At 35.1% G+C, this 121,896-nt stretch overlaps 5 protein-coding genes across 5 annotated transcripts in view; 4 read left to right on the top strand and 1 right to left on the bottom strand.

Moving 5' to 3' along the window:
• Positions 1 to 9,633: 9,633 nt before the first annotated feature.
• On the bottom strand, positions 9,634 to 18,963 carry LOC114293675 (ubiquitin carboxyl-terminal hydrolase 4). The gene is made up of 6 exons (XM_082914313.1): positions 18,384 to 18,963; positions 15,863 to 15,979; positions 14,593 to 14,691; positions 13,843 to 14,031; positions 10,439 to 10,620; positions 9,634 to 10,363 (listed from the first exon to the last, which is right to left on the bottom strand). Exons 1-6 carry the CDS (start codon positions 18,498 to 18,500, stop codon positions 9,958 to 9,960), a joined length of 1,110 nt encoding a protein of 369 aa, XP_082770439.1. The 5' UTR covers positions 18,501 to 18,963; the 3' UTR covers positions 9,634 to 9,957.
• A 10,031-nt stretch (positions 18,964 to 28,994) lies between these two features.
• Positions 28,995 to 33,122, top strand: LOC145813578 (uncharacterized). Its single transcript, XM_082909180.1, has 4 exons — positions 28,995 to 29,380; positions 32,409 to 32,467; positions 32,579 to 32,734; positions 32,971 to 33,122. Exons 1-4 carry the CDS (start codon positions 28,995 to 28,997, stop codon positions 33,120 to 33,122), a joined length of 753 nt encoding a protein of 250 aa, XP_082765306.1.
• Positions 33,123 to 54,970: 21,848 nt separating this feature from the next.
• TOC64-V (translocon at the outer membrane of chloroplasts 64-V) lies at positions 54,971 to 72,176 on the top strand. The gene is made up of 13 exons (XM_082914311.1): positions 54,971 to 55,466; positions 55,597 to 55,749; positions 56,718 to 56,842; positions 58,716 to 58,841; positions 59,309 to 59,491; positions 59,681 to 59,825; positions 62,228 to 62,396; positions 63,989 to 64,123; positions 64,291 to 64,491; positions 66,090 to 66,217; positions 66,315 to 66,366; positions 70,958 to 71,027; positions 71,685 to 72,176. Exons 1-13 carry the CDS (start codon positions 55,219 to 55,221, stop codon positions 71,765 to 71,767), a joined length of 1,818 nt encoding a protein of 605 aa, XP_082770437.1. The 5' UTR covers positions 54,971 to 55,218; the 3' UTR covers positions 71,768 to 72,176.
• Positions 72,177 to 110,788: 38,612 nt separating this feature from the next.
• On the top strand, positions 110,789 to 111,745 carry LOC114279364 (protein FAR1-RELATED SEQUENCE 5-like). The gene is made up of 3 exons (XM_082909177.1): positions 110,789 to 111,117; positions 111,202 to 111,374; positions 111,489 to 111,745. Exons 1-3 carry the CDS (start codon positions 110,789 to 110,791, stop codon positions 111,743 to 111,745), a joined length of 759 nt encoding a protein of 252 aa, XP_082765303.1.
• A 9,528-nt stretch (positions 111,746 to 121,273) lies between these two features.
• The window catches only part of LOC114279399 (uncharacterized), a 4,492-nt gene continuing 3,869 nt past the window's right edge, over positions 121,274 to 121,896 (top strand). Inside the window, exon 1 of the mRNA XM_082914312.1 lies at positions 121,274 to 121,896. This exon is cut by the window's right edge and continues 774 nt beyond it. Within this exon, the coding sequence (XP_082770438.1) occupies positions 121,803 to 121,896 (94 nt within the window). The 5' untranslated portion in view covers positions 121,274 to 121,802.

Below are 121,896 nucleotides of genomic sequence, written 5' to 3'. Positions count from 1 at the left end.
TCGAGCCGGGTTTAAATTGCCATCCCTATGTATAGGTTTAGACTCTCTTTCTGACCCTCTCAACTTAGGAGTATGAGTATGTGGCTCAGTTTGTGGAATAAGTTTTTCAGGATTATTCTGAATCCTACTATTCAAATCACTCTCACTAATCTCCCCTAATTCAACATGCTCATGACAAGTAATAGATTCAGATTCAGATTCGCATACAGACTTATCCCTATCTTTATACATTACTTTCTTATTAAATATGACGTTTTGACTTCTAATTATTTTTCAATTTTTATCATCCCAAAATCGATAACCAAATTGATCAATGTCATACCCAATAAAAGTACATTTAATAGATTTCGAATCAAGTTTACTTCTTTCAGCAGAATCTATGTGCACATATGAAACACAGCCAAATACCTTCAAAAAAGAAAAATTTACCTCTTTTCCGCTCCAAGCTTTTTCTGGTAACTCTCTATCAAATGGAACAGATAGACCACGGTTAATTAGATATGCTGCAGTGTTAATTGCATCTGCCTAAAACATCTTTGGTAATCAAGCCTATATCCTCATACTTCTAGCATATTCATTCAGAGTTCTATTCATGTGTTTTGCAACGCCATTCTATTAAGGTGTCTTTCGAACAGTCTTCTTCATTCTAATTCCACTTTCTGTACAATATTTCTGGAACTCATTGTCCACATATTTCCCTTAATTATTTGATCTCAAGCACTTAATTTTCAGACATGTTTCAGTCTCCAACAAGGCTTTCCACTTCTTTAAAGTAGTATAAACTTCAGATTTATGATTCAGAAAATAAACATATACCTTTCTCGTTGAGTCATCGATAAAGGTAACATAGTATGATGATCCTCCAAGAAATGAAATTGGTGCAGGTCCCCACACATCTGCATGAACCATCTCCAATTTTTCTAACTTCATTTTCCTACCATCCTTTGAAAAACTGACCATTTTTTGTTTGCCGAAGATGCAATCCTCACAAAAATCAATGTTCACCGATTTCAAATCTGATAGTTTTCCCTTAGATGCAAATACCTTCATCTCTTTTTGACTCATATGCCCAAGCCTTTGGTGCCATAAATTTGAGTATTCCTTCTTACCAGCAATTGTTATTGCATCCCTATTGTTTGTAGTCATGTAAAGAGTGCGTTTATTTTGACCACGGACAACAACTATGGATCCTTTGGTGATTTTTCACAAACTACCCATGAAGATTACAACATGACTTTCATCATCAAGTTGTCCAACAAAAATCAAGTTTCTTTTCAAACCAGGCATATGTCTGACATTCTATATCTTCCAAACAGATCCATTTGGCAACCTAATTGTTACTTCACATTTACCCACAATCTTCAAAGGTTCATCATTAGCTAGATAAACCTTCCCGAAATTACCACCAATGTAATTGTCCATGATTTCCCTCTATAAAGTAGAATGGAATGATGCCCCAGAATCCAAAATCCAAGATTCAAGAGGGCTGTCAATGCTCAAGATCAAAGCATCATAAATTTTCTCCATTGCAGTATTAGCAGACTTCTGATTTTTATCACATTTGTTCTTATTCAATGTCGGACAATCTCCCTTTAGATGTCCCTTTTTTCCAGCTCTAAGAACTCCGTCATTCTCTAGTTCTTGACTTGCTTCTGTGTTTGGATTTTGATCTGTTGCAATTCGAGTTTTTTCCTGCTGATCTTCCTTTGGTTTCTGTATTTAGGGCAGAACCTGATGTTTCCCTTAATTTCCTTCTGTGAATTTCTTTACTCAGAATTAAATCTCGAATATCATTGTAATTCAACTTTTCTTTTCTTGAAGAATTACTTACTGTCACAGTACCATTCCAACTTTCTGGCAAACTAGATAGAAGAATCAAAGCCCTAACATCATCATCAAATTCAATAGATACAGAACTCAATTGTGTTACCACAATATTAAATTCGTTCAGATGCTCAGCCACCAAAACACCTTATGTCATCCTCAGATTAAACAATCTACGCATTAAATAGACTTTACTTGAGGCAAAGGGTTTTTCGTACATGTTTAAGAGTGTCGCCATAAGACTCGCTGTAGTCTTCTCCTTCGCGATGTTAAATGCAATGTTACGAAATAACGTTAGCTGAATACCACATAGCGCTTGGCAATCAAGAAAAATCCACTCACCATCCTCATCTTTTCTGGTTTCGTCCCTAAAAGAGGTTTATACAGTTTTTTCGAATACAGATAGTCTTCAATCTGCATCTTTCAAAAGCCGAAATCTGTGCCATTGAATTTATCGATTCTAACATTTTCGTCTGTAGCCATCGCTCCCACTTAAACCAATGCTCTAATACTAGTTGTTAGGAATTGACCCTTCCTAACTAAGATCGGTGAGACACAAAATAACAAACAAGGGAGAAATTAACAAATCAAACAAATCACACACACAAGAACACAAGGATTTACGTGGTTCACCCCAGAATAGGACTACGTCCACGACTGCTGCGGTTTTACTATGATCAGAAAAATACAACTCTCTCTTGACCTAAAAGAGGCGTCCCGTCATCTATTTATAAGTATAGAATTAGGGTTATACGGACGCACATGGGAATTACAAAAGTACCCATTGGACCCAGTGTTTGAGTGAAGAGTATGGTTAAGTGAACAGTACTTATCAGGGTCCACTGACCCAACAGCGAGAGAGAGAGAAATGGGTTTTGGGTTTGAATTTAAAGTTGTTTACATTGGGTTGAAATAGTGGAACCTAGGTTGCGGCAAATACGAGCGTAGGAGATGGTGAATTTGGGTAGGAGTTGGTGAGTTTACATCTTTATTTTGAAATTTGGAGTCAATTTTTATTTTATTTTTTTTTAATTTTTTCTGTTTAAATGTGATGGTAGGGAGCAAATTGATAAGATTTCAAAAACTTTGTGGGCTAAAATTGAAATTATTCAAAGTCGTGAGTATAATTAATCATCGAAGCAAAGTAAAGCAAAAGAGTAAAAATAAAATTTTATCTAATTATTTCATGCTTCGCATCACCCGCATTTTTAAATCATAAATTTGAGTGTGAAATTAAAAAGATAACAAAGAAGTAAATAAAGATAAATTATAAATACATATTTGAGATTTGTTTAAAATATAAATTGTCTTGTGTAATTCTAAAAATTATAAATACCCCATTGTCAAAATTCGTATTTAATAGAATTAACAAAAAAAAAAAAAATGAAAGTTCTAACTACTCTCTTATACAATAATAAAAGTACCTTAATTATTAATTGAAATATATTTTTGATATTATTAAAAATTGTTAATTAAATTGGTGATTTATTAATAAAATGGGTAATTTGTTATACAATTAGAAACTTGAAGGGGTGGGATATAATTTCTAAAACTATAAAAGGCAATCTGTATTTTAGGTAAATCTCAAAATGTGTATTTGTAATTTACTTTAAAAAATGAGAAAATATAAATAAAATATAAATACTTTTTTTCATTTATAAATTCTTATGAAAATTTATTATCGAAATACAACATTATAATTGGCCTCTTAACATAAACTAAAATCTAAGGTAGTGTTTGGTTTAGTTTTTAAATTAACATTTGGATAAAAAAATCAAAAAATCAAAAAATCAAAAAATCAAAAAAAATTGGTTGGCAAATGTTCAAAATTATTTTCGCTCTCTCTCTATTCTCTTTCTTTTTTTTAAAAATAATAAATCAATTAATCACTTTTTTTTTTCTCTTTTCTCTCCTCTTTCACATCATGCACATCAATCAATTAAATTTTCTTCCGCACCCATCTATTCAACTACAAAAAAATAATAAAATAAAACTTCAAATCAGCCAAAAATTATTTTCAAAACTCATAACCAAAAAAATTTACAATTTTCAAAACTCTTTTTAACAATTTATTTTTCAAAATACAACTCAAAATTTAAAACTCTTTTCAAAATTAACCAAACATCGGCTAAAATTTCACTTTTTCTTTTTTATTTTTTTGGATGAGGTGAGTTTTCAATAGGTGAGGCTTTGGGTCATTTTATTGCAAGTGCCGAATTACCTACTGAAGATACTGAATAATTTTTTAATTAATTACATTTTATCCTCTCAATTATCACTATATATCAAATTACTTTCTCAATTTTAAAATTATAAATTTAGAACCCTCAACTATCGAAACTCGTATAAAGTTTCCTTTTGGGTGGATAAAAGTGAAACAATTTTGATTGTGAAAGGTAGAATTCTTATCCACAGAGAGAGTGAGATGACATGTCCATTCCTTTACTCTATCAAGAGAAACCAAAACGCCAACGATCACTCCCAACCAGGGTTGGTCAGGAGGACCCTCCGACGGTCAAGTCAAAATACTATTTAGCCATGAATATCATATTTTAAAAGAGGGTTCTTAGATTACCTCTAGCCTGTCTTATTTGATTCACCTGCTTCGCTTTTTATAATTTTTCTAACTTAAATCTCATCCACTAGATCAACGTTTGATTCGAGGGTTCTGCTCGTACTTGGTTATGGTCAGGCAAGTGGTCAATTTGCTTTTGCTTTTGCTTTTTATCATTGGATCATTCTCTTATGGACGGCTTAAATTATGTTAGATGTTAGTGGCTAACTTGCCAAGTATTGTGTTCGTTGGATCAAGTTAAACAGACAAACTTACCATCTAGTAGGCTTGACATACACTCTTATACTTGTTGTCTTGATATTTCCACCATCGAATGAAGATGAATCCAACGCTCCTCTTACATTATGGGGATCTCCTTCTAGAAGGAGATCTTTACTCTTCATTGCTCTTCACGCTCTTAGTCACGTGCCATTTTACCTCCAGCTATCTCTAATGGGATCCTTAAAAGACCTATATGGGCCTTCTATTTCTTTTGGGCCGTTCGCCTAATTGCTTCAAATTTGGGCCAATATTTTAGCCCTCCACAATAATAATTCCCTTTTGAATTGATAAAAGTCAAACAATTTTGATAATTGAAGAGTTTAAATATACGATTTTAAATTGAAGTGGAATAATACTTGGTAGCTTGAAATTCAGTGGCTCGAATTTGGCCCGAAATCCAAAACGACGTCGTTTTGGGTTTCTCTTTTTTTTTTTTTTTTTTTTTTTTTTCTTTTTCTTGCTTTTTGAATCAGAATATAGAGACACAAAAGACAGAAAAGAGAAAGAGAAGGAGAAAAGAGGAAGAGAGAAAGAAGAGGAAGAGCGCCATCACCGCCATCAGAGGCGCTCGCCATCACCGGCGCCATCACCGCTATCACCGGCGACTGCCATCACCGATCTGAAGATGATGATCTGAAGAAGATGATGATGTTGATCTGGAGATGATGATGTTGATCTGTTTTCTGTATATTTATTTATTTTTTACTTGTTCTGGATCTGAATCTGTATATATATATATTTTTTAGTTGTTTTGGATGTGAAAAATAAATAAATAAATAAATAAAATTGTTGATGATGATGATGATGGTGATGAAACCCAACTTGTGAATCTGTATATCTTTGGCGTGTGTGTGATGTGAATCTGCTTTGATGTTTTTGCTGCTTTGAGCTGTCTACACTTTTCTTCTTCTTCTTCTTCTTCTCTTCTTTTTCTTCTTCTTCAGCTTCAGAAAATGGCGAAAAAAAAGAAAAAAAATATCAAAACGACGTCATTTGGTGTCGAGCCACTTCTCGAGCCAGACTCTTTCGCGCTACAAATCGGAATTGTTTAAAATGGAAGGAAGTAAATTGAAATTTTTGAGATAGTTCAAAAGATAAAATATAATTAATTCTTAATTTTTCAGTGACAATTTAAAAGAAAAAGGGGAATTTGTAAATGATTTGAAAACACTATCTTAATTTTGATCCCAAAACATTATAGATCTCGAGCTCGTGGATATATCAATCATGTCACCCTAAGTCTGATTTGTTTATTTTTATAAACTCTTACACTTGTATATAAATTATTTATTAAAAAATTAAATTAATTTAATAATCATAATTATATAATTTTATCATTTATATTTTAAAATTTATTTTAATCATCTATTTTTCTTAAGATAAAGTAATAAAATCATGAAGCTAAACTCTACAAAAATAAGAGCCAACGGAAACATCAACAACTATTGACGATTTGTGACTTAACTAAAATTTATAGATTTTTGTGCTCCCTCACAGCCTTCCCTCCAGCCCAAATAAAATGTCATGGAACGAATCTATGTGGGTGTTTGGAGAGTTAATATTTTAGTAGATTATTTTAATTTTTGATTATATTAGTAGGTTAAAATTTTTATATTTAAAAAGATAATTAAATTTTTTTTATAATTAAATGTGATATTTGTGAGAAAAAAATAAAATAATTATAAATTTAATATAACACTTTGTGAATATTTGGAAAGAAGAGTAAAAAGTTGCGTTTTACTCCATGACAAAAAAAAGCTATGACAGCAATAAATGCAAGAAAATTATTTGGGAAGTGAGAGAAAAAAAAAAAAGCAAGCTTGTGAAATTACATAACTATCCTCCATGTTCAAACACACACATGGATAAAAAAAGTAAATTTTTTAAGTTGGGTAAGGATATTTTGATCATTTTAATACGATGTGACACTATAAAAAATATTAAACCAAAAGGCCAAAAAATATTTTTTTTTGTCAACTTTCCAAATCACTTTTTAAAAAAATTAAAAAAATTAGTAAAAAGTCAAAAATCAATTTTTTACTAACTTTCTAAAACACTCATTTATCTTATTGGCTATTTTAACATATTTTATCATTTTATAAATTTTAATCTAAAAAATCAAAAAAAAACCTTTACCAAACAACCATTATAAACTTTTTTAATTAAGGTTTAATTTTACTTTTATATTTATATTATTATCATTTTCTATTTCATTTTAAACTATCAAAATGGTGGTTCCATATGGCTAACTTTAGTCAATGCCTGATCTCACGGAAATGATTGACAAAGAAATAGGCATTATCATTAAACATGAATTAGGACCAGCCTTTCGAGAAATTGATTAAAAAATTAATTTTTAAATTTTTTTTTTTATTGGACCCTTTTGTTTTTCAATAGATAAAAATTATGAAAGATAATGTCACCCAAAATGAACTAAAAGCCAAAATTTACTTTTAACTAATTTTCCAAACAAGCCCTTAATATACCATCAGTGCTGATTTGGAATATACCATCAGGACCAGCTTATTTTTGTGGGTCTCGATTGTTTCCGGTTGGCTTGTGTAAGAGGAGCTAATTTGAGCCCATTAAATTAATTAGGCCCAATAGTCCAAGGATGGTGGGCCCGAATTTATCGCAAGTCTAAGATTAGTAGGCCCGGATTTATCGCCATCAAACGGGCCGAATCGCTCTAAGCCTCGAAAGGGTTCGAATCCACGAACTTAGAGACTTACTTGGGCCTAGATTCGAAAGGGTATTGAGCAAGCCTAGAGATCCGAGGCACTCGGACTCGAAAGGGTTCGGATCCACGAACCTAGATATCTGAAGCACTTGGCTTCAAACGGATTCAGATGCAATCTAGAAGTCGCTCCGTTAATAAGTCCCAGAACACTTGCGGGCTCGAAGCTTTCCAGGATCTACGCACCAGAACCATGGGCGTAATGGAGTTCGAACAAAGGACCCGATCTCGAGGACGGTGAGTGGAGATAAATTCACTCTTCGGTTAAACTAGCCTATACCCGGGTCGAGGTGGCACGATCTAGGGGGTCCCTGAGACTCGGTAATATTTGCAGCAGGGCATTCTCTTGAACTACCCCCGACCCTTATGCGGTAGGACGTTCTCTGGGACTACCCCCGACCCTTTGGGATGATTAGGGATCATTGGTTAGGTATGGCTAAGAAGAAGGGTTCACCGAGGGATTGATCTCCTCTTCGGGATTTTTCTCATCCTCAGAGAGGTCACCTCCTCAGACAAGGTGGTTAGAGAGAATATTTCTCATGTGCCTTGCACATGGGCTCCCTCCTACATCATGAGGTGCCTATAAATAACACCCATCCATAGCTTTACAAGTGATGGATTTTTGAGATTTAACTCTTGGGAAAGAACTAATTTCCCTTCTCCATTATCAACCTTGAGAGTGAAAGTGGAAGATCCATGGGAGAGCCTTGTGTCACGCCCCGACAATTTATGTGACACAAGGAGCAGCGTGGGCGATATGCTGAAGGCGCTAGAAGGTTCCGAAATGTGGAAGACCAACCTAGAGTATGCTAGAAGACACTAGAATGTGGTAGAAGGGTCCGGAGTGGCCTGGAAGATTCCGGAATGTAGAAGAGCCTTGGAGTGTCCAGCAGAGCCTGGATGGGTCTGGAGCATCCTAAATTGTCCTGGAGAAGCCTACCATGTACTACACTAGTGTGGAGAGTTCTAGATTGTAGTAGATAGTTCTATGGAATGTTCTAGATGAGAGTTTGTAGCCCTTGGATCAAAATGATCTGAGCCGTCCATTAAGGAGGGGGATGGCTATATAAGGGTGAGGAGTCTCATTTGCTAGGCACCTAGAGACCTGGAGATCCAAGAGAGCTCTAAGAGTGAAGCACTTGTGAGTGTGAGTGTGAGAGCCTTGTAAGCTTTGTACATGACTATACTTCCACCTAAACTGCGTGTGTTAGTGTGGTTGAGTAGATAAGGCTGACTTAGGTGCAACCAAGAGGGTTGAAAGGCATCTAAGGCCGCACGGTAGGCTTGCGAAGTCTAAGTCCGTGACACTTGCCATTATTCTCTCTCTAGCCATTTTACATTCTTCTTCACTCAATCTCTTATCTCCATCATCTCATTTACTCTTGTGTTCTTGAGTTGAGACTATTGAAGAATTTAACTCTCTCATCATTTTCTAGAGAATTCGCAGTTGTTCTTCAAGGATCTTCGAAGATTTTCGAAATTTTCCAACGACGTTCTTGAACCCTTTCATACAGCTTGGATGCAGTCCGACTTAATCTTACACTCATATCCATAATTTAAAATATTTATTTTATAAAATATTTTGTATAAATTATATATATAAAACATTAGGTTGATCAAAAAATAGTAAATACTTGATCATATTACAATTGTCCTATAAAAAAAAATTAAATTATTTTGTATGTTAACTATTTTTTAAATAAATATAATCTAATTAAGTGACTACCAACGTGTGATTAATCTTATTTTTATTATGAATGATCTTCTCAACAAGCTTTTATAACATGAAATGTTCAGATTGTCGATGTAGCGCAAGATGAATTTACAATGAGCCGAACTAGATGGTCTAATTAGCTCCACCCGAAGACAATCCCATCCCCATTTCTCAATCCATCCCATTCATGCATTTACAACTCATTAGTGCTCTCAAAAGTTGTTATATTGTTCAAGAAGTCTTTGGATTGTGTTTGAATCAAAAATTTAAAAAGAGAACACCTAAAAAAAATGAAGTGATATGTAAATAAAATATAAACTATATTTTTTCTTTTTCATTTTCAAATCACTATCCAACGCCATGATTCACACATCGTAGATATTGCCAGAGTAAAAGATCATCAACAAAGATGTTCCAATGTATTATAGATATAAAAAAGATGGATTTAATTTGTAAGTGTAGGAAACTCATCATAGATTCTTACCTACCACTGTACAATTTGCTAAAATTATGTGAAATGTATAACTAAAAGTTTCCTAGTTCAGGGAAACTTATTACCATAGAAGTGCAAATTCATACAAGAAAGGAGATCTAGTACAATTGTGTTGTGCATTTCTGTAAAGAAGTGACCTAATCTTTGAAAAGTTAAAACTCCACATTCTCTGAAACTCCTATTATTAAAATTTACACCCCTTTTATTGGTAAAAAAAATAAAACAACCGAAAGGATGGAATTTTTTTCCACCATCCACTGTACACCAAAACCCTAGTCCAGGGAAACAGAAAGTTCAGAGATACTATGCGTTGACAAAGAAAAACAGAAATGAAAAGATAATCTAAAGTATATTTAACTTTTTCCATTAGCAGCAAGACTCTCATAAAAGAGGATGTACCCGTGATCCGTGTTACTCGAATACTCCTGAGCGGATCCGAAGAAAGTTTGGACAGCAGACTCATCAATCATCTCTACATTCTCATCATCGAAGAACAACCAATGGTTATGGCTCTTCACAAGGCTGACATAGTGCCCATGGTTGGGCCCACTCCCAACATGGACAACAACGGCAAATAAGGAGTACTCAGAGTCGGTATCTTCCATGGTGCTGCTCAGTTTCAGCTCAAGTGGGAACACAACGCGATAAGACAACTTCTTGTACCGACCAAGCTGTTCCATGTATTTAAAACGTTTCAGATGAATAACTAGGACCTGAGGTGGTTTCTTTATCTTCATCCTCTTTTGGGCTTCTTGTAAACTGCATTTGGAGACGGGGAAATCTAATTATGCGACTCGATGTCAGAGAAAAAAAGAGAGTACTGAGCATATCTACCTGCAGCACTTGTCACAGAAGAATTTATCTTCAGCATTCAGAGTTTCTGTCGAACTGAAATTTTTGAGGCAGCTCGTTATTGAACTGTTCTGTTCAATATCAAGGCTCAAATCTAAGAATGTCTCATCCCTTGCGGTTACAGTCTCACATCTTAGGCACCTTGTTTCATTGGTAAGAATACCCTGCATTTTTATAGGCATCAACAGCAATCAAGTGGGTAAGAAAACCATCTAGGAATTCAATAAGCAGACATCATGAGGATTAACGTCACCCGGTAAAACTAACAGCCAAATGGCCAAAGTCTTAACTCCAAAAATATGATACCCCGGCAAAGGGTTTGAAGCATGAATTGTCTGTTTATTGCTATCCAAAACTTTACACATCTAGGCGAGGAAGCATGAAAGCACCTGTTGTGGTGTCAATTATTTTTTGCAATTTCTAAAATCATACATACTTCAGACACACATGAAACATGCGTGTTTACTACATAAACCAAAGATGCATCTACGGTCCCGGCACAAGTTTAGAATCTATGAAAGCACAAACACCTCTCCGGAGGTTACATAGCAAGGTGCAACACGTGTCGGACACGGACACATTGGAGGGAGTTGGACATGATTGATGAATTTGATGTTGTTTTATACCGAAATAGCATATCCAAAGGTTGATGAATTTGATGAAATTAAATATTTGACATAAAAATATATATAATATTTTAAAAAATGACATATAATAAATATATAAAATTATATTTTTTAGAAAAAATAAAAGAGGCATTCATATGGTATTTATCGACCTTGAGAAAGCATATGATAGAGTGTCCCGATATATAATATGGTAGGTGTTAGCGAAGAAATGTGTGACAAAAGATTACATTGATGTAATTAGGAACATGTATGAAGGGGTAGTGACCACTATTAGATCGTCTGCTAGAGAAACAAATGAATTTCCTATCACTGTAGGATTACACCAAGGATCTACCTTAAGTCCTTATCTTTTTGTTTTAGTTATGGACGAGTTAACGAGAAATATCCAGGATGACGTGCCATGGTGTATGCTTTTTGCAGACGATATAGTGCTAGTGGATGAAACTAGAGAAAGAGTTAATACAAAGTTGGAGAATTGGAGAAAAACTCTTGAATCTAAAGGATTCCGGATACGCAAAACTAAGATAGAGTATGCGGAGTGTAAATTTAGGGCTGGTTTGGCAAGTTTAAAAAAAGCCAAAAAGTCAAAAAATTACTAAAAAAGTTAAAAAGTTATCACTATTTACCAAAAAATATATATATAAAAAATTAATATACAAATATTAGCTTCCAAATCAATTTTTTGCCCATCAACATACTGACATCACACCCACTGCAGTGAAAGGAAAAAAAAAAAATTACATGTGTACATTCACTAAGTTGGATGGTAAAGTTGGACCCGTGGGTCCCCCCATGGGTCCCATTTTGATAATCCGAACCATTTCAATATGTAGAACTCGTCTAGTACTATATGCCTGTAAAAAATCACATCTATCTGATATCGCTAACTACATGATCAAATCAGTTTTGTATAAAAAATGGATGGTGTTATAGTTAATAGTTGACAAAAAAAAAAAACTAACACGATCAGATAGCTATCGATATCCAATCAACGTGATTTTTTACAAGAATCTAGTACTCGACAAGTTCTACACATTGAATGGTTCCGATTAGAAAAACGAGACCCATGGTGGGCCCCCACGAGCCAAACAACACCTTCCAATCAAAACCCGAAAAAGAGGCAATCTTTTCCCATGTATTCACCCAGCCGACTGCACTGTCAATCCGTACGGCCTACTACACTATCTTCTCCTAAACACTTATTTACATAATTTTTTAATACACATTTTTTCATAAAAAGTCAAAAAGTTAACCTAAACATCCATATTTTTTTCCTTAACTTTTTAGTCCAAAAAGACAAAAAGTGCACCTATTTAGGACACCCCAAACAATCCCTTAGTAACAGTAACAATGAAAGCAGAGGAGAAGTAAAGATTGAGAACCAAGAACTGCCTAAGAGTGAACATTTCGTAATTTAGGGTCAATTATCACAATAGCGGGGGAGATTGATGCGAATGTAGCCCATAGGATTAAGGCGGGATGGTTTAAGTGAAGAAGTGCGTCTGGGGTACTATGTGATAAACGAATACCTACTAGACTTAAAGGTAAGTTCCATAGAACGGCTATTAGACCAACGATGTTGTATGGGACGGAGTGTTGGGCAACCAAGAAACAACATGTAGATAAGATGAGTGTAGCTGAGATGATAATGTTAAGATGGATGTGTGGCAAGACTAAACAAGATAGAATTAAGAATAAGTGTATTCGGAAATGGGTAGGAGTAGCACCAATAGAAGATAAGTTGAGAGAGAATCGATTGAGATAGTTTGATCATATTCAACGGAGACCAACAGAAACAGTAACGAAGAGATGTGATGCTGTAACGGTAAATGGAAGTGTTAGGGGACGAGGTAGGCCTAGATTAACGTTGGCTAGTATTGTAAATAAGGATATGAATCTACTTAATTTGACTAACGAAATGGCATTTGATAAGGCCGCGTGGAGAAGAAGGATTCATGTGGCTAACCCCATTTGATGGGACTTAAGGCCTGGTTTGGTTTGTTTTGCATGTGACCACTACATGTCATGTCCAGCAATTTTTTTTTTTTAAATTTGTGTGTCCACGTGTCAATAACGTGTCACATGTCTGTGTAGGTGCTTCTTAGTTTTAAATAAATAAAATGGCCACCAAAAATTAAAATAAATATAAAGAATATGAATATAAACATGTTAACAAGTCCTTTAGAGCTTTTAATATTTGAATGACCAACTCTTGCACCTTCCAATTTGTTTGCGAATATTTAAAACTCTTTAAGTAAGATATTAGGGTTTTCTATTCCTACTTCTTTTTCAACAAATTAACACAAAAATAAGTTATTTGTTAAATAGAAAATATCAATGAATAATAATTATTTGTTTTATGCACACATATGTATAGAATTTTATTTTATTTTATTTTATTTTATTTTTTTTTGGAGGGGGGGGGGGTGCACTTTATAAGTAAAATTTTATTAGAAAAAGAATCAAAAAGGGGCACAACACAACCCTGTACATGCTGCATATAAAATTGTCACGTCTCCATATCCATTTCTTATCTGTTTCATGTCCATAATTGTGCTTCTTAGGTACCAAGAGACACATTTTTAGCGTTAGTCATGAAGCTCAACTACACAATAACAGTGAAATGAAAGGATGGATGCGGAGGCCCTCATGCAAAACACATACAACAAAATGTGATGAAAAAATCACTGATGTATGCAAGAAAGTGAAAAACAACAAATAATTTACTATACTTGAATAAAACCACAACATACTCACCTGAAAACTTTTGTGAACCCAGGTAACTAATGGCTCTTTCTTAACACCATTAGCCTGAGCATTCTTAGGTCCATTTGCTATCTTTTCAGAAGGTGAAGGAGTTTCTGAAGAACTTTTCACAGCATGGGACTCTTTCTCCATTATGTCAACAAGTTCATTTAACAAGAAGTTCAAAAATTCATGAGCATCCTGCACACAAATATTGTTGCCACTTCTGTCATGATAATATAAATGGGATTATGTATCCTTCCGTAAAATAAATGAGTATTCTCTTGTGGAAAAACAAGTAAATAATTGAGGCACGGGATAGGAAACATGAGGAAAGTGATTGTTCCCTCTTCATATGCCATTCTTATGCATTGTTCAAGTATACCTAAACACGCAGCACATATCCTCACAATGATGTTTATAAAGGCATAGGTATCATACATATACATGAACCATGGGAAGGACACATATGGCTGTGCAAAAATGAACCATAGTCAACCATGTGTTTGTTAGACCAGAATTGGAGAGGATAGAGCAGGAACTGATGTCATTACAGAAAATATCTGACAGGATTGTCAATTCTATTTCCGAAGCTGATCTAAAGACTCTGTCAAAGCTGTACCAAATTCTTATCTCAACCTCTGAACTAAAATATTTATTAAAAGAATGTTGGGCATGTGTGATATATCAAAGCCAACAATACACCTTATCAATGGTAAAATCATACCTGATGCATTATTTATCAAAAAAAAAAAATCATACCTGATGCATGTAGCCACGAAAAAGCTCATTTTGTTTCTTCACTCTTTGTACGAAGCGTTTTGGAGCAATTACACCTGTTTTCTTCTTCTGCGAATTTATCTGCACAAAAAAAAACAAAAACAAAAATCAGTGTATACAAAATCTTGGTCCAGCTGTTATTGTTAAAGAATTAACAGCAATAAAAGACTCTCAATTTTTTTCCCAGAACATTTTAACCCATGAAAATTCCATGAATTTCCAATATGATGGATCAAGCCAAAAATATGATCCAGAGAAAGAGGCAACCTACAAGCTCAAATCTCAATTGAGGGGGAGAGAAAGACAGCGTAACACTGTTGCATTTGGTTATGCCAAAATCATTAATCCGCCTTTTGTCAGCTTGGTTAAGCAGGACACTATTGCAATGTATTCTTTAAAGCCAATAATTGGTTAAGAAAAGCTTGTTTCCTTTTGTTGTTATTGTTAACGAATTAACAGCAGTAAAAGATTGTTTGTTTTGGTTGCCGCGGGCTATATGTTTTCCTCCAGGATAACTGTTTATATACTTGCGTTAACGGAGACATAAAAGTAGTCAAAAGATGTATGCCTTTCCATGAGCAAGGAATGGAGTCCAAATTTCCCTACAAAATAGTTATCACAGATAATTTCTTTATTCCCTCTTTTAACCCCTTCACACAATCTTTTTTTCCTGTTACTCCAAAGTCCAACAAAATCCACACAGCTGAAAATAATCACTTTGTCTTTCAAGAGATTTATTTCTTCTTCCATAATATGTAATGCCAAGCAAATTCTATCAAAAGACTCAACACCGAAGTTTACACGAGTTATTCTCTTGCCACCAAAAAAAAGGTATGAGGGCAAGCAAAATCTAGCAAGGGCAGAACAAATTCAATTGGAATCAAATGCCACAAATAGTTTTCCAGCCAAAAGAAAGGTCAAATCCAATATAAACAAAAACGAAAACATCCAACTTCCAAGAGAACCCAGCAACAAGTAAACCCATAATTTCAAAGAAAGAGTAGACACAACCACTTAATTACTTGAGAATTAAAGAAAACAAGAGAAAAAAAATCAAACAAAAAGATGTAATTGGGGGAGCGAAATTGCAAGTAAGTCAGTAACATACGGTAAAATTGAAAAACATTAACTGCACACAAACCATCCTAGATAAAAACATTTGTAGACTAACAAATGTACTATGTCATACAGGTGAATGGGGCAACTCTGCTTCAAATGATAAAAGCAACTCATTTTCTACTGGATTTATTACCTGTGTAAATAATTCTGCCAAACAAGTAAGAAGATTCTCTTCTGCATCCGCTGGATTTTTATTATTTGCATAATAATCTAGTAACTGTTCACGGAATGGAACACAGAAATAAAGAGCCTGCAAATATAATCAAAATGGAGAAATTATTAGGCAATACCATAAAGGGAAAATCCTGCATGATAACAAAACTACAACCACAATATAGTGTGATCAGCATTTTGAAGTGTTTTGTTTTCTTTGTTTATTGGAAAGGGGTGGAGGTGGGGATGGTGATTTCAATTTTGGCTCCCAAAACCAAAGTAAGTAATTTCAAAAACGATAACCAGATAGTGATGTAGTAGATAAACAAGATTCCATAATGATAATACCATATCACCAAAAAATAAGAATATATTTTAGTGTGTGAATCAGTGTTGAATTGTGATATGTATTGGGTATCATTGAAACAATTATGTGTATTGTGTATCATATATTCTTGTTTATTGTAAGATACATCAACAGATATAATTATAAACTGAAAGAATGGGTATCTTAACATAAAATACAAAAATAATGCAAGAATGATAAATTAAAACTATATGCAACTAATACACAATAAAAATTATGGATCAAATAACTAATATGTGTTATTTCTAGATGCTTCTTCCCCAAGACGGTACATTTGGTGAATCCACACTTTGTAATTGTCAAACTTAGCTCTAAAACATGTAATGATGTAATATAACCCCCTAGCCCGATGAAGAAGCAGCATGTGCAATTCGCAGCAGAACAAGGTAAGGCAGATGCATCAAGGCCACTGGCAAATTGCCAAACCTTATCATCACTAGAGAATACACAAGCAGTGCAAACATAACATGATAGAAGGAATGAACCCACTGACGGAGACATGAAGAGGCAAGTGGGAGCTGCTATCCCCAGTCACTTTTGGAAAATCACACTTTTGCCTATAATTTCTAAAATGATTTTCAAAATTGCCTCTGCTAGGAGTTTGGAAAATATTAGGCTCTGTTTGGTAAAGCTTTCTAAAATTAATTCTTCTCTTACATTTGAATGTTATATTTGGTTGAAGTTTTCAAATCATGATTCCAAATCAATTTCAAAACACATTTTAAAAATATGTTAGGTAAACCAGACAGTTTTTGAATTTTCGGTCTACCCGGACATCCTCCTGTACAGTTTTTGAATTTTTTGGTCTACCTAGTCGTCCCCTCGGACATCAGCCGGTTGACCGGAAAAGTATTTTTTTTTTTTTTTTTTTTTTTGTTTTACAATTGCCAATCGCCACCTGTTATTTGAAATATATATATATATATATATATTTGTTTTTGATATTTTTTAAATATAAAAATTATTTTTTTAGACCAAAATGAAAAATTATTTTTTTAAATTGAATTTTAGAAAAAGTTTAGTTATGAGTTTTGAATAGAGTTTTGAGTTGTGTGTTTGGTTATGAGTTATAAGTTTTTGAATTAAATTTTAAAAACTCTTTTCAAAATTCATAATCAAACAACTTTTCTCATTTCATATGTCACAATAAAAATTCAAAAACTTAATTCAAAACTCACAAACTGAAAATACAACTCTATTTTCAAATCATAATTCTAAAACTCCACCAAACGCTACCTTACACCCATTTTAAAAGTTATTTTGAACTAGCCCCTCCACTATTTTTATTGTCTTCTGTTTTAACCCTCAGTTTTCATTCTCCTTCTCTTCCTCAATCTCTTTCGAATAGTATAAAAAATGGTTCTTGGTATGAATTCACCTCCTCTAGAGAAAAAAAAAAATGGCTCCATCTCTGGATGAACCTAACAAGATTTGATCAAAATGAAAAATACTCAACCCTCACTTCATATGAGAGAATAAAATGAATAGCAACTTTCATAGCAGTAAAAGGATTATGAAAGTCTCAACAGCTTATCAGCTCAACTCTCAAGGAAGTTGATTCACCTAGTTGGAAGTAAAAGTAACACAACACAACCCCTAACACCATGACTAGAGTAGTCAATGGATCAAAGTTCATATTATCAGGGGAAGAACCACTTGAGCTTAGAAGTTGCCAAATAAAGTGAAGTATACCTCATTTAATATATACACAAATATATAATCAATTGGATTCTCCTTGAATTGGCTGTGGCAGTTGAACTCCATCCTTGTCAAATAGTGAATACAAAAGTATATGAATGTGCATTGCATAGATTACAAAAGTAAACTGTATGGGCATGTCTATCATTGAATAACAGTGGAATAACTATACAATGTTTTAATCGTCAACCAATCAAAAACTAACAAACCCACTATTCAGAGGCCAACAAAATAATAAAAATAGCCCCAAAATTGGTCAAAATCCATTATGGGTGTGATACACATTCACACTAAATTTGAATCTACACGACACTGTTTGGGCTACTTAGCAGATCCATAAAAAAACCCAGAATTAGCATGAAATTATAAATCACAATAACCCACAAAAAAAAAAAAAAAAAAAATGAAAAATGAATTGAGTTGGATAGAAGCAAACCTGCAAGACGCTGTTGCAGTAGCAAGTGTTGCCGAAATTCTCGAGGCCGAAGTAGCGCTCGCCTTCTGGAAATTGGTCTCCGAGAGCTTTCTCGAGCTTTGAACCCGCAGCACCCATGAGACCATCGACCAAATACCAGAACTCCTCTATCTCTCTCTCTCTCTCTCTCTCTCTCTCTCTCCGCCTTTACAATTTCACCATCTTCGTTGATTCTATCTTTGTTAGGGTTTCAAGTTCCGACATTTCCTAATTTTTCTATGTCTTCTTGATCAATTGGGCTCTCTCCAAAATGCATTTCTTGATTAGGGTTCTCTAGCTGCTTCGATGTGCTTGTAGGGAACGAAGATTGAACTCTGATGATTTTGATCTTGGTCTCTCTTCTCTCCTATGCTTTTTGTTTTCTGCTTCTGGTGTTGTGGGGAGCTTTTAAATAGAAACATCCAAGTAGATTATTATTTATTGTTTGGGCCTATTTTCGCAACCAAAGTGGCGACGTCTATCTCGAATTTTAGCGGAATTGAGAATGTTACAGCGCACCCCGCGCAACAGCAGCCACTGTGCGGTGAGACAGACTCATTTTTAGTCTATTTTAATAAGCTAAATTATTCATATTTTATAATATATCAAATAAAATATATTTATAAAAAATTAAATTAATTGGATATAGTTTATTCATTTATTTACTTATATTTGCATTTAAAAAATAAATAATAATTGTGATTTAAAATATTAAAATGAATATAAATGTGAGTGGATAAATGAGTAAATAATATCCGATTAATTTGATTTTTTGTCGACATATTCTACTTGATGTATTCTAAAATGTAAACGGTTCAGATTATCAAAATGAATTCCCAAAAAATCAATTTCACCGCATAACAACTATTGCTGCGCGGACTGTATAACAACATCCTCAATTCCAATTTTAGCTTGACCTGAATGGTTTGAAATTTATCTTGTCAATCATTCGATAAGAAGATTAACAGTTGCAATTAATAATGTGACGATTGCAATAGATAAGTTTCACTCGGTCGTCTAGTTAATCGTCCAATAAACACCAATTCAAGCCCTTCGAATCCATTCCTTCTCAAATTATTATAAGGCTTTTTTTTTTTTTCACAACACATTTGAAAGTAAATTTTTTTTAAAAAAAAATAACCTTTTACCTTATATTACTTTTCTATTTTATTTGTACCTTTTAAAAAAAATAATTAAAAAATCAGTTTTTAACTTATTTATATATCTGCATTTAGAAATCGAGTAAATAAAAATTTATGATACATGGGTCTATTTTTTTATTTTTTATTTTTTATTTTTTTAAAACAAATTAAAAAAATAAAAAATAAAAAATAAAAAATTAATAAAAATAGATATAATTTGAAAAAATTTGTTATTATTTTTGCCAAAAAGAAAAAAGAAAAAAGAAGGCAAATGCACTTATTAAAAATGTTACAAATAAATAAACAAGGGTGTTTTGAAAGTGTAAAAAATGTGATAAATAAATAAACAAAGGTGTTGGGGAAATTCTACTATACACCTATCGTATGCAAGGATGGATCCCCGCCGGGGGGGGGGGGGGTGGTTGGGGTGGGCCGAACTCCTAAAAATTTGAAAAATATCATATATTATATTAGAAATTTTAAAATAATTTAAAATTATAGGAGTTCACACTCCCAAATTTTTTTTAGATAATTTCAAAATTATATAAAGTAGCCCCCCAATTTTTTAAACTACTTAGAATTCTTTTTTTAATTAGTTAACATATATAATAATCTATTTAAAATTTCATGTACATGTATTTTTTAAATTAGGTCAAGATGAAAGCAAAATTTTAGAAACTTTAATGGGTCAAAGTGTAAAATATGAAACTTTTACAAATATATAAACTATAAGGCTTGCTAGAAAAGCTTGTTCAAACAAAGCACTAAGATTAAAAAAAGAAAAGAAAACAAATGATCTGAGAGACTTGTTACAATTCGAAATAAGGAGAGGAGCGAAAAGACGATGGAAGAAACGGAGAAGCTTTGTTGTCCGACTTCGTCAGAGTTGGTCGACGTGGACGGTGGAACCGTGGACTCTCACTGGTAAGTTATCCGATATCCCTTCAGCATCAATGTGATTATTCTGTTTTTAGACTGAATATTATGATTGATTATGATTTTAGAAGCCTACAGACAACTAGAAATCTTCAACCCAAGTTTCAGTTTTGGTATACCAAACTTGACAACCCAAATCCCCAACTTTCTACGCTACATAACCCACAATTACACCCCCCCGGTCAATAGATTTCGTTTATCTCTCCAAACACTCTTTTATTTTTGTGACAACCCTGACCCATGTTTAGTGTTAATTCATGATTACGCATGCTAAGTAAATTATTAAGATGAAATCCCAAATTGATTATGTGAGTGTGTCGCTTAATTGCATTTCTATCTATTTGATGTAGAACGATATGTTCACGTTTTAATTTCGAGTTGCGAATTAAAAGGCTTATCGGCGACCGATTCAGAAATTGACTGGTGTTATATGCTAATTAGGAATTATAGAATTTTATGGTAAGTCTTATTGAATTCGATTTTGAACGATTAAATTTGAATAAATAATGCTAACTAATTGAGCCTAAATTAATTATACTTTTGCCATTGAGCGGGCTTCCTCAAAGCCATTGTTTTATTTCTATTTCATATATGTTTGACACACCATTAGCCTCCATTTTTCTTGCACAACCGTGGGGGGAGAGGAGAGTATGAGAAAGAGTAGGAGAAAATTGATTTCAACAAGTGTATTGCTTGAAATCTAGAAGAATTGAAGAGGACTTGCAAAATTGAGCTACCACACTTGGGAATTCAAGACTTAAGGTAGGAATTCACCCTCTTAGTTATGAATTTAAGTTGTTTCATGCATGGTTCATGGAAAAATTGGAGACTAAAGTCAAGAAATAGCCTAAAGAGTAGACTTGATAATCAATTCATGCATGCATGTCCATAGCATGGAATTTTGAAGTGTTTTCATGAAATTCACACATGCATGTTCATATTATAGTTGTAATCTAAGAATTCATCATGTTTTTGGAAAGAATAGCTCATATGATCATGTGTTGGAAGTCATGAATTCAAATAAGTACATGCATGACATAATTACAACATATTCTTCTATTTCAAGTTGATTCTGTGTACAATTGGCATACTTTTGGGCTTTGATTTTATGAAATGATCTTCAAAACATGTTGTATTATGGGTCTCTAAGTATTTTCCAGAGAATTGGCCCAAAAAAGATGAGTTTTGGCATATCAAATCCATGGTTTGAGCTTTGAGAGCAAATCTGGAAAACTCAGAATTTGGCTTCCTAGCTCGAGCGAGGGATTCCACGCTCGAGCGACCACCTTTGTTTTCAGTCATTCGCTTGAGTGACAGAATGCTGGCTCAAGCGTAAATTGCAAGCTCTCAAACTTTTTTTACGTGTGCAGAAGCACACTCGAGCGACAAGACTTGCACTTGAGCGAAAAGCTGTGTCTCATGCTCGAGCGAGCATTGAGCGGAGATTTTCAGCAACCAGTACTTTTCACATTTTTACAGATCACTCAAGTGAAGGAGTCTACGCTCGAGCAACCAGGCACATTCTGCATGTCCGCTCGAGCGAAGGAAGCCATGCTCGAGCAAGACCCCTGTTTTCAGCAAGTTTTGAAAATATTTTTAAGTACATTTTTTGCATCCTCATTCCATCCTAGGCATTCCTAGGTCATGTTTAAGGCATCTTATTGAGGATATTGATATAGAACCACACCAAAATAAGCAAATAAGGGGCTAAGTTATTAATTCTGAGTGTGTAATTTAGTGTGCGTTCGTTCTGTAACTGTGTAGGTTTGGCACCCAAGGACACTGATTAGCTTGCCTATAGCCCAGTAATCTGTGAGTAACAATGTTGTAAAGATATGTTCAATCGTATTTATTTTCTGATTGATAAATCATATTGCTTTCTGAAATGATACTTTTTATCGATTGAATGATGATCCTATTTTGAACTGTATTCGTGGCATCCATAGGATATTGCTATTGTTATTGATATTGTTATCGTTATTGTTACAGAGATCTCTGTCAGTTCCAAATCTTGGAACTATTGTTATTGTATGATGGCCATCAATTGATTATTTGGTCTTTTAAGACCTAGTGTATTGTTACTATTGGATGTACCACGTATGACTTAATGAATATGATAGATCGAATTGAACGATTAATTGACAAATGATATTGATTGAAAATGTTCTAATGCTAATCGATTGTTTTATTAACAAATGGTATTGATTGAAAACATTCTAATGCTAAATAATTGTTTTCAAAATTAAAGGACATCATTCCCAACCTCTGTATACATTTGTTATTCACTGGGCTTTAGCTCACAGTTTGTATATATATATGTAGGTGGTCGAGCACCAGACCCGAGCTAAGGGCGCCGACTTGAGCTCTCGTTTTGTCAAGCCAGCCATTGTACTTCCTATCGAGGTTCCGAACCTACATGAGTCAAGGCTGTTTTGGGGTGTTCCATATTCACCCTTTTTATCCCTGTTATTACAAAGAATGTTCAAGACTTTGATTGTATAGCTATGCTGAGGGGATTAGGTCCTTAACCTGTATGCTACCTTGTACATTTATTTTTGGTATATGTCTATAGCAAAGGTTTTCACAGCTCATTGGACATCTTTTTATTATTGATTGGCTTCCGCCAGCCCCGTTACTGTATTATCGACATTACTGTTAAGCAGGCCTTTGGTAATCGCGGATTACTGGCTGGTTACGATACTAAACCCTTAGGGGCGGGTTTGGGTTGTGACAATTTTACTATGCCAATCGAAAAAATAAATACACATACACTCTTTCAACACACACCAGAACCCGCCACCTCTAACATTATCTGGGTTAGCAATTGATGTTGAATTTTTTTTAAAAATAAATAATAATTTAATGACAATGTGGGGCCAATGCAATCACAGAGGCTGGCATAAGGTAGAGAAACTAGGAGTTGCGATGAATATTTGATAATTGTTATTGGTACAATTGTTAATTAAATATTGTGAATTTTTTTTTAATACTATGATTTATTGTAATTGGTAGGTACTGTGTTGTGTGATTTCTTGATAATTGAATAGGCTTTTAGGTTATGATTTGTTGATTTCCTCTAAGAATTTGGATAAAAATCTAAATGTTATTTTGTGCTGCCATATATTTGATGACTTTTAGGAATAGGATAGGATTGTGCTAGGATATAAGATTCTAAAAGCTATTTTTTAGAGTCTATTTGCATTAAAAATGTACTGCAATAATAATAATAATTATTCTTAATTGCGTTCAGGTTGTTGAATGATAATTATTGACAATTAAGTTAATCACGGCGAACAAAAAAATCGATTCCTTCTTTAAGAAAAGAGGTTCTGAAAATATTGTTCAAAGTTCCACCAATAATGTTGAAACTTCAACTCCTCCGGAACAACGTCTTTCTAAACTTCCAAGAGTCGAATCTAAAGAAGTTAATACTTCTTCTTTGGTAAAGGATTTGGGGTTGCATCAACAAATATGGGATTACCCGGTATCTGAACGTGATGAGATCAGACGTGCTTATATCAAATCCGGCCCACATCAACCCAAGGCTCCGAACAATCAACCTTTTGAAACTGGTAAGAATGGACGCCGTTTTTCAGATTCTTGGTACAAGTTATTTCCGGATTGGTTGGAATACTCTCCAACAAAAAATCGTGCTTTTTGCCTTCTATGTTTTCTTTTTACTAAGCTAACTGGACACCCTGGATCTAGTACTTTTACGATTGAGGGATTTTCTTCTTTGAAGAAAGTCAATGAAAGGAAGAATTGTCCTCTGTTATCGCATATGGGGAAGGTGCTCGAACAATCTTCTGTGTAAATAAAATAAATTGAAATAATTCAAACAAAATAAAATAAAACTTATAGAATTTATTTTGTTGAACCGAATCAATAATTAGAGACCAAGTCGAGTGTGTGACACTCTGTCCTTAAGACAGATTTGCCCCACTATGGTGCTTACGGTTAAGTGGTGTCTATCTTCCAGGATACAATGATCTTAACCAATTTGTAGTAGCACTCCAAAACAAATTGTTTGGCAAGCCAAAACCTGTGATCTAACTCTCTGAATATTTATTCTAAAACTAGAATGAATAAATAATGCAAAAGGAAAATCTGGACAGCAAGAGAAAATATTTTCAGACTGATTTTTCGGATGTCTCTAAGTGTAAAGACTGCTGGAATAGAATCTCAATTTATAGGCAACATAGTCCCCGAACAGGTACAACAATTTGAATGAACATATGCACTTTTGACAGAACAAGTGCAATAGTTGAATTCAAACAATTCTGACCGTTGTACATGAACATTACTATTCAAACATTTGAAAAGTGTCCGTTGGTGGACAAACAAAGGAACTGTTAGGAACTTTATAATTAATAACTATTTGGAATATATATATAATTCTACCTCATTTTGATCTAACTCTTGTTCTTAATCATGTTCTTGATCCTGACTAGTAATAGCATTATGAGATCTTTTATTGTTACTAGTCTCTTGTCCAGTCTTATTTGGAAATACATGTTCAAAGAAAGATGCATTTCGAGATTCAATAATAGTATTTACATGCATTTCGGAATGTTCTGATTTATGAATCAAAAACCGATATGCACTACTATTCTTGGCATAACCAATGAAAATGCAATCAATGGTCTTAGGACCTATCTTAGTCTTTTTAGGACTAGGAATAGCCACTTTAGCCAAACACCCCCACACTTTTAAATATTTGTAGGATGGTACTCTACCATGCCACATTTTATAAGGTGTTTGATTCACTTTCTTTCGGGGTACTTTATTTAAAATATAATCAGCAGAAAGTATTGCTTCCCCCTGCAAGTTCTGAGGTAATCTAGAACTTATTAACATGACATTCATTATTTCTTTTAAAGTCCTATTTTTCCTTTCAGCAATTTCATTTTGCTGAGGTGAGTAAGGTGCGGTGGTTTGATGAATTATTAAATGTTTTTTACAAAACTCACCAAAAGGTGATTCATATTCACCACCTCTATCACTGCTAAGTTTCTTGATTTTCTTACCAAGTTGATTTTCAACTTCATTCTTATATTGAATGAAAGTTTCTAAAGTTTCATCCTTGGTTCGAATTAAATAAACATAACTATATCTAGTATAGTCATCTATAAAAGTGATAAAATATTTTTTCTCACCTCTAGTTTGAATTGATTTAAAATCACAAATGTCACTATGAATTAATTCTAGTGGTTCCGTACTTATTTCAATTGAATGAAAAGGAGTTTTAGATAATTTTGCCTCAACAGAAATTTCACATTTATGATTTGAATCAATGTCAAATTTAGGTAAACATTTCATATTAATTAATTTACGCAAAGATCCATAATTAACATGTCCTAATCTACCATGCCATAAATTTGAAGATTCAAGCAAGTAAGAAGAAGATGTAGTATTATTAATAACTGAAGGTACAACGGTCATTACACTTAACTTGAAAAGGCCGTCAGACATGTAACATTTTCCTACATGCATCCCATTCTTAATAAGTACAAATTTATCACTCTCAAATACTAGCCTAAACCCATTCTTACTCAACAGAGATCCGGAAACAAGATTCTTGCGAATGTTCGGTACATGCAGCACATTGTTGAGAGTGAGTTCCTTTCCTGATGTCATCTTAAGAACAATCTTTCCTTATCCTTCAACTTTGGAAGTTGAGGAGTTGCCCATAAAAAGTTGTTTACCATTATTCACTGAAGAATAAGATGTGAACATCTTTTTGTCGGCACAAATATGGCGAGTAGCACCAGTGTCCACCCATCATTCTTTAGGATCTCCGACAAGATTTGCCTCGGAAACAACTGCAGAAAAATTGATGTCATCTGCACCATTGGAGGCTTCTTGCTTGTTCTTCTTTTGCTTTTGCCTTTGCTACGGCAATCTTTGGCCCGATGTCCCTCTTTATCACAGATGTAACATTTGCCATTAAACTTGTACATTTTATTTTTCTCCCCCTTTAGAGTCTTGTGATGAACTTTCTCCAGAAGACTTTCGTTTCTTAGTTTTTGACGCATGTTCCACCACATTTGCCTTAGACTCCATAGGATGCTTTCCAGCCTGTTTGTCAGTATTGCGGTTGTCCTCCTCAATCCTCAAACGCACAATTAATTCTTCCGTAGAAATTTCTTTGCACTTGTGTTTGAGGTAGTTCTTTAATTCCTTCCAGCCTTTTGGTAATTTTTCAATTAAGACTGCAACTTGGAAGGATTCACTGAGAGACATACCTTCTGCGTAAATGTCATGCAGAATGAGTTGGAAATCTTGAATTTGGCTAATCACAGTTTTTGAATCAACCATTACAAAATCCAGGATTCTACCAATCACAAATTTTTTTGAGCCAGCATCTTCCATTTTGTATTTTTTCTCCAAAGACTCCCAAAGTTCCTTTGCTGTCTTGATAGGACTGTAGACGTTGTATAATGTGTTGTCAAGTCCGTTCAAAATGTAGTTCTGGCAAAGGAAATCGGCATGTTTCCAGGCATTAATCGTAGCAACCACTTGTCGGTCGGTTTCATCATCTTTCAAGATAGGAGCATCTTCACGGAGCAAACGAACCAGGTTCAGAGTTGTAAGATAGAACAACATTTTCTGTTGCCATATTTTAAAGTCAGTTCCTGAGAACTTCTCTGGCTTCTCTCTATGATTTATTGGTACTGTCACCACAGGAGAGGGGGTTGGTGCAATTGCAGCCGCCACAACAGTAGTTGTTTGGGCATTAGTTTCAGTAGCCATCAATTCTAATTTATAAAACAAAATTATAATTAGAATTTACACTACACAGAAAATTAAACCAAATTCACAGAATTTAATTCTGTAAAAAATAAAAGAAACAAGAATGTAACTTTTATTTTTCAATTAATTTGGAAATAAAATAAAATAAAATATTATTCAACCAAATTAATTTCACACAGGAAATTAAATTCTGTAAAATAAAAGAAATAAGAATATAACTTTTATTTTTTAATTAATTTGGAAATAAAATAAATTTTTATTCAACCAAATTAATTCCACACAGAAAATTAATTTCTGTAACACTTCAATAATTAAAATACTAAAACAGAATTTTAAGTAATGAAAACTCATAAAATAATTTTTAAAACCCAATATTAATTTCTGAAAAAAGTTCCACAAAAATATATTATGAATTGTTAATGACACCAGTATCGTACTACTAGTTGTCAAAGAAAATAGACTGTATATTATTACTATCTGTCAAATAGCATATAATCACTATTTGTTTTTCCAACCCGAATATTATTTTGTAAATCCACAGAAAATAATTTTCTTAAAAGAAGAAAGAGAAAAGGAAACAAACGAAAAATTCTGTAAACAGAATAATTCGAATCTGTCTTAAGATTGTTTGAACAATCTTCTGTGTAAATAAAATAAATTCAAATAATTCAAATAAAATAAAATAAAACTTACAGAATTTATTTTATTGAACCGAATCAATAATTAGAGACCAAGTCGAGTGTGTGACACTTTGTCCTTAAGACAGATTCACCCCGCTATGGTGCTTACGGTTAAGTGGCGTCTATCTCCCAAGATACAATGATCTTAACCAATTTGTAGTAGCACTCCAAAATAAATTGTTCGGCAAACCAAAACCTATGATCTAACTCTCTGAATATTTATTCTAAAACTAGAATGAATAAATAATGCAAAAGGAAAATCTGGACAGCAAGAGAAAAGATTTTCATACTGATTTTCTGATGTCTCTAAGTGTAAAGACTGCTGGAATAGAATCTCAATTTATAGGCAACATAGTCCCCGAATAGGTACAACAATTTGAATGAACATATGCACTTTTGAAAGAACAGGTGCAATAGTTGAATTCAAACAATCCTGACCGTTGTACACGAACACTATTATTCAAACATTTGAAAAGTGTTCGTCGGTGAACAAACAAAGGAACCGTTAGAAACTTTATTATTAATAACGATTTGGAATATATATATATATATATATATTAAAATAGTTTAATAAATAAAGGAAGAGGTACAAACTTTAAGAAACCACTTAGGAACTCAAAATTTGAATTTAGAATTAAATTAAATTCCCACAATTACAAACTTGAGGAAACCACTTAGGAACCTAAAATTTGAATTTAGAATTTAAATTAAATTCCCACAATATTTTTTATTGAAAAAATTCAAATGAATTTTATCTAAAAAATTATTGTTAGATCTGAAAACGACGTCAACTTTCCATTCACTCATAAATGGTTTTGACGTTCCGTCTTCACCGTGTGACTTGCTATGCGGCAAGGAACACTTCACCTCTTCGGACCCACCCCAAAAGACGTTTGGGGTCCACTCAAAATTGGGCTAAAAAATACGCTTATATTAAACCATTTTTCCAACAGAAGGATCCTAACTCATTGCATAGAGTTACTGTCAAATGTTGTTGTGATTTAACAAATCAAGCACAACATATTAAGGCAATTGTTGAAAAACGAACTTTCATACAAATTGCTAGAAATCGTTTGCGGTTGATGACGTCGATAGATGTGATTAAATGGTTAACATTCCAAGCCTGTGCTTTTAGAGGTCATGATGAACGCTACGAATCTAACAACCGAATGAATGTTATTGAGTTGAAAAAGCTCTTGGTTTCTTATAATGAGGATGTGGCAGCAGTGATTTTGGAAAATGCTCCTCAAAATGCTTCCTATCATTCCCAAGAGATTCAAAAGCGGATTCTTAGTATTTTCTCTGATAAGATACAAAAATTCATTCGCGAGGAGATTAATGATGGGTATTTTTGCATTCTAGTTGATGAATCTGAAGATGAATCGAAAATGGAGCAAATGGCAATTGTTTTGAGATTTGTTGATAAATATGGTTTTATAAAAGAGCGTTTATTTGACATAGTTCATGTGTTAGATACCACGTCGGCAACTTTGAAAGAAGAAATTTGTATTGTCCTTTCTCTGTGAAAACCCGCATTTAATTATTCCAAAAAAAAAATTAGTTAATTAATTAATTAATTAAATTTATTTAAAGTTTATCTGAAATATATATTAGTATAAAAGTTAGTTTTAAATTAACCCAATTCAATCACTAACAAAGATATTATTAAGAATAATAATTTTGTGGATGTTCAATATTTGTTGTTTATAAATTATTTTAATTAGGATTCAATATGATAATTATTCTTACTAAATACCTTAGTTAAAAATCTTAGTGTATCAGTTTTAAGAAACCCACACAAATATATAAATAAATAAAATTTCGCAGATTTTTTTGATTTTTTTTTTGGGGCAACATTGCTACTTCTTTGCTTGCATGTTAATATAAGGAAAAATAGCTTATTATGCTTATTGGATTTAGAAGATTGGATTGGACGTGAGAGAGAGAGAGAGAGAGAGAGAGAGAGAGAGAGAGAGAGAGAGAGAGAGAGAGAGAGAGAGAGAGAGAGAGAGAGAGAGAGAGAGAGAGAGAGAGAGAGAGAGAGAGCCCAGCATGTAATCTATGCATATATATATGCATGCTACTCCTTTGATTAGAGAGGTAAAAGAAAATCTTAGACCAACGAAGTTGAGTGAGGAGAGAAGGAACAAAGGCATTCTGTGAGCATGGTTAGAAGAAGAGTGAGAGGTTAAGGAAGCTAAAATTTTCTACCATTTCATCATCTTATTGTTAAGTAAGAAAACCCTCTCAACCCTCTCATTTTTTTTAATTGCTGAAATTTTCAAATTATATTCATAGGGTAAAATGACTAAACTTGCAGATACAATTTTATTTATAGTTGTATGTAAATTTATGATTTATATATCAAATATTTGAAGATATTTGTAGTCTTAAAATCATGATAATATTGTGAAATTTGGACTTGCATGTGTAGTTTATGCCATCAAAAAGATTATTGAGGATTTTATTTGGCCCTTAAATCTGTTAAAAAATTTGTATGAATTTTTAAACAATTTTATACTCAAAATTTGAAGATTATTTATTCTACAAAATTGTTGGTAATGATGTCTAGTTCACCTAGGAATTTTTACAACAATTATTGAGCTTTGTATGAATTTATACAAATTTTTAATTAAATCTGAAACTATAAGACAGATTTTACTATATGTTTGAAAATTTATTAAAAATTATATATTAAGCCAAATCTGGTAATTTCTAACTAAAAGATGGAATTTGAGAAGTCTAGTTTCATAATAAATTTTTAGATTATGGAGTTGATCTATGAATTTAAGTATGGAATTAATTTAAGAAAATGTGATAAATCTGTGTCATAAAATTTATGAGAATTTTATAGAATTATTTATAACTTATTTTTGGGAAGATCTTTTTGAAAAATGGCCTAAACATGTTTATTGAATATTCTGTATATTTTCATGAATTTCAGAATTGTATAAATAATTTATTTATAATTTTTATTACCTAAGGTACATCTTGAAAATTTCTAGGCATGTTTAAGATCATTACTTCAATTAATTATTTGGATAAAAAAATTGATTATTGTGTTGGTATAATTCATTAAATATTGTAAATTAGTAATCCATGTGTGGGTGTATTGTGGTTTATTTAATATTGTGATAGTCTAATCTTGTAAATTAAAAATCCATGCATGTGTATGATTATGGTTTATTTTCTTTTAAATTATTATTTCATACCATGGTTTAAATAAATTGTTTATTTAAATTTTGTACAATTATTTATTATTGTGTGACATGTGTAATATTTTATGTTGGAAATTTTAATGAGTTGGTATAACATTATTTGTGATTAAAAATTGGAATGATTTGTGATTAATATCAAAACTAACTGAAATGATTAACGGCATATACAAAGTTAACAATTGATAGTTAATACCAGTTGTTTAGGGTGAGCCCTGGTTTTGAGAATTCTCACGTAAATTGTGTCGCAAAACCTTAAGATGACACGAGACTTATTTGAACCCTTTTTGGTATTCGGTTTTGGAATAAGGGTGGATGTGTAGGTGGCACACAGGGAGGTTATGTATCCCTGGCAGATCGTTTCCTCGAGGCAAACCACGGATGCCACTACTTTGGTATATAACTTCAAACGTGGGTATCCCTGATAGTTACGGTTGGTAACACTTGAATATTTGACCAATGGGGGTTTCAAATTAACCGTTGCCATGCTTAGTGGTTGGTAAGTTAAATCTCTTCGGTGAGATTTCAAGTATCACCTAATTTATTAGAATTATTGAAATTATTGTAATGGTTGTAATTTATGTTTGCAATTATATTATTATCTCATGTTTATAATCTCATTATTTTTCTCTTAAAAATAATGGTAGGTTGGTTATGTTTCCTTACTGTGTTGCAAAACTCATGGCATATATTTTTGTTGCCCTGACGTTTTATGCCAGGTTTTGGCAAGAAAATAATTGAAGCTGAAATGGAGTTGACGCTAACGTAGAGTCTTGGCTAACTTGAAACTCTGATTAGAGCCGAATAAATTTTATTATTTTATATAATAGCTATTAAGGACTTTATAATTTTATTTGATGTTGTATTTGGATAGTTTTAAGTTTTTATTTAGTGTTGATTGAACCTTTGGTTATGTATGAGAGTTGGAATGTCCAATTAAGATGTCAACTTTTTGATTTATTAAGTCATTTTGTCTATTTAATTTCCCTTAATGTTCCAAAAATTTGGGACGTCACATTCTCATCACAACCTTAGTGTGCAAAATATTCATGGTCAGGGATATGATGGTGCCAGTAACATGTCTGGAGAATGGACTAGGTTACAGGCTCTATTTTGTGCTGAGTGTCCATTCGCATATTATGTTCATTGCTTTGCTCATTGACTCCAATTGGCTTTAGTAGGAGCATCTAAATAGGTTATATCTATCAATCAATTTTTCTCTTACTTGACTAAAGCAATTAATATAGTTGGCTCATCTTGCAAATGACATGATCAATTAAGAGCTGCTCAGGCTGCAGATATTGTTGAAAAACTTGCCATTAATAATGAATTTGAGACTGGTAAAGGAAAAAATTAGATTGGAACATTGAAATGGGCTGGAGATACTAGATGGGGTTCTCATTTGGGTTCGATTTATAGTTTAATAAACATGTTCAGTGTTACTCATGCAGTCTTAAGAAACATAATTAATGATGGAAGCAAATCGAATCAACGAGCTGAGGCAAATAGAGTTTATGATTCCATTACATCTTTTGAGCTTGTCTTCATCTTACATCTTATGAGGGACATCATGGAGATTACTGATGATCTTTGCCAAGCATTGCAAAGTAAATCTCATTAAATACAATGCATTTGATGTCTATAACGAAGATACTTATTCAAAAATTTAGAGAAGATGGATGGGTTCCATTGTTGGAGAAAATTAAATTATTTTTCTAATTATCATGGTATACAGATTCCTGATATGAGCTATCATTATAAAGGAGGCTGAGGTCGGTCTTGTTCTTAAAGAGATCAGCTCACCATGGAACATCATTTTCGAGTTGATATTTTATGGTTACAGTTGATTCTCAGTTACAAGAATTAAACAATAGGTTTAAGGAAGATGTAATGGAATTGCTTGTTCTTAGCTCAGCTTTGGATTCTAGGGATGGTTATAGATCATTCAAAATTGAGGATATTTGTGATCTTCCAAATAAATTTTATCCCATTTGAGAGGGGAATTTATATGTAAATTGGGTCGAGTTGGGCCATTGTAGGCCTCAGTGCGAAGGGCTGAGTAAAAATGCCATAAAGTTACTCCGGTCCCAAAGAGGTTAGCTTGGTCACCATATTAAAACTTGTACGGTTGTCGCAGTATGGTTAGTTTGGTCGCTACAGTTAGTTCGGTTATGGCATAGGGAACCGAAGTATACTGAGCCCTCTTCAGGACTTGGTTTTGGGTTAGTTCGGCTTAAACTTTTCTATGGATAGTTCGGTCTTGGCATGTGAAGCCGAGGTAGGAGAAAAGCAAGGAAGAGCCGAACTAACAAGTTAGATCGGTCACTCCAGTTAGTCTAGCATGGCAATGTTATTTCGGTCGTATGGTAGTCCGGCCATGGTAAAACCATCTCACTTGGTTTAAGCAGTGAGGGGGGTGTTGAAGGATAAGCATTATCCTTCAGGAGTGTGAATCCTTGGAGGACTCTACATGGAGGAGTAAGAGTCCTACTTGGATTGTGCCACACGGAACCTATAAAAGCTCACCAACATCACCTATGGAGAGGTAACACACAACTTTGATACACAGAGCTTCTTGTCTTTGTCTATTTTTCTGACTTAGGCATCGGAGGGGTTTCCGGCACAGACCCGCCGGTTAGCTCACGTTTGTGTTTTCAGGGAATAAAGCGACGACGTTTGAAGGAGCGTAGACTTGATCAACAAGATTATACGAGAAGGTTTATTTATTTCCCGTACAATTGGCGCCATATATGGGAATACCAGACAGAACAAAACCTCTTGATCAAGCTTTTCCTCTTTAAAAGCAATGGCGCACAACGAAGATTTGCCGCAGTCGGCCATCGACGGACAAACACCAGAGGGGGGTGCAAGGCGCGAAAGCCTACCTTCTATCCCTCCCATGGCGGACTTGGAGCCACAGCGACGAAATCCCAGGAGGGATACAAGGGGGAGGAGGCGGACTAACAGCCCCCGTCACTTTCGTTCACGAAGTCCAGACAGACAAAGGTGGAGGATTGATCCTCAAGCTCTAGAGGACCGCGTGAAGGCGCAAGATGAATTAATAAGGAAGATGGCGGCGGACATGGAGGCCATGAAGCGCCAGATGAAGGGAAAATGAGTGGCGACAGGAGAGGGGCGCAAAAGCAAGACGCCCCATCGCCGCTCGGAAGATCGTGAAAGGCATTCCACACTGGCACAAGCAGAGAGTAGAAGCCTCAGGTCAGGCGATACTCAGTCCAGAACCTCCAGAACTCGTTTCTCCAGGTCTGAGAGAACGAGATCATTGAGGTCTTACACAGAGGAAAGTACCTATCGGCCCTCACACACGCACCATACATTATCCAGGCAAACGGAGTTGCCCAAATCGTCTGACTTACGGACTGTGCTTGAAGAAAGGGTGTGACAGAAGGAGGATACTAGGGCGCGTAACCCTCCCAGGGTATCAGCCCTTCAGCGGTTGGCTCCTCGGACGCATGGAAGCGTCGAGGTCGGAATTCCGTTACCACGCCCTGCGTACGAACCAACGGACAAAGCATTAGCAAGGCTGCAGACCTCGCCGTTTGTTCCGACAATCAAAAACGCGCCCCTACCTTCAGGCTTCCTTCAGCCCAAATTCACCACCTACGAGGGAAAGACGGACCCCTACATACACCTAAGCCACTTCCGCCAGGTTATGGCGGTATATCGGCGAAACGAAACTTTGATGTGCATCCTCTTCCCATCAAGCCTTGGTGACCTAGGCTTGACTTGGTTCGAAAAACTTCCAGAAGGCAGCATAGCCTCTTGGGCACAATTGGTGGAGGCGTTCGTCACAAGGTTCAGAACGAACACTAAAACCCCAGTAGAGATTGACCAGTTACTCTCCATCGACATGGGCGAAAAGGAGACACTAAGATCCTACAATAGTCGTTACTGGGAAACATTCAACCAGATTGGGGACTGCCCCACCAATCTCACCATTGCACAATACAAAAGAGGCCTTCCAGTCGGAAACAGACTGAGGGACTTAATCACCATGACACTGCCCCTCACCATGGAGGCCTTGATGGAAAGAGTGCATCAGCACATCAGGGTGGAAGAGGATGGCGCCCGTGCCAAAACAAAATCTGGCATGACCGCAGTACTAGATAAAAAGACCACAACAAAGATCAACGCGGTAGAACGTCCAAACAAAAATGGACGAGGCAGGCGGGACAACGAAGAAGACCAGGATAAAAGATGGTTGGGAATCTGTACTGCCATAACCACAGTATTCAAGAAGCCGATCTATTGGATTCTAAGTGAAATACGCGATGAGCCTTTCGTCAGACGGCCAGCTAAGCTAGGGGAAGCACAAAAAGATTATGACGAAAGATCGCGATGCACCTTTCACAAAGAAAAGGGGCACCGCACTGAAAATTGCATGCTATTGAAACAACATCTGGAGGAGTTGGTGGCAGCTGGTCACCTGGATAAATACATTGAAGGAGGGACGCAACCAACCCCCCAGGACCACAATAACCCCAATGGAATGCCAATTAACGCCCCACCTCAAGGAGTAATCAATGTGATACATGGAGTATTCGAACCTGAGTGTGTATGCGAGCTCAGGGGGTCAATCAAGAAGGCTGAGCACTTAAGGGAGATACTAAGTGCCCAACCTACCATCAAAAAGGGGAGAACGGAGGCCAAGAACGTCATGTCTTTTTCAGACAAAGACTTGGAAAGAATATATTGCCCTCACAACAATGCACTGGTCGTCACCCTCCGTATCAAGGATTATGACGTCAAACGAATTCTGATAGACCAAGGCAGCTCGTGTGAAATAATGTACTACGACACCTTCAAACAACTGAAATTGGAGGACAAAGACCTGGCACCGGCTGTATCCCCCCTGATCAGATTCAACTTAATGCCAGAATGGCCAGTCGGCAAAATTATCCTGCCAGTCAGGGCAGGAAGCGTGACAAAACAAGTGAAATTTTGGGTGTTGAAGGTCCCTTCCACTTACAATATAATCTTGGGAAGAACATGGCTCCATGCCATGAAATCAGTAGCATCATCCTACCATCAAGTAATGCGGTTTCCCAACGGAACCGGGGTAATTGAAGAGGTCTTTGGAGACCAGATTATGTCCAAACAATGCTTTGTCATGGCTAATGGCAGTCGTGCTGCCAAGGGATATGTTCATTCGGTGGAAGAACCTGAGAGTAATGAACTGTTCGCAGATGTCGGCAGAGCAGCTGATCAAAAAGCAGTGGAAGATTTGGTGGAGGTAAGAATAGATGCAAAGAACCCGGATAAGTTCTTTTTGCTCGGTTCGTCGTTGTCTAGCACTGAGAGATTAGAGGTCTTGGAATTCTTGACCTCTAACATCGAAGTGTTCACTTGGACACCTTACGACATACCAGGCATTGATCCAAACTTCATCTGTTACCAACTCAATGTCCACCCATCTGCCAGACCAATCATTCAGCGCACTCGCAGATCGGCACTCCACCACGCCGAGATAGTGGCGGAAGAGATGGGAAATCTACTAGAGGTAGGAGCTATTAGAGAGGTGCACTACCCCAGATGGATTTCCAACACAGTCGTGGTACTAAAGAAGAATGGCAAATGGCGTGTCTGCGTCGACTATAAAACAGTCAACAAAGCATGCCCAAAGGACAGCTTCCTCCTACCACGGATAGATCAATTGGTAGACCTAACAGCGGGGCACAACCGGCTTAGCTTTTTGGATGCGTACAGAGGCTACCATCAGATCGCCATGTACGAACCAGACCAGGAGGTCACGTCCTTTACTACTCCAAGAGGACTATATTGCTATAAGGTCATGCCTTTTGGCTTAAAGAACGCAGGGGCAACATTCCAGAGAATGCTCACCAAGATGTTTGAGCCGTTGTTAGGCAGAACAATGGAAGCTTACATCGATGACATGGTGGTCAAAAGCAAGGACGAGAACGACCATCTAAGGGACCTAGGTGAGATGTTCCAGATTTTGAAGAGGCACAAATTGTGCCTTAATGCATCTAAGTGCGCGTTCGGTGTAAGATCTGGCAAATTCCTGGGCTTCCTGGTGACCAACCGGGGTATAGAAGCAGACCCCTCCCAGATCAAAGTTATTCAGGATCTGGAGAGACCTAACTCAGTAAAAGAAGTACAGCATCTCACCGGCATGACAGCTGCACTCAACCGATTCATTAGTCGGTCGTCAGACAGACTACGACCATTTTTTCAAGCATTGAAAGCCAAGTTTGAGTGGGACGAAGAATGCGACCGCGCCCTGGAAAGCTTGAAAAAATACATGTCTTCTCCACCACTACTAGTAACCCCAATACCTGGAGAAGAACTCTTCCTATACCTGGCAGTCTCTTAGCACGTAATTAGCGCAGTATTGGTCCGCGCGGAAGGAATCCAACATCTGCCCTTCTATTATGTCAGCAAGACATTGTTGGGTGCCGAAACAAGGTACTTGCCACTGGAAAAACTGGCATTGGCCTTGATGATGGCCTCAAGAAAGTTATCACACTACTTTCACGCCCACACTATAGTCGTCCTCACAACTTTCTCATTAAAAGCTTTGTTTGAGAGGGTAAACTTTTATGGGCGAATCTTGAAATGGGCGGTAGAGTTGGGACAATTCGACTTCAAGTTCCAACCCAGAACCGCGATAAAGGCCCAAGTTTTGGCAGACTTCGTCGCAGAATTCACCCCAGGAAGCCATCATATCTGCCCAGCCGACCTGACTGATACAACCAAACCAGGGATAGAAGTTGACGCCGGAATAGCGCAACCCCTGGTGCAGGATATTCTGTCAGACCCCAAGGCAAACCAGAATAAAGACAGCAAGGAAGAAGCGAACCAAGCTACACCGAGCCAAGACTCACCAACAAATAAAGACTTGGTACAATCAGATAGCGAGGGGCAGACATCAAGCATGGACCTTGAAGAAAACACCAGCAACATTCTTGACCCCACGACATCATCTGACCCCTCCACTTGCTGGAAGTTGTTCGTTGGTGAGATGTGGAAGCTCTTTGTGGATGGAGCATCTAACCGGTATGGTGCAGGACTTGGCATAGTCCTCATCTCACCAGACGGCCTGGTTGTGGAGCAAGCAATCAACCTTGGCTTCCCAGCATCAAACAACGAAGCGGAGTATGAAGCACTTCTTGCAGGACTCAAATCAGCATTCTACATGAAGGCCACCGAATTAATGGTCTACAGCGACTCACAGCTGGTGGTAAACCAAATTTCTGGCGACTATGAAGCAAAGGATGACAGGATGGCCAAGTACCAAGAATTGGTCAGAACAGAGATCAAGAAATTTGAAGTAGTAAGGATAGAACAGATTGGTAAGGAGGAAAACAGCAGAGCAGACGAACTAGTAGGCTTTGCGTCAATGGCAGATACATCCATCCCTCGTCCACTACTAATTGACTACCTACCGAGACCGAGCATTGAAGACCCCGAAGTAGAAGAGATATGCTGCGCCGAATTAGGCCCCTCATGGATGGATCCCATCATACTGTTCTTAAAAGACGACGTCTTACCGAAAGACAAGAAAGAAGCCAACAAAATTAGAGCAAAGTCGCAACGATTTTGGCTCTCCCCATCTATGGCATTGTACAAAAAGTCATTCTCAGGACCTTATCTAAAGTGTGTCCACCCCAGTAAAGTAGAAGCGTTCTTGTTCGAAATACATGAAGGGGTGTGCGGAAGCCACCAAGGAGGAAGATCGTTAGCTTACAGAGCCATTTCGCAAGGATACTGGTGGCCATACATGCAAGCAGACTCAGAGAAGTATGTGAAGAAGTGCGAGAAATGTCAGAAGCTCGCACATCAAATACATCAGCCGGCCAGAGAACTCCTACCATTGACCAGCCCATGGCCCTTTGCAATGTGGGGCTTGGACATAGTAGGAGCACTTCCAACAGCGCCCGAAAATAGGAAGTTCTTTCTCGCAGCAACAGACTACTTCACAAAGTGGGTGGAAGCAGAAACATTGGCATCAATCAAGGAAAAAGATGTGAAGAAGTTCGTCTGGCAGAATATCATTACTTGATTCGGCATACCTAAAGCCCTAATATCAGACAACGGCACCCAGTTTGATGGCAGAATCTTTAGAGGCTTTTGTGAAGAATACAAGATAGAGTTCTACAATTCCACACCAGCATATCCCCAAGCAAATGGTCAAGCAGAGGCATCAAACAAGGTCGTTTTGGATAGATTGAAGAAAAGGTTAGAAAAAACAAAGGGCAAGTGGGCAGAAGAACTCCCTCATGTTTTATGGGCTTACCGCACCACACCACGACGATCAACTGGAAAAACACCATTCTCCTTAGCTTATGGCATGGAAGCAGTGATCCCACTGAAAGTTGGTCTCCCCACAATTCGAAGCGAAAATTTTGATCCCGATTTAAATGGCGAAGCCATAACATTGGAACTCGACCTTGCGGAAGAAATGAGAGAAAGAGCACTAGTCCACATTGCCTCATATCAACAAGAGTTATCCAGGAAATACAACAAAATAGCGCATCCAAGGTAATTCAAGATCGGAGATTGGATGCTACACAAAGCGATGGGAAACGCCCTGGTGCCGGGAGATGGCAAGCTAGGGCCTAATTGGGAAGGTCCTTACAAAGTGGTTGGGTTAGCAGGCAAAGGGGCATACCACCTAGAAGACAAGGACGGCAAAGCAATCCCTAGGCCATGGAACACCGCCAATCTCAAGTTATTTTATTTTTAGCTTTCCTCTTTCAAGCATGTGTAATTTTTTCTTTCCTCAATAAAACAAGTCGATTCTTTTCAGCATAGTTGTTTTCTGTAAAAGTTAATTTTAGTGAAGTTAGGAACATTGTAAACATTTTATTCTAAGTTGGCTGGAAAAATCAACTTAGAGGTTGGCTGGATTAATCCAACACCCCTCATAAGCCTAGGATAAGGATCCAGGCTGCAGGACGTTTGGTCGAAATAACCAAACATTTTATTCTAAGCTGGCTGGAAAAACCAACTTAGAGGTTGGCTAGATTAAACCAACACCCCTCCTAAGCCTAGGATAAGGATCCAAGCTGCATGACGTTTGGTCGAAATAACCAAACATTTTATTCTAAGCTGGCTGGAAAAACCAACTTAGAGGTTGGCTGGATTAAACCAACACCTCTCCTAAGCCCAGGATAAGGATCCAGGCTGCAGGACGTTTGGTCGAAATAACCAAACATTTTATTCTAAGCTGGCTGGAAAAACCAATTTAGAGGTTGGCTGAATTAAACCAACTTTTATTACTTTTCAGCCGAAGTAAGGGTATAGGCTGAAGAAGTGGTTGGCTGGATTAAACCACTCTTAGTACTCTTCAGCCAAAGTAAGGGTATGGGTTGAAGAGTGGTTGGCTCGATTAAACCAACTCTTATTACTCTTCAGCCGAAGTAAGGGTATAGGCTGAAGAGTGGTTGGCTGGATTAAACCACTCTTATTACTCTTCAGCCGAAGTAAGGGTATAGGCTGAAGAGTGGTTGGCTGGATTAAACCACTCTTAGTACTCCTCTGCCAAAGTAAGGGTATGGGCTGAAGAGTGGTTGGCTGGATTAAACCAACTCTTATTACTCTTCAGCCGAAGTAAGGGTATAGGCTGAAAAGTGGTTGGCTGGATTAAACCACTCTTATTACTCTTTAGCCGAAGTAAGGGTATAGGCTGAAGAGTGGTTGGCTGGATTAAACCACTCTTAGTACTCCTCAGCCAAAGTAAGGGTATGAGCTGAAGAGTGGTTGGCTGGATTAAACCAACTCTTGGTACTCTTCAGCTGAGGTAAGTATATCGGCTAAAGAGTGGTTGGCTAGTAAGCAGTCAGATGGCACAGCTAAGACCGAAATAAAGTATCTCAGCTGAAAAATAGTATGTTTCAAGTTGTAGTTAGAAAGCATGCTCAAACAGGAAAGTAAACCAAGATAACAGTTGGAATAATAGAAGTCATTGAAAAGTCATTACAGGTACAAGTATACAGATCAAACTGGAATAAGTGTTGAGCAGAAAAGATGATTTTCATTGATCAAATTCAAAACAAGTACAAAGGAGGGGCCACAGCCCGGTTACAAGAGCAAAAAGAAAAAAGAAGATACAAAATCAGTTAAAGAGATTGTCCACATCAGCATCCAGCTCAACTCCGAGTTCAGTCTTAGCAGGAAGTTCAGTCGTAGCCAGAACTTGGTTGGGCTCGGTTGAAACAAGCTCCTCTGGGTTCGACTCAGCTGGAGACACGACTATAGCATCAGGTGTTGGGGGATTGGAGATCACTGGAATTGGAGGAGTAGGCTAGCGACTGGGCTGGGAGTCATCTTCAGAAGAAGAGCCTTCATCTCCACCTTCTTCAAGAAATTGCTTCTGAAGGTCGGCAGCATACTCCGCCAGTGAGGCCATAATGAAATACTGAGGAGCATTGTAGACCTCAGTTTCGGGCCCACAACCGAGCTGCTCCACAGCACCCCTCCAGCCACACTTGAAGAATAAATCCTTTGCTGCTTCACATTGTTTGTGTAATAACCCTCATCATTGCTTACCGATAAACATTGATTATGACTGATAACTGAACTGATTATGACTGATAACTGAACTGATAATGACTGATAATTGAACTGATTAAAGTACTGAACTGACTGACTGAAAACTGGAACTGAATTGACTGAGTATGTGCGTTAATCTGTATTCTATCTGTTTGATTGATTATTTGATCTGTTCACGTTTTATGTTTAAACTGCTAATTGAAGGCCTTATCGGCGGCCGAACTGGGAATTGATTGATGTTTTATGATCATCATAATTAATGTGATTTTATGGTATAATTACCTGAAAACTGATTAGGTATGATTAAATTAGATTAAATATTGATGGATTGCGAGTTTTGGACTTAATTACCATTAGACCACTTAGTGGCCACTAAATACAATATATTTGAACCTCATTAGACACGTAGGCAACATTTTGTTCAGCCATTTCCTTGCTCTTGCCGACTTGAGAGGGAGAGAGGGAGAGAAAGCTTGAGTTCTTCTCAATTTGCTTAGAAACTTGGAGAATTGAAGTGTAGATTGCATAATCCTAATCTTGCATTGGAGACCTAAGGTAGAGTAATTACCCTCTTGTTTATCTTGTTCTTGCATGATTCATGTCAAAATTGAGAATTGAGCCATGGATTAGTTCTAGCATGTTGAAATAGAGCATAATTCATGCATGCATGTTTGACTTGTTGGATTTTGAGTTGAGTTCATGGCAAATTGTTACATGCATGTCCATGTTTTGAGTGTAGTCCATGTTTTCAACTTGTTTTTGGATCAATTGGCTCCTTAGAGCATCAAATTGAAGATTTGAATTGATTTGAATTCATGCATGTTTGCATGTTCATCCTGTTCTTGAAAATGGTTTGAAATTGGGTTTGAATTAAACACCCTTGGGCTTTGATTTCTCAAATTGAGCTTTGAACCATGTTATTCTATGTGTTTACAAATGTTTTCTGGAAATTCAGCCCAAGAGGTCGAGTTTTGAGTTGTTAAAAGCTTGGTTTGAGCTTGGAGGTGCAATCTGGGTTTTCTAGATTTTTGCACTTCCGCTCGAGCGGGGAATTGGCGCTCGAGCGTGGAATTCGAGCATCCAGTATTTCTCTGCACTGTTTTACAGTCCGCTCGAGCGGAGGATTGGGCGCTCGAGCGGAGGTATGTGTCTCACGATCGAGCGGGCGTCGAACGTCCGTCGAGCGGAGATTTCACCCATCTAGTACTTTTACAGTACGCTCGAGCAGGAAAGTTGACGCTCGAGCGTGTACCTTTGTTGCATGTCCGCTCGAGCGGGGAAACCTGCGCTCAAGCGGGACTCTGTTTTCTGAAAATTCTGAAACTGTTTTCTGATCACATCTTTGCATCCTCATTCCATTCTAGGCATTCCTAGGCCTAGTTTAAGACATCTTACTGAGGATATAGATGTAGAACACACCGAGGCATTAGGGGTTAAGTTACTATATTTCCCAACTGTGTAGCTTAGTGTGTGTTCAACCTGTGAACTGTGTAGGGTTGGCGACTGGGGAGGCACGCTCTAGCATACCGTAGCCCAAACTCTGTGAGTAACGATTGTGTAAAGATATGTTCAAAAATGATTATTTTCTGAACAACTGAACTGTACTGTTTCTGAATTGAATACCATTAATTGAATGAATGTATGTCCTATATTCTGAACTGTATTGTGGCATCCTTAGCACCTACTGTTTACTGTTACTGTTACAGAGATCTCTGTCGGTTCCCTTGTTGGAACCACCACTGTTTACTGACTGATGGCCATCATTACTGTTCGGTCTTTTAAGACCTACTGTTTACTGTACTGTTATGCTAACGGATGTACCATATATGACTGTACTGACTGAACGACTGAAAGACTAATTTAATGAACTGTTTTCATTACTGTAAGGACATTCATTCTTAACCTCTTTACGCGTTATGTTATTCACTGGGCTTTAGCTCACTGCTCATATATATATGTAGGTGTTCAGGCACCAGACCGCGGCTAAGAGCGTCAGAGTTACTCCAGTTTTGTCAAGCCAGCCTATGTGCCTCACTGCGAGGTTCCGAGCCTATCGTGTTAAGGCTTAGGGGTGTTTTACAATTCCCCCTTCTGTACTGTCTTACTGTTTTGTATAGACTGAATGTTTACTGCACTGTTATGTACAGGGTTGAGTCCCTAGACTGAATGATTGTAAATATTGTGCGTACTGTTATGTACTGTTTATGTATATATGTATGAAGTCTTTTTGCATGCAGATTGTCACAGCTCATTGGACATTGTTTATTTACTGTTTTGGCTTCCGCCAGGCCCTGTACTCTGTTTTACTGTGCTACTGGTAAGCAGGCCTTTGGTAATCTCGGATTACTGGCCGGTTACGGTGCTAAACCCATAGGGCCGGGTTTGGGTCGTGACAATTTGATATAAAGGGCTTCGCCCTCCTTGAAACCCCGGAGCTCGGCGTCTTTTGCCTTCTTCTTCAGCTCCGCTATCTCGGCGTCCTTCTTACCTTCGAGCTTGACTAGCTCACGAAGGTACTTATCCTTTATCATAGTTAGGGCCTTCTGTTTGTCTGCATTGGCCGAGGTAACTAGTCCGGTCAGACGAGCTACCTCGGCCTCTAGCTCGGCTGTTTTCTGGTAAGACTCCCTCAGTTCGGTTGTTTTTGCTTCAACCTCTGCCACGGCTTGCCTTGCTGTGTTCCTAAGCTCCAACACCTTTTTATGCGCAATTTGGCCCTTTTGCACGGCCTGAAAAAGAAACTAATGACAAAACCGAACAGAAAGTTGGTAATATTTAGAGAGACAAGAAGAACAACTTACCAGGATCATTGATTTCGTGGCCGAGCGGATGCCCCTTAGCTCGGTCAAGTTCTTGTGGTGCTCCATGTCAGCTGGGAGGCACACACTCTTGGCAAGGTTGAAAGCCATCAGATGGTCTTTTTCAGCGACAACTGAATCAGTGTCCTGAATATCACGGTTCTAGAAAGTCAGTTTGGGTGCCTATTTGGAAGAGCTGGCTTGGTCGGCATGCTCCGGTTGCGAGCTCGGTGGAGGGCTTGACGACAGAGTGGTTTCGTCTTCATCAACTAAGCATTGTTCGGTCTGGGTAGTACGGGGGCGCTTAGTTCGGCGTGATGAAGAAGGTTGTTGAGATAGAAGGGCCACCACTGTTTCCTGAGTCTGGTTGGATGATGGTACTTCGGCTCGGTTGGTCTCGGTTAAAAGGGCCTTCACTCTATTCTGCTTCGCCAATTCTTCTTCTTCGGTAGTGCGAACCAGGTTAATTTGTGCCAAGTTGGGGTCCGGTTCGGGACAGGCTTCCAGTAAGAAGTCTGTTACTCTGGCTTTGCGTCGGCCGTTGTATCTGTACGTTGGTTCAAAATTCAGTAGCCTGGCCCAACTTCTTTCGGAATATCGAAATGCGGCGTGAAGTGTGTTTAGGTCAGGGTAATTGTACAGTGACTTGAGGTGGGCTGAATCTGCATAAAGAAGACAACTGTCAGCTCGGTTCAGGAACTAGAAACCGAAATAAAAGGAGACAACCGAAGAGCCGAGGTAATTATACCGGGGTTCCCTTTGTTCCAGTTTATTCGGTCACCAGGAATCTAGGCTTCTTGGTCTTCGAAGTTCCTAGAAACCCAGAAGAAATCATCGTCGTTCAAGTCTTTATCCGGTGTGTCCGTTATTATTTTCTCTCGACGACGGCGTATTCTTAAATAATACACCCACCCGTCTTCTTTTGAGCCTATAGAATATTGGTGAAAGAGTTCGGCTAAACCGAGGTTAATACCAGCACGACGGTTTAGCTCGGCTATACCATTTATTATATAGCGATCCCGGTTATCCCTTTACTGTTCTGTTGTTTTTCGGACGCGGTTCCGTGGAGTTGGTAGTTGTACCTATCGTGTTATCAACCTTTAAACTCTTTTGTTTGAGTTTTAGAATGTGTTGGGCTTGGTTGTTACAGGTTGGTAGAGCTTTAGCTCTCATTGTCGTTGTCCAGTTTTTGAATGGTCCGCTCGAGCGGGTATTCTTGCGCTTGAGCGGGGTTTTCACAGTTTCAGTATTTCGTGCCTCTGCAAAACTTCTGCAGATGTGTTTTCTACGCTCGAGCTGGTTTCTTGTGCTCGAGCGGGTCGCGCTCGAGCGGTCTTGTTAGCGCTCGAGCGGGTGGTACTTTTTGGTGTAAGTTCTGGGAGGGAGAAATCTACGCTCGAGTGGACTGGTTTTCGCGCTCGAGCGGATGTACTTTATTCTTGTGTCTTGGCGCTCGAGCGGGCCTTATTGCGCTCGAGCGTACCTAGTTTTTGTCCTTGACGCTCGAGCGTTGTGTTCTCCGCTCGAGCGGGAGAGTCGTATATCAGTTGGCAGCTAGGCTATTTTAAATCACTTTTTACATTTCCTTTCTCTCTCTTATTTTCCCAAAACCGATTTTTGAGAGCTCTTCACTCTAAAACCTAACTTCTCTCTAGGGTTTGATCTAGTAGAAGTATTTTCCTCACTTTGAGCCTTTGTAAGAAGTGTGTTGATCATTGAGGGCTACATTTTGATCCGAGAAATTTGGTGTTAGGAGCACTTCCGAGTTTAGCTCTTCTTCTCCTTGGGTTCTACATTTGAGGTAGGGATTTCCTTGTTCTTTTTCAATACTTCGTCTATAGATAGACATGTGGTAATTTTGTATTGCATGAAAATCTTATCCATGTTAGATTTGTTTGAAATCATGAGAAGGAACCTAGGGTTGGGTGTTTGAAAAATGGTTAAGTTATCATTGATGGTTGTTTTGGGCTAATTGGAGTGTAAATTAGCATGTTGTAGTTGATAGAAGAAAAAGTCCTAAATTATATTTTGATTGATAAATTAAAATGGATGGTAGTTAACCTATGTTGGAAATCTCTATTATTATTGTGAGTTGGGTGAGGGTATTAATGCCTAAGGGATTAACCATGGTCGTGGAATGGGTTTGAAATGAAGATAATGGACTAATATGAGTTATGGCTTTATTATCTACGGATTTGGTTTTGTGACACAAAAGGGACGGAGTTGGTTTTGTGAAAACAAAAGGAATTGGAACTTGTTTTGTAAAATGAGAAAAGTATTTTTGAAATACGAATGAAAATGGGATTGTTGTTTCGTGAGCGTTGAACACACACATGTGGAGGATTGTAGCTTTAACTACCATGTTAATGATGTTGTTGGGTTTGTGGTCTCATAGTAATTGAGTCTTTAATAGATGTACTAAATATTTGCATCTAGAGGTTTTGTCCTTGGTCATCGGTGGGGGATGACACGGTTGTGTTGAATTGTCGTATATGCATTTTACCATTGTTTATGGAACATCATATGTGATGAAGTGTTGAGATATATTATATATGTATGCTTGCTCGGGAGGAGGTAGTTATGTGTTCATATACTTTAACACATTGCTTGTATCTTGATGGTTTGTGTATATGTGTTATACATGTTGATTATGCCCTGTTGTGTTGGGTTGGTGGTGTTATACCTTGCGCTAAAAATCAGAGGTACCGTGACCTTCCAGCTAGTGCCTGGAAAACTGACTGCGCTGAGAATATAAGGCACTATACCCTTCCAGCTAACGCCTGGTAAACTGGCATGTTGTTGTGAGAGGTGTATCTTTGGCTTACTACGCATATAGCTAGTAGAGCAAAGTTTTGTTGTTGATGTTTTAGTGTGTCTGGGAATATCATGGATTGTGTTGATTACGGTTTTGGAGGGCCGAGTTGCCTCATTGGTTTGTCTTATGCATGTTGGTGAGTCGTTATCTCCCTTTTTATAACGGTGCATGTATAGATTTGATTGTATCAGGAAGAAGCCAAAATGTCATTTTTGTCTTTTAGAAAGTATGAAGGGGAATGGATATATTAAAGAGATATATATTTTGAAAAGGTATATTTGTGTATGTTTGGAAAATGGAAAAGAGTAGTGGGCTTAGTGAATTTATTTCCTAAGATATTGTTAATGTTATGAAAGATTGGGAACGGGGATTAATGAAAGGAAAAGAAAATTGAATCGCTTATGGCGTTGATTGAAATGGTTGTTTTCAAGAAAAGTTCATACTTATGATATTTTTAAATTGTCGCATTGTTATTCTAGTATGAGATTGGGTATTCATGATCATAGCTATCTGTATGTTGTTATTGTTGAGGGCCATGTTGAGATCCCTACTGGACTATATGTTCATTCCACGTTGTTGAATCTTTTTCAGGTGTTGAGTTGAATGTGCTGCAAGATTTGGATCTTCTGATTTGTTGGCCACGGGGCCTCTCTTACATGGGCGGAATACCATATGTGAAAAAGGGTTGCACCCTTCTTCTTGATTTGTTGTTAATGATGTAAGCCCAAGGGCAATTTATTTATTATACTCATGTTGTATTTACTTGCATACGAATGAGAGCAATGTTATTAACTTTTACGAATTGAATATATGAGTTTATTTCCGCATGTTATCTCTAAAATGGAATTAAGTAAATGAAATTGGTAATACTTCGAGTAATAAAAAGTGGGGCGTGACATATTATGCGGTATGAGTTTGTGGAAAGCTGAGTTGGGCATATCCTGGTTTGCCTAAGGAATTCACAGAGTAAAGGCTGTACAGGGAATCTTAGGCCGGTTTCTACAATGGAAATGAGGGTGAAGGGAACAAAACCAGGGTTTCCCCAGGGTATGATGTTTTGTTCGGCTAAGGTAAGGTGGATGTCGTCAGGAATATTGTACTCCCTTCGGAATTCGGCCAAGCCACCTGGTGTTTCTACTAAAAACCTATATTTACCCATTTATTCCTAAGTTATGTATAAATTATGTTTGGTGCTAGCTCGGTCAGAAAATATTGCTGTGTAGCTCGGTTGAGCGATCAAAAGGAGTGCCTGGGCAACCTAAGTCTGCAAAGTGAAGAACAGAAGTGTTAAGCACAGATCTTTAGATCATGCTACAAAGTAAAAACAAGTTAAGTCCTACTTCGGCTTTGTGAAATGTTGCAGGTCCTATCTCGGTTTCAGCAAGGTGCTTGGTAGCTCGGTTGGGGCAAGTGATTTGTTAGACCGGTTGAAATTCTAGGGGTAGCTTTCTTAGTTCGGTTTGAACTAAGAGTGCTGGTTTAGCCCCAAGATAGTTCGGTCGGAATTGAGGCCTTCAAACACACTAAGTGCAGACCTAGTTCGGTTTGTTATCTCGGCTAAGATAAATAAAAAAGATGGTTTTTTGACTTGTTAAAACTACTGTTACAAGTGTTGGTTCGGTTGAAAGGTCTGGCTAGACATACACATAGCACAAACAGTATCCTAGTTTGGTTGAGACGTGTTTATGGATCAAACAGAGTGTTCTACAGATTGCTTCGTAAAGTTCATGGGGTTCTCATGAAGTTTTTTCCCATAAAATAAGACAACAAAAAAGCAAAAAACTGTGTTTTGTAAAAACACATGAACAGATTGCTGTGGATTGTATAAAGCAAATACGAAAACAACAAAAGCAAGAAAGATGGATTTGAGTGACTTACCAGATGAAGGGGCAGAAACACTGAAGATGAAGTAATGGCAGTGAAGAACACGAGCTCCTTAGTTACAAGAAGGAATGCGAGAAAGAGAGAGAGAAGAGGTGAATAGGAAGATGTAATGATTTGAAAGGAAAAACGAAAAAATTTTGTTTTTGTGGTTAATGGCGGGAACTGTTCAAATTTTGCGAAGTACGAGGGCGGCGTGACAGCTGCAAAGGGCCAATCAGAGCCTGCCACGTGTCACTAGAATGGGAAGCAATTCAGTTTCTGTGACTGAAGTGACGTTTTGGTCAGATAAGGATAAGCTCAGCTAAAATGTAGCTCGGCTAAAAAGGCTTGAGAGTTTTTAGCTCGGCTGGAAAGGCTAAAGGGTTTTTTAGCTCGGCTGGAAAGGTTAAAACTTTAGCCCGGTTTATAGACAGGTAATCTTTATCATGCTACGCAGATGGAATTAAGGGGCAATTGAGAGGGGAATTTATATGTAAATTGGGCCGAGTTGGGCCATTGTGGGCCTCAGTGCAAAGGGCTGAGTAAAAATGCCATAAAGTTACTCCGGTCCCAAAGAGGCTAGCTTGGTCACCATACTAAAACTTGTACCGGTTGTCGCAGTATGGTTAGTTCGGTCGCTACAGTTAGTTCGGTTATGGCATAGGGAACCGAAGTATACTGAGCCCTCTTCAAGACTTGGTTTTGGGTTAGTTCGGCTTAAACTCTTTTATGGATAGCTCGGTCTTGACATGTGAAGCCGAGGTAGGAGAAAAGCAAGGAAGAGCTGAACTAACAAGTTAGATCGGTCACTCCAGTTAGTCTAGCATGGCAATGTTATTTCGGTCGTATGGTAGTCCGGCCATGGTAAAACCATCTCACTTGGTTTAAGTAGTGAGGGGGGTGTTGAAGGATAAGCATTATCCTTCAGGAGTGTGAATCGTTGGAGGACTGTACATGGAGAAGTAAGAGTCCTACTTGGATTGTGCCACACGGAACCTATAAAAGCTCACCAACATCACCTATGGAGAGGTAACACACAACTTTGATACACAGAGCTTCTTGTCTTTGTCTATTTTTCTAACTTAGGCATTGGAGGGGTTTCCGGCACACACCCGCCGGCTAGCTCACGTTTTGTTTTCAGGGAATAAAGCGACGACGTTTGGAGGAGCGCAGACTTGATCAACAGGATTATATGAGAAGGTTTATTTCTTTCCCGTACACCATGGATTTCATTGAGCAAGAAAAACTGCATTTGAAGTATCAGTTGGAGAACTATAAGCTTGATATTTCCATACTTCTCGAGTGTCAGAAGCTGCCAACCATTTATGAGCTGTGTCAAATGTTGGCAAAAACAAAAAAGTCAACAAGTTATCCTCTTTTGATAGATTGATTCGTCTTGTGTTGACTTTACCTGTTTCAACTACTACATCGGAACTTGCATTTTTAGCTATGAAACTCGTTAAGTCTAAATTGCGCAATAGGATGGAAGATGGTTTTCTGATTTGCAACTTGATTACGTACATTGAAAAAACATTGCTTAAGGGTTTGATGTAGACTCTGTCATTCATGCTTTTGATATTTTGAATGTGCGTTGATCTCAATTGAAGATGCCTAATTTTAATAAATAAATGCATATAGAAATAGTTATTACTTTTTGTAAGTGAATATGGGCAAAAAAATATTCTCAATTGTATGATCATCTTTAGGTACTCAACTATGTTGATAAGGAATATATAGTTCAATATTTTATTGTAACATTATTGATTTTTTTTCATGTTAGCAGAAATTGGTATTGAACTTCAAATTTTATTGGTTAGAGATTAAACGTACTTTGGTCCTCCCAAAATCATAATTCTAGATCTGTCTGTGATCGTATGCACTTATAATTATGCCATTTTATTTTTTAATTATGATTAATATTTTTTAAAATTATGATAATATTTTAGATATGACTCTGAAATCTTTTGTTATACTTTTTGTTTTTAATAATTATAACTCAAAAAATATAGAGTTATGCCTTTTTTTTTTATTTAGTTATAATTTTTTTGTTTTTGTTATTGTAACTCAAAAAGTATGGAATCATGTCATTTTTTTATTTAGTTATAAAGTGCAAATGGTAAATACATTTTGAAGAGTGTGTATCATAACTTTCCCTTGGAATGAAATTCATAAAAATATGTAAATATGTATATGTTTCAAATTTAGTGATAAGTGTCCCAATTTACTAATTTTTTGTACAGAATGTTTTTGAATTTTCAAAAATAAAAATAAAAATATATATATATATTCTAAAAGGGTTTGGCTTTGGTCCAGTCCACAATCGGACTGGACCGTGCTGTTGGGTCCGTGGGGATCCACCACGGGTCCCTTTTTAAAAATCTGAACCGTTCAATATGTAGAACTCTTCGATTATTATATGCTTATAAAAAATCACGTTGATCGGATACCGATAGCTATGATCAAATCAGTTTTTTGTCAACTGTTAATTTATTCACCATCCATTTTTTTATACAAAACTGATTTGATCACATAACTATCGATATCCGATGAACGTGATTTTTTACAGATGTATAGTACTCAAAGAGTTCTACGTATTAAACGGTTCAGATTTTTAAAACGGGACCCGTGGTAGGCCCCCACGGGCCCAACAGTACGGTCCAGTCCGATAGTGGATTGGACCAAAGCCAGACCATTCTAAAAACTCAACTGAACATAGTGGTTCATCATTCAAAACAATGAGTTATTTTTAAAATTGAGAACATTATCATTTGTAATATATAAAGTGAGTTTTCCATTCCTTACATGTAGGGATCCAAGCCAAATTAGAGGTTTGTTTGTTAAAGCTTTTTGTACTTTTTATTTTTACTTTTTAAAATGTATTTCATATATTATTTTCACATTTAAAAAAAAAAAAAAGCAGTTGATTTCAAAACATTTTTAATCATTTTTTTTTATTTTTTATTTTTTTACATTATTTTGAAATAAGTTTTTGATCTCTCCTCTTTTCTCCCACCACTTTAGGGCACCATCCATTGTCAAGCTTAATTAGGCATGTCAAATCGCTATACTAAGGTCAAGTTTGGGAAAACTAAATAAGTATACTTTTTGTCTTTTTGAACTAAAAAATTGAGGTTGAAAATATGGATGTTTGGGTTAACTTTTTGACTTTTTATTGAAAAATGTGTAATAAAAAATTGTAAAAATTGATTTGTAGGGAAAAATTTGAATTGGGAGTTGTGCAGCCGTAATTGTTGACTTTTGGTGAATAGTGTTAACTTTTTAACTTTTTGAGTAACTTTTTGGCTTTTTGGATTTTTTGGAACATCCCAAACTTGGCCTAACTCTCGTGCTCCAACTAACCAACGCATGTAACATAGGAGTGTTTTGAGAAATTGATAGAAGGTTAACTTTTTAATTTTTTTAATTTATTTTGTATTTTTATAAATAAATTATATGAGAGGTGATATATGACTCAAAATAAATAAAAAGTTGATAAGTTTCCAAAAACTCCTATAGTCTGATAAGTTCACAAAAACTCCTATAGTCTAGTTAACATAGACTTATCCCAAAGAAAATCTTTTTCATGGCACATGGAGCACTGGGTCGACATGACTATCATATCTAAGTATATTTTATTGATTAAGAAAAATAATAAGAATTTGACTGTTCTAAATTATATATAAAGATTTTAACTAAAATTTTACTCAAAGTTGATACTTGAAAGATACGAATGTGCTTTTACTCAAAGTTGATACTTGAAAGATACGAATGTGCAAGTTGATATGTTAATACTTGAACGGTACGAATGTGCAAGTTGATATGTTTAAAAACTCCAATAAAATTTTGACGTTATTAAAGAATGAGAAAGAAAATGTAATTTATAAGAAAAATTTGTGAAACATCTATATCTAAATTTGGATAGTAGGAGAGGCCCAATATATTTTTCTTATTAGTTAACGTCCCTCAATAATATTATTAGAGAAATTTAAATTATTTACAAAGATATTGTCTTTGTAAATAATTGAAATTTTTCTATGGAGAACTGAAAATTTATTTGTGAAAACGTTGGGAGACCCCGAAACTACTATGACAATGTTTCATATTATTTATCTTATAAAATTATAATATCAGAATTTTAAACTAAAAACTCATAATTTATATTAGTAGAATAATATACTCAAATTTTCATTTTGCTAATTTATTTTAGGACGAATTACATTAACCGTCCATATAATTTGCGACTTATGTCGCTTTGGTTCATGACCTTTCAATTGTAATACATTTGACCCTAAATTTTAAATACTTTTTCAAATAAAAACAATTGAAGATATTGTTACTTCATTTAGAAGACAAAATCAGCATACAACTTATTTTGTATTGGTTAACTTATATATTATTTAAAATATAATAGCCTTTTTTTTAATAAATAATGTTAGAATTTTTTTTAGTTATGTTTGGTTTGGTTTTCATAATTTATTTTTAATTTTTTTATACAAAACTAAAAATTAAATTGGTGAAAAAAATAAAAAACACATAATTTTTATATAACTTTATCTTTTGGGAGGGTAGAAATAATTTTTTAGAATAATTGTTTTTTGATATTTATTTTCGTTAAATTAATTTTTATTTTTCAAAAGTCAAACATGGTGACAATATTGATATAATTATTAAACTAATCCATTAAATTAAAAAAAATAAAAAACTAAAAATATTTCATATATTAAACCAATTGATTATACATAAAAAATAATAATAACTATCAATTATATGATAACCATAAAAAAATATATTAACAACAAATGCAATCACCTATTTCATGATAATCATAAAAAAATATCAACAAAAATAATCACCTATTACATAATTATCATAAAAAACACATACTAAAAATTAATTTGGTAAAAAAATAAAAAATAAAAATGTAAAAGATTTATAATTTTATATTTGGTGAGTAGAAATAATTTTTAAAAATTCAAAAATAAATTTTTTCATATTTATTTTTGTCAAACTAGTTTAGGCCTTGTTTGGCATATACTAAAAAAATTAAAAAGTCATTATCCTATTTAAGTCCTATCATTTTATTTAAGTCACATCGTTTCTCTATCACATCACTTCAAACTCAACCCATATTTCATAAAAAGTCAAAAAGTACACTTATTTAAAATATCCAAAACCACCCCTTAGAGCATCTCTAACCACATCCTCTTCTCAAGAGGATGAAAATAATATTTTTTATTCAAAAAGTAAATATAGAGGAGGTCACTATTCATTCAAACTCCAACCACAAACCTTCATTTCCTTCATTCAAACTCCAATAAAAAAGTAATTTTTGTTCATTAATAAATATTTAATTTTAAAATTTTTGTAAAACGTATTTAATATTATACTCATTTTAAAGGTATGATTTCATATTTTTTATTGATATCAATTTTATAAAAATTAAATTTACACATTAAAAGTTATTTCGAATATTATTAAGAAATATAGAGTGAATAATGTTTTAGAGTCTCCTCCATTTTTTCATCCTCCCTCTATATTTAGAGGATCAATTCATCGGATGGGTTGGAGTTGTTTTTGAGAGAAGATCCTCCATATTTGAAGATATGGAAAATGAGTTGGAGATGCTCTTATATTTTATCAAATTGAGAATTTTGTCATTGAAATGAAACAATATTAACTTTAATTATTTTTATTTAAAATAAGAATTAATTTTAAAATTAAATGTATCACAATTAAAATGTCAAGTCACAAATTCTAAACTACAAAGATTATTAATAGAAATTTTCATTTATTTTGTTGTTTTTTATAAATAAAAAAATAAAAAGCTTTTTGGCTTTTTCTAAAAATTAAATATATGTAACGACGTGCAAATTTTCCGGTGCTCTCTCTCCCGCTGAAGAGAGAAGCACGAAACATCTCTCTCTAGCCCCTTCTCTCTTTCTCTCTCCAAAACTTACCCCTCTATATCTCTCACTGTGTAAAACCCTGACAAAACCCTATTCTTTGCCCAGCCTTTTTCTTCACAAGAACTCATCAAACGAGTTAAATTAAACATCCTCTCTGATCAATCAGCTCGATCATGTCGAAACAATTCAGTCTTGGCAAGATTCATGTCTCAAACCCCAAGCTGTGGATCGTGATCGGTGTCGGCGTCGCCGGAGTTCTGATCCTCGCCGAGACTCAGCGGCGGAGACTAAGAGCGACAAAGTTAGAGAGAGAAGACTTCGGCGCCTTCATCGAACGCTTCGAGCTTCTCCCCTTTCCTCAGCCGCCGCCTCCCGCCGCTCGACAACCCCTCTATGGCCTAACATTTGCGATTAAAGACATGTTTGTAGCCCTCTAATTTGTTTCTCATTTGAATATATGCGTATGGTTGTATAGTGTAGATTTGTATGCGTATAGTTAAAGCTATTGGTGTTGCTTTATTGGGGTTTGTGGTGTGTTGTTTTCATGGCAGTTTTGATGTGAAAGACTATGTGACTGGGTTTGGGAACCCGGATTGGAAGAGGACCCATGAGGCTTCCGGGAAGACTGCGGTGGTGGTGACAGCTCTGTTGAAGAATGGGGCTACTTGTGTTGGCAAGACTGTCATGGATGAATTGGCTTTTGGGTATGCCTTTCTTTCTAATTAGAGCAACTCGAACAGTAGTATTCTTTTTTTGTTAGAGAAAAAGAGAGAAAAATTACAATGTTTATTTTAGCTAGCCGCTATAGTGAGTATTCACACACTATTCTCTATCTAGCTCTCTATCCAAACTAATTTATGATTGACAGTGTTTTACGGCATGTCACGTCAAGGTTAGAGATGGAAAGAAAGAAGAGGGAGTGTTCCTTGGGGTTTGAAGAGCCTTCAATGGTTCTCTTTAAATGAGGCCTGTTGGCTATTATAGCTAACATTATCACATTTTAATCGCTCCAACAGGCTAGCTATTACCATAGCTATTTTAACAAAATTCTTCAAAGATAGCTACATTTGAAGAGCCTTTGGGAGGCTCTTTAAATAGTTTGTGTATAAATAGGTAAAATAAAGAGTAGCATCGGAGTACATGGATAAAAAAGCATATAAGGAAAAATAAAGAATGTACTTTTTTTACATTTTAACTAGTGAAAAAAATGAAGAGTATGGTTGGAGCTGCTCTAAGAGCATCTCCAAGGAACTCTTTTAACAAGACCTAGCTAGTTTCATCATATTTTAGTCCCTCCAATGAGCTAGCTATTACAATATCTTTTTTAATAAAATTCTTCAAGGTAGCTACATTTGAAAAGCCTTGGAGGCTCGTTAAACAGGTAAAATAAAGAGTAACATGGAAGTACATAGATTAAAAAAAGGAATTAGGCAATATAAAGAATATACTATTTTTTTTTTTTAATTATATGTTTTAAGTAGTGAAAAATGAAGAGTATGGTTGGAGTTGCTAATACTGCATTTTTTGTTGCCTTTTTGTTGGTTCACCAAGAAAAGAAGATTGTCGGGGGAGGCTGGGGTGGGGATTGTCTCTCAGTTAACTCTGTAATTCCTCTATGGGAAAGATAGGCCAGTTGAAGTACATGATAATTTTTGTTTGGTTGCCATTTCAGGATAACTGGAGAGAATGTGCATTATGGAACCCCAAGTAACCCACAAATGCCATCCCATATTCCCGGGGGATCGTCTAGTGGTTCAGCTGTGGCTGTTGCATCTGAACTTGTCGACTTCGCTATTGGTATGTTTTCTTTTTATTCAAGCTTTAGATACTTGAATATTGTATCGTTGAATACTTAAATGAACTTTTTGACTCCAGTTTCTTGTGATGGTTTCTTTAAATTTTAGTAATGGGGAATTTGGTACTCATTTATCTTGTTCTCCTTTTCCCTAGTACTTTTACTGTCCTAAATATTGGATGGATCTGTTGTATGTTTTTTCAGTCCATATGTTTGTGGAGATTGAAAGATATAGTGCTTCAAATGACTTTGTTTCTATCACATCTTATTTTTTTTTCTTGTTCTTTTTCTTTTTAATTTTCAAATGAGATTGTTGGATTTTTTTTTTTTTTTTTTTTTTTTGTGAAGTTTTCAGCCATGCCAAAATCATGAACAACATTGTGTAGGTATCACTTTAATGTACTTTGTTTGATTGTTATCATCATGGTGGAGTAGATAATAAAATTTGGAATATTTGCAAGTTATAATAGCCAATCTAATTCACGTAGTGAGATTAAACTTTCACGTTTGCTTTTATTTTCCTTTTTCTACTTGGTTAACTCTTCCCCCCCCCCCCCCCCCCCTTTTCCCTTTATCTTCTTGAATTTTGAACTGAATTTAACAGTATTAAATCTTTAAAACAATTGTCTTTGTATCGATAGTTCAAATCTTTTTCAAAATTTAGTTTACAATTTTCTTCCTTGTGTAGCTCTTTGGTTCTACTCCTTTCTCAACTATTTTTGGTTTCTCCTATTCTTGTAGTTGGTGATGTAGAGAATTTATGTTTGTGTGCTTGAGCGTGGGGATGGATTTGATGACATCTATTAAGGGCTTATATTTGCATAGGATGAGGGAATTGCTGATTCTGTTGTGAATTTGATGCCATTTATGCTTTAGGTTTTTCGGTTCAGTACTTTTTGATGTGATTTTGAAATGGGGTTCAATGCGATGACCTGTGTGCTCCAACTAACATGCAAAAATTGTGGTGCTTTGTTGATGTTTTGGAGGGCCTACTGTGTGTTGCTCACTTTTGTCATTGTTTGATTGTATATTGGCATCACTTAGCTGTGCCATGCCAGTTCACCCAGCTGTTTAATATATAAAAAGCTGTATTGCAAAAGCAAGCCAGAATATCTGGCAGTCAAATTTATTTGGGATTTAGCTTAATATATTAAATTTCTTCTTAATTTCTAGAGTTCACACAGAACCCATACGAAAAAATCACGTTTCAGGTCTTGCCAGCAATTTAGCTGATTCTTTCTTGGTTAGGGAAAAACAAAGAAGAGATAATGGAGTTTGAGGTAAGGAGGATGGATAAATCTATTTGGTTCCTTGTGGCTTTTGTTTCTCATTGGAGACGAGCAATGTCAAAACTGGATTCTTTGCTTCCAGGAAATGATATGTTACTTCCATAAAGACTCATAGGAAATCTACCCTTTAATCATACTTCAATACCCTAAGTATGAATTTATTTTTTGATAATCTTGGAATTTGCCCATTTTATAGCTAATCTGAACATCGACTGTTGTTACCACTTATCAAGCATTGCAGTGGCTACTCTTTAATATGCATGTGGAAATCTTCTATAGCATTGTTGATTGTGATAACATTGTTAGCTGCATGATTATTTCGATTTCAAGAATAATGATTTGAGTAGTTTTTTCACTTTCTTATGGTAACAGTCCACAGGATGCTGTGTTGGTTATCAGGGTGATGTCCATCTCTACCCATGTATTGATCCTTGGATTTGCTACCTTTCCTTTTTGTTTCTTTTTCTGGTAGCCATTGAAGCAATTCCTCTTCCCATATGTAATTGTCATTTCTTTATTGCTATTATTTTTTAAATCTTGGTTCTGAATTATGCATTCTGATCAGTAAACACTCACAATTTTTTAGGTACTGATACAATTGGATGCGTGAGAACACCAGCATCACTTTGTGGTATCCTTGGATTCCGACCATCTCATGGAGTTGTATCTACATTTGGGGTTTTGCCAAATACACAAAGTCTAGACACTGTTGGTATGTATTAAAGATTCTCTGTCTTATTTTCTATTTAATGGTGGCAAAACATTTATTTTCATACTCTTATTAACAGCCATGCAGATGGAAGTTCCAAGTACCTTTTGTACTATAATACATGTTTGTTTCTGCTTAGTTGTGTTTTAGCTCCATGCAATGAAGCTGTGATGTGAATTTTGTGTTTAGCTTCATGCATCGAATGAATCTCATCACTGTGAAACTTGCCTTTCTAACTTGTGTGGACTGACTGAGTGAGCTAACTTATTAAAATCATTTCTTGAACTATTGCCACTTCAAGTAGTTGATGGGTATATGATGTGGTTGTTCTTTCTGTGCTGTTTGGGAGTTAACATGTTCATTATGTGTACTTGGTATAGTATTGCTGCTTCCAATAGTATATGTCTGTATGTTTAGATTTGTGTACTGTACTTGAGGATAGGCTATATGTAACAATGATAATTTTTCAGGATGGTTTGCTCGTGATCCATCTATTTTACATCGTGTTGGGCACATTTTACTTCAATTGAACCAGGTGGAACCCAGAAGGACAAGACGTTTTATTGTAGCTGATGATCTCTTCCAGCTTTCTAAGGTTCCCAAGCAGAAGACTGTACAAGTTGTTAGCTGTGTGACTGAAAATTTATCTGGCTGTAAGTTGCAGATTTTCCAGTATCTCTGTCATGATTTCATTTTTCAGTTGCATTCTTTTTGATAATTTAATGTGAAGGTCTTAATTTGCTACGAGATTTTGAGGGTGTCATAATGTGATGATAGTGTTTTAGCCAAAAATGTGACAATGATGTTGAAACTCATCTCTTTTGGCTTCATTGACTGTGCAGACCAGCCACCAAAGCATATAAATTTTGGTCAGTATATTGCTTCAAACGTGTCTAGCCTAAAAGGTTTCCATGAAGAGTCAACAAACCTGAAAAATGGAATTTCTACTTTGAAAGCTCTGTCTTCTGTGATGTTTCTACTACAAAGGTATTAAATGATTTGTTTATTTTATGGATGTTCCATCGATACACATGCAGATTGCAGACACACACAGAGTAAAAATATCTTTTGTGGCTGGAAGTATAATTTTTGTTGGATCTTGGAGGTTATTGGGGTTTATATGATTATGTGGTTCAAATTTTACATGTATTCCCCTATTCCTTATTGCATAGACAGGTTCCCCCCCCCCCCCCCCCCCCCCAAACCAATTTTTTTTTTCCCTCTCTTTCTCTCTTCATGTTATATTTTACTCTTTTCTTGCATATGGTCTTTAATCATAAAATTTTGAATTTGAATTTATATAATTTATTTTTTGGTTTGATTCATGGTTGTGTTCAACCATGTTGATCTTTAGCTATACAGATGTGGTGTTTGACTGAAAATAAAAAATCTTGTTGAAAATGATTGCTCATGTAGAAAGATGGACAAGACTTCTATCCTCAACCATGAAACAAAATAGAGAAAAAAAAACTATAATCCCTAAATGAAAACTACTTTTAAACCCAAAATAAGGGGGAAGTTATGACCCTAACACACTTGAGGGATGTAGCCCCCTCTTAGCCAACAGCTCCACCTCGCCATTCCTTAGTCCATGGGTTGTAGAAAATGAAACATTGTCAGTGTAAATTAAAATTTGTCTAATCAAGTGATGATCATAATGCGTAGGATTTATGTCCTCTAGGTACCCTATAGAATTATTGTGTTTAGGCAAATTTCCATTGAGATTATCATGTTTTAGGTTAGCAGAATTTTTTAGGATAGTGAACAACACAAGTTGCATTATCCATGACAGTGTAATAGTATTTGAGACACTCTAGCAAAATGAACTAAGCTTAGGTTATGTTGCTATCATAATTGTGTTCATGGAACTTTGCTCAGTGAAGCCTTTTTGCCAGTTACTTGGGATTTCTGAAATAGTTTACTTAATGGATGCAATAAACATGTGTGATAGTGCGACAAATGTTATATTCATATTGTTGTTCTTATGTTGATTGAGTTTTGAGTTTCTCGCTGAAGCTGTTTATGTGCAACAAGGTTTTCATGTATTATTAAGATTACACGTCCCTTGAGTTCTCAATCATAAATTAGTGTCAAGGGGAAGGGAGGGAGTTAGGTTTTAGCAACCTGACTGGTTTGAGGTGGAGGCATTAGAGGTGAGGTTATTGGCTTTGTTTGGATTTCTATGGATAAGGAGGTGTGGGTGGTAGGTTATTTCCATTTAGAAGGAATTTTGATGTTTCTGATGTGTCTTTGAGGTGTGTATTACAGGATGGGGGAGATTTTAACTCTTCTAGAGTTGTTATATATTGTGTGAGGAGATGCAGGTGATGGCATGAGGTGGAATGTAGTAAGTTTCGGAAAGTTTTGAAGTAATGTTCTATTGTGCTTTGTTTGGTTCTAATGCTATATATCCCTTGGAAAGGGAATTAGTGCTCTGAGGGTTGCCTTTTTGTTGCACTGTGGCACTTGGGCAAAATTTTACTTTTATATAATTTGATTCAGTATGTGGATCACTGTTTTGCACGATCACATGACATTGATAACTTTCTTGATTATCTTTGTTGAATTCATGTTTTTATGGAGTTTCATATTTATTGTTAACTATTTATTACTTTATTTCCTTTTGTTAGCGATAAAATAAATAAATAAATAGTTTGGTGCGGAATATAAATTTTAGAGTACACATTTTGAGGGATCATTAATTAGTTAGTGACTCATGATAAACTAGCACTACATTTTATTATTTGGGCAGTAATCTGTGGCCTAAGACATCCTCCTTATTCTTCCTTTTTGAGCACCCTTGTGGCCATCATGCAATAAATTAACATCCCTTTCACTTTCACCAAACCCTTGAGTTTGGAATTTGAACCAAGGAAGTCCATTATGTTTGATTAGCATCCAAACTGGTGCATGCTGTAAGTAAATACTTTCTGCTCATTGGAGGGAACTTGGTGGTGATGGAGCATGCTACCAAATAGATTCTGTTTTTGTCTTCCTTTGTATAAGATTCCAAGTGTTTGTGTGACTTTTTTTAGAGCAGTTGGTTGCCCACTGAATGCATACAATAACTTTCTGTGACATGTATTGTTCGTCATTTGCTTGTTTGTGTTCATGCTTATAGACATGATGGTATGGTAGTGAAATTGTCGTGACTCACTTGGCCGGAACCTATTTCAAATATGTTAACATACAGGTGATGATAAATTTTTTTCAGTTGTCTAGTGTTAATGTGAACTTACAATGCATGGGTGAAATTTTAAATTTAGCTGCGCTTCATAGTCTCAATCCTAGTGTTTAACAGTTATTGAGTTGCATTGTGATCCAGCCATTTAATTGAGGCCTTGATTTTACGCTGATCAACCTTTATACTGCATTCAACTGCTTCTCAGATACGAATTCAAAACAAATCATGAAGAATGGGTTAAATCAACCAAACCCAGATTAGGACCTGATGTCTCTGATCGCGTTCGTGCAGCAATTAGCACTGCATATGAGAACATTAAAAGTTTATATAAAGTCAGAACTGAAATGAGATCGGCTCTCCAAATTCTCTTGAAGGTACCCCTAACTTTTAATTGTTGGTAGTCATTACTATATATAACTTGTACTTTTACACTGTAAGTCTTGTATCAGATACATGTCTTTGTGTTCCTGTTGTATAGTCGTCCAAATTATTATGATGTGCATGTGCGAAGAGAAGATGCACATTCTCAAGCTGGGAATGACATCATTTATTTTGGTGCGGTGAATGGTTTGTCTAGAGTGATAGGCCTCTTTAACTCTTGTTCTTCTGGTCAGGTATCTAGTGTTATTTTGATAAGTAAGATTTAATTAAAAGACGGTATTAAGAGAATGTATCAGTACACGAAAGAGGAAAAGCAAAAAGAAAACCCTGAACATATCCACATTTATCAAACAGCTCGACCAAATCCAAAAATTGGTCCAGTGTTAACCGCAACAAGAAATCAGTGTCAGTCTAGAATTAACAAGGGTAGATCAATGGCCATTACCATGTTAAGGGCTTAAATGTCACAATTCATCGGAAGCTTGCAAACACAACACAAGCTGAAAGACAAATGCCCAAGCTGTGTCACTTTTAGAGATTTGGATTTGTGCTATACCTGTTGTTTAAAAGGCTTAAATCATCAAGAAGCCGTACTATTAGGGCAGCCAAATGATGTATGCATGAAGTTAAAACCAAAAAATAGTGATGGAACGATAACAATATATGAAACATGAGAAACTTTTGGTTTTCCGTATCAGAAAGTGTTGAATAATCTTTTTCTTAGGAGAGTGGAGAGGAGGTCGTCAGTGAATTGTTCAGATCGAGCAAAAGACATTCAACTTGGAGGAGGGGTGGCACTGATCGAGAGCCATATTTCATTCTCATGGAGAGAAATAAAGAATCTGGCTATTTCTGCCACTCCTATATTTCAACCAAAGTTGGCCCAGTCCCTTGGAAATATGTGATTCCAATGTGAAGTTGCATGGAAAGAATGTAATATTTATTATCTTTAGGAGGCCAGAAGGGTTACCAAAAAAATATGAGCTGGAGTTCCCATAAATAATGTGGTTTCGATTCGTTGAGGACTATATTCCTGGTATATGGTCCAAGGAACATCCCAAATTGGTCTAATTTGTGTATGATGTTTGATAGGGTCGCTTTGATACATTAGTTCTTTTACTATGTGTTTGCAGTACCCAATGGTCATTTTTTTATTGTGACTTTATTCATTCAGTTGATTTTTCTTTAACCATTCATTTAGGCTTTAGTTTGATTAGGATGAAAATGGTAGAAAGTGAAGGAAACAGAAAAAAAAAATAAAATTCTTAGTTTGTTTGGCATGAAAGTGGTGAAAGTTACACAAGAAAATTAATTTTCTTGTACAACTCATAATAGCATGATAACTAAGCTTCTAGTTTCTAGAAAATTTAAATTTGTTATAAAAGTAGTTACTTATAATTAGATTTCATATTTTCTTGTAAAATTTTCATCCTAATCAATTTCATACAAAAAATATATTTTCTTTTCCTTTTCTTTTCTTTTACTTCACTTTTTATCATTTTCACCTTTCATCATTTATTTCTTTCTAATCAAACAGAGCCTTAGTTGCACCTTATGCTCCATTTGTCTTTATTTGTTGTCCTAGGATGATGGAATATTAGTATTGCCCACAATTGCTGATCCTCCGTTAAAACTTAACTCAAAGAAAGGTCTCTCTGCTGAGTTCCATGACAGAGCATCTGCTCTACTTAGCATAGCAAGTATGTCTGGTTGCTGTCAGGTAATTTCATATCTTAGTCTTCATTTTCATATGTTTTGGTTCCTTTGGCCTAGCTCTTTTGTTTTTCTGTTAATTTGTTATAATAGCCTGGCCACTTTTATGGTCATATTATTCTGACTGATTATTTCCTTTTTTTATTTTATTTTATCGGCAACTGATTATTCCAGGTTACCATTCCATTAGGCAATCATGACGGTTGTCCAATCTCTGTTTCTTTCATTGCATTCCATGGAGCTGATAAATTTCTTCTTGATACTGTATTGGATATGTACTCATCTCTTCAAAAGCAAGTTAGCCTTGTTTCCAATTCACCTTCATTGCCAGATATGAATGGCAACATGGATGCTTCTGAACTGTTGAAAGAAAAGGTTTGTTCTCTTCCAGCCCATTTTGTAATTGTGAACTAGCAGTTGACCCGTGCAATGCATGGTATAAAGAACTATTTTTGGGAAATAACTTCTAATAAGAATTGTGTTAAATTATCATATATATAAACCATTACTTTACATATAAATTAAATAAAATTATTTATTCTTATAGTTTATATCTTAGTAGCAGGAATCGTTCATGCTACTCACGATTCTTCCTTAGAAGTGCGATTCTATGCTTCTGACTCAAATTCGTTGAAGAATCGCGATTTTGATGAAAAAGAAACGCGAATATGATCACGAATCTGTCTTCTTCTTAGTCGGAGCTCCATCGCTTGCCATCGCAAGACCTACATAGGCCATCGCAGACTTCTCCCTTCCTCTTCGCTGGTTTTCGCGAGTCGCACACAGGCCATCGCAACTTCTCTTTCCTCTTCGCTGGTCTTCGCGACGTCTCTCTCTTCGCTGGGCTTCGCAAGTCGCACACAGGCCATTGCGACTTCTCTCTCCTCTTCGCTAGTCTTCGCGCGACGTCTCTCTCTGATCTTCTCTTCTCAGATTAAAGATATATATGTATATAATACGTATTATGTATATATATATTTGTTTTTATAAATATATGTTTTTATTTATATATTATATAACCTTTAATACGTATTATGCATATATATATTTGTTTTTATAAATATATGTTTTTATTTATATATTATATAACCTTTATAAATTATATATATATATGTTTTAATTTATATATTATATATTATCTTTATAAATTTATGTGTATTTATTTATATATTATATTTATTGAATTAATGTTATTATGCTATTTTTTAAAAAAATAACATAAAACAAATAATTTTTAACAAAAATATTTTAGAATAAATAGATAAAAAAGTAATAAAAATATTTTAGAATAAATTAAAAAAATTCTAATAGAAGTATATAATTAGAATATTTTAACATATAATTTTTTATAATTCTTATTTATTTATTACATGTATAGTCCCATAAAAAAATATAATCTTACAATATATTTTTATATATTATTTAAAATATATACAAACGCTCCCAACTAATGATTCTTGAAATGTCTACGATTCCACACTCCCGCTCCCGCTTCGTGCAACTAAGGTTTATATTTTATTTAAAACAATAAATATACTACGATGGCCTTTTAAAGCTAAACCTTAATGTTTTCAGTTTCTTATGTTGTGCTGGGCTACCTCTATGTATTTATGATAATTGTGCTAGTTACATCGTTTAATGTATTAAGCTTCTTACACTATGTTATGCAAGGGATGTTACTATATATTTTTTATAATTGTGCTTATGTAATTTAACTTAATGTATTATCTTATGTAAGCACATTATCTTAAGCAAAATAATTATCTCCTTCTAAATCAAGGAATGAAAAAAGCTAAAAATTTGGGCTGTTATTGAAAAATGTGTAACAAAATCACTTACAGTTCCATTGGCTGTTCTTTCTTTTTTTTTAATAATCATTTTTAAAGTTTTTACTGAAACCTTGAGATGAGATTTAACTTAATAAGTATGTTATTCTGTGGCAAATTCTTTAATATTTACAAATCCCATTTTAGGGAAATGCTGCATTTAAGGGACGACAGTGGAATAAGGCTGTGAGTTACTACAGTGAAGCAATAAAGTTGAACGAGATGAATGCAACTTATTATGGCAACCGAGCTGCTGCTTATTTAGAATTAGGATGGTATGATATGTCATCTATTTTGTTATCTGCTGAACTTCATCACTTTGTTGCTCTGCATCTGAAGGCTTTCCTTACCACTTGATTTCATTTATTGCAGCTTTCGAGAAGCTGTGGAGGACTGCAGTAAGGCAATATCACTTGATAAAAAGGTGGGGGACTAGCTAATTGTAAAAATATATGTATTATTGATTGATATCTGATTAATTGATTGATATAATGTTTATTGTTCATATTACAATTACAAGGATTCCTATTATATAGGAGTGTGTTTGGGAGTAGGTGGAGAGTAGGTGAAGTGGAGGTGGTAGTGGTGTAGTGGGTTAGGTTTAGTGGAGTAGGTGAGGTGGTAGTGGTGGTAGGTTTATGGTAAATTCTAACAGCCCCCCGCAAACTCAAGGAGGATAGAAACTAACCAACTTGAGTTTGAAGAGAGGAACAAAACAAGAAAATACATAAAAATAAAAAAGGATAGGAGACACTGTATGGTCGTGTCAGACCATTGGTGAAGACACTGGATGGTGGTGTCATAACGTTGTAGAGGACACTGTATGGGGGTGTCATAACGTTGTAGAGGACACTGTATGGTGGTGTCAGACCGATGTAGAAGACAGTTTATGGGGTCATGTCGGACCGTTGTAGAAGACAGTTTACGGGGTCATGTCGGACCGTTGTAGAAACTAATCGGAATCAATGTCGGGACAGTTTACAGAGTCTTGTCGGACCCTTGTAGAAACTAACCGGAATCTATGTCGGGACAGTTTACAGAGTCTTGTCGGACCCATAAAGGAGCTAACCGGAATCAATGTCGGGACAGTTTACAGAGTCTTGTCGGACCCTTGAAAAAGCTAACCGGTATCAAATGTCGGGACAGTTTATAGAGTCTTGTCGGACCCCTTAAAAAGTCGCACCCTCAAAAGGTGTGCCCAATCTTTCAAAAGGCGTGCCATCAAAAGGCGTGCCCAATCCATAAAAAGGCGTGCCATCAAAAGGAGCGCCCATGTTGTCGGCGAGCGCTGAGAGGCGCATGATGCGCGTGTCGGCCTCTTCGTCATGTTCTATATAAATCAATGCGGAGGCTGAGGCAGAAAACCTGCTAAAATCTTCTGAAAAACTCTTCCTTGCCTGAGAGAGAAACTCTGTAATACTCTGTAACCAACCCGTCTCTGAAACATTCAGTAACATGGCCTCTTCTTCCCGTCCAGCTACCCAAAACATGGCCTCCTCTTCCCGTGGTCTGCTCACGCTCTTTCCAGAACTGAACGAGCCCACAAGAGAAATAACTGGTGCGGTGGCCAGTGAACCTCAACTAAACACCTCTGGTTTTGCTCCGTTGAACTTTCCGATGCGGTCGGTGGAGCAAAAAATGGCGGTGCAAACTGATATTGAGGCCAATCAGTATACTCTGAAGGCATGTGTGGAAAGCATGACGGCGGTCACAAACTTGTCGAACCGGCTGCAGAGTAGGACAAATGAGGTGCAGCATTTAAACGCCCAACTGGCTCTGCTCCAACGCATGTATAAGGATGCGCGAGCAGAGATAAGTGTGCTGAAAGCAGAAAATAAGGAACTGAAGCGGAAGGCCAACGTGATGTTCCGTTTTGGAGGGCCGCCATATGCTGCAGTGGAAGAGTATGGGGGAGTGAACGTGTTCGGTGGACAAGGAAACACGGAGGCAACACCGTCAAGGGCCGTCCAGGACGGAGGCAAGAAGAAGAGACCTGCAGCAGAGTAGAGAAGAAAAATCTCGCTGTGGGTGTGGGGTTTTTTTTTTTTTTTTTTTTTTTTTTTTGGGATGTAAAATGGTGATCGGGGTGAGCCCCGAGATGAATAAAATGAGGTGTGTTTTTGGATTTGTTTTGTTTGGTGTGGTTTGTTTTTTTTGTTTTTTTTTGAAAATAATAATAATAATAATAATAATAATATGAATATGGGTATCATGGAGTGGGGATATGACATTAACATAGTTTAAAATATTAAAATAATAAAAGATATGTATAATAAAAGAATATACAAGTGGATGAGGGGAGATGATTATGTTTGAAAAAAGAAGAGATAAAAAAAAAGAAAATAATAATAAAAAAAATAAAGAAAGAAATAAAGAAATCACAGAGTGTTGTGGTAGTGCGTATGGATTTTTTTTAAAGTGGAATATCTTGGGGCATAGATAAAGTAAATGAAAGGTTGAGTGGGGGAACAGGAGTGTGTGGAAAGTGTGTGGCCATGTGCATAGGTCTGCTTTCTGCCAATTTTTTAACCACAATTCTAGTACCAAATCCTTGCCTTCAGGTGACGAGGTTTCGGGTATGGATGGGCTCTCTCTCATAACCTTGAACATAGCTGCAGCCCCTTCATATTCACTCCAAGAGAGCTTCCTAGTCATAAACTCGAGCAGTTGGTAGTGTCGCCAGTGGCACAGACAAATAGAGTAAAACCAGCAAACAATGAGATATTATCACAAGAACCAAATTCTTTGATTGACGACGCTAAAGGGATGGGTTACGGCAACTTCGGCTCAAAAATGTTTTTTTTTTTGTTGGTGGTCAAAAACCACAAAATAATTTATACGGCACAGAAGGAGAAAAAGACTCAGATGCTTCATCTTCACCACGGTATAGTAGGTACGAATACAGTTCAAAGGTCTTCGTCGGGGAGAAAGCAGATTGCGGTGTCCATCCTCCCAGCGGATCTGCGCCGCCGACGTATCGGGAAGAGCCGCGCAAGGACGAGTCTGCCGACAAGAAACTATCGCCCACGGATCTTGATGAATACACGCTTGACAGGTTCGACGCTCCTCCGTAGCTGACGCAAGATTGAAGGAGAGACAGAAATTTGAGTAAGAGAAAGAGAGAGAGATGAGAGACGGTTAGTGTGTAGAGGTCCGGCGGGCGGCCAAGGCGAGGCTGCCGCCCGCCGGGGAAGCAGAATTACTAGCTTCTTAAGCTCGCTCTGATACCATGTAAAAATATATGTATTATTGATTGATATCTGATTAATTGATTGATATAATGTTTATTGTTCATATTACAATTACAAGGATTCCTATTATATAGGAGTGTGTTTGGGAGTAGGTGGAGAGTAGGTGAAGTGGAGGTGGTAGTGGTGTAGTGGGTTAGGTTTAGTGGAGTAGGTGAGGTGGTAGTGGTGGTAGGTTTATGGTAAATTCTAACACTAATGATGTTCAATAGTTTTCAAATTCCATAAGTATGCTACGTTTGAAACTCGAAAAGAAATAGAAAAACATATGCTCTTGCTTGAGAAATAATATATATATAAGCAGCTTTGTCCATCTCCATCTCAAATGAAGTGTTAAATTTCCATTTGTAGAATTACGCTAGCTCTTGATTGTCGTATCTTATTGATGGGTAGGCTGGGTGAGGGGTTGAGTCGTGATTTGAATAAAAACTAGTTTATATGTCTGTCTATCTTTTTCTTGAAATGATAGGTTTTTCTGCCTCAAATAGATAGGGCAATAGGCCGCTTTTGATTGAATATCCTTTCTTATAGTTGACTTTTATAATCTTGTTCGATTTCCCCCCCTCATTTTTAATGATTTTTTCTTGTTGATTGGTATATCTGTCTATCCATCTATTTCTATACTATTCATAAAGCAAACACTCAACTTTGGTGTCTTGAAGCCTGGAGAATATCAACATACAAGGCACACCCATGTGGGTGTGCACACCTTTTAGCAGGGACAGATTCAGGATTATTACTATGGGGTGCAAAAGTATGTTTGGGGGTGCGAACTCTTATAATTTTAAATTATTTTTACTTTTCTAGTATGATATATGAAAACACACAACTTGGTGTCTTGATGCCCAGAGAATAACAGCATACAAGACACACCCATGTGGGTGGGTGTGCATACCTTCTAGTGTGTGTATATATATATATGAAGGATAAATTACAATGATCTTTCCCGACAATCAGGATAAATACTACTGTCCTTATTAGTTTCAAAATATTACACTGTGCTCCTTCGTGGGTTATATTTGAATTATTCAATAGCTCCATTCTGTTATTCAATCATTTGTATGGATGGAACTTGATGATGTCATTAGTTTTTAAAAACTAATATGCCGACTTTGCCCTTTCATTAAAAAATTATCCTAATGCCTCCATACTACTAACAGCCAACTAGGTTATCTTTAACTATTGACTAATTTTTGCCGAGAAGAGGCAACTAGATTTTCATGTTATCTGGTTCATTCATCTATTGAGGGATTTCATTTTTAGATCAAGAGAGCGAGCTTCTTCCTTGTTGCTCCTTGACTGTAATTCCAACTTTTAACATCCTCTGCCTCTTATTCTTGTAAAAAAAATAGGTGACCACTTTCTTGTTTCCAATGTAGTATTTTAGAGGGTTTGCAAATAAAATCTGATTGAACATAACAAGCATAAATTTTCTATACTGCTTTAAATTTCCGATGCTTTTGAAATTTTCTGAATCATAATGGAAGTTTAATCATTTATATAAGTTGTGATGCATATTTGTATTGTTCTCTTCTGCTGTATAGGCTGGGTGTTTATGTACAGGATGTAGACATTGCGCTAGACGGATTGGTATTCTTGAGCAGGATTTGTTTTTTTGTATTTTTTTATGGCAAGCAAGAAAATGTAGAATATATGCGTTCCTGTCTGGGGGCAAGCATCTAAACTGTTATGTTAATTACATACAGGAACAAGCATATAAACTTTTATCTTAATTATGTTGTAAGGAGTTATCCTTTCCCTTTTCAGAATGTGAAGGCATATCTGAGGCGAGGAACAGCTAGAGAATCACTTCTCTTTTATAAAGAGGCTCTTCAAGGTGAGAATCCAAGTTACATACAATGTTTTTATTTATGGTCTTTTGCTCAGATCTCTTTTTTCTTTCTTCTTTTTCCTTTTTTTGCGTTTTTTTCCTGGTATTGTCTGTCATTGTTCAAGTGTGTGTGTATCAGGTATGTGTAACTCTGCAAGTTTAGGTTATTTCTTTTTTTATTGATCAATCTGAAGTTAAAGCAAAATGGTAATGTTAAAGCAGTTAAAAGTCACAGGTTTTGACATATCCTTGAAACCTAGGAAACTTTGAGCAGACTTTTGTAACTGAACCATGGAATTGCCAAATCTTCCATATGATCCCAAATATTTTTTGTTCCCTGAAGTAAAAGTGAATGACATAATATACTGATTACAATTTGTCACCTCTTGAATTATCCATGTAACATGGGGGAACTAGGCATGTCTGACATGTTAAATACAGGAACACGTATCATTTTGTTTGATGCCAATTGTCGCATGCCTTCTTTTTATGCATGATTCGGATATCGATATACATGTGTAGACACAGTTGATTTAATTTGCTGTGTTCAAGTAGTCACTCTTGCACCAGGTTGATTTAGCCTTTGTCATGGGATGCATTTTTGTTTTTGTTTATTTATTGTTTCGCCACACTTCAACATGTTGTTTCTCCTGGTATCTGCAGATTTCAAGCATGCTCTTGTCCTAGAACCGCAGAACAAGCTTGCCAATCTTGCAGAAAAGCGGCTAAGGACACTTACAAGCTGAGTCCCTCGCCCGCCCACACTGGCAAAAAAAGAAAAAGTAAGAATAATAATAAAAAGCACAAATATGTAAAATCGATCAATGTGGCATTGACATGAAAATGGTAAGGTACAACTGGTCCATGAGGCTTAACATAGCATTGGAATGATAATTTTTTGTCGAGGTATATGCTTGTTTAGCTGTACATGCGGAAACAAGGGGGAAAAAAAACAAGTGATCAGTAAGCCTGTTTGAAGGCTTTTGCAATTTTTTCTTCAGTTAGATGTTTATTTTATATTATTTTATTTTCTGTGCATAATTTTGGTCTCTAATGGATCTTTGTGGCACTACTGTGAACTTGTGGAAGGGTACGATACGATTGTGGCACTATTGTGAACATTGATATAATGGAAAGTGTTCATTCTTCTATAAATTTTTTTATACAGAATTGTTTGTCAAAATAACATGACAATGAACTTTTTTTTTTTTAAAAAAAAATTAAATAAATAAAAGCAGTTTGATGGGTTTTTAGTTTTATAAATAATTGAAAAAGGGCTGATTGACCCATGAATTTCAAAAAGTGAACTTGTGAATCAATCAGTCCTAAATTTATTTTAATGAACAAGGAAGTCCTATTGAAAAGGAATTGACTCATTTACTCATGTATCTTGCTGTTGTTTGTAACAATATTGTTGTTACCTGAAATGTAGTACCTACATGCCAGCCATGTTAGTAAAAAACGTACAATAGAGTGTTTGGAGGGCACGTTTCATATTTTGGTATCCCACATCACTTTGGGGGTTTGAAAATTGAACGTCATGAAGATGCGTTCCACATTTCAGAATGTGAAGCAGACAATCAACTTATGTTTCAAGCAGACAATCAACTTATTAATTAGCAAGAGTTCAGAAAATCTGATGATTTGGTATTTAAATTCATACAAACTTATGTGCCGAGAGAAAATTCGTTTCACATTCATGAACACAATGCCAAAAGTCACACACAAAACATGTCCACAAAATTCGTTTTGGTGTAAACGTGAAACGTGCTGGGGTGTGGAATTGTCGAACACCCAACATTAAAAACACAATCCCCCATAATAGGGCTTCATGGTTCATTAAAAAAAACGGGGGACCATTTAGATCAACACTCTCCCAAATGGGACTTTCCAATAATTTTCCCTTGAAAGAATTTATTTTTTATCTAAGTAATTCTGATATTGAAAATTATGCTGGACTTGAGCGATTGATTTTCGATATATATTTTATTCCTCATGCAATGAGTTGGCATTGATGAAAGTTATCAAATTAGAAAATTGACTGGATGATGATGGGATCATGACTATGAAGCTAGATCTTTCTGCTCAGCAATTTTGATATAGGATTTTCTATTTATAATTATTATTTTTTCATCACACTTGTATATATTGTATGAAGAAATAAGAAAGTCTTGCCTATATATTAATGAAGAAGCTTCCTTCTGTTCTCTTAACTATATTGGCTCTGGTCAAGAATCATATTCAAGCATTGCCTCCAGCTGTTGTTACTCGAATCTTCTCGTCCCTAAAATTTTCTACACGTTATGTACTGACCTTACATCATGTCACATGCAATTATAAATGTTATATAGTGATGTTTTGAGAAGTTAGTAAAAAGTTGATTTTTTGATTATTTTTTTGACTTTTTTGTATAAAAAAAATAGAGAACTGATGAGACTCAAAAAAGTTAAAAAGCCAAAATTGACTTTTTATCAGTTTGCCAAAATGTCCTATAGTTTAATTTTTAATTTTAAGAATTCGGATTTATGATTTTAATTTAAAATTGAGATGATGTGAATATCAAATCTAATTCACATCTTTTAAAAGGTAAGTTACAAATATATTTATTGAGATTTGCTTAAAATATAAATTGCCTTATGTACTCACCTTTAAAGTTTTAAATTTCATAACAAATGATTTATTTTATTAATCAATTATCAAATGAATCAATAATTTTTAATCAACAACGTGAGTCTTTTCTTTTTGTATTTAAGTTTAAATGACATAAATTTTGGAGGGGAACGGGAATATTATTATATTATTAGCGTTATTGTTATCTTTCTCACCCACTTTTGTAATTTTTTTATGATGCTTTAAAAACAAAATATGTTACGCAATTACTAATATAAAAATGTTTAAGAGTACTAAAAGTAGAGCTCTACTTATGTGGTAGTAGGCCTCACTAATGAATGATTTGATATAATGTATGTGTCTTGTTATTTTTTTTTTTGGCTCTATGCCCCATCATTAAAGTCACTGTTAGAACTCCAAATTTAGAGTTATAAATCATCACTCTTACTAATATTATGTTTCTTATATTAAAAAAATGCTTAATACAACACGGGTTAGAGTAATATGTATTTTTCATAATTATTTCTGAAGGAAAAAATATGAGTAATCATATTACTTGATGCGTTTGGATTGGATATTTGAATTACAAGTCTTGTTTGGAAAACCTCCATCAATTGAGAAGCTATTAGAGTTTTTCAATATTTTATCCACACTCCAAATTCTTAGACTTTAAAAATGATAACCTCAAGATAGATGAATAGAGAGAGAACTTAGTTTATTTTGTGATGTGTATTCACAATGTTGAGCATAAACCCTTCCTTATATAGGCATATATGGCAAGACTATGTATACCTCATGGTTTCCAAGATCATGTGTCCTTTATGATTAGGCCATGTGCGGATGCACTATGTATCCATCATGGTTAAGCCATATGCGGATACATTATGTGTCCTTCATAGTTAAACCACACCATGTGTATTCCATGATTTTCAACAATTTCCAACTTAATTAATATGAATATCCTTCACCTTTCTAAAAAAATAAATTGAGCATCTCCAATGGCAGTAGGCATTTTACCTATCTAAATATTACTATAAAGTATATATTTTATTTTACCTGTCAACTGTTTATGTTTTTACTTCAATCATGCTCTTTATTTTAACTATTCATCCAAATACTATTAACTTTATAGAATGTCACGTCAATAACAAAGATGGAGGGAAATAATCCTAATGATTAAATACATTTTGTCTAGTCTTAAAGGCTAGCTATATGTAACTAATGAATGTGAGCTGAGTCAAAATGCCTAATCATATGCCTAATGCATTGAAGTTGAAAAAAGTGAGTCACATTAGGCATTTTAACTAACAAGTATTGAATGCCTAGTAGGTTGAAGATGCTTTTAGTGCCGAATATCCATTTAAGCATGGATGATTCATCTCCATTTTTTTTCCTCAAAACTTTAGTCATTAGATTATGTTATTTATTTATTTATTATTTTGGCAATAGTCATTAGATTATGTTTGAAAATCTCTACACATAATTTTTTTTTTATTCTTTATTTATTATTATTATTATTTTTTGTGTGTGTGTGTGTGTGTGTGTGTGTGTGTGTCAAAATGCAATAAATAAATATGAGCAAGGCTTGGAATATATAGATCAAACACAAAATAAGATGCCATGCACCTAGACTTATTCAGTAAATGCATATAGTGAATACCTAAAGATAAAAGAAGTGCGCTCTTATACCATCTCTAACTGTGTATAAAATTTATTATCAAATTTAAATTTGATGAAAAATGATTCATTTTTTAGTTCCAACGGTTTCATTAAATCAATGCGTTTTTTATTAAATCACTGTTCATTGCCGTTAGATTTTCACTACCAGATTTTCTCTCGAATGTCCTCCCGAATGACTATCTCACAACAAAAGTTTGTAAAAACATTACATTGGTCAGGCGACCGTCCGATCGTCCTCTCAGTCGTTCGCCTGGTCGACCCCCCATGACCATCTCAAGAAGAAAATTTGTAAAAATTTTGCACTAGTCGGTCGATTGACCGGACATCTGTTCAATCGATTGGTGGTGTGACGAAACTGCAAAATCTTCCATTAAAACAATTAACATCAAAGAAAATTTTTTTCTTAAATTTTTATTTAAATTTAATTAAAAAAATAATATACTATTAAAGATGTCCTTAGGTGACGAAAGTGAGTGAACGTATAATAGGTAATAAATGATATATGCATATTAAAGTTATTCAACTACTCCCAGCAACCTTGCACGTGATGAATTTTGAAAGTGAGTTAATGATAAAAAATACATACATCTTAGGATTATTTATTCGTTTAGAAAGTGGGGTTGACTTTTTGGCTTTTTAATTTTTTTGACTATTTTAGTTTAGGGTTAAAAAGTTTGATTTTGAAAGAATTTTTTGACTTTTTAAACTTTTTAACTTTTTAGTGAGATGTGTTCATAGTAAATGCCCAAAATGCCCTTGAAGTGTTTTCGAAGAATGTCAAACTCCTTGAACAAATGCTCCATGTCAGCCTCATTGGAAAATTATTATTATTATTATTATTATTTTAATTTTTTTTAATTTTTTTTTAATTTTTTTTTATGAACTGTTTTGGGATTAGGGGTATCTCTATGGTTATTTTTTTTCTTTTAATTTATGTTTTTGTCATATTTCTTTTTCTATACACTAATTTGTTCTTTTTCTTTAATATACGTTTATTTCTTATTTATTTTTATTGGTATATAATAATTTGTTTTTATTTTTCAAAAATAAGTTTTCGTGTGTTTTATTTATTTGTAAATTACGTGGCAAATGGTAATTTCTGTTTTTATATTTTTCATTTTTATTTTTTTGGATGAGGCACATTTTTGTGGTTCTTTTTTTTTTTTAAATTTATGGTTTTGTCATTTTTTTTATTTTTATTTCTACTCGTTCATCTATTTTTATTTGTCAAAAATGGGTTTTCATGTGTTTTACCTATTTGTAAATTACGTGGCAAATGCTAATTTGTGGGTCAGGCTTATTTTTGTGGTTCTTTTTTTTTTTTAAAATTTACGTTTTTGTCATTTTCATTTTTATTGGTATACATTAATTTGTTTTTACTTTTTGAAAATTGGGTTTTCATGTGTTGTACTTATTTTTAAATTACGTGGCAAATACAAATTATGTTATTTTTTTATTTCAATTTTTTTTCCTTTTTCCCTTTTCAATTTCTTTTTATTTGTATACATTAATTTGTTTTTAGTTTAGAAAATTCGTATTCCATGTGTTGGCTTTAATTTGTGATCTCAAAAATCATAATCTACTGTAATTTTTAAGCATAATTTTTTATAAAAGTCTTGGCCGTTTGTAGTTTTAAACTATTTCATTTCATGTTTTTAATGGACGTGGCACATGATAAATTTTGAATTCATTTTTTTTTTTTTTTCTTATTTGTTTGACATTGTTTTTTTTTTCGTCTACGGCTTTTTTCTGTTGTTTTTAGTTTTTCAAAGTTAGGCATGTCACAAACTGAAAGGGATTATATTCCCATGTAAACACATACATATTGTACATGATAATATATTTGAATACAGTCTATTCCACGTGTGTTACCAATGTTACAACCCTACGAAAATTCGGTGGACTATTATATATTTCTTAACGTTCCATTATTACGCAAGTAACATAACTTGTCGCGTATGCGAAGTCGCACCAATGCCATATGCGGGTCCTCATCTCCAACCATTAAACCATCCTCGTCATGTTCAACTTCTGGTATGGCATTTACTATTGTCATAGCCTCTTTCTCGTCACAGATTGGGTGAACAGTTGTTGGATTACCTGTGTTTCGCCGTATATAATTATGTAATGCCATTGACGCACCTACTAACTGAACTTGCACATTTGCAAAGTCATACAGAGGCATGTCTCGAATAAACCCCCATCAATTTTTCCAGGCACCGAAAGTGCGTTCCACCATACTGCGTAACGACGAGTGAACTTTGTTAAATAATTCCCTTGGCGTGTTTGCCGTCCTGTTCCGTTGAGTACGTCGAAATTCTTGTTGGTGGTAACGGCTGCCTCTGAATGGTGCTAGGTAACCTATCCGGTTTGGATAGCCAGAATCGACAAGATAATATTTGCCTGCAGATAGGACAACAATGTATGACACCAAAAACAAACATTGTGCTTCATTTTCAAGTAACGCTGTTTGACAAAAAATGATAGCCCCATCAATTCAGAATTCATATCACTGTGTTACCTTCTTCAGGATGTGGAAATGAGACATTGCCATTTGTTAGTATCTCATTGAAGATGCGACTATCATGCATACTTCCTTCTCATCCGTACGAAATAAAGATGAAACACATGTCAAAATCGCACGCGGCCATGATATTTTGCGTGTGACAGTATTTCCTACCGAAATATGTTGTCGCATATGGCCCCGTAACCCATGCACTTACATGTGTTCCGTCTATTGCTCCAATACAGTCTTGCCAACAACCCAATTGTATTGTTACTCCAACGGGTACATGTAATGGTTATTTTCATACTTCACGTCCACTTAATAATAATCACAAAATAACTGCACTTTGCACAAATAACTGGGTAATGTGTTTCAGTAGTACCTTGAACGGTAGGTATTTCCTTTTAGACCGCACGTATGGATGTATACGATGCTGATTATATGTGGGCCGGCAATGAACAACAGTGAACTCTTTCATAGAAGCTAATACGTTATGCACGTGCCAAGACACAATCTCCCCCGAATGTTGGAACCGCTCTTGGATTTCCCGATTTTGCTTCCCTTTCAACACGTGGATAAACATTGCAACACTTTCTTTAACAGCTAAGCCATGTAGACGTTGCGGTACTTGTAACCCAAAATCATTTACTAATGTCTCACACAAAATGGCAAAAACTTCTTTCGGCATGGAAACATTTTCCTCAAATCGACCCATATGGCCCGCATATAGTTAGGATATCCATGCATTCCCGGTCAGTATAGAAGTGCGACATGGCGTTTTAGCCATGTGTTTTTCGTACCACTCTGTGACATATTGGCATGCTTGTAGAAATGTCTAGTTGTGTTCTTGTTGCAGCTGTACGGCCATTCCATTAAGCATTTCCCTTAACTCGTCATTGTTGCTTCCATCCCAGGGATTCATCACATCTTTGTTGCCGTGAAACCTACAAGAGTGGCACTATTTCAATTAGTTTGCGCGTGATGCATGGACTCAAGTGTAAGAACAGTTTCCAATTACAGCATAAGCCAACATCATTTTCAATGTAAAAAATGCCGTCACCAATGTCATGACTACCGCATAATGAAATGAATTAAACAAATAGTGAACTTGGTCGTTATCTTGAGCAAGGGGACTATTAACACAGCATAAGCCATTGCTAACACAACCACAAAAGATGACGTCAAACTAACGTAACAGTTTCCCAAACACAATTGCATAATTCAAACACAACCATCATATTCCATTCCAAAAAAACACACAACCATTCAGACATTGCGTCTAAGGCAAACATGCAAACCATTACTGCACCATAGCTAGCAAGAAAAAAAAAAAACATCGTACAAGTTTCAAAACATGCAGACACAACCATCCTGTTTTAGTACAGTTCCAACAATGAGAACGGCAGGCATCTTCAACATTAATAACACGGCTATATCACATCTGGCGAGCCCTAAAAAGGTTCGCACACGGCACCGACGCAGTACACTGGAGCTGCTTCTGTGTAAGCCACCCTATAATGTGGTTGTCATCAGGTTGGCACATTATCACCTCCTGGTAATTTGTGTTATCCATAAGTGTCGAGGCAAAATGAAATAGCGGCGTACCAATAAGGGATGGAATAGTCATCAGCCGATGCATGCACTCCGAGATAGTGTACAGTGATTCGTTACTTGTGAGGTGCCTCACCGTGACCTGCTAATTCTTGGTACGCACCACATCTGTTAGATTGTTCATGCTTTCTGCAATAACTGACGCTCCACTTGTTGTCTTCTTGAACTTTGAAACACTTGTTGATGGCATCTTTCTCATTTTTCCCTTTTCAACCACAACCGGTTCTAGTGAAGAATCTGAATCCACGTCCTGTACTTCTGCGGGTATCAGATTAGCAAATGACTGCGCTCCCAAACTGCGCACAGAATCAGATGAGTCATCGGCATCTTCAGCAAGTTTCTCTCCCGGGGTCCAATGGTGCTTACTAGTAGCTGATGCTCCCATGAAGACCGTCTCCATCAAGTCACGATGTTCCAAAGTTTTTTTCCTAAACTTGGCACATACCTTGTTTATCTGCACAGTTGAAGATTTATGAAAGAGGAAGACGTTATATTTCATATAACAAGTGATGCAGTTAAGTTGATAAGTTTAAATGTACTGGTAACAGACAAATATGAAACGCAAAAAACATGTACTTATCGATTCCATCTTGTCCCACCACTCCTCAGGTGCCTGAAACATACTGGTGTCACTGTCAAACCCTATCTTTGACACTCCTTTGCTTGAATCCATCAACTTTGTCCACGCTTGCCACTCGTTTTTCAAACTCATGTATTTATTCTTCAACTGTTTGAGGCCATGTTTTCTTCATGTTTTTTTCTCAAATTTTCTTGCCAAGGACTTGTACCCTGCTTGGCTGAGGACTAGGAATGGTCAATTTCCTTTTGTAATCTCATTTGCAATCAACTGCAGGAAAACTCGGATTGAGTCATTGTCTCATGAGGCCTTGTAGCTGAACTGATTATGTGTCTCTTCAAGACTGCTTGACTTCTCTGTAACAATGCCTTTACTTTTGGATTGGGTACGCGGAGAAGTACGTATGGAAGCCATTACTAATGTACGGTTACAAAAAGATTACCATCACAAATTCGGTTATTATATACAAACGCATAAGCCATTGCACATTAATAACAAAAAACAGAGAGATAGGATGCTAAATTAGACAGCATATAACCATTGCACATTAATAACATATATACACAGGTTCCATGGAACTCAGTAGTGGACATAGTTATGATAGTCAATAATACGTCTACCGTTTCGTAGTGGAGGAAGGCAAAGGCAGCTTAAAGTCATACTTAAACATACTACCAACATACTAACAACCTCGTAACGCGTTTGTACATACTGACAACATCCTAACGTTGCTTACATACGGAACAACAAAATGACAACGACAATGCATAGCACATACACAATGGTCTTAAGGACACGCAAGGATTGTTGAATGTCTATGACATCAGCCTGCAATTGCATGACAATTTCATCTCTGGGTGACGCATAGTCTTGGTTCTCTCGCCTTGGTTCTCCGTACCAACCAATCCAACTGACACAGGGCTGTTGAGTGCAAATGATGGAACTATTAGTCAATGGGTTGTTAATGTTCATGCAGTTATGATCGGTAAAGAATGGGTCACTCTCCACAGGGCGGAGACATGCAAAGTAGGGACGCCCTGGATTTTTGGTGGACCTGGAAATCTTAACAATACAGGGGCCATGTCCAGAGGCACACTTTCGTCGTGGCCATGTACTGGAAGTTGCAATAGAGGTAAACGAAGCCATGCTATGCTTTACAAACATTCAGAAGTGACAATGAATCATATAAGTAATTAGTTTATGTTATCCATATATCAGGTTAAACATGAACTGAATACGTTGATGGACAAGTTTCATAGGATAGGTATACAAACTCCATATTTTGTTCAGTTTATTTTAAAGAAAAGCAGCCTACATTATCATGGTTTCACTGTGAAGGTGTTAATAGAAAGGTAAATATCTAATTTCGTTTTCAAACCTAACAGATAAAAAAGGGCATGAACACCGTGTGTTTACATGACTGAAATGAAGAATTCATGATCACATTAAGTCAAGACATTGTAAATTATGAAGCCGTAATCAAATTACAATTCAATTAAATTTACATGAATCAAAATGACAACGTACAAAGACTAACGTAGTACTCATTTGATTCCATTAACGAAATTGATTTTTTGTAAAAGTATTGTGCATCTGTAGCTTCGTATAGTGGTAGGAGTATTTATTAAACCATATGCACTTGCACAGATTTGATATATAACCATTAATTTTATTATTATTATTATCCTAGTTATTATTATTATTTTCTGTTGTTTTTTGAAATTTGAGAATAGTCTATTTATATAAATAATTTTAAAGATTAAGTTTGTATCCACATGACTAAAATTAGACTTACTTTTTAAAAAAAAATATAAAATTAATTTATATATACTTAGACTAGATCAACTGAAAAAGAGTTATAACCACTCACAGTCCGATCCATTTCACACCCAGTCCAGAATGTCACCAACCCAATGTTTGGCATCACACATTAACATTAAATCAATTAGAATTGGTAATATTATGACTCATGTCATAATATAAGGGAAATATAATAAGAAATACTAGTACAGTAATCAAGTTAACAAAAAAGCGGATATATGAATAACCAGAAAAAAAGTGAACTTCAATAACACAAAAACAAATCAAGTTAACAGTTTATAAAACAGAAATTTGTAGACAACAATCTGACATTTCTTTCTTCATTCAGCATTGACATATATGAATGAAGTTGAATAACCACGACCCGAAAATGAATAATCAAGTTAATAGTGTTTGAAGAAGTGAAGACAAAATCAAATCTTCATTCACGGAACCCTTTTATTTTTCAATGAAGACAGATATGAATGAAGACAGCAGAGGGTTTTATTCAGATTTATGAATAATCAAGTTAACAGTGTTTGAAGAAGTGACGCTGAATAAGCACAACTGTAGACACCCCATTTTTGACCGTCCTCAAGACTTGGACGTCACCGCTTGGAACACTCGGTGATTATCCATGCTTGTGTTCGTTTGGAGTTCCCGGAGGTCTCGGCTCGCGCGCTTTGCCTCAGGATCTCCGAACTCGACTGTTTAGTGTCTGGTTTTGCACCAAACACTTGTGTTTTGCCTTGGAGGAGCAGAGAATGCCTTGTGAGGCATCCTCACACACCACCGGCAGTGGCTAAAGGTCACCGGCTGGTTTTTGATGCCATCGGCACTTTTTATTGCCGGTCGGCACTGTTTGTTGCCGGTCGGCACTGTTTATTGCTGGTTGGCACTAAATTTTGTCAAAATGACATTTTTGGGCAGCCGACCACTGTTCATCTACTTTATGGAGATATTTTGTGCCAGCTGTGATAGCTGGCACCAACTCTACCTCCCTCTAAGCAAGCTTGTTGTATAAGCTTTGCAAGAGGGAGTTCTATAAGAGGAAGGCTCTCCTCTTGGCTCTAGGTTAGAGACTTGGAAGCAAAAACCAGAGGTTCTACATATAGATACATCCTATCTCTATATCTCCCTCTCTCTCCTCCTTTGTGTGTGTTACTTGGCCCAAAAGTGTGATTTTACCTTACTTTTGCACCATTACACACACTATTACACCTTGCTCCGAGTTTGAGGGACTTGGGGGGTTGATTCTTGTGTTTTGGGACTGATTTTGATCAAAAGAAGAGGGCTGGACCATTTGTTCTTCAAAGGATCTTCAAGGGTGAGCACTTTACTTTAGATTCCCCAAACTTGCAATAGTTTTTTACCTATCTTGCTTGCTGATTTAGCTTTTGTGTATAACATAAAAAAGGCTTACATTTTCATGCTTTAGAACTTTCATTAAGGTTGTTTTGTGGTTTGAGTGCAAACTCACCTTATTAAGCCTTGTTTGGCCCCTTTTTGTACCATCTTTGTTAAGCTTTGGTCACTCTTGTGTCTTGGCCTTCTCACCACTGAAATCCAGTGGATTTTCAGTGGTGAAGAAGGGATTTTGAAGTCTTGCATAGGGGAGGGACACCCCTCTCCCTTGGTCCCTCTTTTGTTCTCATTTTTGGCTTAATATGGTAGCATGTATGCTCAGTTGTTTATGACTGCTTTTCAGAGGTTTTTTGGGTGTTTTGGATCATGTTATACCTTTGTCCTATGTTGGGTTTATTGGCCTTTTACATGAATAACATACTTGTTTTGAAATCCCATCATTTGGCTTAAAGAGTGCCATGTTGTAACACATCATTTGAGCATGATTTTGATTCGGCACTAAGAAGTTTTTTAGCATTGTTTTTCCATGCTTAAAGTCTGTTGGTTATCAATTTGGTCATGTTTGACATGTTTGTTATGGTTGCTATGCATTTTGGCTTGCAAGCTTTGAGTGTGTTGACCTCTAGCATGTATAGTTTTGACCATCCTCATGATTTGGCATCATTTAGGACCACATTTCAGTCCAAGAATCATGTTTGTATGTGTGCATACATGACCTCTTTCATGCCTTAAAGGTGCGCCTTTTTATGCCTACACATGAGCCTTGTTGCATACACCCCTTTGGAGCCACCTTAGCTGCCATATTAGGAGGATTTGGAGTCTTATTTTGCCTGTAAAAATTCTGTTTCTTACTTGTCTAAATCATGCTATGATTGGTCTTGTTGTTGGAAGTGAAGTGGCCCTTTTTGTGCCTTAGCCTTAGGGCCTTCGGTTTGCTTGTTGGCATGAGCATTGGTCCACCTTTTGGACACCTTTTGGCCACTGTTTTGGGGTGGATCAAGGTCTGCCCCTTTATGGTTCAAAGCCTTCTTGCATGCTTGTCTCATGTCCATTGCTTGATTGCTTCACTAAGCCTTGTAATGTGTTGATCCCATTGCTCGAACGGTCCATGTTTGCATTATGTTTATGCCTTGCATACCTAGCATTGCATACTTGCCATACGAGTTGCATAACATTTGGCATGCCTTGCATTTCCATGTCATTGTTGCATTTTGAACCATGTTTGCATAACATGCATTGCATTACTTGGTTTGGGGTGTCAAACCAAGTGTGAGGGTCAAGGAACATTCATACTTCAAGTGATGTAATGTCCCTTGATTCTCGGTCACCGGGGCTTTTGATTTCGACATGATAAGGCTTTGGTCTTCATTTGCGTGATTGCATGCATTTTTAAATCAAGTGGCAAACTTGATCCTTTGGGCTATCATGCACAATTGATGGCTTGGGGATCGAGGGCCATGCTTCCCTAAGTTCAAAGCATGAGGGGAAGCATGATCATGTTCACATGTGCCTGAAAATCCCATACCGTATACTGTCTGTTCTCTGTTGCTGTCAAAACTGTCTTCTGCAGGAAGCTTCTGCCGACCGGCAGAATTAAGTGCCGACCGGCAATATTTGAACAGCCGATAAATCCAAAGACAGCCGATGGAAATCCTGGACTGCCGGTGGGGATTTCCCCCAGCCGGTGGTACTCTGTGGCATGCAAGGAACCTGTCCTAGGGCTTTGGCAATTTTCAGAGAGACAGGGCAGTATAAATAGAGGCAGCAATGGTAGGGTACGGGTTTTTCAGGCGAGCCGGGTTTCGAGCACGCATCATTCGCGCATCCCGAGGCAGAGGCTGCGGCCATCCCTTTTTTTTTCTTTTGCATTCTTTCTATTAATTAATTAGAAATTCTGTAATAATTTATTTGCTTATCATTTGGACTGTAATATTTATTTGGCCCCTCCGAGTGAGGGCAATGATGTAATAAGTGTGCGTGAGTGTGTATGTCTTCCAACCTCACGTCTTTTTTCCCTTTTATTTACCTGCTTATGATGGTAGACTAGGGCATTTTTAAATTAGCATACCTTATGCTATGCATGCGTGCATTCATGCATTTGTATTGCATGCATCAGGCTCGGTACATCACGCTAACTGCATTTGTACTTTAATTCACAAATTGAATATGTGGTAGTTGATCGCATTTCACATGCCATGTTTAGGTTAGCCGAGCCTGTCTAGATTGCATTTTTGCATGCGATGCATTATCCATTCTTAACATGAACTAGGACATGCATATTTGCTAACTAGTTTACTGTTTTGGCACGGAGTACGATATAAATAGTTATGCTTTAGCATCCCGCATGCGTGTGAGTGTTGCCATGACAGTATGCTTGCCATGCGACTAAATGCTTATGTGATAAATTGTTTGAATGCCTATGGGTGAAGGGTAGATTGTTTGAATTGGAAAAACTCATTAAAATCCGTGTTTTAGCCTACTTGCGAGTAGCAAATTCCAAAACGCTTTTCAAAACAAACGGATATGCAATGCTTATTTCCAAATTAGGCAATCTAGTCTATACTTGTTTGCTGTGCGCATAACATAGTAATTCTAGGTTAATAACCGGAATAAGAACACATAAAGTTTTCAAAAACGAATATCATGATTAGTAGAGGCCGGTCTTCGGACCGGGCGAGAGGGGGTGCTCATAGTTGACCTTCCCCAATCGTACCCTAGCTCCCGAACCGAGACAACTCCGGTGATAACGGACATGTGGCCTTCGGCACCGAGTCAGGGTTTCCTAAATTTCCCCATTTTAAAAAATATTTAGGTGGCGACTTTGTATCTGGCAAAGTAGTCCATGTTTGACACTTCTTTTCAAAAAATCTATTTCTCAAAACGATTTGCCAGATTTGGACTCTTTGGTTCAGACTCAGAATCGTGACACAAATCGAGTCCGAACTGTAGTAGCAAAGGGCCCCTCGCGGGACGCGTCTACAACAACCCAAAAATCTGACATATATGAATGAAGACAGATATGAGGATTGTTTTTTGGAAGAGAGATGGAGACATTCTCATATTTATGAATACAACAGTAGAGGGTTTTATTTCAGATAATTGTATGTTAGCAATACATACATTTACATTTCTTTCTTCATTCAGCATTGACGTTACCAATGTTACAAAACATAAATTTGTAGCAGAGTCGGATGTGATTCACAGATTTCAGATTTCATTCACAGACTCAGATTTCATTCAGCATTGACAAATCAATAGGTATTTCACAGATAATAAATCAACTTTTTAATGACAATGATAAGAAATCAACTTTCATTCACAGAATGGGTTCATAGAATGAAATTGTTCACGGGATGAACAATTTACAACTTTCATTCACCAATGTTAGTAAAATCAATTTTGTAACAGAATGGGCTAAATTCACAGAATGAACAATTTACAACTTTCATTCACCAATGATAAGAAATCAACTTTCATTCACCAATGTTAGTAAAATCAATTTTGTAACAGAATGGGTTCACAGAATGAAATTGTTCACAGAATCAGATTTCATTCACAGATTTGCATCTGACTTCATTCACAGATTTACACCACAGATTTACATCTAATCAGATTTCATTCACAGATTTACACCACTTTCGATTTCATTCACAAATCAACCACTTTCCATTTCTTTAACAGACATGTTTCATATTTGAGAAAAATCTAATTTCAGCATTCAGATTTCAGGTGAGGCACAACAGGGAAAGGCATTCCACACTTCCTTTGAAATTTGAAATTTGAGAAATCTAATTTCAGCATTTAGATTTCAGCATTCATATTCAAAAAACAGAGTCCACACTTCTTTCGAAATTTGGAAAAAAATTGTCTTTAATAGAGAAAGGGATTCCACACATGAACCCTAAGCAGATCGGAAGCAGGCGACAGATTTATGCGAAAAGGGAAACAAAATCAGAACAGCCATAAAGCATTACTTGAAGATCGGTGGTGTTTGAGAGGGTTTGTTCTTGTTCGCCGCCGCCAACGTACGAGCCAACCGTTCGATTTGCCGACCTGTTCGCGAGTCTTCTTCGACACCGCAGATGCATACTCTGGTGCCGATCGCCTTTGCGAAGCTGCCTCAGATGTCATTGCCGCTGGTATACATTAATCGCCTCCTTCACTTGTTGTGTGCCCTATGAAGGTTGTGTGTGTGGTGAGGCGTTGGGCCTCAGATTCAGAGGGAACAGTCAGGGTATTTTGGTAAATTTACCCCAAAAGGGATTGAACCCAACACGATGATTTCTGTTTTGTCTTCATTTGGCTAAATTATCCTTTTGGGTCCGGACGTGGCTAATTTAGCCCCAACTTGCCTTCCTAAACATTGCCTCTCACCCACTTTGTACATGGCGAGTTTTGAAAGTGGGCAAAAGTGTATTAAGAAATAAACGACATGCACATGTTCGAATTATTTAACTATGATAATAAATTAGTCAATATTTCTTAAACAAGTCTATTAATCTTGTATGTGGCGAGTTTTGAACCTTAATCTCTCATTTGATAATGTTGAAAAAATACCATTGTACCACAAAGTCATTATAAAAAATAAGAATTTAAGAACAAAATATCTCTAAATATCCAATTGTTCAATAGTAATTCTAAAAAATCAAGAATTTAGATTAAAAAAAAATAGTTAATAAATCTCGTAAATTTTTATTTGTCTTAGAACAATTCCATTATTGGAATCCAACTTGTCTCGTGTCTTCTATACTAACTACACTATACCAGCTAGTAGATGACTGACACAATGTGCAATAATTTATTTTTAAAATGAAAAATTGATTTTGAGTCATAATAATTTATGTGTAGAAAATTTTAATAATTGAAGGCGAAATACAAACAGATTTGTTAATAGATGGTGAAAATTTTTGTTACTGTGTGTGATCCTATATAAAATAGGCTCATAAAAACAATTTCTTTCAAAGTAAAAAAAAAAAAAGGTGTATTTTCAATCTGAAATCAAATTCTGTGTTAATCAAATTTACTAAAAATCACAAATTCCACTTGTATCAATTTTTTTTTTGAAAAAAAAGAAAAACAATAGAAAATTGTATAATATACAAATTATGACTTGGTTATAACTCATGATGCATTATTTTGGTTATTAATCGAAAAGGACTTTGCTAATTTTTTATGTTTTTGATTATATCTACAGTGGTGCATCGAGTCTTTAATTATAGTTCAAGTGGTATTTGATTTTGATCTATTATAATATTTTTATATGACAATATTTAAGTATTTTATTACACGAAAAAATACATAAGGTGGATTGACTCAAAGGTCGGATTTATTCTTATATCAGTAAATCATAAAAGTTATTCACATTGATACATAAAAAATTACAAATTCAAATCATAAGCAGTGTCCTCAAAGAGAATTAGACATAAAATCTCTATAACCTTAATAATTTCAGTTCTCAAAAGGGTTCTAATTAATTATGTAACACATCATGATAATCGCAAAAATTTTATTCCAATCAAATTATTTATGCATATATTTTTTGACATAGCTCATGAAGGTTCATTATCAGTAATACTATAAATTCAAAGATTTTATTTAAAAATTATTTAAAAAACATTAATAGGTTCCTTAAATATACACAATCATTTTCGATGAATCATTATTCATTCTATCTAAAAAAAAAATCAGTGTGTTTGATTTCAGTTTTCTGAATTCAATTATCTGGAAATTGATTTTTTTTTATTTTTAGTATTTTTTTTTTAGTGAATATTTTTAAAATTTTAAGCAATTTTTTAAAATATATTTTTAGATGCACCTTACTAAGTAAAATATTTGTAAAAAAACTAATAAATACACAAAAATATGAAAAATGTGCTGATTTTTTGTGTGTGGGTATTTAGTGAATTTTTTTTTTTTTTAAAATTCACAAATGTTATACGTTTTAAGTGTATTTACATTAGGTGTATCTAAAAATTTTAAAAAATTGCTTAAAATATTAAAAAAATTCAGTAAAAACAAAAATTTCAATTTTTTGAAAAGTGACTCTGCAAATCATAACCAAACAGAGTGATTGTTCTTTAAAATTATACTCCACACTATTTATCATTTAACATTTATTAATTTATCTTCTGAAAACTTAATAAAAAAAATATTGAATTCCATTATTTTAATTAATCAATATCAAATTGGATGTTCCACGTGTATGTAAATCACTTGTAAAATATGATGTCTAACATAAAATTACAATAGAGTTAATTTTAATTAATGTAATAATATTTTATATTATGATATGTGTTATAAAAGAATAATATTAATTTTAATTTGAAATAAAATTTTAATTTAATTTTTTTATAATAATCTTAATCCTATTGTTCTATAAAAGTGTTACTTGAATATTTATATATAATAAATTTAGTTAAATTATTTGTTTATTTTGATAATTTTAGTTCTATTGTGCTATAAAAGTATAATTATCATATGATGATTTTATATGATATATGTTAAATTATAAAATAGTAAAATAAACATTTATTTTGATATTAAAATAATAGTTAAATTAGAATGAGAATTAGTAATATAAAACTAAAAGTGATTCTAATTATTTATTTTTATTTAGAAAATAAGAATATGTAGCAATAAAACTATACAAAATTTATTTTAAAGATTAAATATAAATATGTTGTGATTGGATTAAGAAGAAAATACATAAATTAATTATGTAGAGTATTAATTTTTTCTTTAATATTCTTTTTAAATTATTCATATATATTGTATATAGGTATATAAAATTTAAATTAAATATAAATTTTTTGTAATAAATAATTTCATGTTAAATAAAAAATTAAATATAAATTAATATTAAATCAATAAGATTGGTAAAAAAATAAAAAATAAAAAATATAAAAGAAAATTAATTTGATCCATGCGATGCATATAATTAAGCACATAAATTCTGTCATATTTATTTATATATCGAGATTATTTTTTTTCAAATATCATAATAATTAAATTAAAATATCAACTATATAAAAGAAATCTGACAACGACAAAGATAAATATACAGTGAAAAATGTATAGAAAATAAATATTTTTCAAATAGAATTCATATAAAATTTGTTGTTATAATTGAAATTGAATTTGTGTAAAATTTTATATGTAAATGGAAAATGCATGTTGATATGATTTTTTTGGGAAAAAATTAAGTTTTTAGAATGTGCAAAAAGAAAAAAAATACTATCTATATATATGGGAGTTTTTTTTAGTAAATCCTATTCTTAAAACTTATGTTTCATCTACCTCATATTCTTTTTGAGTAGTGTGATTCTACTTACACTACTAGTTTACCTCTTTACACCCTCTATCTCATTATACCATTAAAAAAAATATAATTCTCATTACACCCATTATATTATCAAAATTAACCCTAAAGTAAAAAATCTTCAAAACCTTTTCAGTTTTGTCTCTACATTGATAGCTTTAGATAATACAATGCTAAAGAATTTGAATTACTCCAGTGCTGTGTTACGAGACATACTAATTTTTTTCAACCATTTGTTGTCGTTCGATTGGATGATTTTATTTTACTTTAAAAAGAAATTAGTTGGAATCTATTTGTGAAGTGCATGTTCGATAATACATTGTTATACAAATTAGATTACTCCAGTGTCATGTTGTCGAACTAAAATAAATTTGTCCAGTCACCTGTCGCTTTGCGTGCATTATAGATTTTCTTCATTGTTGTCTCATTAAAAACATTACCTCGTTTCAATATAATCAATATTTCTTTTGGTCACGCCATACTCTTTGACATGTTAACTAACAAGTATATTTCTTGCTCGGATAATCTATACCCGTAAATGAGTGCCCTTCAAGACGTTCAGCAGTCGAATGATTGTATTTGCATTGTTGCAATGAATAGAAGCATAATCCTTTCAAACAATGGGGGTGTTTGGGAAGCAACTTTTTTGGCTAAAATAGCACTAAAAGACAAAATAGGTTAAAATAACCAATAAGACAAAGTGTCACATCAAATGCATAATCATTTTACTTTTTAATCTCACAAACATCACATCCAATTACAAAAAAATCCAACTATCTTCCTAAACACAAAAATTTTAACCTCCTGAAATAGCCAAAAACTAAAATAGCCAACTAAAATAGCAACTTCCCAAACACCCACAATATATATGTATATAATGAAATTAGAAATGCACGGTGATGAGTAAATGAACAAATTAAAAATGTTTGGCCTTAGGTTATCGAAAATGAATATTTTATTCGACAGTGGATTACCGGACATATATTTTTTGTTCGGTAATGTGATTTCAGACTATTTTATTTAGTTCGATTTTGATATACTGAACAAAAGTCGAGGAACTCTCTATAAAAATGAAACGAAAACCTACCAAACAAATAAAGAAAAAACCTCACCATTTCACTTGTTTTTATGGTTCTTCACCACTATTTCTTCATCAATTACTTTCTTCTGTGATCAAAACTTTATGATTCTCACTTTTTGAAAATTGATATGTAACAGAGAAGACTGAGAAAGGAAAAAGAACAGTAGATATTGAAGATAAATGAGTGTAAAGATATAATAAAATACATTTAATTTTAGTTTTTTGTTCTTAAAAGTAATTTTATGTATGGGTAATTTTTTTTTTTGGGGGGGGGACCTTATGGAGACTGTAAAGAGGTAAACTAGTGGTGTAAGTAGAATAACTCTTTTGAGTATTCCATTAGGTCCTATTCGGTGTAATATGACCAAATCACCCTTTCAACTTTATGCGCTTGTTTTTATTTTAAAATTAATACACAATAAAAAATAATAACAATTTCTTATATCATGGAGAAAATCTCTCTCTTATTCTATGGAGAAAATCTATCATCGTTGTAGCAAAAATATTTTTATTCTAGGGAGAAAATCTCTCTCTTATTCAATGGAGAAAAACTTTCCCTCATTCTAGGGGAAAAAATATATTTCACAGAAAAAAATCTCTCACTAATGCAGATGTGAACTTTTACATTACAAATACATGCTGATAAATATCATCTTCACATGGAACACACACACACTCAATGTTACTTCATGAGTGTGTGAAGATTAACATTGAGTGCGACTACCTGTTTGTATTACACAATTAATGTAAACATTCACATCTCTATGTAAACATTATATTTGTGCTAGTATGATTAATAATATACAATTAACCTTTGAAAAAACAAAATACATACCAAAATACAATGTGAATGTTCATATTAAACAACAAATATACGACTAACATTCAAAAAAATAAAATTCATATCAAAATATAATATAAATATTCACAGTTTACAATTAACATATAATTACCCTGAAAAAACTACACTTATATCAATGTGAACATTTGTACTGCAACGTGAAAACATAGAACAAAGTTGAAAAAAAGTAAAAATTGATTATTTCGATTGTTCAATTAGAACAAAATTGATTGTTTAACCAATAAGTATACTAACAAATGTTAGACAATCTTTACTGTATTTGTAAAATTAATTCTGTTGTGTACTTAACATCAAACAGAATATATAAGAAATAAAAGAAAAATGAGAGAATTGTTTGATTATAAAAATCAAACCAGGAAAATAAAATAAAATAAATAAAAACAATTTTTTATTTTGTTACGAAAACAAAATCAAAATTTGATTTAAATAAATAAATAAAATAGAAAATAAATAACCAACTTACTTGATTAATTTCTTGAATAATATTCTGATCAAGTCCAGTGTTCGACACTGTGTCTTTAAGACAGATTCGTCCTCTCCACGGTGCTTTCAGAATGTGGACGTCTGTCTCCCGGGATGAAATGATCGACAACAAACAATAGCAGCACTACAAATTGTTTGCCCAACGAACACACTAAGTATTTACACTCTTTCTCATGGAAAATATATGCAGCAAAATGCAGAGAATTTTAGTAGAGGAGAAGTACGAAAATTATTGTAAAAAACCAAATGAGGGATTGCCTATTTATATAGGTGACGTGGTGGCTTGGTGGCTTGGTGGCTGCTAATTTTGAATTAAATAGGTACAATACCTGTTCAATTTAAATTAAACAGATACAAAATCTGTAGGCACTGTTTGGTTTAAATTTCAAATAATTCAAAAACCTGTTTTGGATGGATTTGAATTTGAATAGATTCGATTAGGATAGATCTGAAACTGTGCAGAATTTCTGAAGAGGTGCAATTTTATTTCCAACCAAAATTTGAAATAAAAACGGACAGATTTTATTTATAAATAAAATAAAATTCAAATGTTTTTGGCCCAAAAAGATTAGTATTGGGCCGGACAAGCCCAACCTCACACCACGCACCCGCGCCCAAGCCTAGCCCAGCCCTCCCTCCCGACCGATCAGACGGACGACGGCGCGTATATGGTGATTTTTGGGTCCAATGGGTCTAACCCATTTTGCCCATAACCTCACTCTCTACAAAACTTGGGTATCCCTTGGGGCACACCCCAAGTTCCAATCCCATGCCTTATAAACCCACTCAAAACTTTCCACCAAATCAATGTGGGACAAGCCATTTTTCAAACGTTTAAGGATTTTCCAACAAAACTCCATTTCTATGGAGCACATTTTCGCTTCAATTTCCCATTCACTCGATAATAGTTTTGAGCAACCAACTATATCACGTGAATCACAACGCGGCATAGAACGCGTTACCACTTAGACCTGCCAAATTTGGCGTACGGGTCCCACCTAAATAATGGACCAAAGTTAGGAAAAATTCTATTATATACCCAGATTTTTCCAAACCATTTTTAACAATCCCCCATATGAATGGAATTTGATGACAACGGAAATGCAACAACATGCAAAATTTATCGAAAGAGTATAAGTCGAAAATATCTTGCATCAGGATAGGTAGCTTTCGGCCTTGAACCTTCCCTAGTGATAACCTATCGGACTTACTAGCTAACCAATGGATGTGATACCTTGAATTGTTTAACCGTTTGTGTAAGCCAAGACAATAGATTTCACACAAAATATCTTCTAACACATCGTGGTTCTCACTGTTGTGTTCATTTTGGCCTTGAACGCTCCTGATTTTCATGAGTGTTTCTAGAGAATGTAGCCTCTTCATTCTCATAGAACTGGCCCCAGTTCGACACTCATATAGGTGATTCTTATTGTGAGTATCTCCTTATACTCGTCTTGATTTTATGCCTTAATCAAGATATAAGTAATTATTAAAAGCAAAGCTTATCCTTTTATCGCTGCAGACAACACATGTTGCAGATATCACTCTCACCATAGGAATGAGTAAGGAATTTTAATCCCTTGGTGATTTCTGACGAGCCACACATAACTTAGTTGTTCCTTTAAACTTAGTTCTTGGGATCTCCAGTCATATAAGTAGTGTTACTATTATGATGACTCTTATGTAATAAGCTTTAATCCCATCCCTTTCGATGAACTATACACTTGCACTTTTGTCAAACCTTTTGTTAACAGATCCGCAATATTCTCTTTAGATTTTATATAATCTATTGAGATTATTCCATTTGAGAGCAATTGCCTTACGGTATTATGTCGACGACGAATGTGTCGAGACTTACCATCATACATACGATTCTGTGCCCTGCCTATTGCAGATTGACTGTCACAATGAATGCAAATAGCTGGCACAGGTTTTGGCCACATTGGAATGTCTTCTAAGAAGTGACGAAGCCATTCTGCTTCTTCTCCTGCTTTGTCTAAAGCAATGAACTCGGATTCCATTGTGGATCGTGCGATGCATGTTTGTTTCGTAGACTTCCAAGAAACAGCAGCGCCCACTAGAGTAAAAACATATCTACTAGTGGATTTTGAATATTTAGTATCCGATATCCAATTGGCATCACAATAACCTTCGAGTACTGCTAGATATCGAGTAAAGTTCAAACCATGATCATGGGTAAATCTTAGATATCTAAGAACCCGAATGATCGCCTTCCAATGGTCTTCTCCGGGATTACTAGTGTACTACTCAATTTACTGATAGCATAAGCTATATCAGGACGAGTACAATTCATTAGGTACATTAGGCTTCCAATGATTTAGGAGTATTTTAACTGAGACACTGCATTACTTTTATTTTTCGATAAATAAAGACTGATATCTACAAGTGTTCTAGCTACATTCAAATCATCCTTGATAAATTTATGAAGAATTTTCTCAATATAATGAGATTGAGATAACGCATATCCATCAGATGTTTTAGTAATTTTCATTCCTAATATAACATCTGCGACCCTCATATCTTTCAAATCAAATCTTTTATTAAGCATTTGCTTAGTTGATTTGATCATGTTTTGACTGCTTCCAATAATAAGCATATCATCCACATAAAGACAAACAATGACATATGCTTGGTCAATGTTTTTAACATAGACGCATTTGTCACATTCGTTTATCTTAAACCCATTAGTAAGCATTGCATGATCAAAATTTTCATGCCATTACTTAGGTGCTTGTTTTAATCCATAAAGAGATTTTACAAGCCGACAAACTTTATTTTCTTGCCTCGGCACTACAAACCCTTCGGGTTGCTCTATATAAATCTCTTCATTTAGATCACCGTTTAAGAAAGCTGTCTTAACATCCATTTGATGTATTTCTAAATTAAACTACACTGCTATAGCAATAAGCATGCGAATGGATGTTATTCTTGTCACAGGGGAATATGTGTCCAAATAGTCCAGACCTTCCTTTTGTCTGTAACCTTTAACTACAAGTCTTGCTTTATACTTGTCAATTGAACCATTTGCTTTCATTTTTCTCTTGAATATCCATTTATATCCAAGAGGTTTAGAACCTGGTAGAAGATCCACCAATTTCCAAGTATGATTTTGCATAATGGATTCAATTTCATTATTAATAGCCTCTTTCCACAAAGGTGCTTTAGGACTTGTCATTGATGCCTTAAAGCTTTGAGGTTCATTTTCTAACATGTATGTTAGAAAATCTAGACCAAAGGATTTTGATGTTCTTACTCTCTTACATCGTCTTAGTTTATCATCAGTTAAATCCTGCTGGTCAAGACCATTACTAGTCTCTTGTGTTTGATTGTCATTAGTCTCTTGACTTTGTATACAATCATAAGTTCTTTTCTGTGAACTTAATTCTTGTCCTTTCTTGTAAGGAAAGACATGCTCAAAAAATACAGCATTCCTTGACTCTATAATAGTGTTCACCTTTATATTAGATATTTCTGATTTATAAGTCAGAAACCGATATGCACTACTATTATGAGCATAACCAATAAACACACAATCTACTGTTTTTGGTCCAATCTTAGCCTCTTTAGGAACAGGAACTTCAACTTTTACCAAACACCCCCATATTTTTAAGTATTTGTAGGAAGGTGGTTGACCTTTCCACAATTCATAAGAAGTGCTGTTGGTTTTCTTGTGGGTATTCTGTTAAGTACATAATTAGCAGACAATATAGCTTCCCCCCACAAGTTCTATGGTATGCCTGAACTTAGTAACATGGCATTCATAATTTCTTTTAGGGTTCTATTTTTCCTTTTAGCAATTCCATTTTGCTGAGGAGAATAGGGTGCTGTAGTTTGGTGAATGATGCCATGTTGTGCACAAAATTCATTTAATGGTGCATCATATTCACCACCCCTATCACTTCCAACCATTTTAATAGTTTTACCAAATTGATTTTCAACTTCTATTTTGTAGAGTTTAAACATTTTTAAGGCTTCATCTTTACTTCTAAGTAAATAAACATAACAATATCTTGTGCAATCATCGATAAATGTTATGAAATACTTTTTGCCTTCTCTAGTTTGAACAAATTTAAGATCACATACATCTGTATGAATTAATTCTAGAGGTTCGGTTTTCCTTTCAACCGATTTAAATGGAACCATAGTTAGTTTCGCTTCTACACAAATTTCACATTTATGATTAGGATCAATTTCAAACTTTGGTATATAATCCAAACCAATTAATCTACGCAAAGCATCAAAATTTACATGTTCTAATCTATCATGCCATAAATTCGACTCAAGAATATAAGCAAAAGATGTGTTAATCTTATTAATAGCAACTTTTGGTACAACTGCCATTACATTTAATTTAAAGAGACCATCACTCATGTATCCCTTACCAACATGCATAGCACTCTTTGTTAATACAAATTTATCAGACTCAAATACAAGCCTAAAACCATTTTTACTTAACAAAGAGTCAGAAATCAAATTCTTCCAGATGTCAGGTACATGCAGTATGTTGTTGAGGGTCAGTTCCTTCCCTTATGTCATCTTCAAGATCACCTTTCCTTGTCCAGCCACAGTAGAAGAAGAAGAATTTCTCATGAAAAGTTGTTCACCATTTGCAGCCTCATTGTAGGTAGTGAACATTTTCTTGTCCGCACATATGTGACGAGTTGCTCCAGTGTCAACTTACCACTCCTTGGGATTTCCAACCAAATTAGCCTCAAACACCACAACAGAGAGGTTGATGTCATTCACCCCGTCAAAAATGTAATCTAGTTCAATTACATTGGCTTGATTGGTAGTTTTCTTGCTTGTACTTCCGCGATCCTTCTTAGGACTGCGGCAATCAGAAGCTCGATGTCCAGTCTTGCCACAGTTATAGTATTTTCCTTTGAACTTCTTGTTGCCATTGTTGTCGCCTTGTTTAGGACCATCTCCAGTAAGCTTCCTCTTTTTGTTATATGGTTTGTGAACTTGTTCAACCACATTAGCCTTGGACTCAATGGGATTTTTCCTATTCCTTTTTTCAGCCTTTTGATTATCTTCCTCAATTCTCAATCTTACAATCAATTCATTCATGGTCATCTCCTTACGTTTATGTTTTAAATAATTTTTGAAATCTTTCCAAGCCGGTGGTAACTTTTCTACTAGAGTAGCGACTTGGAAAAACTCGCTAAGAGACATACCTTCTGAATGAATATCATGTAAAATTATTTGAAAATTTTGAACTTGAGAAATTACCGTTTGGGAGTCTACCATAACAAAGTCCAGAAATTTACCGACAACAAATTTCTTTGTGCCGGCATCCTTTATCTTGTATTTATTCTCCAAAGAATCTCATAACTCTTTTGCTGACTTCAGAGGGCTGTAAACATTATACAGCATGTTGTCAAAGCCATTGAGGATGTAGTTTCCGCACAGGAAATCTGAATGTTTCCAAGCATCCACAGCAGCAACAACTTGCCGATCACTTTCACCCTCTTTAAGTGCTGGAACCTCTTCATGGAGAAACCGAGCCAAATTTAGAGTTGTAAGATAGAACAGCATTTTCTACTGCCATCTCTTAAACTCAGTACCGTTAAATTTTTTCGATTTTCCTCCATGATTTATTGGTACTTGAATATGGTTATTGTTAGAAATGGTTTGGAAAAATCTGGGTATATAACATAATTTTTCCTAACTTTGGTCTATTATTTAGGTAGGACCCGTACGCCAAATTTGGTAGGTCTAAGTGGTAATGTGTTCTATGCCGCGTTGTGATTCACGTGGTATATTTGGTTGCTCAAAACCATTATCGAGTGAATGGGAAATTGAAGCCAAAGTGTGCTCTATGAAAATGGAGTTTTAGTGAAAAATCCTTAAAGGTTTGAAAAATGGCTTGTCCTACACTGATTTGGTGGAAAGTTTTGAGTGGGTTTATAAGGCACGTGATTGGAACTTGGGGTGTGCCCCAAGGGGTACCCAAGTTTTGTAGAGAGGGAGGTTATGGGCAAAAAGGACTAGACCCATTGGACCCAAAAATCGCCACACGCGCGCCACAGCCGCCGTTCGTCCGGTCAGGCGGGCTGGGCGCGGGTGCGTGGTGTGAGGTTGGGGTTGTCTGGCCAAAAACATTTGAATTTTGTTTTATTTATAAATAAAATTTGTCTGTTTTTATTTCAAATTTTGGTTGGAAATAAAATTGTACATCTTCAGAAATTCTGCACAGTTTCGGATTTGTCCTAACCGAATCTGTTCAAATTCAAATCCACCTAAAACAGGTTTTTGAATTGTTTGAAATTCAAACCAAACAGTGTCTACAGATTTTGTATCTGTTTAATTTAAATTGAATAGGTATTGTACCTGTTTAATTCAAAATTAGCAACTACCAAGCCACTACTTCACCTATATAAATAGGCAATCCCTCATTTGGTTTTTACAATAATTTTCGTACTTCTCCTCTGCTAAAATTCTTTGCATTTTGCTGCATATATTTTCTGTAAGAAAGAGTGTAAACACTTAGTGTGTTCGTTGGGCAAACAATTTGTAGTGCTGCTATTGTTTGCTGTTGATCATTTCATCATAGGAGACAGATGTCCACATTCTGAAAGCACCGTGGAGAGGGCGAATCTGTCTTAAGGACACAGTGTCAAGCACTGGACTTGATTAGAATATTATTTAAGAAATTAATCAAGTAAGTTGGTTATTTATTTTCTGTTTTATTTATTTATTTAAATCAGGTTTTGATTTTATTTTTGTAACAAAATAAAAATTTGTATTTATTTATTTTATTTTATTTTCCTGGTTTGATTTTTGTAATCAAACAATTCTCTCATTTTTCTTTTATTTCTTATATATTCTGTTTGATGTTAAGTACACAACATAATTAATTTTACAAATACAGTAAAGATTGTCTAACAATCTTAAGACAAAATATTTTTTGTATCTTTATTGTATTTAATTTTTTGTGTTTTCACAAAGTGATATTCTGGTTGGAAAATACAAATAGTATTTATGAACTATTTGACAGATAGTAGTAATATACTGTCAATTTTCTTTGAAAACTAGTAATAATATATTAGTGTCATTAACAATTGCAGAACATTATTTGGTGTTACAGAAAATTATTGTGGTATTTTATTTTTCTAGTTTTAGTAACAAGAGAAGTAAAATTATTTTGCATTATAATTTATTTTCTGGTTTTAGTAACTAGAAAATTAATTTGTGATTTGTTTTTTCAGATTTTTTGTAATCAGATATTATGGCTACTACAACTGAAACTGCAACTGGAAGTGGTACTCCAATTGTTACACCAACACCGGTTTCTATCCAGAACCATGTTAAGTACACAACAGAATTAATTTTACAAATACAGTAAAGATTGTCTAACAACAAAAACAACAAACATATAACTAACTTTCGAAAAAATAAAATTCAGACCAAAACATAATGTGAATGTTCATAATTTATAATTAACATACAATTAGCCTTAAAAAAAAACTAAACTCATATCAGTGTTAACATTCACACTTGTCGCATGCCCAGGGGTACTCGAGCGCGTTAAACGGTTCGGACCCTCGATTTATTTGATTTAGTCTCACAAGTGCAATGTGAAACGTAATTGAGAGTCCAAATCCGACAATTTTTATGGAAAATTTATTTTATTGCAAAATCTTTGTCAGAAATGGACTACATCACCAGATTTCAAAGTCGTCACCTAATCTTTCAGAAAAATTAAGAAACCCGTGATTTGTGCCAATGCCATTGTTTGTCGTAATAAAAAATGTCTCAGTTTGGAACATTAGGTATGAGGGGCGAAGGTCATTAATTGAGCACCCATGCTCACCCGATCAAAAGATCCGCCTCTATTAAACCATGATATAAGTTTTATTGACTTTATATGTTCATATTCTAGTTATTTAATAAAGGTTAAAAATTATTATGTAAAGTAAACAAGTATAGACTGCATCACTTATTTTGAAATGTTACGATCTCATTCATTTTTGAAAAAGGGTATTGAAAATATGTAACTCAAAGGAAATCAAGCTCACAAGTATGAAATCAGTATTATTCAAAATTAAGTCACATAACCTCCATCCATCGACAACCATAAAGTTATATCAAAGAAAATAAGTAGCTGCATGGTAAGATACTAGACATAATAAGAAAAATACACAAAGGCGGGATGCTAAAGTATAAACACTTATCTTTTATTTTCTGATGTCTCGTAGAAGACTGCAAAAGAAAGTTAAAAAAATATGCATAACCTTATATGCAAAATCCTAATGCAATATATACACAACAATGCAATTAAAGATTCAGTACTAAAACATGACATGTGAATCATCTCAAAGGAAAGAGGTACGCACATAATCACATAATAATTGATTAAATTTACATATGCAAATGAGTCGAATTTAAATGCATGAAATATGGATACAAAGTATGAGTAAGATGAAAAAGAAAATATGATATTATTTTCAACTATAGAAAGTGAGTAAATAAAAAGGATAGAAAGAAGTAGAGATTGAAGATTATTACAATAAGTTAAATTTAACAAAATATTCAACCAATTTATTTAGAACATTTAAGGATAGGCGGCTTAACCAACCATTTATAGTAAGCCAAATCACATTTGTAAAATAAGAAACAAAATTCAAAATAAAGAAACTATATCAGGTGGCTCAGCCAACCATTTCAAACAAGTTATATCTGTCAACATAAATTTCAGAACATAAACTTTACACTTTGGATCATTTACCATGTGTATTATCAAGAAATCAAGACAAAATGACATACCTGAATCCATTGATGAACGGTTAAACAGAAGTGTGATTATCAATGAACTCTTTGTTATTGATTATGTTATTGCCTTCTAATCCTTTCCCCTTTGGTGCCTTATGTTTCTCCTTGAGAGGATTTAGAAAGAAAAATGACAGTGTTCTTATTTTTCCACTTGGGAAGGAATAGGGACCATAACCTTTTAAAGGTTGTAATTGGTTTTCAAAACTGAAAGGTTGTGGAAATTCAAAAGGAATGAAAACCAACTTTAACCATTATTGGTTTTAATTTCTATTTATTGGTTTTCAAAACTGAAAGGTTGTGGAAGTTCAAAAGGAATGAAAACCAACTTTAACCAATATGTTTTAATTTCTATTTCTGCCCCTCATAGAAATAGAAATTATACAACTAGTATCTACACATTAGGTCCATAACACATATACCCTTAAGCCTATTAACTAAATTGAATCACTTAAATTGTAGGTTTCTTATAAATGATAACACCACATTTAATTATGTGGTCCCATTGAGACATTATCTAACAATCTCCCACTGGACCACATATGTATCCTGAAAAATGTGCTTAACTTTAGTTAGCTCAGAAATTTGTTGTCATAACTTGAGGGTATCCAAACAATCTTGTCCATTAACTATATTAATATAGGATCAAAGCGGTCTTCGTTACATCAATCGTAACTCGACCCACCAATGGTCACGTATACTAATACAGTTAAATGACATAGATCAATCATGGATGCGTAGCATGGAAATTACATGTGATGTGATCCATACATGCCTATTTCCAACTAGTCCTACTTAACTTTATTGAGATCAATACTTCACAATACGTAACAGAGCGTAATAAACTGAATATTTCATTTCTGCAGAAATTAATCTAATTACATAGATAAAACTCAAGGCTGACATAAAGCAGTAATATAAATACAAACTCCCACTAAACCAGAATGTTCTCAAATAGAACAACACCCATCTGAGCAGTGTGCTCATGAAAGACCTTTGGTGGTAGTCCCTTCGTAAGTGGATCCGCTATCATGGAGTTTGTCCCAATGTGCTCTATGGAAATCTGTCCACTCTGCACTCTTTCTTTTACAACTAGGAACTTGATATCAATATGCTTTGATTTTGTCGAGCTCCTGTTGTTATTGGAATATAAAACTGCAGACTTATTGTCACAATATAACTTAAGTGGTCTTGCAGTGCCTTCCAAAATACGCAACCCAGTGACAAAATTTCGCAGCCATATCCCTTGGTTTGATGCCTCATAACATGCTACAAATTCTGCGGCCATGGTGGATGAAGCTATGAGCGTCTGCTTTGCAGACCTCCAAGAAATTGCTCCGCCAGCTAACAGATAAATATAGCCTGATGTGGATTTCCTACTGTCTTGGCATCCAGCAAAATCGGAGTCGGAATATCCAATGACCTCTAACTTATCCGATCTCCTATATGTGAGCATATATTCCTTTGTTCTCTGTAAATATCGCATAACACGCTTGACTGCTTTCCAATGATCCATGCCAGGATTACTTAAATATCTGCCTAACATGCCAACTATAAACGCAATATCCGGACGCGTACATACTTGAGCATACATTAGACTCCCTACAGCCGAGGCATAAGGAATCTTCTGCATTTCTTGAATTTCAAGACTGCTCTTCGGGCATTGACTGAGACTAAACTTGTCTCCCTTAGCAACCGGGGTTTCACCTGATTTACAATTTTGCATGCCAAATCTATTGAGTACTTTTTCGATATAGCTCCTTTGTGATAATCCCAGAATACCCCGAGAACGATCTCGGAGTATTTCGATTCCTAATACAAAGGAAGCATCACCAAGATCTTTCATTTCAAAATTCTTAGATAGAAATCTCTTGGTGTCATGCAATAAGTTTATATCGTTTGTGGCAAGCAATATGTCGTCAACATATAAAACCAAAAATATGTGTTTACTCCCACTGAACTTGTGATACACACATTCATCAACAACATTAGTTTCAAAACCATACGAAGTGAGAATTTGATGAAATTTGAAGTACCACTGACGAGAAGCTTGTTTGAGTCCATAGATGGATTTAGTCAATTTGCAAACCATATTCTTTGGGTCGCCTGACACAAAGTTTTCTGGCTGCACCATATAAATTGTTTCTTTAATGTCACCATTAAGAAAAGCTGTTTTGACATCCATCTGATGCAACTAAAGATCAAAATATGCAACAAGCGCCATAATTGTCCTAAAAGAATCTTTCGAAGAAACTGGAGAGAAAGTTTCTTTAAAGTCAATTTCTTCTTTTTGAGTAAAGCCTTTGGCTACAAGACGTGCCTTATACCTCTCCACATTACCATTTGAATCCCTTTTGGTTTTAAATATCCATTTACAACCTACGGGCTTCGCACCAACTAGTAATGAGACAAGTTCCCAAACTTTATTGTCTTGCATAGACTTATATTCTTCATTCATGGCTTCTATCCACTTATGAGAGTTGGAACTTTCCATGGCTTGACGAAAGTTGATTGGATCATCTTTCGACATTCCATTTTCTGCCTCATGTTCCTGGAGATATACATTATAATCATCTGAAAATGCAAATCTCCTTTCTCTGGTGGATCGCCTTAATGGCACAGATTCTTGAGGTTGAGGTTGTAGAGTTTGTTCCTCAGGAACAATTACCTCATCTTGAATGGGGGTTTGAACTATATTATCTTGAACAACATTGTCTGGTTGAGGATCCGAAATTACTTCTCGAGCAATGACAGGTATAGGAACCTGTGATTGGTCAAAAGTAGTAGTAGGAAGTAGGATTACTCTTGCTTCCTCCTCAAAGACAATGTCTCTAACTGGATTTCTCCCCCCAAACTCAACATCCTCAAAAAATGTTGCAATTCCCGTCTCAATTATTGACCTATTTGTGGGATCATAAAACTTGTAACCCCGTGATCGTTCGGCATAGCCAATAAAGTAGTTGCTAATGGTTTTAGAGTCCAATTTTCGTTCATGAGGTTTATAAGGCCTCGCCTCAGCAGGACACCCCCACACATGCAAATGTTTTAGACTAGGCTTTCGCCCAACCCAAAGCTCATAAGGTGTTTTTACAACTGCTTTAGTTGGCACCCGATTTAAGATATAAGTTGCTGTCTTTAGAGCCTCACCCCAGAGGGACTCTGGTAAAGTAGAATGATTGATCATACTTCTTACCATATCCTTAAGAGTCCGGTTTCGTCTCTCAGATACACCATTCATGTTAGGTGATCCTGGCATGGTGTATTGTGGGACGATTCCACATTCCTCCAGGTATTTTGTAAACGGTCCTGGACGTTGTTCACCTGATCTATCATATCTGCCATAGTATTCACCACCACGGTCAGACCTGACACTTTTAATCCGTTTGTTGAGTTGTAACTCAACTTCGGCCTTAAATTTTTTGAATACGTCCAAAGACTGTGATTTCTCATGGATAAGAAATAGATACCCATATCTGGAATAGTCATCTATGAATGTGATAAAATATTGTTGACCATTCCAAGACGCCATAGGGAATGGGCCACAAATGTCCGTATGAATTAATTCTACGACATCTGTAGTCCTATGGGCACCATATTTCTTTATTTTGGTCTGTTTTCCCTTGATACACTCAACACAGACATCAAAATCTGAAAAATCAAGAGAGTCCAAAATTCCATCAGACACAAGGCGCTCAACTCTAGATTTAGAGATGTGACCTAGGCGTTTGTGCCATAATGAGGCTGAATTTTCCTTAGTTAATTTACGCTTTGTACCTCGTGATTCCACGTGCAAGGTTGCAGTATAAGATGCAATAGTTTCGAGCAAATATAGATTATCAAACACATTAAGTAAACCAGTACCAACAACATTGGAATTAATAGACATACTAAACTTCATATTTCTAAAAGAACGATAATATCCCAATTTGTCCAATACAGAAACAGAAATTAAATTCCGTCTAAAGGACGGTACAACAAAAGTGTCTAATAAATCCAAATAATAACTGATTTTCAGTAATAATCTAAAGTGCGCTATTGCCTGCACTTCTATTGACTTGCCATCACCTACAAAGATGTATCTTTCAGCATCAGTTGGCTTTCGGTAGTTCAGGCAACCCTTTCTTTACACGCCAGGCGACGTATTTGGCACAATCCTTCTTTCTGTGTCCGGGCTTGCCACAAAAGAAACAACCATCCTGCACTTTCTGTTTCTTTGGTTCCGGACCCTGAGGAATAGCAACTTCCTTTCCCTTATGCTTTCTTTTGCCCGTATGCTTGGAGGTGCTTGCCAGATGAGTACTTTCAGTCCTTTCTTGCTTCAATCTCTCTTCCTCTTGCACACAAAATGAAATGAGCTCATTGAGAGTCCATTTCTCTTTCTGGCAGTTATAACTGACCTTAAATTGGTTAAATTGTGCAGGAAGAGAGATGAGAACTAAATGCACGAGCAAATCATCAGATAGGTCGAGCTTTAGTGCCTTAAGTTTTGAAGCAAGATGAGACATTTCCATGATGTACTCGCGAACATTACCCTTGCCTTTATACTGTATTGAAATCAAGCTTGCTAAAAGCGTTCTTGTTTCAGCCTTATCGTTTTTAGCAAAACGCTTTTGAATTTCTGAAAGAAATTCACCGGCAACGGTAACATCCTCTGTTATTGCACCCCAAAAAACTTCTAGAATCCCACGCTTCATGATCATAAGACTTAGCCTGTTAGAACGATCCCACTTTTCAAAGTACACAGTTTCCTCAGGAGTACTTTGTGCAGTGAGAGCATTCGGTTTTGGCATCCTTAATGCCAAGTCTATGTCCATGCAGCCGAGAACAATCAATATGTTCTCTTTCCAGTCCTTAAAGTTTGTTCCATTTAACATTGGAACATTGTTCATGTTGGCAGAGATTGAAGTAGTCGACATTAAAGCTGAATAGAAAAGAAAATAAAAGGAATAAACAATTATGCTCACATTAAGTTACCAAACAGATAATCTCTAAATAAATTAATTTAATGACAACATCTCAAGATACCTAGCACAACATTAATACCAAGCCTTTGGGTAGTGATATTAACTGTAAGTGGTATTCTTATTGTAATGATCAAACATTGACAATAAGTTATGTCAAATAACAAATCTATCTTTTGATGGATTTATTATTCACATTAGGTTTTCTTGACAATTGGCACATGCTTATCACCACAAAATGTGTGTGTAATTCTGCCAAGTCTTAATCATGTCTTTGGACCGATAAATACCCGCATGAGATACACAGACATGAACTTCAAAACATTCCATATAAAACAATCTAGACAAGAGAAATCACTTTTGTGACATCTTGTTTGAATTGACTTGAGAGTGTTAGAAAATTAAATTTCTGTAGACGTTGTATGAAATTACATTAAATTTAAAGATTTCTAAATTTGTGACCCCGCATATGTTATATAATCTGCAGCAATTCCAATTATATATATACATATATAAATAGAATTGACGGGTCCAAAAACAAATAGTTTTTTTTTTTTTTTTTTTTAATGATGTTCAAAATTAAACCGATCAAATCGCAAGATATATCTATATATATATAAATACATGATGTTCATCCAAAAAAAAAAAAAAAAAAAAAAACTACCCACCAAATCATTTTACAATTCCAGAAAACAGATTGCCATTTTCACAGAACAAAATAGGAAAAAACAGAATTTACATCCATAAGAAAATTCAGAATCTGATTCCAGGAAACTAAATAGAATGAATAAAGCATATCAATTCTGATAAGACACATGATATGCATGCTCTGATACCAATTGTCAACATAAATTTCAGAACATAAACCTTACACTTTGGATAATTTACCATGTGTATTATCAAGAAATCAAGACAAAATGACATACCTGAATCCATTGATGAACGGTTAAACGGAAGCGTGATTATCAATGAACTCTTTGTTATTGATTATGTTATTGCCTTCTAATCCTTTCTCCTTTGGTGCCTTATGTTTCTCCTTGAGAGGATTTAGAAAGAAAAATGGCAGTGTTCTTATTTTTTCACTTGGGAAGGAATAAGGACCATAACCTTTTAAAGGTTGTAATTGGTTTTCAAAACTGAAAGGTTGTGGAAATTCAAAAGGAATGAAAACCAACTTTAACCATTATTGGTTTTAATTTCTATTTTTTGGTTTTCAAAACTGAAAGGTTGTGGAAGTTCAAAAGGAATGAAAACCAACTTTAACCAATATGTTTTAATTTCTATTTCTGCCCCTCATAGAAATAGAAATTATACAACTAGTATCTACACATTAGGTCCATAACACATATACCCTTAAGCCTATTAACTAAATTGAATCACTTAAATTGTAGGTTTCTTATAAATGATAACACCACATTTAATTATGTGGTCCCATTGAGACATTATCTAACAATATCACATATGTAAAATAAGAAACAAAGTTTAAGAAAATAAAGAAATTACATCAGGTGATTCAGCCAACTATTTCTAATAAGTCAAATTACATATGTTACAAGAGAAATAAAAATAAAATAAATAAAAAAATTATAAAAACTCACCTAAAAGAAAATGATAAATTTTTTAATTACCAAATCTTTTTCTTAACACCTTCACAATTATTGAATATGCTTTGCAATTTGTCAAGTTTCAATCATGTTTTGGTGTTTGGAGTGATATATCAGTGAAGAGAGAGGTAGAAAGGTTGGAAAACTCTCTCTCTCTCTCTCAAAATAATTCTCTTGGCAGAACCCACAAGGAAAAGGGAAAAAAATTATTGGTGCTGGGCCTCTTCTCTTTCTTTCTCTTTCAAACTTTTCTTCCCTTTTTCCTTATTTTAAAAACGATTTTTTTTTTCTTCTTCTTGCTTTTCCTCTTTCTTTCTCCAATTCAGCACACCCAATAATAATTCACAAACGACGTAGCAATCTATGAGGTTTCTCACCAACCATGTGGTCATCCCTCCAGAAAATGGGAGCCAATTTTCTTAAAATTACTCTTTTTCAGATTTTGTCCAGAAAAAGATTTTTTTATTGAGTTTAAAATAATTTGACTAAAACAAGTATAAGTTTGGAATTAAAATTTAAACTCGATTTTTCTGTTGAAAAATTCGTTAAATAACACATTTTAATTTTCATCTTCAAATATTCGGAAGAAAGTATCCAAGTCTTAAGACTAGTCAAAATGGGGTGTTTACAACACTGCAATATAAAAATACGAAACATAATTAAAAAAAGTAAAAATCGATTATTTCGATTGTTCACTGACAATAAAAATTATTGCTGAACTAAAAAACATAAAAACAATTAATATACAACAAATCAACAAATAATATATATATATAGAAAATCAAAGAGTTCATATATATTGGCGCACATTTAAAAAAAAATCTGTATGGAATCAACTCCGACATAATACTTGTCAATAAATTTCACAATACGGGTGATTACACAAACCAACAAAGAGATTACAGGTTATGTATAACAATGGCGAAAAAAAAGTGATTATTCATCACCAGTTCACCATCATATTTGTTGCGAGTCCATCATCATCTCTATTATTCATCTACATATATAATTAACATTCTCTTCTAAATGTTCTTTCATAACAACGGGGTGGAGGCACGTTGGGACCAGGAGGGTCACGTGCGCCCCTCAATTTTTAGAAATTACACTTTTACCTTTATTTGAAAAATAATTAATTTTTAAAATTTAAAATATGCCATAATTTTTTATATCTCATCTTCTATTTTGGTTTTTGACAAAATCTTTACAAAACCAGCAGGGTTAATCTATTAGTCAAAATTTTTGTATATTTCATTATGAGATTAGATATTCAAATATCTCAATCTAGTTATTGATTTTATTTTCCTTGTTATTTATTTATGATTTCTCTCTCTTAGTTTTGAAAATATTTATTTATATTAGTTATGTGGTGTATTGATTTTCATTATGATTATAATTCATTAGTTTCATTAGTTTCATTATAACATGATTCATTAATTAAAAATAAAATACAAATTCTTGTAATTTGTCACTCTAAATATTTAATTTTGCTAAAATATATATTTTCTTTTAAATTCTATATTATTTCTCTGTTTTCTCTCATGTCTTTCTTTTCCATTTTCTTTTTTCTTTGGGTGTATTTTGATGTAATTTTGTCATTCTCATTTTTAATAATAGCATGTGATCACATTTTAAATTATAATGATCATCATGTTCACAAAACTAAAATAGCAAATCATATTAATAATAAGGCGTTGTTTAAGTGTGCAACCCCCTTAAGGTTGCACACCATATGCAACCCAATTGTTAGCCGTTAGATTACAATAATTGATCAAGACCATTGAATTGTTTAATCGTGAAAAAGTTAAAACCGGGGCAACCGGTTAATGCTTGTATTTGCATGATTGCATCCCACTCACTCTCTATATTTCGTCTCTATCTCTCTCTGTTCTCCTCTCTATGTAAGGTTGAGTCAGTGTAACCTTTAATTTCCATTAATAGCAAGAAGCCCTTGCTGGGTTGGTTCCATTGACGAAGCTCTGTAGGGAACAGTATAACGGGCGATTTCCAACAACAATGGAACTACAAGGCTGTGTTGGTTCCATTGCTGAAGTGAAGCCCTTCTCTCTAACTAGATATGAGGTATGGAGCTGTCTCTCTCTTTCTCTCTCTGGCCTCTTCATTTCAGCTATTTTTCCTCAACTAAACCCCTATCCTAACTTCAACCGCTCTACGCTTCGCTCAAACGGAAACCTCTGCATTGGCAACTAACCTTTCTCTTTCTCAAGAGAGTGTTTGTGTTTGCACAAACAACTAAACCGTGTGAAAATGTCATGTTTGTATTTGTGTTAACATTTTTCGATCATCAAGTAATTGTTTGTACTAATGTCATGTGCAGTATGGCCCTAGCGGAAGTTAAAAGCGAAGGTGACGATTATGACATTCCAAATGAAGCAGATAACATTCGTTTGATGAATGAAAGTCGGACGAAACCTTATCATGGTTGCGAAATTGGTCCGAGCAATGAAGAAGCAACCAACATGAACGTTGAAGATGGCGGAGCCGATGTGAAAAAAGAAATGGTTGATGATGCTTATCGCAATGACATGGTTGGTGATGTTGAATGTGCTATTCTGGAACAGAAATTTGATTCGGTTGAAGATAGAGAAGCTTTCTACAATGCGTATGCTAAAGCCAAGGGATTTAGTATACCAAAATCCAGATTTAACACAAATAAAGAGGGAAAGGTTGTTAGTAGGCTGTGGTTGTGTTCAAGGGAAGGTCAAAGATTACCAAAATACTTGGACCATGTTGCTGAGAAGAGTAGAGCTCCCAAGGCACTAACAAGAGTAGGTTGCAAAGCCCAATTTCGCATACGGTACGATGTAGATGCTAGTGAAAAGGGAAAGTATGTTGTGACTCACTTTGTCGCAGATCACAACCATGAATTGGCAGAGTAACACTGTGTGATATATCTGAGGTTACATCGCAGTTTAAACAGCGCTGACAAAGCTCAAGCAATGGCTATGCGCAACGTCGGTATGAAGACTAGCCAAATCATGGATTATATGGTAAATCAATCCGGGTCTTATGAGAATGTTGGTTTCATCTGTACGGATCTGCATAACCATATTCAAGTCGAACGTAGAGCAGAAGTTGAGGATGGTGATGCGCATGGTGCGTTGGTTTACCTATGTGCAAAACTTGATGTTGATGCACGTTTTTTTTACAATTATGATGTGTGTAACGATAACAAGTTACAAAATCTGTTCTGGGCAGATTCGAAATCAAGGGCCAACTACGCAAAGTTTGGTGATGTATTGATATTTGACTCAACTTACAGAACCAATGCATATAAGAAACCTTTTGACATATTGGCTGGTGTGACTTGCCACTTTAGGACCACCATATTTGCATGTGTTTTGCTATCTAATGAGTCAATTGATACATATACATGGGTTTTGGAAACATTTATGGAGGCAATGGGCAATAAAGCACTTGTGTCCGTACTGACAGATGGGGATAAGGCGATGTGAGAGGCAATCAGAAGAGTATTTCCAGACGCAAGACATCGATTATGTCATTGGTATCTTGGGAAAAATGTTGTTTCAAATGTTCACAAAAGTGGCTTTGCACATGCTTTCAAGCAGTGCATGGACATGGAAACGGATGAGACAAAGTTTGAGCATGGCTGGACGACAATGGTCGAAAAAATTGGACTTCAAACCAACAGTTGGGTGTTTGAGACATATGAGAAGCGTCATATGTGGGCTGAGGCATATATGCGTGGACATTTCTTTGCTGGGATGAAGAGCACTCAGCGCTCGAAGAGTATGAATGCTTATTTCAATCCCTTCCTCTAACACAAATTGAAGCTATATGAATTTGTTAGGCACTATGATCGGGCTCTTGCAAGGATAAGGTATAACGAGGCTGGAGATGATGCTGAAACAAATAACACTTTTCCGGTATTGATTACTCCATTGCGAGATATAGAGAGACATGGAGCTGAGCTATTCACCCGAAATATATTTAGAATGTTCCGTGATGAAATCTTAGAAGAGGGGAAGTTGAATGTCAGGGACGTGTTCCCTTTACCGGATGGTAAGAAATGCTACTATATTCATAAGTACAAAGTGAAGGATAGATCATAGATAGTAACACACAGTCCAGTGGATGCTGCAATGAGATATTCTTGCATGATGTTTGAGTCGTTGGGGCTACCTTGCTGTCACATGATATGTGTTATGAAAGTCAAAATTTAACGCAAATTCCCCCAACTTGTGTGCTGCATAGATGGACAAGGGCTGCAAGCAAGGATGGCCAGCAATGGCCTCAACCCTCAATTGATAGCACTACAACACAGACGACCCGATATGGGATATTGAGTTCTTGTAACAAATGAATGGTGCAATTTGCTGCTTTCGACAAGAGCCAGTGATAGTGTCAGACATTTGGATATGTTGTTCGGCAATTGTCGTCAATCTTTTCCTTCCCCTTTATGAAAGAGCAAATCATACAAATTAGAATGAAGGGAAAATTATAGGGGTGGTGTACACATTTTGTCCGTTGTCTAATTTGAATCTATGCACTTTAAACTCCCTCAATTCTGACACTCCATTTTAAATTTCCTGGACAATTTTGGTCAAATTGCTAATGCCGTTTGTGATTTTTATAACAAATATTGTAATGTCAATTGATTGAGATTATGTAAGTTTAGTAAAGTTATAAGTTAACTACAACAAAAAGTACAGTTGTCACGTATATGCATATTTTCTGATTGAAAACAGTGAAGAGTTGTAATCAAATAGATGTAATTGAAACAAAAGTTCACAATTGATGATGCAAAGCGAGGCCATTCAAAATTTGTGCAAAACAAATAACACAAACACAAAAGTACATGGGCTGCTGTAAGAATTGATCCCAAAAAAAATTCAGCGAATTCCTTGGTGATGGATTTCGTTTGTTTACAAACATATGTACGAAACCAACTGGTAGCAAGTCTTGAAAGAGAAAACTAACATTGTTGGTACGAGGTGACCAATATCCATCAGATGTAATGATGACAATTCCTACAAAGTATTCCAATCAATATTTACAAGAACACAAACAAACGGCTGTAACATGTGGCTGTTAACTTGAAAATTTTGCGTAAACACAGACAAGAAAACGCAGAATTTCCCAACGCATATACAGATTTTGAAACGGACAAAAGAAAGGACACACATCAAAATTTTGCATTTAGTTCACACAACTTACAATTGAAATAATTATGTGTACAAGCGATAAATGCATCATTTCCCAAAAATTGAAGAGGAAGGACTACATTTTGTTTTTCATTTAGGGCTGAAGGACTACACACAAATACTTTTATGAAGGCCCGACTACAAAGGACAAAGAAGCATCTGAACTATTTCATGACGGGGTTAAACGATCTGGACAGGATTCTACTGTCACTGAAATTGGTGCTTATCCCAGGCACAAAAACCAGATGAAACCCCATCAAGTTGAGGGCTTCAATTTCCTACTGAGCAACTTGGTTGCAGAGAATCGAGGTGGCTGCATCCTGGCCCACGCTCCATTACCTTTGGGTGTTCAGACAGTGGGCAGATCAGAGAAGACTACTTTTCCGGGCGTACAAGCAAGTTTCTTCAATTGTATGTGACAATGAAACAAGCAAGACTGCCACTGCCTGCCAACAAATATTACTAGCGTACCCATCCATTCTCATTCTGGACGAAGGTCATACTCCCACAAATGAAAGTATGCATTTCATGAACTTGTTCAATAAAGTCCAGACAGCCCGCAACTCCTAAATGACAGCTACCTTTCTCTTCAAATGTAACTGCTATTCAACAGAAAGATGATAATTACAAGAGAAAGGTAACCGTCATTCAAGAGTTGCGTGCAATGACAGGTAAGGCTGTCCATTTCTACGAATGAGATTTTCTTCATGAATTGCCTGGGCTTGTTGACTTTTTTGCATTTCTTCACCTCAGCCCTACAACAGTTCGTGAAGTTAAAGAACTGAACAGCTTAGTTAAGAAGTTCAACATCACCGGGGATTGGAGCACACTCTATGTGCACGCACAGTTGAGATCCTTCCTAGAGAGTTTACCTACAGACACGTCAACTACAGAAACAGAGGGCATTGACGATGCCTGGATTGACCACATCTTAGAAAAGTTGGATATTAGAGAAGGACTGAAGGCAAACTTCTTCCTTAATCTGTTAGGCTTGTTCGAATCAGGTGGGGAAAAGGTATTGGTTTTCAGCTATCATCTCCAACTGTTTAAGTTGTTGGTAAGGCTAGCCATGAAAGTGAAGGGTTCGACTCTGGGAAAAGAATTGGGTGTGGGGAACGAATAACTCTTTACAAAATTTGAAAATCGTCATCCTCATTTCAACTCTTTCAATTGGCTTTCCTACGTTTTAAGTTCAATACCATCAACTATGCATGAACTTCAGCACTGAAACAAACAATTGTTTCCTGTGTTACACGGACTCGGGTGCGGGTATGTATGTACAGGTCTGACTCATTAAATCTTACATTCAACGGTATACGGTCTGGGAAAAAAATATCATATTTTTAATCTAATATGTGACATAAAATGATACTATATGTAACTTACAGTGTCAAAATGACATTTATAGTAATTTGACAATAATTTGCACATATAATAATTGTGTTATATACAATTATATAAGAAGTGTCCATTGAAAAGTATCCGACACATATCCCATACCTTTGTTCGACTCTCAGGTGTCCGACACGGGTATTTGATCTATTTTGAAGAGTCCGTGTAACACAGATTGTTTCTAAACATAAGTTCTGGCAATATAAAATCACCGAGTACTACAAAATTGAAAGCAAAATTCAACCGAGTGTGCTAGCCGTTGCGGAATCAAGATTAGTCATTGTTTGTTTATCGAGTTTCTTATTTTTGCTTTTTTGGGTACTCTAAAAAAAAATTTGTTTTTCCCGTGCCAACATTACACAAATAATTTTTTAAGTCTTCTTTGGTTATATATAACTTAACAAGTTGGCCATGTAAATGCAGAACACCTTTTATGCTTGTTGCTAACTACTATGATACCTATGTTTAACTTGCAGCACTGATAGCAGAGGGAAGACTTCCTATTCGAAAGGGAGAAAATACAAAAATCGAGTACAGAACAGTTCCTATTGGGTCGATTTCGGGTAACAAAGGGAAGAGTTCCTATTCGAATAGCACAAAATACCAAAATGGAGTACAGAACAGTTCCTATTGGGTCGATTTCGGGTTAGGTGTGAAGATATATGTGAATGAAAGAAGACAAACAAGGAGACAGAGAAAGAGAGAGCACGAAATAAAGGAAATACCAACCGGAGCAGACAAACCGACGGTGGTGCTCGATTAACCCTTGCGGTTGTGCTCCAGCGACAAAAATCAACTTCAAAAAAGAATTTATGCATCCACTTCCATGGCTAGCCTTCCCAAGAACTTAAATGATTGATGTTCGCCAAACTCAAGTAAATAAGCTTTGTTCTTTCAATATGATTTTTGCCCTCAAATATTTTTCTCTATAAAACCCTACAGCTGCGGGGAAATGGAACAACGGAGAGACGGGGAGAGAGAAAAACAAACAGAGAGAGAGGGTCCGAGATGGAAGAGAGACGGACGGGCCGAGGGAACTTACACCTTTTCTGAACACTTACGACATTTTTGAAAATTTTATACTTTTTCTGACAACTTACACATTTTTATAAAAAAGTTACATCATTTATAAATTAATTTTGTTCATAAAAGTTACACCTTGGAACTTACATTTTTTGTAAAAACCAAAACTTACACATTTTCTGATGTCCCTTAAAGCTTTTGTGAAAAAACATACGCCTTTCGTGAAAACTTGAATTACACATTTTGTGAAGTGACTTACACCTTATGTGAAAAAACATACACCTTTTCAGAAAATTTACACATTTTTTCAAAGAAATTTTTTCATACAATTTACACATTTTTAAAACATTCACCTTTTCTAAAACTTATATGTTGTAGTGAAATTACTTACACTATTCCTCAAAAGTTATTTTGTAATATATTTTTATTCCCAAAATTTACACATTTTGTTCGAACTTACATATTTTCTGAAAACGAACCTTACACCTTTTGCCAATTTACTTACATCTTTTGTGAAAAAATTTACACCATTTCTCAAAAATTACATCTTCTGTGAAATACTTTCTTTCAAAAAATATACATCTTTTGTTCAAACTTACACCTTTCTTAAATCTTGCACCTTTTGCTGAAAATAGTTACACCTTCTCTGAAAAGTTACTTCTTTTGTGAAATAAACTCTGCATAAAATTTACACATTTTGTGAATCGAAGACTTAGACTATTTTTGAAATCATTTACACCTTCTGTGAAAAACATAAACCTTTTTTTGAAAAGTTACACCTTTTGTGAAATAAATTTTTTTTATAAAATTTACATCTTTTGCTAAAAACATACACATTTTCTAAAGGTTTACACCTTTTGGTGCAAATACTTATACCTTTTTCTGAAAAGTTACTTCATTTGTGAGTTAATATTTTCCATAAAATTTAAACCTTCTATTGGAAGTCACACATTTTCTGAAAACAAAATTTACACCTTCTGTGACATTACTTGCATATTTTGTAAAGCATTTACACGTTATTTGAAAATTTACACATTTTATGGAAAATTTGGTTTCATAAAATTTATACCTTTTGTGAATCCTTACACCTTATCTGAAAGTTTAAAACTTTCAGTGGAAGTACTTACACCATTTCTGAAAAGTTGTAAATATTTTCCTCAAAAGGTGTACACTTTCAGAAAAAATGTAAGTTTTTTACAAAAGGTGTAAACTTTATGAAAACATCTTTTCATAAAAAAGTGTAAATTTTCAAAAACCATGTAACTGTTTTCACAAAAGATGTAAGTTATGTCACAAAATGTATACCTTTTGTTTTTAGAAAAGGTGTAAGTCATAATAAAAGGTATTTTACAACAGGAGTAACTTCTCAGAATGGGTGTAAGTTTTTAACAAAAGTTGGAAATTTTCAAAAAAGATGTAATTATTTTCACAAAGGATGTAAGTTATGTCACAGAAGGTGTAACTTTTGTTTTCAGACAAGCTGTAAGTTCTAACAAGAGGTATAAATTTTATGAAAAAAATTATTTCACAAATGGAGTAACTTTTCAGATAACGTATAAGTATTTCTAACAAAAGGTGTAAACTTTAAGAAAAGGTGTAAGTTTTAAACAAAAGGTGTATATTTTATGAAATGTAGTTTTCCATAAAAGGTGTAAATTTTTTCACAAAAGATGCATGTTATTTGACAAAAGGTGTATGTTCTGTTTTCATAATGGTGTAACTTCAAATAAAAAGTGTAAATTTTTGTAATGAAATTATTTTACAGAAGAGGTAACTTTTCCGAAAAGGTGTAAGTATTTGAACGAAAATGTGTAAATTTCCAAAATAAATTATTTCACAAAAAACTGTAACCTTCCAAAAATACTGTAAGTGCTTTCACAAAAGATGAAATTGACTTCACAAATGGTGTAAGTTCCGTTTTTCCGCAAAATGAGTAAGTTGCTAGAACCCAATGAAACTGTATTTGTGTTGTTCATGGTTCGATATTGATATAGACAGACAGACGAAGGGAGGGAGTGAGATGGACCGATATCGACAGACAGAGATCGAGATAGATATGGTTTGACAGAGAGATGGACCTAGATCGACACAGACAAACCAAGATCGATACAGACAGAGATCGACAGACACAGAGAGAGAGACCGACATCGACAGAGAAGAGCCCGAGATGGACAAAGAGAGACCAAGATCGATAGAGATAGAAAAATCCTTTGATTTGCACCAGCGGCGGTGGTAGTGGCAGTGTCAGTCGGCGGAGGGCAACGGTGGCCTGTGAAGGTTGGGTGGTCGGTGGTGATAAAATTTTCAAAGTATAAGTCGTTGATAAAATTTAGAGCTTCTTTGGGAACTTATATCTTTTGTAAAAACGAAACATTCAGTTTGATTGTTTCACAAAGTTTACACCTATTTCTAAATTTTACACATTTTCTAAAAATTTACACCTTTTCGTGGAAATATTTACAACTTTTTTGAAAAATTACACATTTTGTGGAAAAACCTTTTTCATAAAATTTACACTTATTATTTGAAGTTACACCTTTAGTGAAAAACAAAACTTACATCTTTTCTGAGGTCATTTACACCTTCTTCGGAAAAACATACACCATATTTGAAAAGGTTCTACTTTTTGTCAAATAATTTTTTTTAACAAACTTTATCAAAGCATATTTTTCATAAAACGTGTAAATTTTCAGAAAATGTGTAATTGTCTTCACCAAAGATGTAACTCCTATTAAAAGGTGTAAATTTTTTAAAAATTTTTGTTTCACAAAAGGAGTACCTTTTCATAAGAGGTGTAAGTTTTTAAAATAAGGTGTAAACTTGATGAAAACATATTTTTCATAGAAGGTGTAAATTTTTAAAAAATGTGTAAGTTTTGCTAGCAGAAAAGGCGTAATATCCCATAAAAAGTGTAAATTTTATGGAAAAAGTTATTCACAAAAGCAGTAATCATTCAGAAAAGGTGTAAGTATTCCCACAAAAAGGTGTAACCATTTAGAAAAGGTTTATGTTTTTAACAAAATGTATAAATTTTATGCAAATATTTTTTCCATGAAAGGTGTATATTTTCAAAAACTTGTATGTGGTTTCACAAAAGATGGAAGTTATGTCACAAATGATGCATTTTTTTTTTTCACAAAAGGTGTAACTTCCCATTAAAGGTGTAAATTTTATGGAAAATATAATTTAGATTTCCATAAAAGGTGTAAACATTTTCAGAAAAGATGTAAGTTATGTCACAAAAGGTGTAAGTTCTAATAAAAGGGGTATATTTTCTGAAAAAAAATGTTTCACAAACGGATTAACTTCTCATAAAAGGTGTAATTATTTCCACTAAAAGGTGTATACTTTCAGAAAACATGTAAGTTTTTAACAAAAGGTGTAAACTTTATGAAAACATATTTTCCATAGGTGTAAAATTTTTCACACAAGATGTAAGTTATTTGACAAAAAGTGTAAGTTCTGTTCTCAGAAAATGTGTAAATTTTTTGAATAACATTCTTTACAAAAGTAGTAACTTCTCACAAAATGTGTTAGTATTTCAACGAAAATGTGTAAATTTTACAAAATAAATTATTTCACAAATGTGTAACCTTCCACAAATAGTGTAAGTGTTTTCACAAGAGACGTAAGTAACTTCGCAAAACGTGTAAGTTCCGTTTTTTCACAAAACGTGTAAGTTCCTAAAATCCAATCAAATTGTATTTGTCTTGTTCAAATAATGGCAATGTAAGAGAGAAGGGCGTTTCGGAGGGCTTGGCCTTTCTCTCAGTAGAAGTCCGTTTCAGAGAAGATGAGTTTGGGAGGGCTTGGAATAGCGACTCCAAGTCCAAATCCAACCAAGTATGTCAATGTAAAAGAGAACCATTTTTAATATAGAGCAAGAGACAGACACAAAGAGAGAGATAGACTGAGATCGACAGACATAGAGACCTAGATGGACAGTGATCGACAGAGACAGCCAGACCGAGATCGACAGAGAGGGACCGAAATCGACAGAGATCGACAGAGAAGAGACTGACAAGGACACAGACAGACCAAGATTGCTGGAGACAGACCGAGATAGTCAGGAATCGACAGAGAGAGATCGACATCGATGGAGAATAGGCCGACATCGACAGAGAGAGACCAAGATCGATAGCGAGAGAGAAAAAAAACCTTTGATTTGTGGTAGCGGCAGCGGCAGCGGCCGTGGCGGTGGCCGTAGCGATCGTTGTGGAGGTGGCGATGTCAGATGGCAGTTAGCACCGGAGGCGACTGACGCTTGGGTGGTCAGCGGGGGTCAGGATTGGTGGTGACTATTCTGTGTGTGTGTGAGAGAGAACATAGAAAGTATTGGTGGAAAACAGAGAAGAGGGGGGCCGATGGTAATAAAATTTTAAATCTTTAGCGACTAAACTGTTATTTGTCGATAAAATTTACACTAAACTAAATTTTACACTTTTTCTGAAACATTACACATTTTCTGAAATTTTTTCTAAACTTATACCTTTTCGTCAAAATACTTACGCCATTTTGTGAAAGTTTACACAAATTTCTAAAAGTTTATACCTTTTCGTCAAAACACTTGCACCATTTTCTGAAGGTTTACACCTTTTCTTGAAAGTTTATACCTTACACCATTTTGTGAAAGTTTACACCCATTTCTGAAAATATTTTCACATTTTACACCTTTTAGGACCTTTTATGGAATTATTAATATATTATATTATTTAATTAATATACCTACAAAGGATCCGTTTAGCAGGTCACCAATGTGTAAACGTTCAAAAAATATCGTATAACCCAATACATAAAAGATGTAAATGCAAAATAGAAAGGGTGTAAATGCCTTGCATACCATATGCAAGGCACACCTAAGAAAAGTCCTAATAATAAATAAACAATAAAAAACATAAAGCACAAAAACTAACTAACTTGAGCATAACTTTAAAATTTTAAATATGAATCGTTTTTAGTTGTTTTACCCTCAATTAAAAATCAAAATTATTTACATTGTGGTAGATTACTATGATTTTAACTCAATGTTGCCCTTTTAAATTGAGATCCTGGCTCCGCCACTGCATAATAAGATTATAAAATAATGGTGAAGAAATTTTTTTGATCAATTGAATCCCTCACATTAGGACAAAGAAAATATTAAAAATAGTAATATTCTATATTTATATATAATATTTTATATATATTATAAATGAAATATATATAATAATAATTTTTACTCTCCTAAATATATGATATAATATATATATATATATATTAATAAAAATTTATAAAGAATAAAATAATTCACATAATACTTCTACTATGAAAAAAAAAAAAAGTTTTTAAAATATAATTCCAAATGTATTATATTAGGTGAAACATAAAAATACATTGTGAATTTATTGGGTTATAAATCCTCAAAATAGAATTTATAAATAACTCATGTGAGACAAAATATTGATTAAGACACGACAAAGAAAGGGCAAAAAACTGTTGGTAGCCCACTATTCGCTGAGAAATTATTCATTGCCCGAAGGGCAATCCTAGGTGGTGCTCCAACCTAGTTATTATTGGTGGAAACAGTGGGTCCTACTCTTTTGAAGGAGATAATTGGATACTTATCTAAATATGAATGGGATAGAAAAATGTTTCTGGGGCAATGAATAATTTCTCCCATTTTTTTATTGTAAACATTATTTCAACGGTCCAAAAACACCAGCCACATAAGTACGTCCCATTTTTGTCGTGTCTGGGTCCCTCACTCGTTTCGTTTCACGGAAACTCCATCATCATTCACCCAATCAAAACCACCCCCACCACCGCCATTTTCAACCACGATTACCCCACCCATCCACACAAACCCCAAATCAAACACTTGCTCTGCATAACAATAACAATAACAATAACAATTCAGCCTTGAATCGAATCGAAGAAGAAACAAAGCGCTGTGATGGAAAACTCACCCACCTTCGTAGTTCCTCTCTTCCTCAACATACTCACATCTCTCTTCATCTTCGCCGACAAATCGCTCCTAACCTTAGCCG

The sequence above is a fragment of the Camellia sinensis genome, chromosome 2 (genome assembly GCF_055761805.1).
Source record: "Camellia sinensis isolate YWXY chromosome 2, ASM5576180v1, whole genome shotgun sequence".
Lineage (NCBI taxonomy): Eukaryota > Viridiplantae > Streptophyta > Magnoliopsida > Ericales > Theaceae > Camellia > Camellia sinensis.
This window is presented reverse-complemented; position numbering and strand designations above follow the sequence as displayed.

Coding starts and splice junctions, on each gene's coding strand:
- TOC64-V (XM_082914311.1), top strand. CDS start 55,219: ATGTCGAAACAATTCAGTCTTGGCAAGATTCATGTCTCAAACCCCAAG. Junction 59,492..59,680: donor GACTGAAAATTTATCTGGCT/GTAAGTTGCAGA, acceptor TTGACTGTGCAG/ACCAGCCACCAAAGCATATA. Junction 62,397..63,988: donor CTCTCCAAATTCTCTTGAAG/GTACCCCTAACT, acceptor TTGTTGTCCTAG/GATGATGGAATATTAGTATT.
- LOC114279364 (XM_082909177.1), top strand. CDS start 110,789: ATGGTTGATGATGCTTATCGCAATGACATGGTTGGTGATGTTGAATGT. Junction 111,118..111,201: donor GATGCTAGTGAAAAGGGAAA/GTATGTTGTGAC, acceptor GTTACATCGCAG/TTTAAACAGCGCTGACAAAG. Junction 111,375..111,488: donor TAGAGCAGAAGTTGAGGATG/GTGATGCGCATG, acceptor TGTTCTGGGCAG/ATTCGAAATCAAGGGCCAAC.
- LOC114293675 (XM_082914313.1), bottom strand. CDS start 18,500: ATGGGTGCTGCGGGTTCAAAGCTCGAGAAAGCTCTCGGAGACCAATTT. Junction 14,032..14,592: donor TTCGTGGCTACATGCATCAG/GTATGATTTTTT, acceptor ATTTGTGTGCAG/GATGCTCATGAATTTTTGAA. Junction 10,364..10,438: donor TTCTGTGACAAGTGCTGCAG/GTAGATATGCTC, acceptor CTCCAAATGCAG/TTTACAAGAAGCCCAAAAGA.
- LOC145813578 (XM_082909180.1), top strand. CDS start 28,995: ATGACGTCGATAGATGTGATTAAATGGTTAACATTCCAAGCCTGTGCT. Junction 29,381..32,408: donor TTATTTGACATAGTTCATGT/GTTAGATACCAC, acceptor TGATCAATTAAG/AGCTGCTCAGGCTGCAGATA. Junction 32,735..32,970: donor TCTTTGCCAAGCATTGCAAA/GTAAATCTCATT, acceptor TTATGGTTACAG/TTGATTCTCAGTTACAAGAA.